The sequence below is a fragment of the Coturnix japonica genome, chromosome 4 (assembly GCF_054131305.1).
Source record: "Coturnix japonica strain WE chromosome 4, WE-NBRP24, whole genome shotgun sequence".
Lineage (NCBI taxonomy): Eukaryota > Metazoa > Chordata > Aves > Galliformes > Phasianidae > Coturnix > Coturnix japonica.
This window is the reverse complement of record NC_140666.1, coordinates 24,694,007-24,836,779: the sequence shown is the minus strand read 5'-3', so window position 1 is coordinate 24,836,779 and position 142,773 is coordinate 24,694,007. Positions and strand designations below refer to the sequence as shown.

Sequence of the window (142,773 nt, the reverse complement as noted above, 5' to 3'; positions counted from 1 at the left end):
TCCCAGCTCACTGGTAGTGTGAGGCTGAGCGCTGTGTTCCAGGTGTCCCTGGGAGCATTGATAGCAACGGCATGGGGAAATCTGTCCCCAAGAAGATGGGAATGAGTAATTGGGCTCTCTTCTGCTGGGGCAAGTAGGGACTCCAGTGTTCAGGATGGCTTCAGTTAACTTGAGGGCACTCTGTGTTTTATGTGGCAGTAACAGCGTCGTATCCTAACAGATTTACTGTCTCTATATTCCTGAATTACTGTTGTTTCCACTGAGTTGAAGGCTGAACTATGGTGCTCTTAAAGTAAGTATATGTGAATGCTGGAGAAGAACAGTGCTTTTCAAAAAGCCATTCAGGTATAATTTTTTTCATGAAATAAGGTGATAAGACTTAAAGTAGTCATCTGGAAACATTAAGTTTCCTCTATTGCAGCAAAAGAAATGCTTCCCATGGCTGGAATTATGCTTGAAATAAGGGAACACCATGACAATCAGACTGATTTCATGTTTAGGACACTGAAGAAATGTGATATGGCCATCTGCCAAAGGTTCCTGTTAGCTCTCAAACAGTGTTGCAAGGTAAAACAATAACACAAGGTAATCAAACAGCGAGTAATCCTGCTGCTGGCAGCTGCACATAGGCTGGAAATGTTTGCACAGCCTCATGAGATCCTGCCAGCCATGCCCTTACAGAAAGGCCTGGTCCGGATGCTGGGCCCTTGAACTTTAAGTCCTGTTGGATCTCTGTGTGGCAGAGATTGTTCTGCTACACCAGGCAGAAGCTTCTGGAGTAGCCCTAAATGCCCTTCAATGACTTTAGTATACATATAATTTAAACCCATAGAAAGTTACTGCAGTGATATAGGGAAGGTTGCAGTGCCACAGAGCTGCCTTATTTAAATGAACGCTGTATGTTAGACATTTGGATGGGAGTGAGTCTTGTGGCTGGACTTAGGATAGCAGAAGGGGAAAAAAAGACTGCTGATGTCATTTACTGGGGTGCACCGTTGGGCACCAGAGGATTTGCTGCTGAGTTAAATTGCATCATCTGGTTTCAGCAGTATTTATATGACAAGACCCTCTCCATACTTCTCACCTTTCTGTCTGGGAAGGAGCATCTTAAAGCCAAGGCAGGGACTGCAACTTCCCTTTCAGAAAAGCCTTTCTAAAATGTATGCTTCATTCCTGCCCTGCTTTTAAATACTCCACTCAGAGCATGGAGTCAGAGCATGGAGCCAAAGCTGACTTAGTGCTATTGTAATTTGGAGTGATTAAAATGTATGGAGACTAATCTGTTGGAAAGCACATGTCAGAGCAGTGTTCAGCTGATAAGTACAGTACCTGATAGCTGCTAGAAGTTCTATTCTGTCATCTGTAGCCTGGGCTGGGCACTCTGGGGCACGTTGGGCCTCCTGGTTGCACTTGGCTACTCCTGCGGCACCGAACTACCCAGGGCCCAGGCAGAAATTCAGCCCCAAGACAATGCACTTTGCATTCCACCAGGCGACGTTTTCCAGCAGAAATGTTCTTGGCTTTGGAAAGTGTGTTGGAAAGCTTGGGGGTTGCCAGGGGCATCCCAGGCACGGAGGGAGCAGGAAGATGTGAGGGATCAGCAGCCAGCCTGAGATAAGCCTATTTTTCGGTGCTTCCCATCCCACTGATCACACATACAGGGTTGCTTTGACTCATATAAATAATGTTTTAGAGATGATGCTGTAATTAAGCTGCTCATAGCCTGGCCTTAGAGAAATATTAAGATTTATGTGGTTTTCCTCCTTCTGCTTGCCTCTGTTTTATTGGTGCTCTCATCGCTGGTGCTGCAGCTGTAACAGTGCTTGGAGCTCTGACCAGATGCAGGACAGGACGTGGTGCTGTGACCACACATGGGACAGGGCATGGCAGCCTTCCCATCCCTCCTGCCACATCCCTGCAGGCACAGCACTGCTCTCGTGCTTCTCTGCGCAGGCGTTTTCTATGTCAGACTTCAGTTTACTCCAGTTCATTCAGTTAATGTTGCATGCAGTGCTAAGTTGGGCATGAGGAACTCACCACTTTTGTGTGATGAATCAGATGACCCTTTGCCATCACTGCTGAACGCATTCTGCTGAGGACTACTGGGATAGTTATGCTTTAGGAAAGGGAAAATATGCTGATGAATCAGGAGCAGTGGCAGGCCCCCAGGAGAACTTGTCCCTTCTTTTTAATAAGGTGTTTTACATTGTAAACTTCCCATTGTTTTTAATAAGCTCTTGTGCTGTCAAAGCTCCACTTGGCTATTTTTCTCATCTTCCATCTGCTTATGAAAAGAGCTCAGAAGAGATGATGATGAAGAGGGGATGCTGTTGAGTTTGGCTGCTCTCTGCAAGCAATCAAGTTTCCCATTTGGTCTGTGTAGAAGTGTCCTTTCTCTGTGGGTTTTTTGTGTGCTGAGTGTTCCAAAATAAATTACTGACATGGGAAACATGCCTTGATACATGTGTATGCCCAAGGTTCCTTTCCAGAATGGGCTTGGAATGGAGCCTACGTGGCTGTCAGGGTGTCAGCAAAGCATGATTTACCCCGGACATTTAATGTCTTTCCTTGTATCTACTAGAATAGTACTGGTATTGCTAAGTGCCTGCTGGTTAGGTGTGAGCACATCGGTCACCCTTTTACACATGCCTTCCTGAAAAGGCTTAAGTGTGATATAAAAATGATTCATGTTTAAATTCAGCCTGAGCACTTCATCACGCTGAACTGGAAACTCTTGCTCAAAACTATCCCGAACAGTTCTGTGAAAGAGAAATTACCCAGCATATATCCCTTATCCTATCTACTGTGAAATGATTTGTTACAGCCAAATGAAACTGTCCAGCAGCAATAATTTCAACAAAGAAATCCTCTTCATCAGTGCAATGAGAAGGTACAATTTATTATGTCAGAGTAAAAGAAATCTATTCCATGCACCTAAATCTTGGACCTGGAGAGATTTCCTACAGCTTGATCCCTTCCCTCTTGCAGGAAATTAGCCTGGCCCCGAGATATCAGCAGCGGCTCCTCCACACTTGGCCCCACTGACCAACAGGGACTACGCTTGTAGCACAGAGACGCACAAAACCAACAAACAAAGAGAGATTATTCTTGTGTATTTATGGCAGCTGGCTCTAGAATTGTAGCAGTGTCCACAAGTGTTCCCCAGTGAAGGGTGAATCCCAATAGAGCATTCAGAACTGGCCTCCAGAGAGTCTCTTCTGCCTTAAGTAGCTTGTTAAAGCATCAATCTCTTCCCAGATAGGCTAGTGGGACCCTTGCAGTTTGTTTGTTGTGGAATAGTTCATATCATAGTTCACAGTGATATTTTTGTTTGCCCATAGGGATGAGTGTGTTGTTGCAATACATTAGCTTGTACAGTGTGTTCAAGACAGAAAGGTCTTTCATGTATTTCTGCTTCATCATGCTCATCAAATTAACAGTGATCTGCCACAGGGGTGGATCAGGGTGGACATTAGGAAAATGTTCTGCCTCAGAGGGTGGTGGCCATGGCACAGCTCCTAGGGCAATAGGCACTGCCCAGAGCTGCCGGAGCTCAGGGAGCAATGGAATGCTAAACTCAGCCATAGGATTTGGGTTTGGGTTTGGGTGGTGCGTTGTGGGGCCAGGGGCTGGACTCGGTGATCCTTGTGTGCCCCTTCCAGCTCGGGATATTCTATGATTCCCAACATAATAAGCACATTAGCCAGTGGTACTTTTAAAAGCTTTTCTGGGTGCACTTATATATCTTCAATTACAGGAATGACTCAGAAAATAAAGCTGCATTAGTTACTGGGTTTAATTCACAGGGTTTGAAATGTATTTCTGAGACCAACGAGCCTTATGAAGGGAAGCAGTGCATTCAAAACAATTCCTGGTAGCCTTTCCATAGCAATGCTCTTCCTTCCCCTCATGATGTCAACATCCAAAATCATCTATGAACAGATTGCCCTTCATCTCACATGGATAAGGAAAGCTGATGTGCATCCCTCGAGTGCAAACACAGAAGGGGAAGGAGCCTTGTGCCTTAAAACAAACTGCTCTTGCATATCCCCCTTTGGCTCAAAGCTTTTAGAAATGTTTAAAGAAAGCAAGGTCAGAGCAACAGCACATAGAGACACTGTCATGGGTCAGTGAGGGAGATGCCTGAAAAGCAAGCAAGCTCTGCTCTCCTTTCTCACTTGCTGTGCTTTAGGTATGTTTTCTCAACAGCTCCTTAAGGCAGGAGAGAAAAATCCCGTCTGACACGCTGGGATGGGGCAGTACAGCCGTACATGGGTAGTGCAGATGTGGAAGAACCAAAATCAAGGTAGAAATAATGCCACCTCTACCCATACCCTATCCTTTAAACTGTAATTAGATTGTTACTGTGATGAAATGTGCTTTCTATTTCATAATATGTTTATTAAGTTGGCAGTCTATGATTTATTATGTTTTTAATAATTAATTTTCTTGCTCGTAAGTACCTGGATTTTTGCAAAGGATGAGATAGGACAGCATATTACTGTCACTTAGGAACCTTAACTGAAATGAAGGGTTTGGCTTTTTAATGCAATTTATATTTATGAGAAACTAATGTAAAATGATTTTACATCATCGAAGTAATATAACTAGTAAAAGATCATGGAAATGATAGTAGAATCATAGGACTATAAAGGATGGAAAAGACCTCTAAGATCATCTGGTCCAGCCGTCAACCCATCACCACCATGATGCCAACAGAAATGGAACAGCTGCAGGACTTGGGTCCTGGTTTTTCTAAGCACCCAAGGGTACCTCATATGCTCTTGAGGGTTCGATCTAGGGCAGAACTGCAACAATTCAAGCACAAGCTTCACTTGTATTCATTCTTAGGAAGCTCAGCCAACCTGATGAGTATTTCCAGAAGATTCACATGAAGAGTGTGGTCGGCATGGCAGCGTTAAACTGTGTTTGAGTTCCCAGTTCATGGGTATTGTTCTACCTTTGTGAAAATAAAGCTCAGATGGCTGGTCTGGTTGTAACAGCACCCTGAATGTCAGCGGCTGCCACCTGAATGAGGAGAAGAACCAGTTTTGTACATCTGGAGATGAAGACTACAGGGCACAGACAACATTGTTAATGCATTTAAGGCATTCTGAGTCTGCCGTCGAGTAACCACTGTATTGGAAATTGGTAATCACAGCCTGAACCTCTGATTAATCAGCTGAGACAAGTGTTGGGTCAGCTGTGGGAGCACAGGTGAGAGTAATTTAGCTGTGCTCCCAGAAGGGGTGGAGCTTGACTCCATCTCCTCTAGACCTCATTTAAGGGCTGACCACCACTAAGGCAGCATCTCTTGGAGATTGCTCCCTGGTGAAAATTGCTTCAGCATTTCCCAGCAAAGGCATCCATATCGGTGAGTTTTTCCTTATAAATAACTTTTTGAATATCTGTTACCATCTTGTATCATTCCACCTTAGAACCACAGATCCCTCGCATGTCAAGGTCAGCTAGAGTTTTAGGAATTTATTCATGCCAAGAGAAGCTAATGAACCTGTTAAGAGTGATATAGAGGCCTGACTCTGTGAACGTGTTGGTTAATCACCTGAGAGTCAACTAAAGGTGATTTTGATTACATTCTTGACTTTTTTTTTTTTTTCCTGTGTTTAGCTTGAGTAATATTTAGTCGCACAAACTAATTTTGCTGTGAAACACACTACTCCACTGATTCTTGGAACCTATATAGTTTTGTGTTAAATAAATGTAAAAGCTCTATAAAACAGGAATACAAGCTGTGCTGTAATTTCAAGGAGTAATCTACTGAGGTGAATGGATAGGTCCGGGTGGACTTGGCAGATGTTATGGGGTGATCATTTCCCAATGATTAACACTCCGAATACTGCCGCAGCTATTAAAGCTTCACTCCATGTGCTGAAGCAGATAGGAATGTGGATTCAGTGAAAGGAATCCACGGCAAACTCATCTCAGAGCTTTGTAGATCCAACAGATCTCACTCAGACAAGGAGCAGAAAGCATTCCTGGTGAGAGCAGGGCCTTCTCCAGAGCCTGGGATGCAGGAACATCAGAGGTCTCTTTGCTTGGCCCACTTAGTCTTCCAGTTCTTGTAATGCTGTGTAATCACCTTGAAGTCTTTTCATGGGTTGTTTCAACCTCTTTGACTCTTACTGGAAAGGTAACACAAGATCTGTTCCCCTGATGAAACTCTTCAAGAGCAGCCTGTTTCTCTTCTGCTTTAATGGACTTCATTCCTCTCCATTTTCACCAGCGCATGGAAAAATCACAGGCTCTCATTTCAGCTCCAAAGCTCCCTTTGCAAGCTCGTGAAAGAAGGATTTTTTTTTTTCCAAATCCAGCTTTTTTTTCCTTTCTCCTTGAGAAGGGCAAGCAACATTTTAAATCAGTTGCTTTACTGCATCTAATACGGATTGATAGTAGAGGAAAGCAAATTGATGCTGCTGGGAGCTTGAACACACTCCTCTCCAAGTGAGGCAGGCATTGCTCCTCCGGTGCTGTACAGATGCAGCCAGTCCCTTTTGCTGTGAATCTAGAGGTGAAGAACCCAGCTGAGGATGGCAGAAACAAGCGACACAATCTGGCTTTGCTGCAGCACATGCTACAGCAGCTCCAGCTAAAAGAGGAGGCCTGCAGGGATGCCATGAGAAACAGCCTTATCTGAGTGCTACGTTTCATGTTGAAGTTTTCCAGTGGCACTTCATATGGCACGTTTACCCCTGGGCTGGACTCTCACTCATCACTTTGTGTCTCATTCTCTCTTTACTTTCCAAATCAAAATGTCCACTGGCCTCAGTAGCCCCAGCTGCTAGGCCATCCATTCAAAGCTTTGTGAAAGGAACGATTTAAACACGCAATCTGACCTTGCAGAGGAGGGTTGATAATCAAGCACTAATTTGAGCAACATTTTGAAAGCCATTATGGATTTTATTTGCGGATAAGCAACTGCTTAAATCAGTGGTTGTAGGGCACATCTTTGCTAAATCTGTAAGGTGCTCTCTGCAGGCAGCTGTGCTTGGACATTTCTCAGTTGTATTTCTGAAAGCTAAGGGAGTGACACGTTCAAGGCATGCCTGGTTTTGCAGCAAAGAACATTTTAATCAGAGAAAAATTGCTGATAGTGTAATGAAACATGACAATTTCTCATTTGTTTCACTCAGCAGGAGCATAGCTGGCAAAACTGTAACTAGTAATTAGAGCTTATAATGAAGAAACATGTTTACTAGCGGACACTAGAAGAGAATGTGGAGCTCATTTCTCATTGATGTTAGGTCCCTCAAGCCCACTGTGATCACAGGAATTGTGGTTTCTCCCACATCCCCAGGGGCCAGGCTCACCTTTCTGACTCCTCAGCCCCCAAAATTAGAAGCAGGTATTTACTTTGGACCACAAGGCTTTCAGTATTTTGATTGTTCTCAGAGCCAAAGCTGATGTTTTTTCCACTAGTTGGTGAAATGTTTCATCCTCTTCTGAAAGCTTTGCTCAGCTCTTCTCCTTGGCTAGGTCTCACAGCAACAATTTCCACTGGTTAATTGCATTGGTTTTCAATAGATGTCTTCTAGCTGCATGGCCAACTGTAAATTACCTGATTTCTCTCTGCTCTACCCCACATCTCAGCTTGGTGGGCCTGAAGAAACGTGGCAAATACCCTGGGAGCTCCAAGCATCGTTGCCTGCGGGTGATGAACCACCTTATTTGTGCAGTGCTTGCAAGATTGCTCTGGGAAGAGTTAGTGGCCTGAGGAAAACACAATAACACCTTAAATCTTGGCCTTGGCTAAGAGGCAGCATGCATTAATATATAACAGTGTGGGCTAAATCAAGCACTATAAATATAGGGGACTAGCTCATTTTGGCTTCTGTGTGAAACCAGAGCAACAGAAATAATATATTTTCTGCTGAAAAGAAGCCCTAGACTGAAACCAACCTTGCACTAGAAGACATATAAAACCTGCTTACGTTAATGGGAGCTGCTGGCTTTAACCTAGAATAAAATGTGCCTGGATTATTTACAAATTACACCCTCGTTGTGGTGGGAAAAATGAAGAGAAGGGAACCTACACAGAATATCTGTGAACTCTGGGTCAGGCAAGGTTACTGTTGGTGTTTAATCATCTTTTGAGGCTACTAGTGCAGACCTTGGGCTCCTCAGGTTTTACAATTAGTGAGTTGTAACCTTCCATTCCAGCACTTTTTGGTGGAGATGATGGTAGACTGAGCATTACACTGAGAGCGATGCATGCTCATGTGTAAGGCAGGAATCTGGCCATGACTTGTGTGTGATGTGTGCACCCTGTTGTGTGCATCAGGAGAGATTTCAGCTGCAAAGGGATAGATCACGGAGATATGGTAGTTTAATTTGAGCTTGTCATCCAGAAGTAATGAGATAATTATCTTTCTAAATCTGTGTGTTTTGACGATGTAGAAAACAATTTAGAGTCAAATAGGGGTCATTGACTTGCTTTATTCTTGTTCTAGAATGCCAAAATATAAATGATTACGCTAACAGTGTGTCAAGGTTGTCAGTGAGCCCAGAAACATGTCATGTATCTGTCTGCCTGGAATGAAGATTTTGTTCTGTGTGCTCTGGATTCAGTATGTTCAAACATGGTGGGCAGAATAAAAAGGAAACTGTAACTGTGGGGTTGCCTGGTGTCCTCTTGCTGAGAACAGCTTCCCCCACTACTGCTATCTGCAACCAAAGGAAGCCCCCCCCTCCCCATTTTTGAATGGATGGAGGCATTCTTCATTTAGCACAATAAACTGTGAAGCCTTTAGGCCATAAACAAGAGGAATAGTTCAACTAATGAAATGCTTAGGGCAGCAGCACTAGGGGGGACAGATGCATCAGCACCTATAAGCACGTGGGCCTGGCAACATCTCTTTTCAATCAAACATTTCCACCAAACTCCTGCAGTGTGCAGGTCACACATCTGTGCTGATAGCAGAGTGATATGCCTGGCCACAAGCTGCTGCAAATGGATCAATTGGCATGGCTGACCTGCTCTGGGGACAAGCAAGCCCTGCAGACTGGCTGGTTGGACTGTGTCTTGCTTTTCTGCTGCCATCTGCTCCTGTGAGCCCCCACTTCTGGGCCACTTCACTTCCCAGCCATGGCACAGAGCAAGGCAATGCCTGCCTTCCTGTCACCTTCCTGTCCTCCTCCCGTGTGTTTCCTTATCTCTGGAGTGACTTTTCCAAGGGAGGCTGATCTCATCTTTCTTCTGTGCCATCTTTTAGGCCCTGTTATTATTCTTGTTCTCATCTGTTCTATGTGCTTGTCCTTCAAATCAGCTAGGTAGGAAAATCATATGTCTACAGCTTTTCAAGGTAGGACTTGTAGTGGAGAAAATATTAAACCCAATTATTAGCCAGTGAAAACAAAATTAGTAAGTCCTAGGGACTTATTATACATCTGGTATTCCAGCTGCTTCTTCCATTTCTTGCAAGTCTGAGCTGTACCAGGACTTGAAATCTGGTCTCTGCCATTTTATTTCCAAATGGCTTTATCTCTGCTTAGGCTGTGCTACCACCAGCAGATACACTGATGTGAGCTATTGAGCTGTCAGATCTGTACACTAGGACAGCTTAAAGAATAGCAAGATTGTTCAGGAAGATGGAAGTGCTATTACATTTCCTACTGAACTGTTGCTCTTGTTTTAAAAGCAATTGTCCCCTTGACATCTAGAGCCTGTCCTCTGCTTTCAGCCAGAGCTGCTTTGGGGTGCAAGGAGACAAGACTGCAGCAACAACCTCAGGGTCAAGTCCATTGACAGTCAGGTTTTCAAGTGTGCTCTCAAAAAATGCAGCATATACATCCCTTTGGGATTTCATAGGCTAGGTGAGCGAGCAGGTGAAAATAAGAGTGAGGCAGGTATTTTAGATGGTGTCACAGCAGGACTGGAATCATACTTCTGTGCTGTGTTTTTCAATGTATTTAATGCGACTTAGGGCTTCTGGCTTTGCCCCACACCCTAGGCTGGCAGGCTCCTCTAAAGCAGGTATGTGTGCGCAGTGGTGCTGTGGCTGGGGCAGGTAGCTTGGGGACCAGCTGGAGACAGCTGGTCTGGCTGAGGAAACAGCAGGCTGCTCCTACGCTCTCAGATGATCAGGCACAGATTCACAGCTCAGTGCTGCTTTTCATGCTGGGATCAGAAGGAGAGAGTAGGCTGAGGCTTGGGGCTTCAAAACCAGGCTTTGCTTTGGAGATGCAGTCATCTTATTTACACATGGAACTGAGAACCAGAACCCCCATATAAACAGCTTTTATCCTTTCACATCTTTGTGGCTCTGTTTTTTGTGGGCGTTTTTTTTTCCCTCCAAACAAACATCCTCTCCTGCATGTAGATGCTGACATTTCTTTCAATAAGCTTCCAGCAGAGGGTTGAAATAGGTGTGTCCTTCCAGAAAGCCAGGTTGTTTGAATAACTTCTGCTTCCAACAGGCATTTGGGAGGTACACTTGTCTGCGAGGAGAGTGCCCCCAGTTCTGCAGTGAATGAGGCAGTTCTTTGAAGAATCAAGATCTCAGTAATTAACAGCTGATCTGCTGTTTGTTTTATAAGATTCAGTGTCTTCTGGGTCTGTTTCCACACCTCTTGCAAGCCAGGCTGGAATCCCCAGGCCTCTTCTTCCTGCTTTACGGCTGCTGTAACCAGGAGGAACTACATTCTGGCAGCCTAACAGCCGTGACCTTTTCTTCATCTGAGCAAGGGGCTTTTCTTTCAGCATCCTGACAAATGTCTTTGCCCTACAAATAACTTTTGCTAACACGGAAAGCATCACTGGTCAGAACGGAGAAATGCATGCTACTTGGAGATGCGTTAAGCTGCAGTGTTCCACAGAGGCACCAGGTGCTGTGACCACACATCTGGTGCTGGGCTCAGATAGAGCTGTGGTGTGTGCTCATAGCCAGACTGCAGAGAGGTCTTCTGCAGAGTTTGGAGTGCACCAGGACAAGAGTGGGGTAGCTGAACGCAGTGCTCTATCTGCAGGAGGACATGAGGGCAGTGGAGATGTTCCCTTTGTCCTACGTGGGCTGGGATGCTCCGTGTTTTTGTTTTTCATGGTTTCATAGCTTTGCACAGGAAAAAAAAAGACTAGTTAGCGCAAAAAGCGTGCCATATGCTGCTGCATATGGCTGAAACATCTGCATATGTACCCAGAGATCTGATACGTGTAGGGAGCTTCTGTTACAAATCTAGCAGTGGAAGAATTATCTTTGGGATTTGTATATAAATATACTTATACGCACACATATATTTTAATCTTTAAGGCCTTAACTATATAGTGGGTAAAGCTCATTGAGGGAATTCAGTCTCTTGGCTTTGCCTTGATGTCTTCACGAGCAAGCGATGTACACAGAAGGTACTGACCAGAGTGCCAGATTCTTTCTTCTATGTCTGCTCATACAGTACCCACAGGGGTGGAATCCCTTATCCTTGCAAGGGGTACAAGGAAATACTACAAGTCAGTGAGTGAAGTGATGGTTCCATGCTTCCCCACTGAGCTAGGAAGATGCTGCCCCTGAGGAGTCCCGACATGGGGATCTGAAGCATGAAGTGCTTTTTCTAAGCACATATGAATGCAAAGTATCCACCTCCTTCTGTTGTATTTGTGGTGCAAAATTCTCAATCACATGTAAATTCCCCCAAACATTTCAGCAGATGGCAGCTATAGGCAGATGGTGGAGGTGGATAGAGGGTGAAGAGATGGAAAATCATCTGACAAAACTAATGGAGGAACCAATTGAGCTAGTCCATAAATATAAATGTATTCCTGACTGCATTCTGCATACCTCACTTTGTCATCATACAGAGGGTGGACTACTGATGGGGAAAGGCAGATGGAAGGTGGGGGAAGGTGAGTCAGCAGGCTTTGATCATGACTTGGGTTGCTCACTGGGAAAATTCTTCACCTGCATCTTCCCAGTTCCCCTGTGCAAGAAGAGGAGATGTTAACGCACATGGGGTAAGTGGGAACACCTGAAGGTGGCTGCCTACAATGGGGCCGCCTGCTACGGAGGTGGTGGTACACAGAGCAAGGCTGTGTTTCTGCTGTTCCAGCCACCTCCTTACCAAGCGCTTCTGCAACAAGTGCGTAAGGCACATCTTTGTGCCACTCTAATGCTCCCGCAGAGTCACGCACTGTTACACTTGACAGGGAAATGACTGAGTGTATTTCAGTAGATCAGAGAGTTGATTGTACACGCACAGGCGCCGCACACAAACCTCCCCAACTCACTGGGTTGTTTCGAGACAGCTATAATTAGGTGTAATAACTGCAATCAGAATTAAAGCTCCTTTTAATGGGGATACTTACTTCTTAATTCAGTATTAAAGTGGTCTATTTCAATATTGGATAAACACTTCAGAGAAATCAATGAAAACTAAATTGCACAAACAATTGATTTGGTCTTGGGTAAAAACTGTTGGGGGACAAAAAAGAGAGAGAAGAGAGAGAGAAAGGAGCTTACGTTGAAGTCCTAGGCTTCAAAACAACATGAGCTAAGAAATGACATGTTATCTACTTGTTCCGTACTGCATGTAAGAAAACATACCATTCCTAAGGAAGGTTTCTTGGATGGCAGAAATTCCTAGACACTATTTTAATTATCGTGTGCCAATAGTGCAGCATTTGTGGAAGGTGTCATCTAATTAAACTAGAATTTTTAAGTACCAGCCAGCAAGAAGGGCAGTAATAAGGGACCAAGATCTGTCTGTAATGCAGATGGGATGTGCAACTGTAATAGTATGGCTTTAGGCAATATTTAATTGAGTGGTTAAATTATCTTTTCCAGACGGGAAAATAAATTACTGTTCATCTCTCCAATTTATTTTAGCTTCTCCACTTTCTGTTTCCTGAGGGAGTGGTGAGGGAGTGTAGGACATCCCTAAATATGTCCAGGATGATTTGTTCTCCCTATATACCACAGACCTCATGCTATAAGGATGTATACGCACATGGAAGGTGGAATGTATGTGGCTGTAGCTGTGCGCTTGCTCTTTGGAAGGATATGGTGCTGGTCAGTGCGGTGGGGTCACCAAGGTCTGGCTGTGCTGGTGGGCTGCTGGGCTGGCAGATGTAGCATCCCTGTACAGTCACCTGGTCTCTGGCTCTTTGCCTCTACTCCTTGGCAGAGACCCCAGGCAGCTGAGACCCCTCTAGCCTAGCCCTGCTGAGCTGCTGTGATCTTACAGGTCCTGCTGTATATATATGCGTTTAAATGATATATATACATTTAAAAACTACATCTATATTCTGCAGCCAGATCCAGAGTGTGTGTTCTGCCAGCTCTGTGCTGTGTGCCTGGGAAGATGTCCCAAGCTCTGGGACAGCCTGAAAATCTTCCCATTGGCTCACAGCTTTTTGTAGCTCATGATTGTCTAGGGAAATTTTCAGCTTGCATTTTATAATTCCTCAGGTTGCCCCAAATCAGCCAAACAAGCGCACAGAAATACACAGCAGTGTCTGGTGCGTGGGAGCAGAACGTGAAACATTAGTGGAAAGTTTCAGTTACTTATATTGGCTGCACGTGACTTCAGATCTCCGGGCTGGATGAACTTTTTCCACAACCAAGTGTCCCCATCCAGACATGGCTACGTGATGCTGCATTAGCTGCAGTGCTTTCTGCAGGCTGCGGGAGCACGGCTGCTTCCTGAGCTGCCAGTGGGTCTTCTGGGACAGTCTGTCCCAGGATCAGAACTGGCTGCCCATGTTGGAAGCAGGTTGGGGTGCTGTGTGAAGGGCTGGTGTGGTTTTGACGAGTGCTCCGAGCCTAGAAATGAATTTCTCCTATCTGCTGTGTGATTCACGGCCTGGCCAAACAACTGTGCTTTTTGATGTTGGGGACATAGCATTTCTTTTTATGGCAGAATGCTGGTTTCAGTCTGTCAGCTTCCAGACACATTCACTTTGCACTTGGGCAGCACTCCTTCCAGCCACAGACAGATGGAAGTAACCACATTCTCCATAAAATTCTGCTGAAATTCTGGTGGGGAGAGGAGGGTGAGGTGCTTGGAGGTGTGCATGCAGCTTTTCAGGCCTTCTCCCCCAAAAGCTTTGTGCCACTGCAGGATGATCTCCTCATTACTGGAGTATTGTGGCTATGGATATCTGCTGTCCTCTCTGCCAGCACCACCACATCTGAAGCTGGAAGCCAGTGCCTTCCTTACCCCAAAATGAAGGTGTGATGGAAAGGAGGCACGTTCCTACATTGGCAGTTTTATTTTTAAAACGAGCATGCACAGATGCTTTTTAATCTGCTTGGAACATTAATTTAGTACCCACTGCTTCTGAAAGCATTTTACTTTCCTTTCCAATAAGCCTCTCTCCCTTAGCCTGGTTGAAGTCTTCCATGCAGACAGCCCCTAAACACTGATGTGGGGCAGGAGCAGCTGCGCGGTGAGGAGGTAAGGCTTGTTCTGTACCCACAACTATAAATCAGCAGTAAATCCAATCTCCAAATATATTTTATTGTGTGTCCCTGCACATCCATAAATGATGTTCCATATTGGCATTGCAGAAACAGTAAGTACTTACAATTTCTACATTTGCTTTAATTAAAATGTATTTAAAGCCCAAGTACAAATCAAGATTGGATTCCAGTGATTTGTTGCTCTCAGTGGTGAGTATTTATTCCCATTCAGCTCTTGTGCATACTTCCTGACTGCAACATGAGAACAGTTCAAACTTTGGATCTGATGGTTGAAATGTTTCTTTGTAGAGAAGAATATTTTGCTTGCTAAGCCTCAGCTTCAAAGATGCTTTTCTCTGCCTCTCAGATTGTTCCTGCTGTCGACCGTAATAGGCTGCTCATTAGAAAGACGCCCTAAGAGCAATGGGCACAGATCTATTTCTTCTCTATTTCTTCTCCTGTGATGTCTAGCTAGGCTGTTCCAAAAGCTGATGGATCTGGGAGAGACAAGAGCAGTTCAGTTCTCGTGGTGAGAACTGGACTGGCTGATGGCGGGGAGGAGGCTGTGGCTAAACAGATGTGTGGGGACTGGTCCCTCTAGAAACCTTGCACCAAAGTGGGCAGCAGGAAGGAACTGATGGCATCGTTCCCTCTGTGAACAAGCCCTGCAGAATGGCCTCAGGTGTTAAGGCTCCCCTGGGCACCAGGAGCATGAAGCACAGACTCATAGGGTTTGGCTAATGGGACTCCTTCCATCAAGTTCTCCATTGCCTGTGGAGCAGCAGCATGCTGTTGTGGAGGAAGTCTCTTTAGAAATTCCATTTAGGAGATGCACTGGAGATATTGGCTCACAGAAGTTGAGCTGAGTGGGTGGCTGCTCCTGCCAACGGAGCTCCATGCAGAAACACAGCTGTGCTGAACAGCTCCCAGTCAAACAACAGGGAAGTGTCACATCAACTCCAGCCTCTTATCTCATGCACAAGAACATGAGATGTGTGCACTTTGATTTACATCATGTGGATCTCCTGAACCAAAAGCCTGCAGAACTGAAGGTGCTGATTGTGCAGGGCTGTGGCTATGAGGAGCTCACAGGTTGGTCGTGCCAGCAGGCTCCTGCCTGCTGCTTTGATCCCCTACCACCTGCTGAGACGGATGTAAACCACTGACACGTTTCCATGGGTACCCGTTTGTAATGCTGCTCTTGGGTAGCATTCAGGGTTTGTCTCTCCCAAAGTCTGAAGCTTTTCAGTAGCTATTGTGAAGGATTTGTGCTGTTACCTGCCCACACTAGGGCAGGTGGGGTGTGCTGCTCGCTCTTCTCTTTCCATTCAGAGAAGTGCTGACATGGCACAGCAGGTGCCATGTGAAGAGATCCGAGCTTTCCGCCAGTTGCCCACTGAGCTCCGCAGCGGTTCGAGCTTCTTGAGAGGTTCATTTAACTCATAAGGAGTACTGCATTTGCACTTATGCTGCTTCGGGTATCTAAGCTAGTTTCTGAGAAGTACCTACCTAGAGCGTTCTCACTCCTGCTGCCGTGTGATGCCTCTCCCAGGGCCAATGTGATGCCTGAGCCTGAACACCTTGAAGTACCAAAAGCACGTCTTTGAGGGAAAATAATTGCTATTTCCATCCAGACAGGATCTGCAGGAACCAGGGCTGAGCCAGGCTCCATCTACCCAGAACCCTGCGTATCAAGCAGACAGGGCACTGCCCTCAAGACAGGATGTTTGCTGCTCTCTGAGGGCAAACACCAGAGAGGTGGCTGTGGGGAGACTCCCGCAAACTCACCTCCAGCTCTTCACAGCCAGGCTGCTCACAGCCGCGCCATCACCACTGCTGCAGGGGGTTCTTCCCATGTGCGGTAACACAACTTGTCTCTGAGAGACTGTGTTTGCTTTTGGTTGTAGCCAGTACCCCAGAGAGTAGCTCCAGGCTGGGCTTGCTCTTTGGTGCTCAGCCATCCCATTCATCCATCAGTGGGGAGCTGCCCATCTCTTATCACTGAATTTGGGCTTAGAGCTCCTTGACAGAAAATAGGAAGGTTATTTTACATGTGGAGGAATTTATTAAGCCTGGACCTGGATCTCATTTTTATGCAATGCAAATGAGTAATAACAAGCCTTCTTCATTACCAGCTGAGCGCTTGGGCCATGGCTATTAAATCCCCACCTCCCTTCAGTCTGTTTCTATCAGACTGCCACATTAAGCCGCAACCTCATCGGAATTCATAAAGCCAGCCCAGACTTGTGTTGGGATCTGAGCCTGCAAAATTAAAACTCGAGTAGCAGAACACAATATTTCTTTGGCTATTGAGAGGAGCAAGCCGGGATATTTTGGGGCATGGTGTGTTGAATGAGGCATGACATCACCGTGATTACTTGTGATAATGAAACATTTCACAACAGCCATATGGTGAGGGAAAAAAAATAAGGGTTCATTTATCTCACTGCTCTGATCTGGTGACATAACACTGACATAATGGGCAGAACCATCCTGGGTTTTGTAGTCCAGGAGTGATTTGCATCACACAGCGCTGACTATATGCCTTGGGGGTGGCTGCAGAGGAGCACCCAGCTGTGTGCAGTCCACCAAGCTGCCTAGGACGTGCCTGGAAGGACAGCACTGCATCCAGATCTTTGCACATGTGAGACCAATGTTGATTCTTTGCAGATCTTTCATCTAGTTGGAATTCTGCTTGGTAGCTGAGTGTTACACTAGAACTTTAAAAATATTAATGGCCTTTCTTTACATAAAATGCAAAGAGCAGGGAACTGCCTAAGGGAGCAGCGGTGATTCCGACCTCTTTTTATATGGGAATCCCTTTCTACCAGGAGACCTGCTCTCAGTTCAGGCTTTCCAACAGCAGATTTGTTCCAAAACACAGCTTCTCCCTCAAGCAAGCTGACCGCAGCCCTCCTGCAGGAGCCCTGGCTGCTCCAACCAGGCAGAGCTGGCTCCAGATGGCAGAGCCCCAAAGCTCCTTGCCCCAGCCCTGATGTCCTAGTGAGACCCCAAGCAGGGCAAGACTTCTGGTCTCTTCCCCTTAAAGTGTCCTGCTTTTTGTGGGGAAAATAAGTACTTGGTAAAACAATGAAAGGAAAAGGTCCCATGACTCTCTGTTGCAGGTTCTAACTCATTTGTCTGGGAGTACTGAGTGTCAGTATGGTTATGGATTTTACACCATGCTCCCCCTTGATTTCACTCCTCGGAGACTCACTCTCAAATACTGAGTCGAGTCCTGAAGGTGAGAAAAGCAAGAGGAACCCCTTATCTGTGGATTCGGATGGCATTTTGTGTAGGCTGAGCACCAACTGTTCAGCCTCTTGTGGATCCTGCTCTGCTGGTCTGCAGCGCCGTGTGCTGAGCGAAGAAATGCATATCCCAGGGAGCTCCTTGGAGATTTGGTGGAATGAAAGGAGGATGTGAAAGGCTGTGAGCTGCCTTTTCTTTGCAGGCGAAAGCTATCAGCGCTCTACCTGGAGCAGTTCCAGAAACTGTAATTATGCTTTTGTGTATGAAAGGAGAAGCGTGTTTGTACCTGACCTGGTGTCTGGGGATATTGTCACCCTGGGGCTGAGCTGCCTGCACACAGCTGTCACAGGGTGCAGATTTCCCCTGCAGTGTGGTCACAGTGATCTGACATTATTCAGCCAAGGCAATGGCAGTCTTTTCTGCTTTCATTGCCTTTGGGTCAGGCTCCTGCTGGTCAAACAGTGCTAATGCTGGTAGGACAGATTCTTCAGACCTCAGCCTGTAATTTCAGTACTATTGCATTACCTTTAAAAGAACCAAAGAGTTTCCCAGCGAGACACAGGTTATTTAGATAGAAGGTGATGACTTGTACTAAAGTCTTCTGGACTCCCGAGCAACCTTTTGCTGACATCCCTGGCACTGACAGGCTGCAAAGCAGAGATGGCCATGCAGAGCATCTTTGCCACGGCGAAGTCCTCACCAAGAACCGTGGGCAGGGTCTGGGTACAACCTGGAATTGCAGGTTGGCTACTAGATTATGACATGCGATGTGACTGAACTAACTTCCCCCGCCTTCATAGCCTGAAATAAACTGATTTGAAGCAACGCGTGGTTCGCTTCGAGGACGGGTATTAGAGCCGTGCGAGCGCTGAAATGCCACCCAACGCCCTGGCGCGGCCGTGGGCCATTCCCTGCTGCGCAGCGACACCTACAGGGAGGGACCCGCACATCACCGAGCTCTGCATGGGACTTGCTGTCCTAAAACTCAGCGCTGGGGAGGCTTAGCAGGTAGTGTGAAAGGAAATATCCTCTGTGCCGTTATGCATTTGGTTTTATTAATATATATATATATAAGAGATGAAAGAATGTAATATTTGAATGTATAACTTAGGAAAAGGGCTAAGGAAGTCAACATGTGAACTCCAGGCTTCTCAAAGAGACTGGTGGAAACCAATATGATCAAGCGCCAATTGCCTTCAAGTAAGGCAAAAGCAACTGCATCCCGGGTGCAGCTGACAGTATCTGCTGGTGCTGTGCCTTCAGAGGCGGTTCAACAGCCATAGAGCTCAAGTACATGAATTTAAGACTCAGAGTTTGCCTTCACATCACCCCGGCTGCTTCTCCCTGAGCCATCACCCCCTGCAGTTTTGTACCCTGTGCAGACAGTGTAGCTTTATATGTGCATATTTCTTTGCAGTTACAGAGGATTGCCAGTGTGTCCGTTTCAGTTTTTAATGTGGGTGCTGAGCTTAATCACAGCCCCTGAGCAGTGCTGGCTGGAAGGGAGCTCTGGCCCCCACTCCAGCTCCAAGCAGGATCACCACTAGCACAAGCCCAGCTCAGCTGCAGCTTTACCATGCTGAGTCTTGAAAACATCTAAGAACGAAGATTTCACCATGGCTCTTAGGGCAACCCATGATGCATAACTGCTGCCAATGAAGAATATTACGCCTTGGAGCTGACTCAGTCCCCAGGGATGTTTAACAGCAGTTCTTATGTTGTAGCCAGCCAACAGATTTGAGCTATTAGCATTAACACCAACAATTGCTGTGTGACCCTCCACCTTTCCCTTTCTTTGCTTCCATAAGCTGTTAGTCATTACTCCCCAGGCCACTTCCAGAGGTGTCCTCCTGCTCCTCTTCAGCTGCAGCTCTTCAGTCCAATAGCAGCAATATTTGCTAGTTTGTGAGAGATGATGTGAGATGGGAGAGATCATTGTTTTGCCAGAACACCGTGATCCTTAACCGAGCTCCCTGATAAGCCCAGGTACATCATAATGCTATCAATTTCTCACTGTATCAGATTAATTTTGAGCGGGAACTGCTCAACTGAAGGAGACCGTACCAGCAAAAAGCATGTTTATTTTTCCTCTGTATGCAGCAGTGACCGTGTCTTCATACAAGACTTCATGCAATGCCCATCAAAGGCCAAATCCCTACTAACCTCAGCAGATGCATTAACAAGCAGAGCAAGGGAAACACCTCCCTGCAACAAGGCAGCTTAAGACTCAATGAAATGTGAGTATTATTTATTTAGAAAATAATTGCCCTATCATTGGCGAGCATCAGTGAAACAAGCATCTCTCATGTAGCCTTGGGCTACTGCTGAGCTGAGGCTCACACTGCTGCGTGCTGTACACGGTGTACCCTCATGTACTATTCGTTTCAGCCCCTGCAGCCTCCAAGCTTAACTGGCACACAGTGATTCTTCTTGGAAGCTTTTTGTATTTGACAATTTCTAATCTGTTTAATTCCTTACTTTAATGATTGGTTGTCACTTTTACCGAGAGGGGTTGAAAGAGACATTTGACACCGCACCAAGTGGAGAACTACTTGTGGGCTACTTCTGCTACTTAACATGTCAGTTCAGCCACATATCAGGGAGAAGGAGAGCAGTCTTAGATTGGTGAAATGCTTGACAGAGGGACCTGATGGAGAAACCAGGAGCTGTGCTCTCATTGAGTTACAAGCAGGCCATTGTGGCCTCCTCTTAGCATTGTTCCTTCACCTGAAAGACAAACCGAGGCTCTGGCTGGACACAAATATCTTGTGGGTGAGTACTGGATCAGAACAAATAACTCCTGTCAGCGTAGCTGACCTTGGAGATTTTTATTAGCTAATTTAGATGCCACACGCAAAGGGCAGATTGAAGCTACAGTCTTGGTTAAAATTTAGCTCTCTCTTAATTGAGTTGAAGAAGTCTGGCTTACATTCTAAACTGTTGGCATCCTGTATTGCTACGAGAGTGCTGCTATTTGTTTTATTGGAGGATGCAAATAACATCAGTGGCATAGCGGTAGATGGCTCAGTATGTAACAAGATCGGGAAAAGCCGGTCATTTTATAAACGTTAATAAAACTGTCTAAATTCTGTGATGGAGCCGGTGCATCTTGCAGTGCTTTCCAGGACACAGGATCAACAGGGACCATTTGCTCTATCTGTTCCAATGAAAATAAAACAGATTTTCAGGAATGGAGAGAAGGAAAAGTAATTTTTGTGTAATCGCTGCGAAGCTCATCAGAAATGATGCACTTTTAAAGACTGTTTCAGCAGAGAAATGACATTTTTCATTATCTCCCCACGCAGTACATTTGTGTAATGTTTCCAGTTGTTGTGCTGGATCATTTACTCCTGAGCACTGTTATTTTTACTCTCTTGTTTGAAGCACTTGTATATGTATTTCTCTGTATCTATTTATCTTTCTACAGGCAGCATTTCAGCATACCAGAAGTCTCGTGGTTCACCTGAAGTCAGACAGTACTCTCAGAGTCTCAGAAGTACGCAGCTGAATATGGTGAGGTCTAACTGCTCCACTAAGGCCTTCTCAGAATCTCTACTCTCTACTGCCAATGGCTCACGGTGCTTGAGAAAAGATTTCCCAAGCTGTTTATGAAAGGATGTTATGAGGTCAGCCAGGATCTGGCTGGAGTCTGAAACCTTTGGATTCTAAAACTCATTTTGAAGGAATTTTGGACTTTGAGCTTTTCCTAACCAAAATGAGCACTATATTTTATCATCTGGATTATATTCAGAATGGAGAATTTGCATTCATGTCTCTCAGCAGGCTTTGGAAGTACTTTAACCCCATGTAAAGGCAACCTGTTGATCACGGCCTGAACCTCTGATTAACCATCTAAGGCAAGTGATGGGTCAGCTGCAGGAGCACAGGTGAAGGTAATTCAGCTGAGCTCCCAGAAGGGGTTGAGTTTGACTCCACGTCTCCTAGATCCCATTTAAGGGCTGACCACCATTAAGGTAGTATCTCTTTTTGGAGATTGTTCCTGTGTGGAGTTTTTGTGGCAAGCTTTGAAACTGGTGAGTATCCATTTGGACTGTGAGCCTCAACACTGGTGAGTCTTTTCTTACATACCCTCTGGCTATTCATTCACTTTATATAATTACAACTATACATTTGTATAGCTACAACTGTATGCTCCCATTCTCAGCCATTCTGAATGGCTCTCGATACAGCACTGAGCTGTGATTTTGGTTCTTTGTGTTATTTTCGTGACCAACAGGCTTAACAGTTAGCCTTATTAAGCATGTGGGGCTTCTTTGTATGTTTCTGCCTCTGCAAGATGAAAGTAAAATGCAGATGGTTCTTTGAAACTACAGGACTAGATCCCTGTGACAAAGGCTGAAGGGCTGGGGTGCCATGAATGTTTCCAAACTGGCACCGGTAGCAGGGGAGGCACAGCTAACAGTGCTGTCCTGTTGCCATATGGCCACATGTACTGGGTAGGAAGGCTGTAATGTTACAGTTTGGCCATCCTGATTGTCTGACAGTGGAAATGCCTTCTGTGAAAGAAGGAAAGCTATGTGAGTATGGCCATAATCCAGCCCTAATACAAAAGAGGTTTTCCCTCTTATTTCATGCTAACAGTATCAGTCTTGGAGCCAAAGGGGTATGTTTTACACTTCTGAAGAAGTCACTGAAGATCTGGACTCTTCCTGCTGCTTCTGTGCTCTCCTGTAAGCAAGATGTGACTGTAAGCCTACCACAGAAGCTGCCTTTTGAAGTGAAAGGGCTGTCATCCCACAGCAGCACAGCATGGGCAGAGCTAACAGGCATGGAGCCTTACAGTTCCCATTGCATAAAATAACATCCTTTTTATGAGCAGACATTATTCAAGCTGTAAGTCACACACACTTCCAGCACTATAAAACACAGATCTAGAACTGGCCAGGAAACAGCTGCTTTTTCCAGTTTGTTTGCATTTGTAGATGGGGGATTCCACTTAATGTTTGTCACAGCACCCTCTGCTTTTCATGTTGACAGATCCCTCCTCCCCGCCGCTCCCAGTGCACTCCAGCCCTGGCTTCATCCTGCTCTGTCTAATGGTGCATGTGCCAACCTCAAAACTTGCTCTGCTGGTACAAGGAATTGCCATGGATGTATTTATTCCAGCCAGCATCTTGCTTCCAGTGGTGCTTGCAAACACTGCAAGAAAACACAGCCTTTTCTACGTCACCTGCTGGGAGCTGATGCTGCTCAGCTGTGTATGCCGGGTGCCTGCAGAGTGCTGGCTGCTGCAGCCTAAACCTGCTCCAGGGCCAGCTGGCAAGGAAATAATGGGGATGATGGCAGGGAGGGCTCTTGCCTGTGCCTTGCAAATAATTGGCTTTCTGGTAAAGGGGCAGGGAAATTTCCCGGAGAATCAGACAGTGAAGATAAAACTAACACAGGATAAACACAGATGGCTGGGTTGTTGCTTTATGCCTCTGCAGTTGGATATGGAGGTAGAAAAGTCTCCAGTTGTTGATGCTTTTTTTTTTTTTTCTGGGCACTTAGAGTGTCTCAGTTATACTGTTTTGGCTGGATTCTTTTTTTTTTTTCTTGGGAATCATATGAATTACCTAGAAAAATAATCTCCTCTTTGTGATAAAGCCCTTTTGGCAAAGGTGGAAAGCAGCTTGTATTCTGTCTCAGCTCAAGCCTGTGAGACAAATCTACAACTTTGATTGTATAGTCAATATTGCCTAGGCAGCACTATAAAATGTCACATACTGGCCTAGTTCCTGTAATATGTAAGACCAATTCCATTTGCCAGAACAGACAAAGGGAATTTCTTCCTCTTCACTCAAGTTCATTATCTACAGTTTCACTTGTAATTGGTAAGTATGGGTTGATTTATATCAGCTGTGGGAATGGAGCCTTTCCCACTCTTAGTGTAGGGCCTCAGGTATTTCACAATGGGTGTGGAAGGCAGCCATTTCTGTCAGTAGCTCTATGTTGTCTCTGAAAAATGACAGCAATTATAGCAGGAGGTGGAAATTAGCCTGGAAGACTTCTAACCTCCATTAGCTAGTAAGACTATCTTAGCTCTTTACTCTGACTTATCCTAGAAACAGGCAACAAGGTTATAACAGAAACTATACTCCTATAAAGCCCATATAAACAGATTCTTTGTTAAACCACAGCATTAGTGATAGTCTGGTTCTAAATCCACAAAGCTGGTGCTCAAGTCTGCAATGTGGTCTATGCTTTCCTTTGAGAAGCTGGATTTTTGGACTGGAGTATTACAAAGAAACAACTCTTTCTTCCTGGGGTGCAGAAGTTCAAAAACAGAATATTTGCAGTACTGCTGGAACCGTAATAACATAAAGAAAATGAAAGGGTTTGGTAGGAAGAGATAACAGCTTCACATAGATCAACTGGTATCGCTAGAAAAAAAGGGATACTGTTCTGGCACAGAAGCCTTCATTATGTAGCAAGAGACTGACAGCCCCTAGAATAATCAGTTTGTTTTCTCAAGTCTATCAGATGCTGTAATAAAAATGTTATCATGCCTTACAAACACCAGCTCTCTACATAGGAATTTTCCCTTTGTACTTCAGATCCAGTCACAAACATTATGTATCTTTCCCCCAGCCATGGCAAACCATGACCTGAAATAAAGCTGTGTCTCACACCTGCCCTTCTACATCAGTGCCTCTGGGGCTACTCCATAACCCTGTAACATACATTTGCTACATCTGATTAAGTGGTTAATAGCCTCAAGGAAGGCTCTACTCAGTATTGCTTGCTTGATGCTAGGAAATGTCATTTCAAAAGCTGGATCCCAGGGATTACTTGGCATTTCTGCAGGATCAGCCCTTCTAAGTTGTGTCTATTCTGGCTCTTCTAACCATCATTCCTTCCACGTATCATCTTCTGTTCTGATCTTCTGGCTTATATCCTCTAGTCTGATAAATCATCAAGGAAAAAAATCCTTGAATATTACATATACACGTACATCCTCACAGAATGACCTGGGTTGGAAGGGGCCTCAAGGATCATGTAGTTCCAACCCCCCTGCCTGGCAGGGCCACCAAACATACACATTTACTAGATCAGGTTGCCCAGGGCCCCGTCCAACCTGGTCTTGAACACCACCAAGGACGGGGCATCCACAACCTCCCTGGGCAGCCTGTTCCAGGACCTAACCACTCTCCTAGTGAAGAACTTCCCCCTAACATCCAACCTAAATCTTCCCTCTTTTAACTTAAAACCATTTCCCCTAGTCCTGCTATTGTCAGCCCTTTCGAAGAGTTTACTCCCCTCCTGGGAGTAAGTTCCCTTCAGGTATTGAAAGGCTGCAATGAGGTCACCCCGCAACCTTCTCTTCTCCAGGCTGAACAAGCCCAGCTCCCTCAGCCTGTCCTCATAGGGGAGGTGCTCCAGCCCCCTGATCATCTTCCTGTCCCTCCTCTGGACCCTTTCCAAAATCTCCATGTCTTTTTTGTACTGAGGGCTCCACATCTGGACACAGTACTCCAGATGGGGCCTCATCCTCACAAGCAGGTGGTTCTGTTTTTCAAAGCTATCTTTAAGATCTTCCCTTTTCCAGCTCTGCACGTGGTGTGGGACTCTCTTTCTCCATCTGCCACTAGATGGTATTGCTCCAGCAGTTCTTCCCAGCTGCTCTGGACCCTCCCTGAGACTAAGGCAGTAAGTTCAGAGTGCTCAGTCTGCACAGGCTCCCTTCTCCATCCAGATTATGAAATGAGCTCCCAAATGCACCGAGTTCTGCAGACACACAATGGTTTGCATTGAGTTGCTTTCAATCTTGTGGTCAGACTGTGATTCACGGGGAGCAAAGACAGGGGCTGCAGCATGAATAAGGTTGAGAGAAAGGGCAATGCTCCATGTGCTTGGGAGCACACGGCCATAGTTAGCAGGCCAGCTGGCTTTATCACTGCTTCGCCCTGGCTCTCCATGAGCAGGCCGCACCGGCAGTCAGCTGACGGGAAGCGGCAGCAGTGCGGTCAGATGATCGGAAGCGGCGGCGGCGCGGGGCGCTCGTGGGAGCTAATGGAGCGCTACGATAAAGCGGCGCTGAACGCGGCCTTCGTGCCCGAGATTCGGCAGTAAGGACCGGGAACGGACGGGACCATGCGGGGCGGTGGGGGCCGGGAGCTGGCGGCTGGACCGGGAGGGAGACGTTCCCTTTGTCGGTGCTCCCTGGGTTGGGAGGGCCGGCTCCGGGAGCGGGGTGGGGGAGGGTACCCAGAGAAAACTTAGGGCAGGTTGTGGTAAGGGAAAAGATTCTGGGCATCTCTTCTTTAATCTATTTAATAAGCTGCTTGAATGTATGGCGATTTAATGTGGCCTGATCAGCACAAGTGCTGCTGATCAGTGCTGATTTAGTGCTACACATCACTGTCATTTTGTGACCCTCAGAGTATGAGGGTTTGCTTGACTTTTATTCCCACTTTTCATAAGAAACATCGAGGGTAAAGCATTATTTCAAGCGCTACGTTTGTCCCAGATGTCTGGAGCCTTCACAAATGGCTGTGGGTTATAAGAATTGTGTGTCCCTGACTTGAATTGGCTTTGGGTCTGAAGGACATGTGTCATTGTTTATGGTGATCTTTGGAAGCCAGAAAGTATTGCTTGGCTTACATGTTCACTACTGGATAAAATAACGTGAAGTCAGTGAAGCAGAGCAATTAAAAACTGGTGGATGTACACACACAGAGAAACAAGCTCCGTGTGTTGTTTTGTGAATACAAAACCTGTTCTAGCAGGTGAAGTCCAGGGAGACCTTCCCAACTACGTGGTCCCTCCTCATTCTTCTGTTCAAGGTCGTTTAAGCTTAGGTCTGGGAAGGCAAAATAAAAACCCAACAAAATGAAAGCCAACTATTCATGCTCTGATGTACTGGCTCCATTTTCTAATTAATGCTACAGTTACTCCAAGGTTTTTAGTGGAAACAGGGAAGTTATTTTAAACAGAGGGACAATGCTTATTAAAGGAGCTTCATTTCCAGCTTCAGATGGTTAAGTCATCCCATGTACTTCCCTCTGTGATCTAGCCCATGGTACTTAGCTGGATTTATAGTTATTTTTTCCAGAGAAAATGGGGAACTTGGCAAGTTTTGATGTGAAATATTGTCACGTATGTCGTATACACGGATATCTAGTACTAGATATTTAATAATATGAAAATAACACTCCTGTGTTGTTAAAACTAGCAAAACAATAATAGAAACATCTAGTTTGCTCATCTTACTAGTGAACTTTAACAGCCATTCCTGCATCTTTTTGCGTACTGTGGTTTTCTGTTGCAATTAGCAAATGTATGCTCAGTCTTTGTCACTTCAGTGCCCTCAGTTCTTGAAAGTAATTGGATTGCTTCTGCTCAAGACAAGTTCTTTTCTTGTGTCAGGCATTGCATATTGTGACTTCCTCCTATCTGTAACTATTCTTATTTATTTCAGAAATGAGGGTTCATTAACATCAACTTTAAGAACACTTCTGTTCTTCACAGCTCTAATGATCACGTTACCTGTTGGGCTGTATTTTTCATCAAAGGCTTATATATTTGAAGGTAATTCCATCTCTATCAGTTAGCATTACTATTGCAAAAACTGGAAAACTTTTCTTTCCTCTTCTGAGCGTTATTTTATTTATACAAACTCAAAGCTCTGTTATGTTTAACTTGTATGTGTATTCTGTGCATCTTTCCCTGTATTATGATCTGCAATTTAACATTCACTATTGTTATACAGTGGTTTATATTGTGTACAGGTGCAGTATTTCCTTTACCTAAAGGGTATCTTAACACCACACTTCTCAGAGCTCCATCAAGATTATCAGGGATGGGCTTCTTGCAGCTGTTGCCAATTAAATGTGTGTTCATGACAGAGTGACGTTGTTTAATGATATTTTTTTCTGCATTTTAAATCGTACCTGCACTTATAAACATCAGCTGTTAAAGGTAGTTGCTTTTAAGAGCAGTTTGTAACTAATTTGGAAGGTCTTGCAGGATGCTTCTCCTTTTGTGCTTCCTGCTATATGTAGTTCTCAAGGCTGAGAAACTTGCTAAGTTACTTTCAAGTTTACTTGTAGTATATTGAACTGTAGTTCTTTTTATCTAGGATATTTTAGATGGAGTCTTAACTTTGCTGTATAAGTTAATGGCAAATGTCAGCATGGATAAGATTGGGCTTCTTTGAAAGGGTGCCTTACTGGTGTGTGTGTACTTGTCTTTTTTGTTATTTCTTTATTAAGAGAAATGATGTTTCATGGATTTTGAGGCTTATTTGATGCTGGAGGATAAAAAAAGAAAATGTGGATGTTGTAGAACACTGAATTGTGAACTTTAAAAGCAGAGTGTTTAATCTTAAATATTTTGCGGGCTTGATTTATTCCAGATATGCTTTCAAGGTCTGTGATTATTGCAATACATTTTTTCTTTGTATCTTTTTGCTCTACGTCTTATAGCAGTACATTGAACTTTGGTCTTTTGAGGGGGAAAAGAAAAGCGATCTTCTGTTTCAGCATTCATAACTAATGTTCTTTCCTTCTTTTATTTTCTCAGGTACCTTAGGAATGTCCAACAGAGACAGCTATTTTTATGCTGCCATAGTTGCTGTAGTCACTGTTCATGTGGTACTTGCGATGTTTGTATATGTAGCATGGAGTGAAGGCAGTCGACAGTGGCGGGAAGGCAAACAGGACTAAAATGAAAGCCATCATCACCTGATACCTACAGACTGTAAATATCATTTCTGCAAATGAAAAGCATTCTTCAAAATGTGTAATAGATGTACGCAAAGATCAGGCTGATATCTCAGCCCCCTTCAGTTATGATAAGACCCGTCCTTGTCTTGGATGTGTAGCAGTGTTTTCTGTAGTGCTGATGGAAGTTGTATGTGGGTGTAATCAGCTTCTACTAGGTTGAGCTGAGGAGATATTCACATGAAATCAGAATGAAATACTTAAAAAAACAAACAAATCACATAGCTATTTTTGCAATTCTTAGTATTTCTTCTGGCCTGCTCTGAAAATAACATTGCCCTGAAGCAAGCATTATGTTCTTAAATTAACTAAGTTGCTATTTAAAAAGTAATGTACTTCACTTGCTGTCCAAACAAAATGGAAAAGATGAGATTTCTGTGATTAGTCCAGATGTGCATTCACTTATTCTAATTCATCAGGTTACTACAAGTATAGTTTACTTTGTTGGACGAAGTGGAATAAAGGCATTGTCCCAAACAGGCAGCTCTTTATGGTGATGTGCCAGGCAGAAGCTTTGTACCTGTACCAACTGGAAGCTGTCAGAAAAAGCTGCAGATGAGTTCTGAAAGTCTCATTAAGGAGCACCTTCTGAAGTATTCTGACCTTCCTATCAAAAACAAATGTTGCTTTCTGACTTCAGCAATTCATTTTTTCAGGACATCTCAATTCAGTTCCTTGTGTGGAATCGGAATCAGTAGGTTGTTTAAAGAGTAACACGAGGTAAATGTGTTTAGTGACCTTATCCTGCAGTTAGAGTGTGAATCCAAAGCACTAGACAAGCTTTGTCTGCTATGAGGTGGAATTACTCCTTGAAGAGGTTGAGTAATTTGAAAAACTAGAACTTGTTACTTAGAAAATCATGGGGTGTCTTCCTAATGTGGAATACCTGCCTTTCCTCATCTTCAATTGTGATTTTTGTTACAGTATAAAGCTTAATCTCTAATTTCCTTTTCTATTGTTTTGAGAGCATTTGTCTTATTAGCGCAGTGCTTATCTTTCTGTTCTTCTACGGTTAAATCTCGATGAAGCAAAAGAAATGTGGCACGCTTTTTTTTATGTCCTTACTTCTGTATATGTACTTGATAATTGCTGAAGGATGCAACTGCATTGCCTGTGGGGAACTACAGCAGTAACAGCTATAAGCCGCGTTAATGAGCAGTGGAGGAACAAGTGAGGTATAAGGGAGAAAACAAGCTTTAGCCGTCTGCAACTGTTGTCCTTTATGAAGCAGAACACAAGAACGATCACGTTATGGAAACTTTGCTTTTCTTCATGTGTATGAATTGTACACTGTGAAATGATACAATATGTTGAGCTCTTTCTCTTCCTCAGTTGTGTATGGACGCTTTCTGTAGTACAACAATGGTGACGCTTTTGTGTTGTAGAATAACAGCCTAAATTTCATTTCTCTGTTGGACTGATGTTAGCAATCAATTTAGTGTGGAGAAAACTTCTCCCTTAGGTTCCAGCAATGCACAGAACTTTTTCTAAAGCTGTTCACTTTTAACTTATTGTACTTCAGGTCTTTCTGTTAAATTGAGCTTTCGGTTTGTTGTATTAGTTGAGTATTTTTTGAAGTGTTTTGCTTAATACAGGACTCAGAATTATTTTGTTGCTACACTTGTCTTCTGTAAAATGTTCCCATAAATGAAACAAAAATCAGGTGTCCGTGCCCAGTAGTGAGAGGAATCTGTTCCCAGAACTCATTCCTCTCTTCAGCCTGTGTGTGTGTGTGTGTGTGTGTGTCAGTGTGTGTGCAAACATACACACTGTGTTAGGGCGTTCGTTAAGCATTAGCAATGAAACCTACACAGGAGCATGAGGCTAATACAAATTACTTTTACTTTGTATTTCTGCAATGTTAGATTGCTGCCAGCAAAGTGGAGATCAACTGATGACGGATGAGAAAAGTGAACATCTCATAGCACTGAAATAGAAATGTAGTTCTTATTATGGTGTATTGGGTCTCTGTTCTCCAGTGTGTGGAACACGCACGTTGTAGAACAAGTAATTTACTTTAATAAGAAACTGCTCTGCAATACATGATGCACTAAATAAATGTGTGTGCTGAACATTTGGAATAATATCTTTAATAATGCTCATGAATACTGCAGCTTACAAGTACATCAGCCGTGGCATTATTCAGTAGCTGTGGTTATTTATAATGGTGTATGGATGTGAGAATGGTTGTTTTGCTTTACTGCTTGGGTCTAGTGCTGTTTCACTTCATACACCTGAATTCTTAGTTGCTAGATTAGTTTCCTAGGAATAGTAAGGAACCAACGAAAATCTAAGAAGCTTGATTTATGTGTAGAAATCATAATGTCTCAGCAGCTGGACGCAGGAAGATCTTTTCTCTTTGAAGACAATGTTTTGATCAGAGATGTTCTCCCTGAGAAAAGGGAGAGTTTGTGACTTTCTGGGCAGTAACAGTCAAATACCCCCAGGTTTTACTTGCCTATGGTTGGAAGCCGAAACAACCACTAAGGTAAGTGCTGCAATGAGAACAGTCAAGTGATGGAATTACACCGTGACTTGGAAGCTGAAAGAAGAGAAACTACAGCCATATTACCTACAATCTGCATGGAATAGATACTCTGCTGGGAGTCGCGTTGTGCCTTAAAAATGCCAAGATTTATTATATTTCAAGAGCTTGATTGTGTTGAGGTTTTTTTTTATTAAGTGCTTATATTTCCTCATGTCTTCATTAGTTCCCAGGCTAACTTAACTGGTGAGTCACATTTTTATTGTGTCATGATCCTTGTGATTGTTCTGCTGTTTAAATATTGGTACTCCACAACTGTGATCAGTTCCCGTATTTTGTTGCATTGCTTTTAATTTCTATAAAAGGACAATGTGATATTTGGAATGATGTGGTACTTTTAAATTGATGCTGTAAGTTTATTCGTTATATTCCTGAGAATGGATTGAAACATTGTGTTAAAAAGACAGACAGACAGACACACACACACACACACACACACACACAAAAGTGATTGTCCCTCTCTGCTCTTGTGAGGCCCCATCTGGAGTACTGTGTCCAGGTATGGAGCCCTCAGTACAAGAAAGACAGCTGTTAGAAAGGGTCCAGAGGAGGGCCACGAAGATGATCGGGGGCTGGAGCACCCCCCTATGAACAGGCTGAAGGAGATGGGCTTGTTCAGCCTGGAGAAAAGAAGGCTGTGGGGTGACCTCATTGCAGCCTTTCAATACCTGAAGGAAACCTATAATGAGGAAGGGAGTAAACTCTTTGAAAGGGCTGATAATAGTAGGACAAGGGGAAATGGTTTTAAGTTGATAGAGGGAAGATTTAGGTTGTAAGGGGAAGTTCTTTACTAGGAGAGTGGTTAGGTCCTGGAACAGGCTGCCCAGGGAGGTTGTGGATGCCCTGTTCCTGGAGGTGTTCAAGGCCAAGTTGAATGCAGCTGTGGGCAACCTGATCTAGTAAAGGTGTATGTTTGGTGGCCTTGCCAGGCAGGGGGCTGGAACTTCATGATCCTTGAGGTCCCTTCCAACCCAGGTCATTCTGCCATTCTGTGATGTGGTCTTGTCAAACTGCATTAGCACTGTGACAAACTAGATGGCAGGCTTTTATATTGGATTCCTGTGGTAGGGGGAGTTATGCTTGCTGAAAAATTATATTCTCACCTAATGGTTAGTGGAAAAATATTTGTTACTGCAATTATGGTGGTTTTTAAAAAGCTGCAGAGTTATTGTAGTTAAATAAAGTACGCTTAGACTTTTAATTGCCCACACAATTGGATGGGGTGTACTCAAAGCCTACAGACAGGGGTGTTGTTGGTAATGATTCAGGTTAGTAAAGGACAGGGACTCTAAAATAGAGAACTAAGCTATATATGTATTATTGTGAAGGATTATAATGTGGGTGTGATGGAAATTGAGGTAGGTTGTTGCTCATAGAGCAAGGGAAGGAAAGGTCCTGTGAAAGCCAAGTGGCTCAGGACAGGTTGAGGGCTGGATGAGCTGGCACAGCTTGCTGCATGGGGACTTAGTTACCATATGTTCTTGTTCAGAAATATTTATCCTGTTGTTCTCTTGGGGATTATGCAGAATCATTGATCTGAATCATTGAATGTAAATCATAAAAATACAAAGCCAGTTCTGGTTTTAACTTTCAATTGAAGTTATTCGTAGGTTGACAGCTTTGCATCTCCTTTTGTGCAGATGTGGGGCACGTTTATTCAGCTTTCTGTTACACAAGGAGCATTGTTACTAGCTCTGACTCATCTCTGAGGGTTGGGTCAAGCCCTCGGAGTGTAAATATTTCTTAAAACACAGGCCAACTGCCTCTATTGTACCGATAGAGATGATCAACTCTTACTCTAAGGGAGACAAAAGCTGCTTGTTTAAAGTTCACAGGAAACAGTGCTTGATGCTTCCCTGCAAAGGGGAGGCTCAGTTGTTCTTGAAAGGATGCAAGGAAATGCTATGTAGCTTGGGCCCCAAAATGATTTTCATATTTGAAGGTGTATGCTAGAGTGTGAATTCCTGAGATGGTGGGGTGCACCTTGAATTTCTTTGTTAAGAGGGATGAATTATAGTGCTGTGTAATACTGCTTATGAGTTATGGGTTAAGACAATACTGAGTTGCTTAGGGTTGGCATGTGACACTGTATAATAGTTTCAGTGCAGATAGCCCCACGGCTTAGATGCCTGATGCATGCTATTAATTAAAACAGTTTTTAATTGAAGGGTGATTTATGAATGAGGGTAACAGCAGTGAAAGTTAAGGAAGAAAAACCTTGATGGGTGTGGGTACGTGTTGCAGGCATCCCTGAGGAGCTGTTTAATAGCTGCTGCTGTTCATCCTCAAGATGTGGTTCCTCAGTTTGCATGCTTTCCTTCAGAAGTTTTTGTTCTATCCCTCAATACAGTGTTGGGTTTTTTTCTCCCCATGTAAAGCTTATTCTCACCCAACAATCCAAGCCAAAGGTGCTTCTGATGATTTGAGTGTTCCAACCATTTTGATGTCTGTTGGGTGCTACGTGCAGCTGTGTTTAAACATGGAATAGCTGTAGCTGAGATGGCAGGTTCTGCAGCATGCACAGGGCTTGCTATGTGGCTATCAAGTGTTCTGCTCTGTGTGTTCTGCTTGCTTTCCTATTTAATGGTTACAAAAATGTTATTAGAAGTAATCTCAAGTAGCAGCTGTTTCACAGCTCCTGGTTTTACTAACAGCAAACTGGATCTTTACTAGGTTTTTATGACTGAAATAAAATTACAATAGCTCCACTCAGCACAATAACAACTGACTGATCTGTTACACACTAAGCCAGTTCCTTCGTATTTAGACAGCATTGATTTCCTACCCATTATGCATCTGCAAGCAGCAGAAAGTTCCTCACAGGTTTTTTAGCACTTCTTTCTCTTTACCTGCCCTAGCTACTTGCTGCTGCCTCAAGCACTTGGCAGGTATTTTCTATCCACATCATCTGCTGTGATCCCTAGTTAAGATCGGATGGAACTTTGTGGAGAATAGGGCTTTCCAGACTGTGTGTTTTCAGAATTGTTACTGCTAGTGATTGAGATTTTTCTGGTCATATCTTGAATCAGTGAACATAGGAATGTTACCATCTGATTTTTGTGTGGCCTGATGTTTTCTACACAGTCTGTGCAGGTGGCTGTAGAGCATGCTCTCCTTCTTTATGGGATATGAGTATCCCGTGACATCTGTCTCTGGATTTTTACCTTTCTTTTTTCAGTTGGCTTTAGGCTTTGCAGGGCTTCTGTCTTGCACACTTTTTCTGTCTGGTACTTTCCTCCCAGCTCCTCTTGAAATCTTTCAACAGTAACCTAGGTGAAGTCTGCACACTCCTGGAAGGTGATGCTGCGTCTTGCTTATTTCCATTATTCTTTGAATAGTATGAATGCTGTGCTTTTTATCCTGCTTTGCTTTTCATCTCTTCATTTGCCCACAGAATTTTGCTAGGAATGAGTTCTGTGGTCAGGATGCAGAGTATGCATATGGTGGTACCTGGGAGAAGGGTTGTTGTGAGGCTGGGAAAAAAAGGAACCGAGTAAAAGATCCAAAAATTAAACTAATGTATAGCCTTATTTCTTCATGTGTGCCTTTGGGTATGTACATGTCTTTGTCTTAGTTCTAAGCACTTGGTTTGGGGATCTGCATTCAGGCGTGACTAATCTGTGCTTGTCTCCCTCTTCAGCCTTTCACAAAACACCATTTGAAATGTTTTATTTTTCTGTATTTAAAGAACATTCTTTTATAATCCAAATCCTTTTTCATTTGTCTAGAACAACTGGTGGAAGTGTTTTTATTAATCTTTTTATTATTTATGCACTTCTATCTGCAGTACACAGTGAAAGCAAATGAATTGATCTTTTGAGACAAGCTTGCTTTTTATCTTACAGAAACGATGACTCACTGGATTCATCCAGCCCTCATCTGCATTCCTCCCCCAGCTAATAAGTTAAATGTGAGTTTTATGTTTGTATTAAAAGGCAGCTTATGCTTACTTCACCAGGGAGCTTGTTTGAATGTTGAGTTCACAAGACAGTGACTCCTTGCCAAAGAAAAACTGCATTTTGAGGCATTATGGGCCTTTTCAAAGTCTCTTCCCTGAATGAAGATAACAGCATTACATTTAATTTGTTAACTCAAGTTTACAGTGGGCCTAATCTGGTGTGTTTGTAGCTCTTTGTGGTGGAGCCAGAAAGCCTGTGGCTCTGATAAGTAAATAAGTAGCAGAAGACAAGAGACCTCTGCTATTTTGCCTTTGGGTCTGTTAATCCTGTAGGTGGAGAGCATCAAGGTGTACAAGATGCTCTGATTATTTAGGACAAAAGTCATCCACTCCCATTCTGATTGAAACAGCACTGCAAACCGTCGTACTGATTGGACTTGGGAGGGAGCATGGAGGACAGAAGTGGGTGGAAGTACTTTAAGTAAGCATTGCTGCCGAAGCTCTGTGCTATGAGAAGATGCCCAACTTGGAACTGACTCCCACACTAATGAAGCCAAGCTTGTTTTAAGCTAAGTAGTGTATGGTCCTACAGTTCCGCAGTGCAGATGTGCTGTGAGCCATATTCTCCACTGTCCAGAACTACAGGTGTCTTTTTGCATACCTTCAGCTAACATCAGACTCTGCAGATTCCTATTAAAGGATTTTTGGAGTTTTTGCACCACTTTTATTTTCCTTGAGCTCTCCGCAGCAAACATCCTTATGTGAATGGAGTTATCAATAGAAGAAGTTGCAGAGGTACAAGTGATTGATTATGTCCACCAATTACTTTGGGCAGAGCAGCTTGCGGGAGGAAGAAGAGATATTAATCTGTCAGCAATGGAAGCTGAATTGTATGCTGATGTTCAGTCTCTGTAGAGAAACACTGCAGTTGACTGCAGGCTGATAGGTCGAGAGAGATCTGAGCCTTCTCTTGCAAACAGAGTGGTCTTCAGTGAGCATGGTTTTGTGTATGCTTCAGCGTCAAGACCAGACCTAAGTGTGCAGTAGGTTGTTTTTCCCAGGTGTATTCCTGTTAGCTGGTATCAAGAGCTTTCCTTAGTTTGAGTTTCACCAGTGGTCTACTGACTGTGTGTGGACTGAAGGCTACAAATCATTCCAAAAGTAAGCGCAAGGTAAACCAATGTGATTTCCAAACCCTCTCTTATGCTATAAGTAATTTAAAAGTACGATATAATGAAGGTGATACATGTGCCCAGAAAGTACCTCCTGCAGTGCCTATTTTGCAGTTTGGTGTTCCATGTAATTGCTATTAGTTTCCTCATTTATTTGTACGTATGCTCGTTAGCATCTCTACAGAGTGGAGGGACTGTTCAAATGCTGTAGGGGGTGAGCGTATTTATTGTAAGCTGATAATCCTTGTAACTTGTTACATTAAAATATAAATGGATTACAGTGTAGTCGGAGCATGATTAAAGTGGTTAATAAACTGCAGAAAGAAATGCACTGAAACTCTAAATAGTATTATCCTTTACAGCAGAATCACGCCCCCATTCATTTTAATGGTATTGTGACTGACTTTGTTCTAGTCCAACTTTGAGGCAGTGCCTCCATGAAAATCTCATGATGTGCCTTCCAAAATGGCATCAAAGACAAAGAGAGAAAAACAGACTTGACAAAACGAGGTCAGTACATTAGCAAGAGCAGAGTGGGCTGAGCAGCTTTGTTTCCTGGAATCCAAGCTTAATTTCAGGAGCATTTCTGTATTCCTGTTAGTGTCACTGCTGCTCTTCTCAGCAGCAAGGGACCAAAAAGTGCCTCAGTGGTGGATAAAGTGCTGAAGGCCTTTGACCAAAGCCTGCTGTCTCCTTTCAGAGCACCTGAGTTTAAGGGTATGGGATGCACAAGGAATCTTTTTGGGGTGGGGAGAGTGGGATGTCATGGTCCCATCTAGGTTTGTAGCCAGCCCCTGTACAAGATGGATCATAGAACCACCAATGTTGAAAAAGGCCTCCAAGACCATCCAGTCCAACTGTCCCACCTACCACCACTATTTCTCACTAAACCATGTCCTTCAGTATAAAGTCTAAATAATTTTTGTACACCTCAGGGATGGTGACTTCACCGCCTCCTTGGGCAGCCCATCCCAGTGCCAGACCACTCTCTTTGAGAATGTTTTCCTAATGTCCAACCTGAACCTCCTCTGGTACAATGTGAGGGCATTCCCTCTAGCTCTATCACTACTTAAGTTGGAGAAGAGGCTGAATTAATATCTTGGTGAGAAGTAAATGACTTCTGTCACCTTGAGCTTTCTCTGGTAGGACTCTGAACAGAGCAAACTGACAGTGATTCTGGGTTTGGGGGATTTGAAATGGCTTTCTTGATTTTTGGTGTAAAGGGAAGGTGATTGTGAAGTGTGCAGGAAGTCTTTAACCTCCTAGATTGGCATTTTGTGGGATTACAGCTTTTCAGCTTTTTGTTTCACCTTAAGCACTGGCAAGGCAAGCGGTTAAGGAAAGATGTGCTCAGAGCCTTTCAGTGCGGCTCTTCTCTGAAATCAGCCGAGCTCCCCCACCCCCCAATCTGCATTTCATAAGGGTATTAGCGGTGTAATTAATAGGGGTTGTGTAACAGTACCTAATTAAACTCTGATCATATCGTGTAAATTTAACTTGATTATCGTTAGCCTCAGTGAACTCGGCAGGAGATTAATCCCCACAATTCCATCAGCACAGAGGGCAGCAGAGCCAGTGCTGCCCAGCAGCAGAGCGGCAGCGTGCCATGGTGCCCCGTGCTCTGAAACCCAGCAAGGTAGAGGCAAGCACTGCTCCGGAGGTGGGGGATTGCCTTGCAGCCACAGCCTCACTGTTTTCAAACTGGTTAAAGGCCATGGGGATGCCAGCAGGCGCCCATGGCACGGGGTCTTATAGTCGCTGAAGAAGGAGCCTGTGAGAGGATTATGGCTTACATAAGAGTTTGCTGCCTGCGCCAAAGCTGCAGCCCCTCGATGTCAGCGGGTGCTGTGCTGCACCCACCAGCAGTCAATGGATGCAAGGACATATGCAACGATAAATAGCGATGTGGGGACTCTTTAAGATGAGACTTGAAACTCAGGACCTGTTCCCTGCCTTCCAGAAGATAGGGGTGCAGCTGGGATTTTGTCTGTGAGCAAAGAGCCAAGGCAGTAACCTTATTCACTGCCTCCTTTTCCCAGATTAGAACTGTGTTCTTTCCTGCTATCAAACATTTCCCCCTTTATTTTTTTTCCTTTTTTTTTTTTTTTCTTTTTCCTTTGCTAAAACACCAAATGAGCCTTGGAAAAAACAATCTGTTTTCCCAGCTCACAGCTTTCGTCCTTTCTCCCACCGACGTGTCGTCTGCCACTAATAATAGTCAGATCAATGGGGCTGCCTCCTGCGTGTCTCAGTCTGACAGCAGCCCAGAAGACCCAGATGACGAGAGGAAAAGGGCTGCCATGCAGGCTGCTTTTTTCAAGTGTTCTGTGCTTAATTAAAAGCAAAGAGAAAGTTTTACTCTTGTTTGCATGAATGGTCACATCAAACAGTACAGGAAAATCTAGGCCAAGCTGCTTTCAGCAGCCGAAGGAGCATTACACTACTGCACCGCATCCTTTCATAGTAGCGATCTCTCTTAATAAATGTCAGGGACCTTTTGAACTTCCTTTGATCTGGGAGCGTTGCCTTTTGCTGGCAGCCTGGAGCCCACCTTGCCTCGCCCCCGCCAGCCGTGGAGAAGATGCATCTGCGTGGGATGGGGAGCGCGCATTATCTGCAAGTGGAAGTGCAACGGGTGCACACTCGTTGCCTACAGAAATGGTGCCAGTTATATAACTCCCGCTGTGAGTAATAAGGTACAACTCTGTCCACTCATCCGCTGGAGGTTTCGGAGGGCTTGGTGCTCCTGGCTGCTTAAAAGGTAAGTTGGGAATTTGTTTCTCGTTAGTGGTGCACGAGTGTGTGTTGGTAGTTAAGCTGCTGAAAAGATGCTCAGAAAATGAGAGAATTAAGCGTGCTCGCAGCACTTCGTGCAGGCACAGGCAGCTTGCTGATTTGTTACTGATCATTTTGGGGCACTGATGCTCTGTGAGACAGCTCTGCAACATGCTTGTTCTGCTTCTGGATTCCTTAAAGATGAGCACAATTAAGAAGACACTGCTGCTAAGCTTAAATGGCTTTCCCTTGGATTTTATGGTTGTAATAACATGTTTGGAGAGAAGGCTGTGCTCAGGCAGCAAAGTGCTTTACGTTTTACATTTAATGAAATGCTTTACAGGATGTTGATGTTGCTCGGAATGTGACTTGCTGCTGTCAGTTGTGCTTGCAGAGCTGTGCCTGTCTGCAGATCTGCTGGCACATCTGTCTGTTGAGACGGTGCTGCTGGGGCTGACCTGCGACTGTGGGCTGGGTGCCCGAGTGGGGCTGGGCTCCAGGCATGGCAGGAGGTCCAGGCCTGCTGACTCTGTGAGCTCTGTGTGAGAGATGCTGATAAACTAGGGCTCCTGCACAAAGCTGGAAGGGCTGCAGAGTGGCGGCAGGACTGCAGTGAGCTGTACGCTCAGAAGGTTCAAGCAATGGGACACAGCACTTACATGAGCAAAGGGACCTAGATTTGTCCCAGAGAGCAGTGTGCCTGAATCCAGAGCAGCCTCAGGCTGCAGGATGGCATTGCAAGGGTGAGCGTTGTCCTGGAATGAACTGTGCAGCAGAACAATAGCTTGTGTTAGATACAGCCTGTGCTCCCCTGGGACTGAGAGTCTCTGGTGCTCAATTTTTAGATTCCCTTTTTTGTCATCCTCCAAAAGCTACTTGATGTCCCTGCTCCTGTCACTTCAGGTTATGCATTTGTTCCTTGCAATGTACAGCTCAAGCAGCAAACTAGAGGGGCCTATGTCCTATTTCATTGTTGTTCTCTCCCCAGCCATGTGCCTGCTGGCCCCACAGAGTGGGCCGGGCCCTGCTGAGTATGAGGACACAAGCTGTGTGCTCACTCTCAGTTTGAGGGTACAAATGACCCATAAGCAAGAAGCTTGTGGATCACAAGACATTCAGATCCCTGCTTGGGGAGGAGACCAGGTGGACTGCGTGTGGTTCTCCAGCAGCAGGAGGCAGGCTGGGCCTGCTGTTCTTCCCTTTCACGTGTTCAATGCATGTTATTGGCCTCAGCTTTAGCCCAGTAGGTATTTCACTGTAGGGTTGCATGTGCTCAGGCAAGGATTTTCAAGGGGAACCCATCATTTCTGCCAGATGTAGGAATTGATTGTTGACACACTGCTGAGGCTGGCTGGAAGATACCCAGGGAAGGCTTTAGCATAGGACTGGCCAGGAGACCCAGCAAACACATACCACTACTCAAAAAAATCATTATAATAATTAAAAGTGACGAGCAAACTCAGCTGGCAACTTAAACATAGCAGCCAAGAGTGAACCACCCCTCCAGGACTGCTGACACCTGGGGGAAATCTCTGCCCAAGGGCTGCAGGATCCACTCAGCATCAAGGCTGCTCCTTGCACACAGTGCTCTGCCTGGGGGAACAGCCCGCATGGCAAAGTGCTGCTGCAGAGCCTTGCTGTTGCACTGAGCAGATTTCTCTATGCGCATGTCCGTGTTTAATTAGCATTATGAAACAGTAATAAAAAATTGAAAATGTCATTGCAGTGTTGTGTGGGGCTAGGACTTGCAATTCAACTGTGAGTCTCCTGTTGGCAAAGCTGCTCTGAGGTTTATCTGAGCCCTGCTGTGTGATGTTTGTTTTCTTCCCTGAGCAGACTGACCTTGCTCCCAACTTTTGGCACTGCCTTTTCCACATGTGAACACATCAGCATCCTTCCTGAGCCTGTCTGGTGGTGGAAACCTAGCCTGGTTGAAACTCCCTGCAGCTGGATCAGCGTTTAGCAGCATCACCACCTGCCTGATACTGCTTAAGGAACTCAGCTCCAGAACTGTAAATGTTTGTGCATGTTGGTTGGTGTAAGGAGGCGTTGGGTGAAGAGAAGCCCTTGAGAAGTTTTGGGGCCAGGCATTGTAAACAGTGTCGTGTAAGGGAGAGAGTGGTCTGGAGAATAGCTCTGGAGAAAGCAAGTGTTTTGCCTACACATTTTTCAAAGTATTAAAACAAGCTGAAAGCCTACTGCCTATTTGCTGTAGCTTGGAGATAGTTTAGAGCTGGGTTTAACTGATGGCTCACCCATATCTTGTAATTCAAGTTCTTTGGAATGGGATTATGAACATTTGTTCTCCCCATGCTTCCTCTGGGGCAGGCTGAGCCCCAGAGTTGCTCTGCAGGCAAACGTCTGCAGTGGGGTCAGGGCCAGGGAGTGCTCCAGCTTCAAAGAATCAGGAATTCCCTTTGGGAGGCAAATGGAAGAATAGGGCAGGGATTTCCAACATGCAAATAGAAGACCATATTAATAACATGTAAATAATCAAGTGTTCATTCATTTCAGTGTAGCTCTTGGAAGATTTCCCAGGATGTCTTTAAAGAGCTCCTTGTTAAATAGTAGGATGTTCTTTCCCCATAGGTAGGTGTTAACATAAAAACATCTCATTTCCTTCACTTGAAGAAATTACTACAGAATTGCTGGCTCTGGAGATTACTGTGAAGGCTTTTGGGAAATTGCAGAATCATAGAATCACTGAGGTTGGAAAAGACTTCCAAGCCCATCCAGTCCAACCATTCACCTTCCACCCCATTTCCCACTAGACCATGTTCCTCAGTACAGCATCTACATGCTTCCATTGGCCTCCCAGGGTGCAGGTGCACACTGTTGGTTCACATCCATCATTTTTGTCCACCAGGACACCCAAGTCCTCCTACAGGTGTCTGGGATTGCACCAACCCAAGTGCAACACCCTGCACTTGGCCTTGTTGAGCCTCATTAGTTTCTTAAGCACTCACTTTTCAAGCCTGTCCATGTCCCTCTGGATGACATCCCTTCCTTCCATTGTTTCAGCTGCATCACTCAGCTTGGTGGCATCAGCAGACTTGCTGAGGATACCCTTGATTGCTAGTCCATTGAACCTATTTGCTGTTCTGACCTTACCTTGGCTAGAATTTGAGTTTTCATAGTGGATGAATGGGACAGCCTCTGCCCAAAGCACTGCTTTAACTGTATGGAAAATATTTTGCCAGGCTGTGTGTTTATTAATAAGCTGATTTTTGTAAGGAGATGGAGTACCATGCCTGAGCTCTTGTGACAGGGCTAGCTAATGATATTGGACAGCAAGCAACTGTCACTTTTGCTAAACCTGTCATATTGCAGATAAGCTGATTACAGCATGCAGTTGGGGTGGGCAGAATGACAGCCTAATCCATCTTAGGGCTCTACCCAAAGTCAAATCTTGAGTCTGCTGTCCTAAAGAATATGGTTGACCCCTGGACACCGTTGTCTCCAATGAGAGCTAAGGAGCAGAACAGTCATCAGCTTTGCTGAATAAACTCTTATCAGTGTGTCTGCTTGAGGGCTTGTAGACTCTCACCCCTGAGCAATGATAAAATAGGATTTGTGAGGAACAGAAGTAACACGGAATTTGTCTGAAAGCACGTCTTTGTACATTGCTTGGAAATGCAGCACAGTATATTTGCAAGCCACCTGAGGGGCTGAAACAGCCCTGTATAGAAATCACAAATGCTTTGAGGTTCAGCTGGTATCGTGTCATTTAGCCAAGGCATGTAGCAGGTTCTTGAATCTTGAAAGATTAATAATTTCACAGATGGAGGTGCTACTTAACTTTAAACTGCTGAGTTAGTTGCTGAATCTCAGCTCCTTCATATTTGGCAACCTTTGTTCTACATTGTTTTTGTAGATGTATACATTAGATACTAGATACGATTTCCTCAGCTGATGCTGTGACGTATTGGGCACAGTGGCTCAGCTTTATGGAACATTAACACTCAACATCAGATGCTGGTTTTTTCTTCACATCTTTATATCCATTCTTAAATTTTTCTCTATGATATTTAATAGAGTTTAAGAATATTTTCATTCTCTTCATCTTGAATTGTCCTTTTGACCCTGCATTGCCCAACATGCACATGGTGCTTGCATATACTACTGTCTTTACTGCAGATATCCAAGCTCCATGTGAGGTGAGAGTGCTGTGTTAAGCTGAGACAGTAGATGGCATGTAGAGTTTGAGGGCTGTTGATCACAGATTACTGTCTCACAGTGCTTCACCCTCTGTAAGTTTGCAGAGGGCACCGAACTGAGCGGTACGGCTGATGCAGCAGAAGGAAGGGATGACATCCAGAGAGATCTTGATAAACTCGAAAGGTGGGCTCATGAGAACCAAATGAGGTTCAACAAGGCCAAAGGCAAGGTGTTGCACTTATGACAAGGACGAAGTGATAGCATCAGGGAACTGAGGTCATGGATCTGAGTGCTAGGATGCTCATGCCCAACTCCACCAGTGTTTACCTTGGGATATGTTTTGGCTACTGACTGCTAAACAGAGCAGAGCTGAAGGTGTGTTATTCCTGTTCTGAACCACAAATAGTCTGTTGCATCTGACTGGATAGCACAGCATTAGTGCCTCTAACCAGCTTTACTACAGAGCATGCTGAGAAGCACAGCTTCATACCATAACAGTACCCTTATTTTTATCTTCAGGAGAAAATATTTATTTGAAATAATCTTTTTACTCTCAAAATTTAAAGCTATTTCTAATTGAAATGATATCCATGAGTACAAGTAACTTTTTTTTTAAGGTAAGAAAATGTTTACTGGTACCATTCTACATTTGGGTTGTAGCTCTTTGCTTCCCTGATACCCTTTGTTCCCAGAAGGTCAGTGGCCAGAAATACTGTGAGTTAAAACTACTTGATGCAAAAGGTGTGAGAACAAATGCCCCAAAGCAATACAATAAAGAGCTATTAGGGGTAGAAAGGTTTTCCCCTGTTAATTCTGTGGGCTTCTTAATGTAAACATTGTGAGCAAATTGTGACTAGCTCTAAAATGTTATTTAAAAACCTGTCTTTAGGTAGACTGAATTGTTTTCCAGTACTTCCTTTCTAAAATGTATACAGTAGAATTCATCAAGATGTGTTGTTCTACCCACGTCTGTGTCAATGGTCCAATAATCAGCACAGGAATCATCTTTTTCTCCATTAAAATAAACACAAAATGAAAGTCTGATTTTTCTTCTCCTCAACACTTTGCTATGTAGGTATTAGAAAATCAAATGCTCTTGTTCTATGAAATCTTAAATGGAAGTTTGCCAGTGATATTCTGTTTTCCAGTAGTTAATGGATCTGCAATCCAGAATTAAAATGAAAGCAAACGAAACAAAGCAGACATCTAATAACATCAGAGTGTTCATTACTGAGCTCAAAGCTAGATTTTAATGCTATACTGAATTCTCCACTTACGCAGCAGCACTTTGTTGAATAGGTATGATCCCAAGCACAAGCTCAGGTTTCACCCTTGTGTTTGCCGCATAGCATCAGTAGTTGGTGCAAGATCTGGCTTCAGCTTTGTAGTGAATTCAGGACAGTAGTTTTTAAACACAAAGGTCACTGCATTGCAACCCAAAAGTGAAATATTCACTTTGCATTTGCTAAACACTGAAATTGGGTGGGTTGCAGTGGATTTGCATAGTGAATTGCTCAGTAACAATATGTCGGGTGATGATGGTGTTGTTAAAATAGAAACTACCATTGGTGTTTGGAAACAGTTCTGTATGAGAAAAAAGCTCTTCAACATTCTTTTGTGAAGTAGCTGCAGACGGAGCACTGAGCACATGGTGGTGTGTAGGAGAAGAAAGAAGTACATTAAGGCATCTCCGTATCTGTCGCATGAGTCATCCAAAACTGATGTAAATACGCTTTCTTTTAAGCTGTATTTATCTTATGTAGGAATCAACAGTGACAGTTCTGTCCTTCCTGGGCAGCAGTGACGCAGTGACACGTATGCTGTTTCAATAAGCAGTCATGCTATGCACCTCTGTAGCTCTTTTGGAGCTCAAAAGACAAGAGAACTACTGAAACCACCTCCCCAAGACCATTACTTGGGAACCTGAACCACAGTGTCAGCATCAAAATCCAGGACGGTAATGCTGTATCATTTCTCTGTACAGAGATGAGCACAAGAGTCTGAGTAACACAGCAGTTTGAAATAACCTTACTATTTCTTTTACTGGTTTTTATTTCCTTATGTGCTTGATTGGGCAGTCCATGTGACAGCTGCTTCGTTAGGCTCTGTGGGCACAGCTGCAGTTCTCCTGAAGCTGGTGGGAACTGGGCTGTAGCTGGCCAGAATGAGCTGGCAAATGTCAGAAGTTAACATAACAGCAAGAAAGAGATGTTGAGAACTACAGTAATCTGTAACAGGGCTGGTTTTCTGAAGGAGATTCCAACACTATTCCTGTTGAGCTTTGGGGATGGCCTAGAGTTTGGGCAGTTCCTCTGAACAAGAAGCCACCCAGGGAAGAAACTCATATGCCTGATGTCATACTAAGGCTATCCAGGGTCACAAAGTTGTGACTGGCAACCATAACAGCAAACACAGCATCAGGCCCCTCAGTTCTCTCCCAGTCTTCTCCTTTCTGATGATTTTGCCCCATACTTGTTGTAAAGGAAACTGTTGATCACAGCCTGAACCTCTGATTAACCATCTGAGGCAAGTGTGATGGGTCAGCTGCAGGAGCACAGGTGAAGGTAATTCAGCTGTGCTCCCAGAAGGGTTGGAGCTCAACTCCACCTCTCCTAGGTCCCATTTAAGGGCTGTCCACCACTGAGGTAGCATCTCTTTCTGGAGGTTGCTCTTGTGTGGAGTTCTTGTGGTAAGCCTTGATGTTGGTGAGCACCTATCTTGAAGGCCTTGGAGTTGGTGAGTCCTTTTCCTTAGTTATCCTCTGGCTACTTATTTCCATCTGTATTTGTACTATTCCAACTGTATGTTATACTTGTATTAATTCAACTGTACAATTCTGTACTTGTATTATTTCCACCCTACAATTGTACTTTGCAGTCCTTCAGCTTTGGAGCCTATAATGGCAGAACAGAGACTCTTAGCTTCAGGGTCCTGACCTGCTTGTGCTTTGTCTGGGATGGAGTGAGTGGTTTTTTGCTGTGCTAATGCTTACTAATTGCATGGAGGAGAGTTCATATACAGTTTCTTGGCATTACACCAACACAGATGTATTCTGCCGTGTGCTTTAGAAGTTTAATTAACACAAGCTTTGCAGTATGTGCTGGAAAGTAAGTAACAGGCACATCTTTATTTACTTAACAGAAGAATAACGCTTCTTTTGAAGATAGGCAAACTTTCCCTAATGTGTGTGACTGTATTCACCAGTGCCCTGCAGGTCAGCTTGCAGCACACACGCTGCTTAAAGCCCCCATCAGCTCAAATGCCAGGCTTAGGGGAGACTCAAGTGCTGTGTGGATCTTGCAGTGTGCCTTTGTGGAGGGGTAGAGCGTCATCCCTGTGGTTGCACGCAGCACAAGCAGGCAGGCAGCCACAGATTCTGCATCAGTCTGACTGCTGTGCAGAGCCATTTATGGAAAACACTTCAATGCATGGGCTGATGCCACTTTGCAGATTGTATCATGCTCGTAATCAAAATATCCAACATGAGCGGAATACCCACAGCTGAACAGTTTTGCTTTGAAAGGACTTCTTGGTGGAGAACCTGGTTGTCATCTGTGCTATGAATCTCAGCTGGCAGCATTTTAGAATGGGAGTCCTGATATGACCTCTAGCAGAGAATCAGAGATGACAACCATGTGAGAAGGCTACTGTGCTTTTGATGCCATCTGCATTGTAATCGCCCCTGCGGGGGAAAAAAAATAAAAGGCTTATCCCATCAGCAATACATCATCCTTCAGCGTCTCATCCATAATGTCTGGTTCTGGGGCCTTGCACATTGCTTATGTGTGAGCTTTCTGTTTTGGAGTCCAGGGTTCTGCCTGATCAGAGATGCCAAGTCACTACCAGCATTAGGAGCTCTGTTCAGAGACCAGAAATGAAGCCTTTTTGGAGCTGCTAGGCTGGGGAATACATTCACACATTTAACTGTTAACAGTCTGAATAATGAACCCTCATTAGTTTCCTGGGGCTCGCTGTATGCTCAGGGCTAGGACTTGGTGTGTGCTGTGCAGCACTTGGGCTCAGTCTGGTAGGGAAGAGCAAGGCTCCAGAGCCTTCTGGTGGGCTGGCTTCTCCTTGCCTGCAGCTCTCAGCCTGTGCAACCATTCTTGCTCTTCCTTGGCTCCTTTTTGCTATGGCATTGAGCAATCTGGGGTAACCATCTCATTGTATTCCCGGTTTTCCAAGAAAAGTTTTCACTGTTTTGTAAGTAGCAAAAATATGCTTAGCCACAAACTTCATTATTAGCACAATGTTCACAGCAGGCTTAATGACAAGGCCCAGGCTTCTGCTGGGGTTGAACTGAGCTGAATGCAGCCATCAAACTTCCCCGCTTTTCACTGTACTTCTCCTTTACGCATAACTGACCTTTCCTTCTGATCCTGTTTTGTCCTTCAAATATCACTTAAACTGTGTTTTATGTGAGATAAATGCTGCAGAAATGCTACTGATTGCTGCCACATTCAAATTGGATGACTCTTTGTTATTCTGAGGCATCAGATTGCTAAATTGTCTTCTAAAACCCCGATACAATGAATATTTTTCCAGGTTGTCATTACAGAGAGGTAGAGTAGATGCTGTTTGGTTTTGGTTTTTTTTTTCCCTGCTTAAGATTAGGCAAGAATATACATAATATTTGTTAATTGTCCCTCATCTCTATGTTAAGTGTTTACTGCTCTGCTCCTGTGAATAGGTTATTACTGGTTTGTTTGTTGGAAGTCATCACCCGCGCTTCCATACAGAAATTGCAGTGGGTGATGTTTTTCCTCTGGACCTCTTTATGACTCCTCTTTCATCTGCCTGCTGGTTTTTCTCTGCCTATTGAAATTTATTCCCTTCTGGGGTGCTGGTAGCCCAGATGTTTCTATGACAATGGTGTCTTTTATCATCAGGATTTCATAATTAGGCAATTATTTTTTTTACAATGCAGTCATTCCAAGATTTTGTGTAATGAGCAGTTAGATATAATCTGCTGGAGATGCGTTTTTGTGTAAGTATGGATTAGAATAGTTTTTAATTTTACAATTTCAGAGATCTAAATTAGACATTGTCATAAAGAAAAATGACTTCTTATGTCTATTAGGACGTTTACTTCTGTGTTGTGCTTATGCCAGCTAGTCTGAAATACTTCCACATGTTTTTAATCTTAAGTTAAAGTTGCTGGTAAAAGAGATGGTGGGAAATGGTTTGTGATGGCACAAGAAAGCATAGCTAGAGTTTGTAAGATATTATGGTGCCCTGTTCCCTCCTCCTCTGCAACGGGGAAGCCAAAGGGTCAACAAGAATAAAATCTAAGTCAGGCTGAGCAGTCTAAGGGGGAATGGTTTTAAGTTGAAAGAGGGAAGATTTAGGTTGGATGTTAGGGGGAAGTTCTTTACTAGGAGAGTGGTGAGGTTCTGGAGCAGGCTGCCCAGGGAGGTTGTGGATGCCCCGTCCTTGGAGGTGTTCAAGGCCAGGTTGGATGGGGCCCTGGGCAACCTGATCTAGTAAAGGTGTATGTTTGGTGGCCCTGCCAGGAGCTTCACGATCCTTGAGGTCCCTTCCAGCTCAGGTCATTCTGTGATTCTGAGCCAGCTGGGAAGTGGAACAACTTCAAGACCTTCATGCTGATCATTTCAATCACTTTTTAGTTAATTAATTACTTTTTTGCATGAAGCTGGAATGCTTGGCCATGTCTTTCATTCTCCACCTCTTCCTATTTTGTGCATGTTTTAGTTGAGAGACACATTGGCAGTAACTGAGTACAAATGGGCTCATCCCATGAAGAATCATTTCCCTGAAGAGCCCTCTCTGTAATTTCTCTCGCTCTGTCTTAACACTCTTGTTTTCCTTGATAGTTTGTTCAGTAAAACAAGACTCCTTTCCAATACTAAGCATATATCTAGCCCTTCTATTTATCTTTTGCTTGTTATTATTTAGTATTAAACACTGATTTCTAAGTGGGAGTGAAAATACTTTAAGCAGGATCATGGAGGAAGAACAGGCCTCCTTCATGTTGTGCTCCATTGGACAACTTCTTTGTCTATGCCGATGGTGGCACTGGTGCTGCAGACAGCTCTTCTGGTTGTTTCTGTATGTCGGTGTGGTGGACACCCAGGTGCGAGCTGTGTTTTGGGTGACTCAAGGCTAGACACTGCCCTTCATATTCCTGTCTATCCTAAAATGTTTTTTGTGACCGGAAAGAAGTTCGTGATGACCACAGCCATCGAACTCTTCCCAGCCAGACCCACTATTTACCTCCAAGTTAAGTAAGAGGTGACGTCGCGGTCTGAGCTAGGGGTGGCTTTCATGTTACGTGGTACTCAAAAAGTAGGTTACTGGGTCAGGAACAGCAAGTTCTGACTGTTTGCCAGCTCGGCCTTTTTTTTTCCCCCCACAATGTTTATACTGCTGTGACCTGCCATGCTAAAATGAGTCTAAAATGAACGCAGGCAGTGCTCTAAAACACTGAGATGTTTGATTGAACTTGTCCTTCTGTACCTGCATCAGATTATCAGTTTGCAGCGTACACGCTTTATGGTGCCATTCTTTTTGGAAAGGGAAAGTAGAGTTAATTGCAGGCAAACCCAATGTCCTTTGGGTACTAGGGGACTCTGGTGGCCCCATCCAGCACAGACAGCAGTGGGATGTGGATGGGGCTGCCCCTGGACACAATGTGACATCTGAAGGAGATTCCTTCTGTCCAGGAGGCAAGCTTCTCTCTGGTCAGTGCCTTTGTGCCCTTACTAATAAGGCCTGAACCCTCCGCCCCCTTGTTGAGTGCTAGCAGTGGAGTTCATCAGGGCTGTGTGGCCTGGCTGCAAATACTTGGATAACCTCACTAATGAAAATGTTACTCGAAGCAAAGCCACAGGGTATGTGCGGTGGCTCACTGCCAAAGCTGACTTAAGAGGAAACTATGTGGGCCATTCAGCCAAGTGATTCATTGAGCGTTCAGTGCTTCTGAAAACTCATCTAAAAGAGTTTAAAAAGGGGGAAGAAAAAAACCAACAAAACAGTATTTGAGGAAAGGCTGCACCTCCCAGAAACTTTGCTTCAGTTGCTGAGAGCTCTCTGCTTCCAGAGTAGATATAGCAGGGCAGAGAGAGCAGCGTGTTGTGTAGGGAGCAGTGTGACAGAAGCATCACAGCACATCCCAGCAGGCTGCCCATCACACTGCCCCATCCTGCACCATGTTCCTAGGGGACCTTACCCAGAGCCCGTCACTGTCCTCAGCCCTAATTCCTGCCTGCAAACCAGTGCTCACCAAGCACCTCCACCTAGACATTTTCTGGGTTAGAAGTGACATAAAAGAGCAGGAATCTGTCTCTGTTCTGCAGCTCTATTGCACAAATAGCTCTCCAGCCTGGCACTGTCACTGCAGCAGCTGTGGCTTGAAAGTAAAAATATCAAAGCATGACATAAAGGCTCTGCTGAGGAACTGGCAAACCACTGTTATGGTAAAGGAATGCCCTCATAATACTCTGTTTCCAGTCAAAGGAAAGGTGTGCTCTCTGTGTGTGTGGGATTCTGACCCATTAATCTAGTTGCACTAAATAAGATGTACCAGTTGCTCAGGAACTGATAATAGGATGTAGAGTCCCTTTATCTCACGTGCTGAAATCCAGAGCAGGCCATCAGCAATTGGCACATCTTACCACCTGATGCCTGCCCAAGGCTTTTGCAAAGCGAGTCCCACCTCCAGAGCCACTGTGTAACTTTTGGGGTTTCAGATTTATTGCTTTTATTTTCCTTTTTGTTTGGGGGGGGAGGAGAGTGTGTCTCTTGTCACCCAGTCCCTGCCTCGTGCCTTCATTAGTAGAGCACACAGCCAGCACTGGCCCAGTGTGGGGCTGCAGCATTCTCCCCCTGCAGATGGCTGTACAAAGCAAAGCTGAAGTACGTCAAAGTCCTCTGGAGAGCAGCCAGAGCTGGCTCTGTGCACACGAGTTTGTTTTGGGGCTAAACATGCAGTTGTAAGCTCTCCTAGCGTCCTAATTCAGCAGCTATGTCAGAATAATAGAAGAAAAGCCTATAAAGAATGAGGCATGTTTTTTCTCTTTCTCACAAGTGAGAAATACCCAAAATATTTGTTTACAGTAATTATTTGAAAAACATGAGAGAATGAAGAAAAGCTTTACTTGGTGCTGCAATTGCTCTCAGACAGATGTGTTTGTATTCCATTCATTATGATGAAGCTTTATATTATATATATATATATGTCTTTCCAATCCGTTCATAGCTGTGGGGTATGTATATATTTTCAACCCTAAATTATCCTTATGCGATCAAGACAAATGAACTCCAGAGCAGCTTCTTTGCTGCTACAGAGAACGATCATGCTGTTAAGCACCAGGCTGGCAGCAAAGTCCAGGAGCCCTCAGCAGGCTCTCTCTGTGCCTGTAGCTTATAATTATTATGGCTATGGAAAGCTGCTCCTCTGCACCACCAAGGTGCTGCGTGGTGCCCTTCATGTGCCACTCTCTTCTGCCTGGCATGGTGATGAAACTGTCTCTGTTGTGGCTGTCTGTTCATCAGGAGTCTCGCTGCACTCAGGGTGTCCCCTGTTACTGAAAGCCTTTGCTTCAGTTGCACAGGAAATTATTTCATTCCTCTGTCCTCTGTGGGTTGGGGTTTTCCACAGGCAGGGCTTACCGAACTGCCCACATCCCACTAAAAATAGGGATCTGTGGCTCCAGAGCACTTAGGCACATTTATTCAGCGCCTGCTGTGAGCTTTCTCCAGGCTATCCCAACCCATTAATAACAGCTCCGATGTTCTGGGTTTGCCTCAGCATTTAGGAAAATTCCCTTCTTCCAGACAGGGGCATTGCTGTGCTCTGAGATCAGAGCCGCTTCCCCTGCTCTTCTCACGGAGCACAGGAGCATGGAGTGGGTCACCCCTGCTGCTCACCCTGTTACTGAGGAGTGAGCCCTCTTGCAGCACTGCTGCAGCCCTGCTCTGCCCCTGACTCTGGCTCTGCAGTCCTGCTGCTGATTTGCATGTTTCTGTAACACAGTTCTTTCCATTTCCACGCACTGGCCTTTCTTTGCGAAGGCTCTGCCCCTCTCTAACAGACAAGAGGCACAGATGGCTCGGTGCAGCTTTTTTCATGTGTTGGTTTTTTTGTTGTTGATTTTCTTTACTCTTTCATTTCTACAGTTCATTGAACAGCAGCAGTGTTTAAGTTACGTAAACCTTAAGTACCTTTTATTTTCCATAGGAATTGCACTTGCTTTGCCCACCCCTCCCCTAACTGCCCCATGCTCAGGAGCATTTCAGCTCCATTTTCCTTTGGTTGTTCTGCAGACAGGACGGCGCTCCTTCCATGCTGCAGAAATGACCCCAGTAGTTGGAAAGGGAGTGTGGTTTGATTCCCTCAGGGATTATTTTAGGATGTTCCTTGGAACTCTTGTTCCTTGGTACTTATTACAACATACTAAGTGTGTAGACAGCCCCAAATTGTCTGGATAAGTTCGAAACACAGACCCCATGGCTGACACTGGAGTTGATCTTATTATCCAGACAGTCTGGGGTTGCCTACACACTGTAGGTGATTACCCATGCTGGCATATAGAGTCTGTGCTTGGAATTCTCCCTTCTCCCTATTGCCCAAGTGAGAACAGAGTCCATAGGCCTGGGTGACAGGGATGCTTGCAGGCTGGCCGCCTGTGCTTGGCACAGTGCTGCTCAGCACCATCACAGCTGTATCTGGTGTTCTTAGCCCTGCTGAAACATCTTGTGAGAAGCTACAGAATGCAGGAGAAACGTCCCCATGCTGTGATGTTTCCTGGCCCCTGTTCTTCCCCCAGGCCTGCTGACAGTAGGCACTAGCAGTGCAGTGTCCCTGCATGAGGAGGAGGGCTGGGGCTGCCCCGTTCTGTGCATTGCTCTGTTCTGACACCCACTCCTGCTCATAAGCAGCGGTTGGGATGGATCCATTATGCTTTAAAGAGCTGGTTAGAGACCTGATTTATAAAACACGGATCTGTCATGCAGACAATGTAGATTTTTTAATGTGCTCGAGCTTTAAATTGTGTGTTTTGACTTTTTCCCAGGTTTCCTTTTTGGCAGTTCAATTGCAGTGCTCCCTGCTGGGGCTTATTTAAGGGGAAGAAAGGACATAGTGTACTTACAAATGTAAATGATGTATGTTTATTCCCCTGAACTGAATAAGTGGTGAACCCAGAAGGTGAAGAAGATAAGCTTATCAACTCAGTACTCTTAACTTTCTTTGCAGCAATTAAGATAAGGTTCATACCTCACTGACAGTTCAGCACAGCAATACCAGGTAGTCATGCAGCTTTTGTACTGACAGCAGATGGTGATGGCACTTATCCTAGCTCTGAAATACAGAGCCCTCTCTGGTGGGATTTCAAGGATTTCATAGCAATTGTATTTTCCATTTCTACTAAAAAATGGCCGGCTTCATTGTGCAGGACAAATTCTAAATGGTTCCACTGAAGTCACAAAGCCCAGATTTACACCCTCGTGTTTGATGAAATCTATGTGTCTCTCAAGTGTTCTCGGAAAGCTGACTGTCTTGTTTCTAGATGAGTCTGCTAATGTTATTTCAGAAGAAAATATTTACATATACAGAGAAAGAGAGGTGGGATGGGAGTTCCTCTTTCCTGCCTGGCTCCCAGAGCTGCCTGGAGCTGGGCACAGCTGTAGGGGGGTGGTGGGACACAAAAGGTGAGGGGCCCTGGCCAGGAGCAGGGTGGGCAGTGACCTGATGTCACCTGTATGGGGCAGAGCCACCACGTGGCCAAGGGCCTGGTGCAGGAGTGAAGCTAGAGAGAGGATGCTGTGGGGTAAGATGTATGTGAGCTTAGCCACTACTTCCAACACATGTGAAGGTGATGGTCTTGCTTTAGATCTGTTCCTTTTGCCGCGTCTCTACAGGCCCATGCATCTCCAGCACTGCAAAGTGCTTTTAGGAGAAACTGGCTTCATTTCAGCCACCACTGTAGGACTGTTCCAGCTCAGTGTCCTCTTCCATTGGACCTGGAGCTCATCTCACTGCTGTGACATGATCTCTGTCAGCTTGAACTCTGCTTGTACCCTTTCCCTTTTGAGCTCAGAGATTTGTGTTTTGGCACATCCTCTTGAACAGCTTCACCCGAGTGTGAACGGAAGCACGGTGCTGCTCTGCAGCGCTGCAGTGCTGAGGGATTCCCTGCAGCAGATGTGACCCTTCAGTTTCCTACCTAGTTGGCTTTGCATTAAGGCTCAGCTTACTCTATTATTAAGCCTGCCCTCAGCTCAGAACTGCTGACTGTTGGCTGTGCCCGTCAACTGGTAGGTTTCTGTCCTTCCCAGCCAGTCTGTAATTGGTGCCTGAGGGCTGCACTCCTTCCCACCCTGCAGTGATAACTGTAGCTCTCCCAGTCCTCTGGCTGGGAAGGAACACGGGTCAGTGCTTCTAATCCAGTGCTTCTCAGGGAGCACTGGGAGCAGGGCAGGCTGCTTGGGTGCCCCTCCAAAGGCAGACTGGGGGCTGGCAAGCTGCTGTCAGCATGGTGCTGCTTTGTGGGGTTCATGTTCACATAATGACAGAAAAGACTTTGGCAGCAGCATTAGGCACTGGCCCAGGGGTACTGCTGGTGGCAGAGGGATGCTCAGGAATGGCTTCATCCCCCTTTAATGCGGAGAATTAAATATATATGAGAATATATGAGTTGCTTTTTTCTCATCAATAGATGAGAAAGGGGTACTGCTTCCTGCTTCTTCATGGAAGAAGCCATTCTGTCCTCTCTCTTTATTTACCTTACTGATTTATGTTAGGTTAACACTGAGAATTGCTGTTAGAAACATACCTCAAACAATGACAAACAGGAAGAAGGAATGGCTACAGCAGCACTGGGTCCATATCTCACCACCATTTCCTTTCCATTCCTGATGCACTCAGATGCATTTCTAAGTCATCACAGAAGTATGGCTCTATTCATTCATCAGATTTGCTTCTCCTTTTCTAGGAAAGCAATGTGAGAAAGCAAGATGTTCTTCCTTTTTCCAAATTACAGAAGCAAAAAGTTCTGTAGTTCTGCAAGCTGACAACCACAGTTTTGCAGGGTTACTACTGGGAACGCTGCTTGAAATGAGATTCAAGCCTTGGCCATAAATGTACTTCTTAAGTTCATTGCAATTTGCATACACAGCAGGACAAATCAATACGTATCTCAAAATAAAGCACACAACCAAAGCGCGATCTCCAGCCCATCATGGAGGGGCTGTAAAGATAACAAAGCGAACCTGCTAGCAATTGCTCCTTTGCAGCAAGAGCTGGTACACTTCTAAGCCACTCACAAGCCTGTTAAATAACTGGCCATCTTTTAAGCTCAGGCACCCTGGCGTGTAGGAGGCAAATAATTCTCAGGGGGATTTAACACAGTTATGTAAAATAATCTGAAGCCATCCTGGTTGCTCCAGAAAGATTATAATTAAGCAGGGTTTTTTCAAATGTCTGCTGCACCAGTTGATTTCTCTTTGTAAGGAAACAAAACAAAGGTCTCGTTCTGATCTGGTTGAGAAGCAGTTTCTGTTCCTCTCACAAAGAGGAAGGGGGCTGTGGATGTGCTGCTGCATGTGCCACTGGCAGTCTGGATATTTATGACACTGAATATCTTTTGAATAGTAATTTGTAACATTTGATTAATCTTCTGTTCTGTTTGACAAGAGAAGCACCATGATGCTGAGCTGTGTATGACAGGCAAGGTGGCCTCCTTGACTTAACGCTGGGATCAGATCCTCTCTGTAGGAGCCCCATAGCCCCTGCAAAGATTTTATAGTAGTCTTCTAGCATCCCAGTGCACATCCTAGATGCACACAGAGTGCAACTCATGTTCCCTGCCTGCACTGTGCCCTTATGCTGCCCTTTCAGCAGGCTGAGGGTAGGACATGTGGGCTGAGAAGGACCTTCTGGATTTTGTAACCTCCTGGTTTAACCCCAACACTGCTCTGTTTTTCTCCCTAGCTCTCCATGTGACAAGTTTTCTCATATCCTGGGTGCAGTGGGCTCTGTCATGGGTTAAAGAGAAAAATCTTTCCTTCACTGTGGCAGCTGGCTAGCAAGGATGTTGGCTATCTGCACCATTATACCAGCTGCTACATGTAATGATCAGCTCACCTCAGAATCATAGAATTACCCAGGTTGAAAAAGACCTCAAAGATCATCGAGTCCAACCACAGCCTAATGATAATACCCTAACTCTAACAACCCTCTGCTAAATCATATCTCTGAGCACCACATCCACTGGCTCTTAAACACATCCAGGGATGGTGACTCAACCACCTCCCTGGGGAGCCTATTCCAGTGTTTAACAACCTAAACTTACCCTGGTACGACTTGAGGCCGTTTCCCCTCATCCTGTCACCAGTGAGAAGAGACCTGCCCTGCTCTCACTCTAAGCACCTTTCAGATACTGGAAGAGAGCAATAAGGTCTCCCCTCAGCCTCCTTTTCCTCAGACTAAACATCCCCAGCTCCCTCAGCCTCTCTGGACCTGCTCCAGTACCTCTGGAAACCCTCTGCTTGTGTTTCACAAGCTCCTAAGGAAAGCAGATAAGCCACCACACTGCTGATGTCTCCGGCAGCTGCCTGGTGCAACTGCAGTGGCAGGAGGGAAGGGAGCTCTTTGGGATATGCTGACTGAGATCCACGTTGCTTAATGGGGAGGGTGATGCTTGGCAGGCCTGAGCACCAACTGTGCTGCTATGTTCTGTTCCGCCATAGCTAAAGCAGAACTTGCAGGTGACCATATCTGGGGGAGTTTGGATGCAATATGCTCATGTATTTTCCACTGCTGAATGGAAAGGAAAAAATCAGTATGATTGTTGCTGTAGGTATCTGTCTTACTTGCGGATGGTCTAGGTTTCTGAATTGGTACTTGTCTGTTACATGAGGCTTTCGGGTTTCACTATCAATTAGAGTGGCCGCTTTTCTAATTAAAATAATTCCCAAGTCCAACTATTGTCTTGGGCAGTAAATGTGCCAGGTTATCACAGATAAGAGGATTTAGTAAGAAAATGTGTTACCCTCTTCTCAAAAGAGGTCAGTGTAATTCGAGTAAAAGGCTGTCCTAAAAATCAGAAAACAAGCAAAGGAAATGAGAAAGTAGGAGCCAGGCAAATACTGCTTATGTAATTACAGCAAAACAAGTAGGGCAAGGGAGAGACCCAGGCAACCAGGCTTGGGGTACAACTGCACGTGTGGTTCATGCTCGTTCTGCCAGGGGCTCATCTCACGTGTGGTTAAAAAGAAAGCCAGTCACCCACTGTGAAATGACAACAGCAGTGGAACCGTCTCCCTTTAGGATGAACGTTCAGCAGGGCTTCAGTGTACAGCTACTTGTGACAGATCAAAGGAAGCTTTAAAAGTGCATTTTCATCCTCTTCTTTAAAGTCGTTCTTCTCAGCTCTCGACCCTCCTCCTCAAAATATTGTAAAATAACGATTTCTGTTACGGGAAGCCAGTTTGCCTACAATGGGACTGAAATTGCCTGGCAGCCACCCACACTTTGCCCAGCAAGCTGCTTGGCCACAGGTCGTGGTGAGAGATCACAGAATGGTTTGGGTTGGAAGCGATGCTTTAAAGTCCAATCCTGTTGCTATAGGAGCATCTCTGGCAAGACCGGATTGCTCAAAAACTTGTGCAACCTGACTTTGAACACTTCATCACCTTCATCTGTGTGTCGGAGGTGGACCCTTTGAAGAAGCTTCTTTTCCTCCAGTCTTTCTAGATTTGACAGTAGGAACGAGCACTGTGATTTTTAACTAACTGAAGTGAGAGGAATCTTGCCCTGCAGAACTTACATTCCTTAAGGTCACGGAGAACTAATGACCCTTGCTGGAAGCAGTTCACGCCTATGGGCATAGGTCTTGTAGGTGGTTTGCAAATGTGTCATGGTAGTGACATACAACAGTTTGCTTGAATACTCACATCCATCATGTGGATGTGAAGCTCTTGTTTGTAAGTGCCAAACACAGGTATGCTTCTGGGCCAACAGAAATGAATGTGTATCAGCACTGGAAATATAAGCAGCCAGTCTTGATTATCATGTTGTGATTCATAGCTTTGCTTGGTCTCAGAGCACATTCAGGAACTTGGCCTTTTTAGTGCTGAACAAACACAAAACAGAAAAGCAATCGGAGCATGGTGGAGGTTCAAGTGCAGGACAGCATAAGAAGCAACAGGAGGCCACCCAGTGACAGAAGTGCCAGATGGCCAGCAGGTTTGCAGAGGGTGGCCCTGAGGGGCCATACTAAGCCTTGGTGGCAGAGTCAAGTACAGCCAGCTCCTGAAATGCACCTTCATAGCTGATGGCGTGATAGGTAACGGCAAGATCTTTGTAAACACTTGCACTCTGAGAACAATATGTACAAGAAGAGTGTGTGTCTCTGTATATGCTCTCTTCCCTTCATTAACTGGTCTTTTTCTCCATCCTCCACCTCAACTTTTTCTATTTTCCTTTGCTTTTAGAGGGCTTTTCCTTACATAAGATGACTTTTTCCACTTCCTTGTATAAATTTTACCCTTGTCTCCAGTCCTGGAGTATTTATAGCTCAATGGCACACATAACCATTGGGCATACAGTAATTTCTCTTTGAATACTTTCCATATCTCTCCTGTGTGCTTTTCTACCCACATACATTCCACTGCCTTATCCCAAAGGATGTCTTTATTCCTCCTTTCTACCTCTAGTTTTTCTATTGTGTTTTTTATGCTTTTGTTCTTGATGGGTTAAGTGTTTTTGCACATCACAGTTTTAAAAAAAATTCCCTTCAGACTCTTTTCCTGAACCAAATCCTGTTCATCTGATATGCACGTAGACTGAAATTCAGTCTTGAGTAAAAGAATGACCTACCTGTCTTGGAATACCTATTTTTCACTTTTGAACGGGACAGAGGCCTCAGACTGGCCTCCACTGAGTAATTAACTTCACCTTCATCTTTTGCCTTCTTTTCTTCTTTTCTCTTTTTGAAATATTGACAGCGCTTTTCTGATGAAAATGTGACAGTAATGACAATTCAAATTTTGTGGTTATTTTCTTCCTTTATCCATTTAGCCCCACAAAGTAATGCAAAGGTGTTGGCTACTCACGGCAAAGACATTGCTCTTGTTTCATGTGGAGTAATAGAGACATTCTTTGAAGGCCAAAGCTGGATAGGTACACCCATGGGATTGAAAGCAATGACAATGACCACGATTTTAGTAGTCACTGTTAAATAGCCGCAATGCTGTAGTTGGAAGGAATACAGTCAGGGATACTAAGTTGAATTACTTCTGCTATTTGGCATTCATGGCAACACTGATGCAAGACTTCCCTTAATTCAAGAAGGATAATAAAGTGCTGCAGAAGACTTAGAGAGTGTGAGGAAGTAGAAAATGCATATGTTGGTGAAGGGCTCCAGGACTACTTGATTGACTTTGTGGAGGAAAAAGTCTAGAGGCTACTCTGACTGCAGCCTAGAGGGAGCCAATATTCATAGCAAGGTGTAGTTACTAGCAAGTTCTTCTGATTAGCAGATAAGTGGATAATGAGGGCCAGTGCATAGGAATTGAACTTGGGAGAGTTCCCAAATCGATTAAATTTGCACAGATTGTGTGATTACTGAAGGACTGGGTCAGAACCTCCTGTGCAGAATAGCTGCAAGCCCAGACTGACTTTCCCAAGTGCCAATGGCTGTTAGCTGAAGAATGCTCCCAGCCATGGATGCTGGCAGCACCAGCTCTGGCACCAATCTGTGCAGGTAGCGTATAGTGGTCAGCATGCCAGTGGTCTAATGCAGTGTGCTTGAGCAGAAGCTCAAGCAGGGGTTAATCCAGACATTGTATGTACTGCAATAAGGCACAGAGTCCTGGTGAGCTGACCAAGGTGGATTTAGAATATAGGAACAATATTAGCTTTTATTAATTCAAGCTGTGAAGAAATCTAACACTGTTTGGCCTGATTTTCAAAGATACAGAACTCCAGCAAAGAGTTTAAATTTGCGTAGCATTCATGAAAATCAAGCCATAAACTTTCCCCACTTAATCTAACAGAGGAAGAGATAAGGCCTCTCCATGCTTTGCAGCAAGTCTGTGACATGATCTGAGCTCAGAAGACCCTGATTAGTCTTTCCATCGCTACTTCTTCCCCACTTCTAATTAACTCTACTTTTATGTCGTCAATGCAATCTATTATATAACATGGACTATATAAATTCCAGGAATAAACCCCTGGAATACACTCCCCAGCATTCCCACTCAGAATTGCAATAACCACAAGCACATCCTGCCTTTAATTATACAGAAGAGGTTTCGGTGATTTGGTGTCCTACATCAGTATTAGAAAGCTTGGGCACTGAATTGCTATAAATCAAGAGCTTTGCTGCTCTCACAACAAGCCCACTGGGAGCCTGACTTTCTCAAAGAGCTTAATTAAAGAGTGCTTATTGATAGCTCACCCCTGTAGCCCATTAGAGCTCCGCAGAGATATCTGTTCTCCAACATCACTGTGAAAAGTGGGACAGTCCTTTCTTCTTAGGAAGCTCTGTGTTCTTAATCACTTCCTTAGATGTCAATATGGTCCTGGTGATCTTACAGTCATGTTGCAATTAGTTGCTGATAGGTGTGAACAGGGCATATCTGAAAAACTCTATGGAGTCACTCTTGGCTAGACAGTTATTCAACACAGCCACGATTTTCCACAGTACTTTCTCTGGCTATATCTCAGTGCACTTGGAAAAGTGAGATTAATGTGTGGCATTTCCAAAACCACTCAGATTTTTTCCTCAGAAGCATGTAAGTTCCTTCCCTCTGACGAATGCAGCCCCTTGTGACTTACAGAAAGTAACAACCCATGTTCCTATCTCACTAAGGCCCTTCAAGATGTTATTCAGTTTTGGCTTGGAAACCACATTGGAGTTGTGGAGTTGTGTCGTGGTGCAGAGCACTGAATCACTCAGCCTGCTGATGGCAGATATGAGATCTCATGGATCTAGTTGTCCTTATTTTGAATGCTCTTCCACCTTTCTCATCCTTTGTGATTGCAGGCATTAATCTAGTATTATTTCTCATTAAACTCTGGCCAAATGAACGTGCCAGGAAGATTAAGGAGAGAAGTATAGGCTGTCATCCTGCTAGTGGCTGTATCCAAAGCAAAACTAGTTTTAACAGAACCATGTGATAGACAGGAAGTAATTTGTAGTGGTGTTGCAAGGAAAAGGCTCCTCTGATTTGTGTTCTTCATTATTATAGCAGGGCTTTGTGAACTTACTGTGGGAACTTGTGTCCTTCACTGTATGGGAAGCAAGCCAGGCTGCTTTAACCATGTGTATCGTCATTGCCTTCCTGATGCGTGCTTTCCTTCTCTTTCCCAAGGAGGGAAGAAAGAGTTTGAAGGATCCTCACAGAGGAGGAGTTTGTCCTGGAGACAAATTGGCTCTGGAAAGGAAGTTCTGCCTGTCAGCAAGTTATATGTTATAATATATGAAGCTGGCAGTCACTTGCTTATGCCTCATGGCTCATGTGATGATTTGTGCACAGTTCCCCACCCTGATGTTTCACTATGATCTTTTTGTCCAGATACAGATCTGCCCAAACACAAGTCCTTTGATTGCCTTTGGGTATAGGTGAGGAAACGCTGCAAGCCCCACGATGCCCCCACTCAGGCTCTGCACACTGCGCCTCCCCTGCTGCAGCCCTGAGCAGCCAGTGAGAGCAGAGCTGCTGCAAAGCATGCCACAGTGCCTGCAAGCCAGGGGGATTTCTGATATAAGGCAAACCGGCTGCATGCCCACCACTCAGCACTCAGCAGCTGACAGCTTTAGGTATGAGCTGCAGCATGCTGGGTTTGGAGACCTGCTCAGGGAGCAGTGCTGCTGGTGGGGACACTGCCCAAGTGCAATGGGTGCCAGAGTAGGGCAAGCACAGGACTTCTCTGCCAAGTGCCATCGTCTTCCCTTGACTTAACAGGCATGTGGAGATGGAGATCTCCAGAGATCTGGCAAAGGAAAATGTGGCTCCACTCCCCCTCACTGTCCAAGTGCTCTGGTTTTGCAAGGGGTGGAGTTAGGCTCCTGGTTTGAAGCAAGGAAATTCAGCAGCAGAGGTATTGGCCGCAGGAAACCAATACCATTTTTCTTCTCGTGTCTTTATCTAAAGCCGCAATTTGTTGATGATGAAAATGCTTTTAATAAGAAAACCAGAAGCATTACCGCATTGGCATGGAATGTAGTTAAGCATGTGATTGGGGTGAGGTACAAAGTAAGGAAGACTCATTGCTGCTGTGAGGCTGACTCTGTTGAGTATAGATCAAAATCCAGGCTATTCTACCATCCTGACTTTTCTTATTCAGAGACCACACTCTTCCAAGGCTGGAATGCCAAGGTGTCTTTCTCTTGTTCGGTGTAGTAACGGTGGCTATGAAGGGTGCATCTCCCTCTTTTGTGCCTTCATTGCAAGCAGATGGCTGTATTCCACAGATGCTGACATACAGAGGTGATGTAGGCTAGTGCTGTGTGCTTGCTTGCCCTCCTGACCAATATATTCTGTGAATGGTATTGTGGAGTGTGTTAGTCATAGGTGTGGCTGTGCCACATCTGGAGTCCTTATCAATAGAAGAAAAGCCTGCTTGTGCCTCTGGGTTATATAAAATGAAAAGAACTAGAAAGACACAGGGCAATGGCACTGCCATTATTTTCCAAGCTTTAGATTTGTATGAAGTAGAGATATTAAATTGTGCTTACATCAGAGGGCGGCAGGTATGAATTGAGGATACCGCGCTGAACTTCAGAATGAATAACAGCAACTAAATTTCTACCTCAAAAGCAATAAAATGAACATAATTACTCATTAATTGCAAAGTCTGGACCGTTTGAATGAAATGCAGTCATTTAGCTCAATTTTGTAATTGCAGTAATAATGGAAGCCTCAATGTTGTGGAGCCTTTATTCTTTTTAACAGAACTTAACCTGATTTAACTTCATATGCAGTTGGAACATGATAGCAATGATATTATTAAAAATCATTTGTTATCATTGGCAAAATAGTAACATCATTGTGAAGTGTCATAGAAAATGCCCCACTAGATTTTGCCAAAATTCACTCTGAAAGTCTTTATCCTTTCTGCATCTATGGGAGAAGAGATCACGTAACCTCTAGTAATTTTGGACAAGAGTTAGAAGTTTGTATTCCCAGAGAATTACAAAGTATTCTGATATTCTGAGTGAGGCCAGTGATAAGTCTTGGGAATGGTAACCCCCATCTTCACAATGCTTTACTGGTGTTAATCAGTACTTCCCAATACAAGAATAGCTCGGTAGTTATTATAGTATAAATATTAACTAATGGTGGGTTGAATTCTGAATACTTTTGAAGATGAAAGTCCTGTGTTCAATGTGATAGTTACATTATGGAGGTAATTTCTAGACACTGAAATCACTAATTCCTGTCTGTGAGGATAATGAGTGAGAACAAAAGTCTTTTTGGTGTGGTACTATCAGCAGTGTGATGCATGGGGCTCTCTGTAAGGTGCTGGTGCTGTGCTCAGTGCATCCATAGCACAGCTAGTGGGAGCCTCAAACCTTTCCTCTCTCCTTGGGATGGCTTCTTTAAAATCTCCTGGACTCCCTCTATTGTATTCAATGTTTCGTGTGCTTGCGTAGTTCCATTAAGCCACACAATCAACCCTGGGAAATTGTATGTATCGCTTTTCATGTAAATTGGCAGATTTCCACTTGATAAACTGACTGAGCAAGTTTTGAACCCATTGGCTCAGCCCATTCCTCTCCTCAGAGGACTGGATGCTGCCAGCTGCTCCACGTACCTCTCCTACACTCTGAAATGAAGGACCAAGAGCCTGAGTATATTAATTCTCATGGTACTTTGTACCTATGCATACCCAAAGCTGCTCTTTCCTTCTGACTTTAACCCGAGTATCTATAGCAGTACGAAGGATGAGATTTTTCTCATTATTTACAAAAATAATGCTGGCAAGAAAACTGTATTTTGCACAATCACTCCTCAGTGTGAGATACTTACAGGCTAAATATATTCATCTAAGATATGTCTTTGGGCATCTGTTTTCATGCTGCATTCTCTCTATGAGCTGCACAGAGATGGCTTTCTTTAACATCAATGTATGCAGCGTGGGTAGATCTGAGCGCAGAATTCTGCCTGAAGATTTCTGTTGTCTTTTTGTTCAATCAAAGGATACGGCTCTAATTTCTCCCATTTGTAAATTGCACACAAATCACAGTCATATGCTTGGCTGAAAGTCTCGAGTTTTACCTTCCAAGCTACTCTAAAAATACATCTCAGGCTCTGCAGCCTCCCAGCTTTAAATCTAGTGCTCTAACATGCAGGGTAGCCTAAAAGAGTGCGCATCCTTCATAGCAAACAGCTATTGCCATGCAATCGTTGCAGAAGTGAGTTGATATTCACAAAGGCTTAGTTCCCTTGCATTGCCCAGACTGTATTTTATGAGGACACACAAGCAACAGTGTGTGCAACTGTTTTTACTATTCTGAGGGGATATTTAGAATATGTGAGTAAATTTGCTCACCACTAGACACCATCAAGGGACACCTTCCCACTTTTTTTTTGGAAGCATAAACAATACCAGTTTTGTAAGAAAATTAAAAACAAGCAAGCCAGTAAAAAGTAAAGTCCAGCTTTACTTGTACAAGTGTCAGACTTCAACAAAGCTTAATGTCCTTCCCTTACAGTGCATATCATTCCACAGAGCTCTCTAAGGCAATTCTTTTCAGTCTTACAGGTCACTCAAGTCAACCATCATGAGCTGGCAGTGAGCTCCACCCAAAGAATTTTGCTTGTTTCTAGCATGCTGTCTAGGTTTTTGTTTGTTAAATCAATGAACGTTTTCAGTTTATATTCCTCCAAAAGAGGAAGGCTCCTGATACAGAGCCATTCAACCCCTTTGTAGTTGTGAGCAGTGGAAACCCTATACAGAGTCCCCCCACATGCCAGCACAACCCCAGACCTGCCTGGGCTGGGCTGGGGCCAGCTTGTCCTCTCTCAGGCCCTGATATTGTGAGGCAGAAGGTAAGCCGATCAGCCCTCCCAGCCAGCTCCAGCAGCCCAGACCTGAAATAGAAACACACAGCCGAAGACTGGCTGCACACTGAAGGATCTCCAGTGTCCTCCAGAGGGAGGAGGAGGAGGGCACCTTGCTCTGAGATCACTCTCTGCTCTCTGCCCTCAATATGCCTCAGTGAGCACTGCCAGAAGTGGCTGATGTCCACATGGGTTTTGCCCATGGCAAGCAGGAGATGGCTGAGTTCAGCCCCTCTGGCTGTGGGCCCTAATTTTAGAGGAAACTTGTTGAAAAGTTGAGGGCTGTGTACCGAAGCTTCAAGGTATTATTTTTGTTGCTAAAAACAAAAGGAAATATTATATGTGTTACTCAGTTGGGGCAGCACGTGAACAGTGTTTTGTAAGATGCTGTTAAAGAATACACTGGGTCCCTACAGGACATATTGGACTGCAAACCTTTAGAAACAATGCAAAACAAAGGAGGAAAAAAAATATTGGAAAGTAATATATTGCCTCTATATGCCAATGGAAAGTAATTTAATTATGGAATGAAACTGCTGTACAACACTGCCAAGGGAGCAAGCAAATGGGAACCTAACAAAAAGGAGAAAACTGTCAGTCTTTCAATGTGCAACCATTTTGTTCTGAACAGCAGCAATTATGGAAATGTGCAGAAGAGTGTTTCGATGATGATAAATCTGCAATATGTCAGGGAATATTTGGAGATTCGTATTTAATTACTGTGACTGCGCAAATTAAACAGTGGAAAAAAGTTGTCAATGCTGTTTTTTTAAAGCAAAGTAATAGATCCAGTGCCAAAAGCAACATGGTTAACGTCGACAGCTAAAAGAGTTTCCCTCTAGGCTAAGCCCTGTGATAAAGAAGAGATGTCACTTGTTAAGCACTTTTGAACATGTTTGGAAAGGTTAGGAAGTAAATAGCTAGAATCATTGCAGATTGGTTCGCTAGCGGTTTGCTCAGCCGTGTGTGTCATCTCAACGCACTGTTTGTGTTCCAGGTTACCCACAGTTCTTGGTGACAGTTTGATGCGTTATTTCTTCCCCTTCAGGAATCACTTGAATCCTGGGGGGTGTTGGCCATTCAGCACACATTTCAGAGACAAACACACCTCATTTCTGATAGATAAATAAAGTAAGGCGTTCACCTGGTGCATGTCTAAGAGATGTGGCTGCAAGTGCCAGTCCCAGTACTGTTGTGCTGTGAGGGCTCATGCAAACTTTTTGCCTGATTTTCTGTAAATGAAGCAGAGGTTTTTTTCTTGTTTGTTCTGTTTTGGTTTGTTTGAAGGTTCACCTTTGCAAAGTGCTTTAGGGTCTAATATTGAAAAGGAATCTAAGAAACAGGTAATAACCAATTGTAGACACCAGGCGATACCCCACTGCAAAACATAGAAAAGCAATGGCTGCGCCTAAAAACCCCACACTGAGCTGCTGTCAAGGACACAGAATTTGTAGGATGTATGAATGGGAGCGTTTTCTTACGAAGATGCAGCACTGAAGTGGGTTGTGTGCCATGATCTGCTGCAGTTGTCATGGCAAGTATTCGCATTTCCCATAGCAACAGAACTGGTAAATAACTGCATAAAACGCTGCATTAAGTGACCAGGGCACAAGTTAATTCTCTCATCGGCATCCTTAACTTGAGCACTCTTCTGTAGATGAAGCACTCCACTGAAAAGCGAGCTTTCCTTTGTGACATGTTTCCTCTTCATAGTTTCATTATGATTCACCCACCGGTTGCTGCGCCAGTGACACGCTCTGTGCCGCGCACGCACTGCTGTGTGCCGCCTCGGTGAGCCCAAGGAGATGATGACGGGGCAGCAAACCCGCAGGGAGGGCCGTTTTTATAGCACTCTGTGCAAGCGCTGCCTATTGCGGGTCAGCCCAAGTTCTGGGAGTGAAAGGACTGAGGCTCTACAGGAAACAATGCGCTTTTAAAATGATTGTCTGAGTGTCTCTCTCTTGTTTTTCCTCAGTTGAAAGGACTGTTATTCTGCAACCCAGCACCGCTGTCAGTGTCAGAGGCAGGCAGAGGCATTACGTGGGCAGGGCGGGGGGATGAAATTTGCGGGGAACTAAAAGATGCTTTATAACACAGCTTCAACTCTTCGTTAATTGTGCTCCAAAACAAGAGGGTTTTTCGTTACCTTTGAAATAAATTTGTTGTAAACAACCATTTTCCAGATAGTGGCTTGTGAGGAGAAAAACCCAATCCGTTTCCCTTCTGCCTCTGCAGAATGACCCAAGTTCCATGGCAAGCAGGTTCATCAGACTGTTCTTTATCCCTTGCTCACAAACCCTGACCAAAGGTGATGGTATTCCTACTTGGATAAGGGAACTCTGACTGTATATTCACTTTCTGTAGAAACACAAAGATGTGACCACCTGCAGCTGCACGGCACCAATTTCAGTGGGTGTTGTTTGCACTTCTTTGGACTGATGTTTTGCCACCCTGCTGGTAAATGAAATCCATCACATAATATTCACTTCTAGCATAATAGTTAATTCATTGATGGTGCTCAGCACCTCCTCTGTGCCCAGAAAGATGCACGTTTCTGTGAGTAGAGAGTGCATCCCACACAGCTCTGTCTAATTCTTGACACGTTTCAGTATCATTTGGTGGTAAAAGTCTGTGACAAAGTCTCCCAGACTTGCATTTTAACTTGCTTTTGGGCAGGTATGAGCACAGCAGCTTGGCACCAGCAGTGCCTGGTGCTTTCGGTCTGTCTCACTCCCAGGACCAGATCTCTGTGGAAGATCAGATCATTTATTTTATGCATTTGTGGATTTATTTAGAAGGCTTCTGTGCTTATATAAACAACTACATCAGTAAAAGGGCAGAAGGAAAACAGTGGGATGCACCCAAGGACCAGGTTGAATTGGGATCAGGGACACACACTGTTTTCTTTCTTGTGTGTGTCCTAAAAGACCATTGCAGGAGATGTTTGGAGAGCTGTGCCTCCGTGCTTTCAGCCATGGGTGATGCTCCAGCCATGGCATCACTTGATGCTTGGACTGCAGAATCTGGGGGTGTTTGTCCCTTTAACAAAAATGTTATTGAGTTTTTATTCTGTGATGTCAGTTCAGGCCCCTCAGTAGCTGATTATACTAATCAGAGGTGATTATTGCCTATGCCCACTTAGTCCACATTTAAATGCGGCAGCCTAAATTTGTCTTCGGTACAGCTTCCAGAAGACACAAACCCTGGATCAAAGCAAATTAATGCATAGGTGTGTTATCCTATAGGGTCCCACTAAGAGACAGCTGGAGGAGCTTCAGAGTCTGGATGCTCACAGAACGATAAGGAGAGAAGGGGGTGGCCCTGCTCTTGCTTTTGCAAGGCTTTTTCCCCACTTCTTTGAGGCAGGCAGAATAGCAGAGCATGAGGATTCTTATTTACAACAGACAGTAACATTTTTTCCTTTATAAAAATAGTAATAATTGTTTAAAGTATGAGCAGCTTCATTAAAATATTCTTCTTTTCCTGACCTGGTCTCTGACTTTGGTGTCTCTCAGGTTTCCAAATGAATACAAACATATTCTACATGGTTGCAGAGGAGCTGGATATCACTTTTGCTTCCACAAGAACCACCTAAAACTGTACTGTGCAAAAGAAGGTGCTGGATGAGGAAAACAAAGATGGTTGGTCCTCTAAAGCTTAGGTGGCAATCTGTCCTCAGTGGTGATTAAGCTTGTGTTCCCAGTCCTTTTGAGAGGTCACATAAAGCTTCAAAGCAGCACTCAGGTGCCAGGTTGGACACCAAAGGGGAATCCCATTCACATTAGAATAAATGTGGTTGTGTTGTTTTGTTTTTTTCTCTGCCTTTAATGGAGTTTCCATTCCCTTTTCGGAGCTTAAATGAGAGTGGGATTTTACCCATCTTCTCATATGACTGCAGTGCAAACCTGAGTTTTAATTTCAGTCTTTTTGAAGGGGGAGAAAAATGAAGGCAAAGCCATGTAGGCCCCAAGAACAGATGCATCTGCCGAGGGAGAAGCACGCTAATACTTGCAGGGTGCTGCCCAGAGCACAGGGCTGCACATCGACAGGCTCTGAGGCAGTATATCTTGTATATTAACAGTAAATGTGACTAAAATATCCCAGAAACTTCAGCTATATTCTTTAAATTCAGCCCACTAATTATTTAACCATCTCCCAACTTTGACTGTGTTAAATAACTAATACCATCATTTGGAGCCAAGAACTTAATCTGCGGAAAATTCTATCCTTGGAGAAGATCAAAGTGACTTCAGCAATGTTAGGCACACACCTACAGCACTTGATCCTGGAAAAAAATGAAGTGTGTGTTCAGATCAGCCTATTCCTTCATGTAGGTCCCCGTGCATTAACCTAAGTTCCAGAGCCGGGATCAAGGACCCATAGAGATCTTGGAAAGCAGAGATCTGAAAATGATCTGAAAACACAAGGGTGCAATAGCTCTGTTTCTCAGGCACAGCTCAAACGAATAAAGGACAGCTAAAGAAGGAGCTTAAATTCTTTGCATGGCACAGTATTGAGGTACCAGCATTGTGCAGCAGTGCCAGCACGATACACTCCATGTCGTGCCAGTCCTGCAGTACGGCACCTGAGCCACATCCCAGGGCCCAGCATATACTGCACTGCCCCAGGCCCTGTGGATCCAGGCAAGGGTGCTGTTTTCTGCTTTGTTTCCTCTGTTCCCCTCTATCCTTTTGGTGTGGCTCCCAAGCCTCCCTGTGGCTGCTGCATAAAAAAAACAGAGCATCACGTTGAAATTACAGGCATGCTTTGCAGTGTGACAGGGTTGGGTGCTGGTTTGGGTCTTGGCACTGTGTAAAGGTTCCCCAGAGTGCTGGGCACATACCACAGGGGCAGGCTGTAAACACATACGTGTAAACACATATTTTCTTTGCTGTTCTTATTTTATGACCAAACTCAGTCACCCTTTGGCTTTACAGCTGCTGACACGTCCTTGCAATGCAGCGCTGTCAATAAGGGTTTGGCACCCATTGCAGAGAACAACTACAGCTGCCCACCACTGTGGCATGCTGAGCAGTGCATGGGTTCTGTTGTGCCAACGTCTACCTCTCCGCTCCTGTTTAACTTCTGGAGCACATTCTTTGCAATGAAGTAATTAAAGCCATCCACATGGAAACTCCTTCAGCTTTGCCACAAGGGAGAGCAGCCCCACGCTCGCTCAGCCTGCTCCCCACTGTGGCTCTACCTGCCAGGAGTCTGGGTTCGAACACTTCAACTACAGCACGACCTCTGGTCAGACCATCACATTACTGTGCTCAATGCATGCCATGACATCCCACAGAGGTACCCATTTCCTTGCCCTCATCAGACACTCCTCAGGGTTATCACTATAACACCACTTCCCTTTCTGTGGTGGCATTAGGTTTCCCTGCAGCAAAGTCCATCTTCCAGAGCCTCCTTTGTGCTCTGTTCTGCCCCCACAGCTGTGCCATGGGGATGGGGCAATGCAGAGCGGGAGCATCAAGTATCGCCGTGGGCAACACCGCAGGCATCAGTGCTCAGGTCTGCAGCACCGCAACCACGCAGCTGAAAGCAATAAAGCCGACTTGTTGGTGTGAATGTGCTGCCTTGGAAGGGACTTATAGGATGCAGGTGCCCATAGCGAGTGAGGGACCTTAATGATGCCTTCAGCCTTCGTGCCAACGCTTCAGGTGCTTCCAGAGCAAAGAGAAGCGGCATTGAAGTCCCGTCCATTAGCGTTACCCAAAGGAACGAGAGAGAAGCGGCCGCAGCGCCCCGGTAAGAGAGAGAAGAGCCCGCTGCCGTCGGCACGGGATGCTGCGGGAGCGGGCGGGGTCCGCGAGCTGCCCCTGGCCCTGGGAGGAGGGGAGAGATTCACGGCGAAGAAAGGGAAGGAAAAAAGGAGTCCTATGAGGAAGGAAGCGGCAAATGTTAAATCAGTGACTCATGGTGCGGAATGACTAATCACGTCAAAGAGCAGCTTGTTTGGGGCACGGACTCGGTGCCGAAAGCCGGCTGGAGAAGGAGGAGCGCTGCCGTGCCCGGCGGGGCTCGGCGGCCGGAGCGCTCCGGTGCGTTCCCCGTGGGTCCCGCGGGCTGTGCGTGCCGGGCAGCGGCCACGCCGCACCTCGGCCCCACGGGGCGGCACTGACCCACTTTCCGCCGACCCCACGCGGGCCGCGTTACCCCGTCCCGTCCCATCCCGTGAGTGCGGGGCGGGGCCGTGTTCCGCGGGTGGCGGCGCGGGCGGCCGCCGGTGGCAGCGGGGCGGGAGGAGGAGCGCGCCTGTGCAGTGCCGGGAGGCCGGGCTCTGCCCGCCGCCGCGTTACACAACCGGCCGCCGACACCGGCCTCTCCCCCGAGTCCCGCCGCAGCGCGCCCGCAGCTCGCATCGCCCACCCCATGCCGTGCGTCCCGCGGGCTGCGGCGCCCCGGGCCGGGCGGTGACCCCCGGAGCAGCGGGGGCAGCGCACCGGGACCGGGCATGGCACTGAGAGCGACTCGGGAACGAGCATCCTCCTCCCGGACGGTACGTACCGTGCGGGACCGCCGGTGGTCACGGAGGCGGAGGGTCCCCGTCCCGCTGCGGGGGAGCCCCGCTTAGCACTGCCATCGTCCGACACCCGGCGAAGTTTCGGGAATATGGGAGATTTCCAGCGGCAACTTTAAGCCGAAGTCGTGTCGGGTTCCCAAAAAGCGGCGCGGGGCGTCGGGCACAGGCAGCTGCGGGGAGCCGGTGGGGATGCGGGCTGCACCGTCCTGCCGGTGGGAGCCTGTGTGCTGCGGGCTGCCCTGGGCTCCATCGGATTTTCCTCGTTCTGCCGCCAGTTTCGGTCAGTTTGGGAACGCGTTTTTCAGAATCTACGGTGGAGATCAGCTTCGAACTGAATGTCGCGCCTGATTGTAGAACGTAAAAGCCAGGCTGAAAAGTTACTGTTCTCACGGGGCTGTGGGAGCACTCGGTTGTACGAAATGATTCAGTGAGAAGCAGAAATTCGGGGAGATTTGAGAGCTCCTCGTGTGGTTCGCCCACGAATTGGGTTTGCGCGTGGTAACTCCACAGGCGGCCGGCGCTGGGCTGGGAGCGGAGCGGAGCCGGTCTCTCCCGCTGAGGGTGCGCGGTGTTGAACCGCCAGCCGGCACCGAGCCGTCCGTCGGGTGCCTCTCTATGGCCGGGCACCGAGCTGTCCGTCGGGTGCCTCTCTGTATGGCCGGGACGAGGATGCAGCGGGCGCGGTGAGAGCCGCTCAGGTGCCTGCGGGCGGCCGGGGCAGAGCGGTGCGGTGCGGGGCTGCCCCGTGTGCGGGCACTGCCGGAGCTCACGGCGTGCGGTGTTCGGTGTGCGAGGAGTCGCTTTGTTTTTAGCAGTACGACGGCTCCCCTATGTCCTTAATTTGATGGATCGCTGCTCGGCCATCCTCACCGTATGGATACGGGAACTTGCCTTAAAGGAGCAGCGTTTGTGGCTTGCGCGGTCTTCATAGGTCGGTCCTATGATTGTTGTTTGAGCAGAGCTGCTTTGCGAGGATACGGTGTGAACATCTTACTCTCAATATAGTGCAACACCGCGTACCGTTCTGTGGGAGAATTTGTTTAAGTCTTATAAACTTCCTGGGCTGCAGCTTCTTGCTATAGTTATCCTCTGGGACAAAAAAAAGATACATTAATGTTTCTGGTTTTCTGGAAAATACATTCCAAAGCCAAGAAGAGGCTTCTCCTGTCATGCACTGATCGGAGCAGATCAGCATGTCGGTGATGTGGTGCAGAGCATCCTGAGCACTGAGAGCATGGCAAGGCTCCGGGGCTGCCCGACAGCTGGCCCATGGCACAGAGGGGAGGCTTCTGGTGAAGCCAGATGGGGAGGCTGGTATGAGTGGAAGGCATCAGTACCTCTTGGGCTGACCATGTGTTCACTGCTGAGTCTTGAAAGCTTTTCTGGATGATGTTCTAGGAAAAAGTAAATGTCTGTAAGAGTGGTTATCTCTGTCCCTTCGTTCCGTTCATTCAGAGCAGTGGGTCAGAATTACTTGATCTAGAGAAAAAGTAGAATTGGTTTGAATGTTTTTTGCTATTCTACGTGGCATTTGGCACAAAGTCCTGCAATGGTTCCTGTTTCTTCACCACTCCGTTTATGTCTCAAATTATTTTACTTGTTTAAGATACGTTGAGTACTCAAAACTGGCTCAAGGTTAGGCATTAAGAGGAGCAAGTGGGTAGGTCTTAATTAAAGTCACATCAAATTGGAAGCAACATTAGATTTCAGAGATACTGGTGTCAAATCCAACTTCTGCTCATCAGTAATATCAGAAAAGGGTGCTATGGCTTTGCAGTTTGGAAGCAGGGCTTCTCTATGCACACAAGTTACATTGTTTTGGCCTGAATTATGCAACTGCCCAAGAATGATACAAAGGGTTTAATGCTGACATAATTTGCTCCTTCTGAACTGGAGGAGTGAGCTGTGTGCTTGAATCCAGGCTCGTGTTGGGGTAGTTATGAACTCTAGGGGAATAACATCTTTAACCAGAGTAGTAAAATGTAAGTAGTGCTGTTGGTGTTAGCAAAGTGATCCAACTTTGTTTTCCTTACACACCTCCTGTTTCCTTGTTTCTCTGCTGTTTATGGTTGTGTGTAGCCCGTGGTCTTGTGCTGAGCCAGCCACCAAAGCTTTGTCAGCAAGGCCCCCTGAGCCCTGCATTGAGCCCCAGGTGGTGGCAAAGCCCTGTTCCAGCTGTGTCTGCAGCAAGCCCTGCCACCTGGAGACCATCGGGTTTGGTCAGAACACAGGGGCACGTGCGCTTAATGAGAGAACTCAACCTACTTCATGTTCCATTATTGGCTTTGGCCTTGCCTACACAGAGAGATTACACCAGTTAACCTTAAGTCCATTTTTAAAGTGATTTGATTAACCTGATGTGACCTCATGCATGGGCGTTCTTATTTTGGTGCAAATGAACTTATTTTGCTTTAACCAAAACCTGTCTTTTGTCAGCTTAGGCAGAACTGAAATAAACCATCCCCAAACTGAAAGGAGAACTCGTGTCTGTATATAATGACACAACCTGTGCGTGAAAGCAGGGCCTTCTGTAGGATCTGGAGCAGAGTGTGGTGTTCAATAAATCTGTAGGAGACCAGCAGCTATTCATAGCAGAGTTAAAACACAAAACAAAACAAAAACAACAACAACAGAACCCACAAGTCAAACCAAACCAAGAAAAACTGAAACGACTTGGTGGGACAAAAGGAGGAGTCCTAGCGATCTTGGTTCTGGAAAGCCAAAAGCAGTGCACCAGGCTTGCAGAGAGGCTGTCCTGGGGCTCCTCAGCTGCAGAGAGGGGAAGTGTTTGCATTCTGTACACACAGTCCCAACTCAGCTGGAAAATAGAAAAGTGGTGCAGGGAACTCTAGGCGTGCTGGCTTGAGTGCAATAGTACATGGTGTCTCATGACATATTTTGTAGGAAAGAATAATTAGACGTGGAAATAATGAGGAAGGAGAATGAATTGCAGCGAGATTTTATCAAAGATGGATTGTGGCAGACTAATCTAACATCTTTTTTATATAACAGATTTCTTAGGTGGGGTAATGCAGGAATGTGATTTATGTAGAGCCAAGCACTTGATACCATGCCCCACAGGACACGGTTGCTTAAAATGGAAGTGGTGGTTCAGTGGAAGAGCTGAATGGTAGAGATGGCCAAGCAGATGGTACGGCAGCTATATCCAAATAAAGCTGTATGAATGGAGAGTGGCGCTCACAGAGCATGGGGGGCACTGGGAGAGTGAGTGTGCAGTGCTGCTTCACATGCAGCATGGGGGGGTGTGGGGAGCTCTTGAAGGTGGGGTCCATACGGAACAGCAGCCGTCTGTCATATGAAAGGAATTTAGATGACTGTTGATTGGAGTGATAGAAATGACATAACATTTAATAGCGCTGGGTGCAAAGCCGTGTCAAGTTTTGCACCTATAGACCAACAAGAGTTTCCAGTGTGAAGCAGAGCTCACTGTGACGTGAACAGGAGGGAGGGACACGTGGCACCAACTGACCTTGAGCAGGCAGTGGGACGCTGCTGTTGGGGACACTAGTGTAATTCGTGGGCATCTGAGGAGAGTAAAGGGCTTTCTGCTGCCGGTGGAGTAGCCCAATGGGATCTTGCATAGCTCTGGAGAGCCAGGGCAAGAAAATGTTAAATTAGAACAGCAGGAGGGCTAGAGATGTGGTCACACAAACGAGCTCTCTATTGTATGACGTGAGAGTAAACAGCTTAATTTGTTTAGCTCTGGCCAATTGAACAAATGAGGGCATGGTTTACTGTGAGTCTTTTTACGCACAGCTGAGAGTCAATAGCAAGGAGGAGGAAAACCTGTGTAAGTCAAATGTTAGCAACCACACAAGATTAAATTGTGTAAGTTGGTCGTGAATAAATTTGAATGGGAAATTAGAAGAAAGCTTCCAACCACGTAAGGGCTGAAGTTGTGTAATGGTCTTTCAATTAGGGTGGTTTTGAGATAGATCTTGATAATCTTATGAAGGAGATTACACAGTTAAATTGGAGAGAGAATTCCTGGAGATAGGAAGTTAAGTTTGCAGAATTAGTCCTTTGGTCTCCGCTGTATTTATAATTTTAATGTAAGGTTACAAGGAGAATGGACCTGGTTTTGTTAGTAGTGCTACATTGACAGTGGCTTCTGCTGTGTCCATGGGAGGTGGGATGAATTTGCTGGTGGGGTGAACTGTAACTTTGTTTTGTTTTAGGAAAGTTGATGTATAATAACCTGCATTTTATTTCATTTTCATATTACGAGAGAAAGAGGAGGAAAGGGAAGAATAAAAGATACAAAGCAAGCAGGAAAGCACGAAGGAAAACAGCTTGACTTAGCCTGGAGCAGAGATCCCGTACCTGATAATCTGCCTGTTAAGAGAAATTGAAATATGGAAAAATGACAGTGCAGATGAGGATAACAGTGAGATTGCAGATGAGGAAGTGTGCTAACCCAACTGCGCGGAGCTGCTGAAATGCGTTGGGTCATCTGACTGTGCTTTGTATTCTTAGCAAACACGACTGTATAATTGATTAATTTGCCGACATTGCTGTAGCGCAGCGCTATGGTAACTGAGAGGCTCCCCAAACATTGGCTGTGCTTTAGCCCAGCAGCAGCTCAGTGCCACACAACTGTGCGGGCCCTCTCCCCAGGTGGGACGGGCAGAGAATCAGGAAGGTAAAGGTGTGAGAGCTTGTGGGCTGAGGTAAAGACAGTTCCCTAGGTGAAGCAAAGCCATGCATGCAGGAAAGCAAGACCGATCATGCATAATGGTTTCTTGGGAAGACTAACACCACTGCTATGGACGTTCCCCCTTCCTCCCTCCTTTCCCCAGCATGATGCTGTATGGTACGGGACACCCCTTTGGCTGTTCTAGGTCAGCCATTCTGGTTCTGTTCCCTCCCGGCCCCTTGCTGGCAGGGCAGCTCACAGAGCTGGGTGTCCTTGGCTCTGTGTAAGCACTGCTGTGCAACAACTGAAACATCAGTGTGTTATCACCACTACTTTCATCAAAAATGCAAAACACTGCATCATACAAGCCTCTATGAAGAACATTAACTCTGTCTTAGCCAAAACCATGACAACGCTATCCCAGAGAGCACTGCAAAATGCACCTGTCCTTGGGAAGGAGGCAGGGAAGACCTGGGCTGGCATGTACTGATGGGATGCTCAGCGGCCATGCTTTGTTGGGTTCCAGGTATATGTTGATTAGTTGATTGACTGGTACCTAAATGCAAAGATAGTTGTAGGTGTATTTACTCTTGTTTACAAACTGCCCAAACCTAAGCAAGATTTTCAAGTGTGTAGCAATGGCAGGAATCATATCCATAAAAATGCTAATCTCCTCTCTTGCCTCATCCATTCAACCCACAAACACACATACACACATGCGTAAAAGAAATTAGTAAGGTCTGTTTGTTCTCTTCTGGGCTCAGCCTACTTTAATCTGACTTCATCTCACAGCTCAGCATGGCACATTGCTTCAGGACTGTGAAGTTTTGACCATAGGCACCATGCTGGCTAAACCATTTTTTGGAGGAATAAATAAGCAATAGATGAGCTGATAACAGCTCCCTTGCCATTAATTGGTTTGCATACACACGGCAGCACTCTGAGAAGGCTTTTAAGCAAAGGCAGAGGCTGTATGTGAAAGGGCTGAGCTGTCTGGCCCCATGGAGGCCAAGGCTGAGCTCGCATTTCTGTGTGCTCAGTAAGTGCCAATCCCACAGTACGTCTTTATGGACTGAGGAGGATGCTGTGTTTGGCCTAGTGTCGGCTTGTTGCAGCAACCAGCAATTAGAGAGGCAGTAATAGCTGGGGAGGTGACAGCCACGCTGAGGAAGTTTGGCTGTAAACCTGTTTGTCCCGTCTCCAAGCACAACGTGTGCATCCATGATTTACAGTAAATTAGAAATACTCTGATCAAAATGTTTCTAATCACATTTTATTAAGTGATGCATTAAGTAATTGCTTGCGTTAAGTGAGTCATGTGTGACAAAAAGACAGGCCTTTGGTCAGTCCCCCTAATGCTGAGTATGTCAAAGATGATAATTTTCTTTTCACTCAGTAATGGGAATGGCTTCATTCGGGGCAGGCCTCCAATGGAAGGGACACAGTAGGAAGTTTTAACAAAACAAATGCTTTGTGCTAATCTTAACACCTACGTTTTCTATTTAATCTCGCTTATTGCAGGGAGCTGGGCCTCAGCATTTACTGGAGACAGTGAGTCAACCCAGAAAAAAATGAGCTACTTTATTTTCTTTCTATCAGAAGCTCTGGGGTTGGCTTCCTGCATGGCAGCAGTGATATGGAGTTGTGTAGTGCAGGAGGGGATATGTGCTGGCCCTTAGGGCCAGTCCTGCTGAGGGGTTCCTCATCTCTTGGGACTTGGTTCTTCTGCTCTTTGTGTCTCACTGGGGATGGAGCAGCTAGTAGAGCAGTTAAGATCTCGAGTCTTTGGCTGATTTGATGGTTGATAGGAGGCTGTTGTGACTAGTGGAGAATCTCTGTTTTCTCTCAAGGGATGGAAAAGTACTAACTCAAACGAGGACAACAACTTCTATGTTTTTGTTTCTATTTTTCTTTTTGAAGAAAAACATATAAATGTTAATAAGTGATCCGGCTGGAATAGCATCTTTCTTAAAGTCGTTGTTAACGACTTGTGTGAACGATGTGAATTTGATTGCACAGTGAGTAAAATGTTATAAATATAAATCATCTTATTTCAAAAGCTGCTGTACCGAGAGACTAGTCTGGGATTTTCCAATATAGTCCAGTCTGTGTTGTTCAAATGAGAAGATATATCAGTGAATAAATTGGATGATCAGCTGCTTGACGTAGAAGGCACAGTGCTTATTTGTGGTGTGTTGAAGTCTTAGGAGAGATAAAATGTCAGTTTAATCTTCTTTAGATTGTGTTTGAAATGTACTTTTTATGAGGCATTTCTAACTGTTCCAGAGTTTACTGCTCAGACAGATACGTAGACTTTGTTTCTGTTTGACCTACAGCTCCTCAAGGTCCTTTGCAAGCAAATGCAGGCAAATTTCCTTCCATTATTTTTATTTGCTTCCTTGACCATGAAATAAAACTCGTAGCAACTATTGGTGTTGCTGAATGTTTTCTTCTGACCTGGCTGCTATCATGAGACCTGACTGCTAGCACAACCAATGTGCAGTACCAGTGAGAGCAGTAATACCAATCTCGTTTTGTCGTTGGCATCTTTGGCATAGCACTGAGGAGCTCTGCAGTTGATTTGAGAAGCTCTTTGCAGTAATGAAGAGCATGGAGTTTAGAGGCACTCGAATAAATACTTTCTTTTTCTTCATTTTTTAAGTCTTTGAGATAGACTTACTGCGGAAAAGAGGATTGCTGGATTAATTAAATCAAAATAACCAAGCACTAGTTTTCTTCCTATGTTTCTAACAGTGTCACGGCTTTGAGAGTCTGCTCGTAGAACAGCAGAAGTGTGGCATTTCATTTGGTGCCTTTTCTGACACAAATGTCATGTTTTATTAAGGAATCATTAGAGTCAACTTTACTCGCAGCTGATTTTCCTCCTATCCTTGCAACACTTGCAGTATCTTTAATCAGAAGAGAGCCCTGGTAAGGAAATGTTGCTGGAAGGAGGACATGCAATGAGTCTGGCAGAGCAGGATTGCTCTTCTGCATAGAGGAAGCAAACAGGTGTGAGATATTAAAAACTTATGACAGGTATAGGGAGATAATTCCCAAGATAATTTGACACCAAGCTCTGCTCCAGCATCTATCTCCTGACAGGCTTCCCAAGCCCTAGGTCATAAGGTTAGGGAGAACTGTGGGCTGGTGGTGTCATCCTCACCTGGTGCTGCAGGCCTTCCCCACCGCAGCCCGTGCCACCAACGTCAGATAGCCTGTCATCACCCTTCCATTAAGGATGACTGTTTCTAAGACATTAGCATTCATGTCAGGACTAGAAATGGATCAGCACAGGCTGAAATCATTGTCAGGAACAGATGTGAGATACCTAATCAGTTATTTCCCAAGGAAAATGAATTTGATTGCGTGAATAGTTGTAAATATTTAATTCAGCAGTTCAGCTACTACAGCAGTGGTAAACAAGCTTCTGCCACTGACGAGAAGCATTTTGTGGTGCTGCACTTGATTTCTCATTCATTTACACGTCAGTGTTGAAGGAAGCAGCGTGGGTCCTTGGGTCACTGTGGCAGCCCAGCTGAATGCAGGGCCTGCATGTTTTGCCACTAGGGCACGATCATGGCTCAGGTTTTGATGTTGGCATGAAAGTGACCATCTGAGCACCCAAATATCACTCTGGGCCCAGCCCCATACTGGCTCTGGTGCTGAGCTGTGGCAGGGAGAGTGGCTGCTGTTCCTGGTGGTAATTAAACAGTAATTAGGGATACAGCTTTAATTTCATGAGCAGTTGCCAATTCTCACTTACTGACAACAAAAGTAAATTGAGTTGGAAGGAACATTCATGCTAGGAAGGACGTGATGCTGATTTCTGTGAGCTCGCAGGGAGTTTTACTGTTGACCTTTTGCAGAGGGGCTGTTGAGAGGAGGAGAAGGAAGGCGAGAGATTGTTTTTCTTTCTGCCTAACTGATTGTTTTCCTCGCTCAAGTTTAGTCTAAGCCACTGTGAAGCTGGCTCGTGGTTTGTAGGGGACGTACACGACAGCAGTGCACGAAGAAGGAGGCTGTGAGTACAGATGATATTTGCCTCTCCAACACAGTGTGAAATCCTGAGGAAACTGGGACTGCTATCTAAAGGTCACGGACATTTTTAACTTCTGCAGCTTGCTTCATGCCACTGCGTAAGTCTTTGTCAGGGGTCGTGCTGGCCTTGGTGGTGTTACGTAGTCTGACTTTCACAGAAACAAGATCCCCTTTAACCCGTATGGTTTGTGAGCGTGTACATGGCAGCACCTTTCTTTCCATCAGCTGGTTCTGGTGTTGATCTTCTCAGACAGTTTTTATTGTGTTAAACACAGTATGGACACTGCTAGTCTATGTGGTTTAGGGTGCTTTGGTCGGGAAAGCCCTGAGTAACAGATTTGTGTCTGTCCTCATTCTGGAGGGCACAAGCCAGTCTCACTGCCTTCACCCAGGACTTATTCAGAGTGGTGTGCCAACGAATCTTCCTAGATGAAGGCCTGCATTCTGCAGCACACTTTGCTCTCTGTTGTGGGGAGATGCCATCTGATGCTGCAGCCATTTCAGCTGGCCGGGTCTCTAACCTGAGAGCCAGGGAGTGCCTGTGTCTGAAGGTGTGGATCCACTGTCCTTTGCAGCCCTGCCTGCACAGCCAGGATGCTCTGCAGGAGAGTATTGCTCACTGCTGCTGCCATTAGCTACTGCCTAGAGGAGAACTACTCTTAGAGAGATGGACCCACACTTTTAACTTAGCGCTTGTATTTGAGTCCTAATTTGGTCTCAGAGTAAGAGGATTCTTAATACTAGGACAATGCAGATATGCAATAGAACATATCTTTAAAAGTTCTGTGTGCTCACCCTATTATTGCAGTCAACATAGAGCATACTGTTGTCCAGTCAAAACACACGTGCCTTATTTCATGGTCTCTCATCCTTTTGGGATGTTTCCAGATCTCTATCCCACATCCTTCCCTCTGCCACAGGTGAGGAATCCCTAACAGCCTGCAGGTAATGAGTGTGCCCTCCAGCAGGATCAGAGCCTCTCCTCCTGTAGCATCAGGGCTGGAGCATGGGTCAGACCAAGCCTCTTCAAGGGTCAACAGCAGGAGCGTGTCTGTTTGATCCCTTCCTCTCCCCAGAGTCTCTGTGTTTACTCAAATCTTTTTTGTTTGGATGTTGTCTGGGAGGGAGGCATCTTTTCTGGTCTTACAGAGCTTAAAGAAAAAGGCATCCAACAGAATCCCCAGAGCAAAGCAGACATTCAGCCGTGCTGAGTCATATTTTGTTATTTTGGCTGATTATCCAGCCAGCCATGCAAAAAAAAAACTGCAAGGGAAAAAATGTGTGTGAATATCTTATCTGTGTGACAGAATGAGGACTTGGGTCTTTGTGCATAATATGTGTAACAATAATGACCCAGTATTAAAGTGCTCCAGTGGCTGTCATACTTGTAGTCTAAAAATGGTAGCAAGTAAAAAGAGAGAGAGATGTTGATGTGTATCCTCTCCTTTTGTCTCTCAGAGCAAAAGTTCTGCTTTCTCATTAAGTTTCCAGTGCGCATTTGCAATAGTGCGCAGAATGAGGAATATGGTTGTGGTTGGTTGTTTAAATATTCTTCTAATCCCAAAGCTTTCAGAACAAATCACACCTTTTGAGGAGCTAGTTCAGAAGTGACGCGGGCAAGATATCACAGGAGAACATTGGACGTGAAGTTCAATGTGACTCAGTGAAGGGAAAGAGAAGGTGTGTAGGTTGTTCTAAAGAGGGGAGGAAAACCAGCTGTATTATTAGCACTCCCAGTAGCGTACATGGCAGCAGTTCTTCTTGGAAAAAAAAAGCCATGTAAGCTTCAAGAACTCAACTCCATCCTTGGTGTAACCACAGTGGAACTACAGTTGGATCAGCAGCTTTGCTGGTTCACAAGTCTTCTACTGTTACTGATGAGCATTACTTGGTCCAATATGCATTTACTGTCTGTTTATAATCTGTCTGTCTTCTTCACGGTAAACAAGGAGAAAGTTTGGTAGCCGCAGAAGATACTTTGCATCATGCAGTCCAACTGGGGCCATTGTTAGCTATTCTCAGCTCAAAAGAGCTGCTCCTAAAGCTGGCTGAAGCACAAACCTGTGTCTGGGGTCTTTGGGACCCCATTGTAACCGCATTATGTATTTGTGTGCAGAAAGCAACACATGGATGGAAAATTACCACCTCAAGACAACTGCAAGGTGTTTTGGGAACTCTTAGTAATGAGATGCATTTTCTCACCATAATGCTCATGTCCAGTGCTTAATCATACACTTGAAACATTTGGGCTCAGACCTTACGAAAAGTGTTTACTTACTCGGCTTCAAGTCACAGGCCAAGAAATAACTTGATCGGATTAGTTGGGGTTGAATAGGAACGGCAGCAAATAGAATCAAATGAGTGTGAACGGTGCCGCTGTACTCTGCATTAGAAGAATATCTGCCAGCTGCCGTTGCAGAGCATAATCCTGCAAGATGCTGACGCCTCCGGTTCCTGTTCCCCGAGGGAGCAGGCGGGGCTGCTCTGGCGTGCAGTTTCCATCACTCACCTGAGTGAGTTTTATTCCTCTGAACTCCTTCTTTTCCCTCTTACATAAAAGTTGGTTCTTTTGTACCTCCTCTTTTCGGTAAGGCTCTCGGCGCTTGCAGGGACGGGGTGCGTGGCTGGTTATTCTCAGCCGCAAGATTACAGCAATGGCAGCAGCAAGGTCAGTGGGGCATGAATACACAGCTCAGCTGGAGAGCAGATGTGAGCAGATCATTTAAGGGAAGCAGCTGAAATTCTCAGAGCCAAATGAGGATAAGATGAAATTTTGAAATGTAAGCGCTTTGTTTAAATTCCTTTTTACTTATGCACGTTGTACCTGGAACACTGCAGAACTGAACACACTGAGAGGGGAAAGAAGTTTCTTACGCTTGAACTTGGATGCGTGAAGGCAAAGATATAAAATGAGGTCAGTTAGCTCAGCCGCAGCGAATCCTTTGATATTCATTTAATGGATAAGTAGATAAAACTCTAAGCAAGCTTGCATGCGAGACTTTGAATTTAAACTACTAAAGCTCTTTATAATTTTCTCGCAGATTCCTCACGTAGGGCCATACCACTGCTCAGATAACTAGTGCTGTGCCACTGGTGGAGCGCTGCATGGCCCCAGGGCTCCTCTCTCCTTCCTTCTGCCCAGAGTGCAGCAGAGAGGTGGGCTGGCGCTGGGAAATGCCATCATCTTGGTTGTGCTTGGGTTGGAGATTTGGGCTGAAGTCGATAAGTTTGGATCAGCAGCTGAATTCTCCCCTTCTGCAGGGAGGCTTTCAATCTAGTTTAGACCTATCATCTCTAATCCTTTTGTCATAATATTTCCTTTTCTTTTGTTGTTTTTTTTGTTTTTGAATAGCTTCCTTATGTATTGAGTTCCAGAAATTCCAGGCTGGTGATACACATGAAAAACAGATTGCAACAGAGAGCGGATTAAATTACTCAGGTCTAGGATTACTGAGGCAGAACTATTTCTTTTTTCTTCATGTTGTTTTAAAAAGGAAGGAGAATCTCTTTTTCATTTCTTGTTGTTTAACTGGGAGGAGTTTGTGCTCTGTGAGCTCTCCTTCCATCACTGCTCGCTCAGCAGCCACCTGAGGAAAAAATAATGAACTGTTGTGTTGGCTTTTTTTTTTTTTTCCTATCTTCATTTGAAAATCAGTTCTTATCAGTGCAGCATATTTAAGGGAGTTCTAAGACTGCAGCCTGATGCTTCAGGAAGCTTTTTTTAGGAGGGAAGGTTTGACCGAGTGCCAGTAGACAGGGCTAATCGTCGGGACATCTGGATTCACTTCTTAACTCTGCTGTCTGACCTTGGTCAATGATTTAGGTCAAGCTTTTCCAAAATGTGCCTTGTTTATAGGTACTTGTTCTGGGTTTCAGCATTGCTGAAATTTAGGCTGTAACTGTGTTTACCGTTTTAAATCCAGCTTCTCAAAACTGGTGCGCTCTTAAAAAGAGACAGAAGTGAAATGTGTGCCCTTGTTTCCTTGCTTGTACAGCAGTGATAACTGTGTTTATAGACTGCGCTGTAAAAGCAGTCTGTGCAGGTAGGTCGTGGAGTCAGTGTTTAAGAAATGTTTAGATGTGATACTGAGGGAAGTGGTTTAGTGAGAAATATCTGTGATAGGTGGATGGTTGGACTGGATGGTCTTAGAGGTCTGTCATGGTTTTGTTGGTTGGAACCATCAAGGACACACTCCTGTCCCTTAGGAAGGCTCCTGCATTTACTCTGCAAGGCAAGCGGCCTTCAGGCCTCACTGTTACTTTTTTATCATGAGTTCAACATCCAGCACAAGTGAATACAATGCCCACATGCTCTCATCCCCTCACCTGTACCATCCACCATCACTTGAAACACATTTTGCATATATACCTGATAACTACAAAGGAACTGAGAACAAAGGAATGTATTGAGCGGAAAAAGAGAACAACTAAGTACATGAATGGTTCTTGTGTCATTTGGCAAACCGGTGGTTGCTGAGAGTTGGCCTCTTTCTGACAGAAATATAGGGGAAGGTATTTAGTTTGATCAGGATTTTCTTTACTGCGCAATGATTACATTTACTCTGCATGCAGGGAGAGCACAAAGCCTAAGAAGAGATAGTTCAATGACATACAAACTTTATGTTATCTTGGTATGAGTTTCAACCACAGTAAAGAAAACAGTTAACATAGAATGGTTTGTGTTGGAAGGTACCTTTTAAGATCATCTGGTTCCACCCCCCCTCCTATAGGTCCCTGTAGATACCTCCCACCAGACCAGATTGCCCAAAGCCCCGTTCAGCCTGGAAATCTGAGTGATGTTTAAGAGTAACACATCCAAAAGGACAGCTTTGGCATGTTGGTTCTAGTACCTACGCAGCTGCCAAAACAGACACCAAACCCAAGAATCACCTTTTGTGATCTGCAAGAGATGTGAATAATGATGGAAGCACCCCCATATGTCTGTGTGTCTGCGCATTCCCACGGGCCATTGCACCATGCGGATCAAACAAAAACAAAACCAGATCGTGAAGGAATTGCGTGTTTTCTGGAAATTTTGGAGAACATTCTGTTCACAGGAGTTCTGGTTGTGAGATTTCAGTCTTACTGCCTCTCTGTCTCCATGTGTCTTTCCTGGAAATGGTCATGTGATAACACGTCTCAGTTTCTGCTGGAGAATTCGTTGTGAACAACTGCTTTTGCACTGTTCCACACCAGGGAGAACTGTCTGTGTGTTACTACTTGAAGATGATTTGGCTCTAAGCGTTCGGATCTGGAAGTACAGCATCTGATTGAGTGAGGTGTGTTAGCCATGTATTTATAGGTTAGATGCATGATCATCATTTTCTAGTGCAGCATTTAGATTTCCTGTAGTAACTGCAGATAAACACAGGTACTCATCCAAGACTGCAGAAATGCTATTTGCATACTCATTTTTATCCTTGGTAATGGCAGTGGAATTGTGGTTTTGTGCTGTTAGGGCTAATGGGTATTCCTGCCTTTGTCCGTGTTTTGAGAATTTTAATAGGCTATTAGACAAATTGATAGAATTAATTAAATGCATGCTCTTCTCGTTACAGAAACCCTGGAGACTTTTAAATAATCTTCTCCAGTGTTGTATCTTTAGCCTTCGAGGCTTTGCAAATTGCTGGAACAGAACAAAGTTGGCTGGCTATTTTCTCCAGGATCTGACAAAAATCCTAGAGAACACCATGTTCCAGTAATCATCTCTTCTTTTCAAGTGTCTGTTCATGTTTTTAATCTCTCTTCCCTTTCCCTTTGTCAGAAGGCAGCATATCCTAGTTAAGAAAAAACACAAAACCCAAAAAAATAGAGAAAACCTACAGCAGCATTGTTCCTCCCTCTGTCTTTCATTTCGCTTCATTTCTGTGCTGAATCACAGTGTTCTGATACAGCCTTCTTTGTGGTGTAATTGTTTTCTGTAATCCATTTTCTTTGGGCTCCTCTTAGCTTCTGTCTGAAGCTGTTACTGCTATAATGAATGTAGTCATAAATCTGTCACAGGTAACGAGCTAAGTGCAGAGCTCGGTGCAGCGGGGAAGGGTATCTGCAGCTCAGGGAGGTAAGTAAGAGCAGAGGCCAACCCCCACCTCATCACAGCTTCCTTCCAGGGAGCTGCAGAGAATAATGAGATCTTCCTTGAGCCTCCTCTGCTCCAGACTGACCCATCCCAGTTCCCCCAGCTGCTCCCCATCAGACTTGTGCTCTAGAGCCCTCACAGCTCCATTGCCCATCCATGGGCATGTTCCAGGGCCTCCATGTCACTATTGCAGTGGGGGGCTCAGCACTGCACACAACACTCAGTGTTAAGTAAGAGGAAAGGACACAGAGAGGAAGGAAAGCAATGGGAATACAAAGATGATGGATAAGGAGCAAGGATGTGGAGAGAAACAACTTTTGAGAAGGATGCAGTTCCCTGAAAGCTGCAGTATGTCCTGGTGTGATGGGTGAGTGGCTGGGCACTGTGAGAACACAGCATCTCTGTCAAGCACTTGCCTGGTACAGAGCAGCCAGAAACATTCAGAGGCGTTTGCTGGTTTTTCAAATGTCATTTACATTAGCATCCTATAATTGAATCAGTAACACTTTACTGAAAAGGTTAAATTGTGCCTTTTAAAAATTAAATCAGCTGTTTAGCTGTCAGTCTCAGCCATGCCCTCCCGTTGCCTCTGGGAGAATGAAGCATTGGCATATTGGCATATAAATCGTCTTGCTGGAGAATGCATTAAGTCTCTTATTTATGACTACGTTGTGGCGTAAAGTGCTGCTTCTTGTAATTGAGGGCTCTCTGCTGAACTTGCTGCGTGTAAAATCTGTGGAAATTATTAATGTGGCACCTTTCCATAATTAAAATACTTCCTATGGTATAGATTTGAAGAATTCCTAACTGCTGCACATCACTCAAGTGCAAAGTTCCAATGAGTGATAACCAACTACCTAAAGTTGGTTCTATAACCAACTTTTTCTGCATAGAGAATATTTTTAATTGATACAGTTTGGAAAAGCACTCCAGATAGTTGGGGTCAGGGCTGGTTTGGGGTGACTGATGAAAGCTCCCAATCACAAAGAAATCAGCATTATCACACCCACCAAGCAATCTCCATCTTGCCATCAGTAGCATAGCCAAACCTTTAACATTAAAGCTACACTGAAGCATTCATATGAGCTGTTGGCTTCAGGGCATAATTCTTACTAATCCTATATACCTTTAAGAGAGGTCCTTAAGGTAATGCATGTGTTCTGATGTTTTACAGCTACCTGATAGATAAGCATTTTCTTTACTCAAAACGTTGCAGCACCTGAAGTCAAACAGCTCTGCAAAACGTCCTCTTCAGAGGATGGATGCAATGATGAATGTGCATTTCTTGGTGGCAATACTGAGCATCACCTGCCATAGTCAGCATAGGAATGGATGCTGGCAGTACTACAGGTGTCCTCTCTTCACCTGTCTGGAGAGTTCAGGAGTCCTTCTCATTGAGCACTGCAGGAGAGGATTTTCAGGAGGCAATAAATAAATTTTGATCCCTCTGGTTAATACAGTTAAGGTCAAAGAGATTCTATCTGGAGCTATTTAAAATACTCTTAGCATGCAGACACGCTGCTGTCAGTAGTGCTAAGTGCCTTACCTTGCTGAGGAGTGTATACAACCCTTATGAAACTATTCTTAAGTATTCTGGTTACTATATTTAGCACTGGCTCATAACAAGACAAAAAGCACTTAGCTAAATGTAGTCCTGAAGTGCTTAATCCGGCTAAGAATATTTTGTCCTTAGGTGTCTCCTGCTGATTCTTTTTACAGTTCACCATCCTGCTGCATCATGCAAAAAGCTTCTCTGTGCATTTGGGCCTGTGACTTCTTTTATGACCATTTATTTTGTCTGAGGAGAGATGCAGGGCAGGCTCATCGCCCCTCTCCCTCATTGACCATGCTCAATGGGATGCAGTAGCTCTGCTGGAGACCAGGGAACTCACTCAGGCTTGGTGACACTAGCTGAATCCTGCCTGGCTCCTGGCAACTTCCAGTTGTCAGACGGCCAATGGATGAGACATCTGAGAGGTTTCTGTGCAAAGCTTTGCACTCAAAACCCAGAATGAATCCTTGTTTGACTCAGTTTTTGCAGTGAGGGTGGTGAGACACTGGAACAGGTTGCACAGAGAAGCTGTGGGTGCCCCCTTCCTGGAAGCATTTGAGGACAGGCTGGATGTGACTGTGAGCAGCTTGGTCTAGAGGGAGGTATCCCTGTCTATAGTAGGGCGGTGGAACTAGATGATCTTAAAGGTCCCTTCCAACCCATTCTATGATTCTGTGTTTAGGCCTGTGTATGAAAAAATGTTTTCTGACAAATGGTAATAAATCTGTGGGTGTAGATCCAAGTAGTTTTTATAAATAAAGCTCATTGTTTTAAAAAGAATATATATATTTTAGCTCCATATATTAGAACTTAGTAAGAGTTAGAACAACTTCAATGTGGGTCATCCTTCTGGAGGAGAAGCAATGATACAATCTTGAAAAAATAGCACTGACCATGAGAAGCATCGGCCAAGATAAGAATTTCAGTTGTAATGTAGGTCAATAGGATAGCAAGCAAGATCATGCGATCCTTTAGAACTGGGATAGAAGCTTGTAATTTGACCAGTATAGGGTTGCCATGAGACAAGGCAGAGTAGGGCTGCTGTACCTGAGCTCATTACCTAGTTGTTGTTCCCAGCTGCAGCTTCACTGAGGATACTAGTCATTGCATAAGGTTTTCCCTGGAAGTTTGCTTGGTCTCAGCTGCAGTTTCCTGAATCTCTTATAGCTGAAACACTTGGAATATTTATGTGTTACTCTCATACTTCTGCTATGTCAGGAGCTTCAGTCCCCTTTTAAGTAACGTCTGCACTGTGCTGGATAAGCCCCTGTCATTCAGTTTTCCTGAGCCGAGTGCTCTGAGCAGACAGACTGACATTGTTCCACTGTGCTGCAGTGAGCAGGAGTTTGGCCCGTTGTTTCAGGCTCCCCTACAAACCTTGTCCCTGTACCACTAGACAGGCTCCTGGTGGTTAGCAGTGGGTCACACACAATGAGTTCAACCTCTGCACTCTCCAGTGCTTGTCATGTGTATTGTGCAGCAGTTCTACACTGTCTTCCTGGGCTTCCTTCCCTTTGAGGTGCTTCCATGTCTTTGAGAAGGGAGGAAGCTATTGCTTCTCCGTTGGGTTATCAGAAATGTAGGCATGTTTGCTTGGTCACTGTGGCTACAAGTACTGGTGGTGTCAGTACTTGTACTGGTGTCCCAGCACCAGGTCCCAGAGGGCTCATAGTCACACCCGTGCACAAGTCTCATCTGTGCCATCATCCTTCTTCGGCTTGCAGTGATTGCTGCTCTTTAGGCTATGTCTTGTTTGCAATTCTGTTTTAACTGGATTTGCTTTTCCTTCCAGGATTAATTTTTCTCCATCTCTATTTACATGGTGATAAGAAGTGCTAATCCCACTCCGTCAGTCTGGACTGATGAATCTGAGAAGTAGAGCAGGTAATGTTTCGCTTGGCTGTTAGCTTGCAGTGACTCAGGCAGAGAGAGCCACTCCCTCCACATGGAGTACCTTCACATTGGGGACTAAAGAATTCACACACTTTCCTCTGCCCAGGTCTCCTGCAGGGAGGGGATTCCTGGCCTTGGAGCAGAGGAGGGAGGTTGACTTTCTATTGTGTTTCACAGAATCACAGAACTGTAAGGTTGGAAGGGACCTCTGGAGCTCTACGTCCAACCCCCCTAAAGCAGTTTGCTACAGCAGTGGCACAGGAACGTGTCCCATTGGGTTTGGGTATCTCCAGAGAAGAAGATCCCCCCACCTCTCTAGACAGCTGTGTCAGGGTTGTGTCCCCTCATAAGAGTTCTTCCTTATGTTGCAGCTTGTGCACACTGTCGCTTGTCCTGTCAATGGACCTTAGAGCCCGACCCCACCCACTTGTCTCCCACCCTTTAGATACCACGAGCAGCGTCTTTGGCATGTTCTCAAGTTGTGGATGGTTTTATTTTGATTTACCAATCAGAGGCACTGAGAACAAGTCCCCAGTGAAGAGGTCACCCTCACTGTGCTGAATTTGCCGTTGTTGCATGGGGCTTGAGAGTGCCACATCTTTCCTGGGAACTGTCTCCAACTGTTCTCACCTGCTGTGCTGCAGGAACAGTTAGAATACACCACAGGCAGCAGCCCATGCTTGCAGGCAGGCCCTGGAGAGGCCAGCTCTCATTCCCTTCCATTCCCTGGGTGATGCCAGCTAAGGAATTGTTCTAGCTTGGAATGTCAGCTGTGAGTCCCTACAGTAGGATGCAGCTGGGAGGATGGTGGAGCCAACAGCAGGCGATGGCTGCAGGGCACTTCAGGTGAATCTGTCTCATATTGTCCCTTGGATCATACCTTGCTGTTGCCTAATACTAATCCTGTGGGGGATCAGCACAGCTTCCTCCTTCCTCCTATGCCCTTGCACCAGGATAGAAATCTCAGGTGCTCCTTAAGCACTGCAGTGAATTTCAGCAGCCAGGCTGGCTCCCCCAGGCAGGCCAAACACAGTGCTGCCTGGCCCAGACACCGAGCTGAGGTCAGCTTTCACATTTGCTGGGAGATGCTGTGCAGAAAGAAGGACGCTGGTAGGGCTCCCCATCCCTTGTGTTCCCCTGGATATATCAGGTGCTAGCTGGGCTTGCTTGGGACTGAGGCCATTTCATGAGGGGGACCGCAAGGGCAGCCTGGGGGCTGCTGGTTTTTTTCCCGTATGATCATATGGCAGAGGTTTTACTTCTCAAACCTTCGGTCAGAATAAGCAAGAAACAAAGTAATGAAAAGGAGGCTGGGGAATTAGATGATAAAACCATCCAGGAGGTCATAACACACAAACTAGAAAGCTCCATGATCTGACATCCTCTGCAAGATCTGGCAGCGTGACTCAGTAAGTACTTCTGTCCTTTCTTTTCAGAGCCCTGCGCTGTGTAAACGAACTGATGGATGAAGATGAGAAGGACAGGGCAAAGAGGTATGAGGGGATGCATGGAGCATGGAAGCACTCCCAGGGGAGAACTGTAATTGCTGTGTTGTGTGATGCTTGAAAAAGTACTTGGGACACTCATGTCAGAGGCAAAATTTTGTGGTTTTCAGGCCATGTACAGTGGGCCACGTAAAATGTAATTATGTCACCATTTTCAAGCTCAGTGCTCCTTGGATTATATTGCCTTGCCCTCAGAATCTCGTGTTATCCTATAGCTGTTTATCGTCCCAATGATTTTGTTGGCTTCACCTGGGGCAGTGCTGCTTAGCACCGGGCAGAGTTGGTCTCCCTCCAGAGGAGCTTGGCTCTGTTCTAATTACTCATCACACAGCAGTGCCAAAACAGAGAGAGTTGCTGCAAATGTGTGTGTGAGAACCTCCGAATGCCAACCTGAATGTGAACAGGAATGCTTGCTGCATACCACCCTCGGTCGGGGGCACAGGAGCATGTATTGTCATGAATATGCTCGTAAAGAAAATTAATGACTGTTGGAAGAGGTTGTATGAAAATAGAATTATCTGAGCTATGAGCTTTGGAAAGAACATTTTGGAAGAAACTGAATGGATTTACTTTCTTCCCTTATAAAACTCTAATAAAAGCATTCTTAAACTGCATTAATGCAAGCTGAAAACGAGTCTGTGGTTTCCTTAGCCAGACTCTCAACATGCCCAATTTCATAAGTCATGCCGCTGCTACTCTAGATTTTCAAAACCAGATAGGAGAGCCTGTACTTGACTTGATTCTGCAGTCAAGTTGCCTCTGCACAGCGTCCTCTGGCAACAAGCTACTTCTGCAATTACAGATCCAGGAAGGAGACAGCCTTCTTGTTTTGACCTTTACGTGCTTGTATACTAACTGCAAAGCAAGAGTGGGCAAAAAGACAGTGTGTGGTGCCAGGACTTTCTTACTGGGGAAATTTCACCTTCGTGTAGTCATCCCTGATTTTGAAAGAGTGAGAAATGCTGCAGGGATGGACATAGAGAGGCATAAATGCCTGTAAATGCTGTTTGCTACTTGCAGGCATTGCTTGCTGACGGGGAGTTCCGTCCTGCTGCAAGGCTCCAAGCACCAGCACTGACACCCAAGCCTAATTGTGTACAGGCGAGCGGTCGCAGCAGAAGCTCAGATTCCTGTATTTAAAGCATTCTGCTGAGATGGGGCCTCGTGCCGAGCTTCAGGCCCTTTGTTTTACTGAGCGACATTTACCTTTCTGTCATGCAGGGCATCACGCAACAAATCTGAAAAGAAGAGGAGAGACCAGTTCAATGTCCTCATTAAAGAGCTCTGCACCATGCTGCAGGGGCACGGCCACCCTCTCAAGATGGACAAATCCACCATACTGCAGAGGACCATCGACTTCTTACAGAAACAAAAAGGTACTGAGGGCACCCAAATGCCCCCTCTTCCTTGTCTTGGTTTCTTATGTGTCTGCATTGTGATGATGTGAAAATGGAGTGTCGTGTGTAAGAAGGCTTTGTGCAGAGAATGATCTGAGGATGATTCCTCTGAAAGCCTCTTAAAAGAAATTGTGTGACTTGAAACTGGAAAAAGAAGAAAAAAAAACAACATTCCGGTGATTATGAGTAATGTTGCTTTTTTCATGCTTTTTTCTCTTAGAAATCACAGCACAGACAGAAGCCTGTGAGATTAGACAAGACTGGAAGCCTTCATTTCTTAGCAACGAGGAGTTCACCCAGTTGATGTTAGAGGTAAGAAGAAATTAAAGCCTCACAGATTAGCAAGAACTAATCAGTTCAGTGGAGTCGCTCAGAGATGCAGTTCTGTTCACCTGTAGGTCCCCGTGTTAATGATTTCTCCTCTACTGGCACATCTAATCCAAACCTGATAGAGACCAGCGTTGTGCTAAATGCTTTGCAGGCATAGAATTAAAAATATGACTGCTTCCCCTTAAAGAAAAAGGGCATTTCGTTTGGAAGTGAGACCAGTTTGTCCCGTATTTGGCTCTGGAAACACCCAACGAACCTGAGTTTTTCCTTTCTCAAGGATGCAGCTTTGGTTTTGTACTGCATGTTCCTCTGCTGAGGGCTTCTCTGCTGCATAGCTGCAATTTGCACCACCAGAATCAGGGTGTATGCTGGGCCGAGCTGGGAGGTGCGGCGGTGTCTTTGTTACTCCTTTTCATCAGGATGTCGTGACTCACCTCCCTGGAAAAGTCTGTTCATTCTTTCTGGGAATTTCTTACCAAACAAAGCCAGTTTGTTCCAGCTGAACCAAAACACATTTCCCTCTTAGAAGTGGCAGGGGGGGTGAGCCTTCTAATAACTTCTGGTGTGCCGGGCTGAGCCCATTGACCAGCTTACCTCAAGTTGGTGGTTTTACCAAGAGATGGCTTGTTTTTAGCAAAAGCAGGGAGTCACAGTGAGGTAGGGAGTGACCAGCTGCAGGGGATGCTGCTGAGTGTTGCTTCTGCATGGCATCTCTGGCTCCCTGCAAACTGGGCTGCAGAGCAGCCTAATGATGGTTTTAAAGGAGCTGGCTTTGTGCATGGTGCATAGGTCAGATGTCCAGCACCTTGGGAGTGTTAGAGAAGAACAGGGACAGAGCCTGGATGGGCTGCACGAGAAGGTGATTGTGAAGAGCAAAGGGAGTGCTCAAAGAAGATGCAGAAACTGAGAAGGCACAGAGAACGTGGACTCCAGGCCATAAGCCACTGTGAGAAACAGGGAAAACAAATTTTCAACTTGTCACATCACTTGCCTAGAAAATGAGTGCTTTAAGCAAATTAAATACAGCTTTAGATCTTGTTCTTAGTCTTGTCTCTTGATCTATTAGTCACGGATTGCTAAAAAACAGTATCCATCTATCTGTCCGTCCATCCATCGCACTGGTTTTGCTGTGCTTCTATCTAACATCTCTGTACACACTGAATTGGTCAGTTGTTGTGCAACTCAAAACGCATAATGAAGTGACTGAAGTCACCAGGACTGTGTGGGTGTAGAAAATGTAACCACCACCATCTTGCTTCATATAAAATAAGTACTCACTGGGTACAAAATAGAAGTTGATTTAGTATTAATGGGCAAATAAGAACATATACAAAAAATGCTGAATTAAACAGCACACTTTTTTTCCCCCATGTTGAACTATTGTTGCCATAAGCGATTTATGTTGGGTTTAGAATCCAACAGTCTAAAACCACAGAATAATTTAGCCTATTTATTGTACTGGAAGTTGCTCCGGTGTGTATTTCTTTTGTTTTCCTTTTGTCTCATCTTTTGTCATTAGGCATTAGATGGCTTCCTCATCGCTCTTACCACTGATGGGATTATTATTTATGTATCCGATAGTGTCTCATCTCTGCTTGGGCACTTACCGGTAAGTTCTGACAATGCAATGCGTTGCAGGATGGCTCTCCTGTCTTAACACAGCCCTGTCACTGCAGCCCAGGGTCTTTAGTACCAAAAATGTTTGAGTTTCCCATTTCTGTTGGGTATGGAAGCTTCTGCTGGCTCCTCAGGAACATTTATTGTTTTTATCTGGCATAGATTATGCTTTGTGAGGACAAATTTGAGCCTGAGTATCCTAACCTGTCTGAACAACTTGATGTGCAGAGAAACAAATATGTGCTGACATTACAGAAGAACCCCTTTAATCAGGACATATGGGTTCATCAGCACCAGGGCACTTGCAGGACAAGTTAATTTTGCCAGTCAGCCTGAAAGGCCAGGGGAGGAGGTGAGCAGGAGCTCTGTCTCATCTTCTGTCTCATGCTTCCAAAGGGAAAGGTTTCATGTTTTCATTCTGAAACGATAAATTTCACTTCCTGTTGTGTTTCTGTGGTACCAGGGCTCTTCCAGCTTGCATGTGGCTGAACTGAAGGGCAGCCACTGGGGCCCGTTCAGCCTTTTGCTAATAGATGGCAGCCTGGGGGTAAAATAAGCTGAGGGTGATATTCTGCCCTAGACCCTTGTGTTAAGTGTATTCTAGATTGGCAGCATCTGTGCTCCACTGTAGGATGAAAGCACGTGTGGTTGTGTCAGCCTGTGCTGTTGAACATGACAAAGCATTCTTTTGCATCAGTCAGATTTGGTGGACCAAAATATATTAAACTTTCTGCCTGAGCGGGAGCAGAGTGAGGTGTACAAGCTCCTTTCTCCACGTGTGCTCATGACAGAGCCCGTTGCAGCTGATTTTCTGAACGGTAAGCTCTTTGCTCATCTGTTGATCAAGGAGATTTGCCACAGGCAAACAGCTCCCAGAGGGAGCTCCGAGCTGTTTAGAGTTCTCCTGTCTGCCACTGCTGCTTTGCCTCTGTGAATATTCTGAATTTTGATGCAGTACATCAGCTAATGTTACTGCTTGCTACCCATGCTCGATTTGGACAGTGTGTCCTTTACTGTTTGCTTTGGCTCACAGGACAGAGGGAAATTGCCCTCATTAAGTATTTTTCCTGGAGTGGGAATAAGCCTGTGAAAGGAGTTTGGGGTCTGGGGGAAGAATGAGGGCAGGAGAAGTACCAAACGGTTTTGGCAGAGTCTTGTTCTTTAGAAACTGACATATCTCAGGCCACTTGAGAAGCCCTCCATGCAGTTTAAGCAGCGGCCTTCCTATCTGGGCTGCCCACCCGGGTCTCTGCTGTCCTGCTCCCGGCCCATTCCCTCTCTGTCAGGGGCAGCTGCCACTGACTTCAGCCCCAACGTAGCTGGGTACTGCAGAGCCATGGGTGGTCACATGCTGGTCACAGAGCAAGCTGATCATTGCTCCCACTAGTTACATGCTTGTGGCCATTCGGAGCATCTCAACAGCAGCAGGGTGGGTCTAAAAACATGGACACAGTCCATATATTGAGCATTCTAAAGTGCAGACTGCTGGTTGTGTTCCTGATGTCTCCCTCTCTTTCTCTCTTTTCAGTGGAAAAGCAAATAGAGTTTTGCTGCCATTTAGCGAGGGGCAGCTTAGATCCAAATGAACCTCTGACATATGAATATGTGAAATTTGTAGTGGATTTTAAATATTTTACTCATGGTAAGTCACGTCTCCAGCCTACTGCTATCTCTTAGCCTCTCTCATTTAGTTTTGTGTTCTTCTGTAGCCATGTGAAGCCTTGTATCAGCTAAACAGGCTGTAACCAGCAGGGATGGAGTGCGCTGTGGGTTTGTTAGAGGGGCTTTTCATGTAAAGGATCAGGGCAAGCTGCTGGGCAGAGAAGGGGCACCAGACCAACCCTCCCTCCATTTGATTCACTGCCTGTTGTGGGTTGGTCTGCGTTGTTGTTTTTTTCCTCAGGACAATAATCCAGCCTTTTGGTCACCAAATGTTTTAACATCCAGTTGTGACTTCCTTTGTATTGAAAAAAAAAAAAAAAGGCTCAGGCCAGGATAAGGCAGTAGTTCTTTCTGTATCCTCTTGGTTTTCAATCTGAGGTTTTAAAGGGACACTTGCAAAACATGCCCTGGAATTGAGCAGAAATGCCAGCAAAGAGACTGTAGCTGTGTGCTGTGAGCTGTCAGAATTGACGTGAGTTGATGCAGCCCTGTACAGCCTAAAGGATCATGCATTGAATAACGTCAGTGTTTATCAGCGTGGCATCATGGTATGGGTAGGAATTTGCTGCTTGGGTTTCATCAGTCATTGCACCTGTCCTGACATGAAAAGAAGAGTCTCCTTCCTTTTCTTCTTAAATAAATTCTCTGGTTGTGTCTAGTGCCTACACCCTCCTGCAATGGCTTTGAGTCAGCTATTGCACGAGCTTTCAGGTCAGCCATGGAGGAGCAGATTTGCCTCGTAGCGACAGTTCGTCTTGTCACACCACAGTTCTTAAAGGTGAGGGTTCTCCCACTGCCTTGTTCCTTTTGTGTCTTTTCCAACCTTTATGTTGTGTGATTCTGTGATCCAGTGACACAGACTGGCCATGCTGAGGGCCTGACGGAATGGGGTGATGTTTATTTTGGAGAGAGTAAATGTAAAACAGGGGTTGCATTTGAGAAGAGCTCTGAAACTCAGCACTGAATAAATTGTTCAGCCGTTTTTCATCAGTTTCTGCCTCCGTAAAACGAGGTTAATGCATTTTTTGGAGGAAGAAAAGCCAAGTGCTTTTAAAGTGCTGTGTTTTGCTAGGGTTTGTTATATATCATATTATAAGTGATGCATTTTTGGTCGTGAGAGAGGACTCCTTTTGTCATTGTGCATAATGAAATATCTGAGAGAGCCAACTGTTTTGCAGGAGCTCTGCAATGTTGAAGAGCCATGCGAAGAATTTACATCGAGGCATAGTTTGGAGTGGAAGTTCTTATTCTTGGACCACAGGTAAGAGATTTGGGCACTGAAGTATAAGCAAACGGCAGTTTAAAAATAGAAATGTTTACATTGCTATTGCTTGAGATCCCAAGTAAAATGGCTGTAATTAAACTACACTACATAGATAATGATATTCCAAACTTACTTATCAAGCTTCCTTAAAAGCTTTGCCCTCTGTCATACTTAAAGAGGTTAAGAAACTATGTAAGTAAAGGGTGAATGTCTAGAGAAAAGTCCAGCTTCACCAGGGCATTAAGTCATTGATGCTGAGCACCATGGATTCTATTCCCTCTACCACTTAGCTCCTCTGCTCACCATCTGCAGCTTCCAAGTACCTGCTGCATGTTTTGCTGTATTGATAAACATTTGATTTCCACCCCGATAAGTGATGGAATTTAGAAAAAGCAGTGGATTAGGTAGTTTAATTGCAGATTTGCTTTTGTCTGAACGCGGTAGGGTAGGAATGCAGAATGAAGAAGTCTGGAATGATTTCATTAAGCTAATTAATATAGGATTCATTTACTTCAGAAGAAGCTGGAGGGTTTTGTTCTCTCTCGCTTCTCTTCATTCAACATGAAAACATAAACACATTGCCAAATGCTGCCCTCTCCATTCCGCCACCCCTCGCAAGCTCTGCAAAGCATCACCCCTGGTAGGTAAGGCTGGAGGAGATAAGCTCTACTGGAGAGGGAGCAAAGGCTGAGTGTCGTCTGTGCATCTGGATCAGAGAGTGCAAACACAAATGGGGAACAACTTGCATTGCTGCAGTAGGGACAGTGTGCTCTTGTGCGGCACACCTTGAAGTGCAGACAGCCCCACTTACTGCTGTGTGGGTTGGCACAGCCGGCTCGTTAGTCCTGTTGTTGGGATCTCACTGCAGTGACTTTGTTAGACTTTAATTGGCCTGTCCAATGAGGCACACTTTCAGAATCAGGTGATTTAACAAGGATTCCTCAAAGAGCCCTAAGCCCCTTATGTCACTGTCTGAAGCAGCGAGCTGGCTCTCCAAAGGGCTGTGCCCAGAAGCTGCTGTGAGTAAGGCAGGCAGGAGCTTCTTTGCAGCATATCAAAGAGCCTTTTGATGAATGAATCTAGGTTATGACTCAGAGAGGAAGCTCTGCACCAGGCTCTCGCAGCCACTCCAGTCCCACTGGAATCTCAGTGAGGAGACCATTGTTGCTGGGAGTAGATTAAGCTAGTACAGACACTGAGACGGTTTGTGACAGCACCAGACCCCAGAACCAGAAGGGAATCGTGTGGGCTGTCTCATGTAATCAATGCTTCAAACCTCTCTCCAGTGCAATCCCTGGGAACTGTAGGATGCTGTGAAATGTTGTTGGATATTATCCTGTTTCTTCCTTGGCTACATCAGCTCACAGGTCTTGATCCTAGAGGTGTGCCCTCAGTAGGTTCATTGTGTGCCCAGGACCTTTCAAATAATGGCCATGGCATGCATGGAGTCATGCTGAATAATACAGAAAGCACCGTACAGACCTGGTTAGATGTTAGAAAAACAGGAAAACCTGTTTTCTTGGTGTTTATATGCACACAGGGGGAAGAAGAAAACCTGTGAACTTTGTTAACATTCTGCTTCTCTTCTTCATTGTCTTGGTTTTCCCTCCTGTTACTAAAAGACTGCAAGGTCTGCTCTGGCCAGGCTGAAAGCTGGGTTCCTTGTCCTTTGGGCAGCTGACCCAGCCTTCAGCCACGCACTCAGAACTTCACTGGAAAACCTTGCTTTGCATTTGCACAGCCAGCTGCAGGCCCCAACGCTGGAAGTTATGCTAACAAGGCACTTCTAAATGGTTCCACAAGCAAGCCAGCTCCTTGTCAAATGACAGATTAGGAGCATTCTGTGGTTGCTTTCTCATTTAAAGAAGTCTGGCGAAAGTCATGGAAGCATAATACTTCCCTGATCAGCTTAAATGTTTATCTGATGTGCATCTGAAAGGCATTATTGTCTTGAAGATAAGCATGTCGAGAGACACCGGCCAATCTGCCAAAGAGACGGCAAGGACACTTTAATAAATGTATTATCATCGTTAACAGAAATCTGGGTCACATGAGGAAAAGGAACACAGTGCTCTATGAAAAGTCCTTTGGCTCAATGGGGCTGTATTGTGGCTGAGACCACTGTGTGCTGAGAGCTCTCTGCGTCCAGAAATGTGCTGTCAGAGTGCTGAAGCCTGGTTCATGCAGACAGCTCCTCGCACTGGGCCAGGTCTGGCATATCTCTTGGGCTCCAGAGCTCCTGCTGAGCCCTTGATCCTTATGGGGCTGTGCCACAGGGCTGCTGCCCAGCAGACCCCCATCCATATGGCCTTTTTCTCCCTCTGCCCTGTTAGCCATTTGCTGCCAGGCTGCCCATGGCTGTGGGGAAGCACTAGGGAGGCACTGCCAGGATTTTGAACGTCCCTTCAGGAAACTTAGCCAAGGAGGGGAGAGGTCATGGACCTCTTCTGGCCCTCTGTACTTGAATAACCTTTTATGCTCCCAAGGGGATGAACGTGGAGCTGGGTCATTAGGAAAGACAGGGGAGGATTTCCCATTGATATCCAGAAGCTTCCCACTTACTTTTTCCTCTACAGTCACTACCCAGATGACATTTATATCCAACCTGCTGGAGAATTTTGCTGGGGCTCTGGGTTATTACGCACACAAACATCCATAGTGTTTCTCAAGCCACATTTCACGGGCGTGCTTAATGGATTGAGTCACTGCATACGCACATGCCCTCCCTACACCCACATAATGAATAGGCTACGAAGCAGTAAACACACACCTTTTCATGTTTTTTGCAGTTTTTGCCTCTTTCTCTCTGTGCCTTTTGCTTGTATCTGGCAGTGCATCACTGTATATGTGACAGTCTGCTCCCAGATGGAGGTACCAAGTGGGTGCACCTGATGGCTTCGGTCGTAGTATTGCCCTGGTGTTACAGTGCAGGTTTGTGCTCACCACCTGCCCTTTGCTTCTTTCCTAGGGCTCCGCCTATTATAGGATACTTACCCTTTGAGGTGCTGGGAACATCAGGGTATGACTACTACCACGCCGATGACCTGGAGCTTCTCGCTAGGTGCCATGAACACTGTAAGTCCCTCCACAGTACGCCCACTGTTCAGACAGGCAAAGTCAGGTGCTGGTGAATGACTTCCAGGAGTAGCTTCAGGATGCCTCGGACAGGACCAGGTGCTGGGCAGTCAGCAGCACGGCACGTTAGCCAGAAGGCCTTCTTTAAATGCTCCTTCTGAAGCACATCCTCATTAACGGGATGGCTGAGAAGGGCAGCCCTGGCAGTTAGCAAAGCAGAGTTTGTAAAAGTGCCTGTGTCCTCGTGGCTGGACAGGCTCCCAGCTGGCAGGTGGGCTGCCATCCCATCCTGCCTGCTGTAAAGTGCAATGGGTTTGCTTCAACCGCATTTTTATTTCACTTTGCGTTAATTATGGGTATTTTAAGTAAGCATGTTTCATTTTGTACTGCCAGCAGTATGGGAGCAATTAAAGTGGTTATTTAATGTAGTTCCCCTTGTTATGTTCCTGTTATATTACAGCACCTGTGATTTTTCTGGGTATACTCTGATACGTACTCCAGTTGTTGTATTCGGGGTAGCTCTTACAGCTCTCAGTGTGACTGCTAATTTCCACCACCATATTATTTGTGCTGTTATTTGGATCCAGCCCACCATCTTAAATGCATCCTCATCTATTTCTGGAAAACCAATACTTTGTTTAAATGATATTACTTATGCTTATTACTTTCAGAGAAGCCCGCTAATTAGTTGTGGAAATATAACCAGTTATAAAATGATGTCAAAATTAGTAGTTACAAGAACGATTTCTAAATATTAAAGTGCACTCTTATGGAAATTGTGGAAGTTGGTAGCAGGAAAGAGCCCAAAGGAAAGCTGTCAAGTGGCTGTGTGCCTGTCATGCTTATAAAGCCACAAGAGCAACATTAGCATGGTAACGAGGCTAGGGCGGAACGTTCCTTCTAATCACCTTTGTGCCATGAGCGTTCTATAGGTCTCTTGCTATAATGTGCTTTCTTTTTGTTTACCAGTGATGCAATTTGGAAAAGGCAAGTCGTGTTACTACCGGTTCCTGACCAAGGGCCAGCAGTGGATCTGGCTGCAGACGCACTACTACATCACTTACCACCAATGGAATTCCAAACCTGAGTTCATTGTGTGCACTCACCTGGTAGTTAGGTAGGGCAAGCACTTTAAAGTATGTGTTCCGTGTCCTCATCCATTATGTTTTCCGGTCCTGTTTTGTGTAAGCCAAATATTTGCTGTGTGGATTAGCACACTAAACGGTATGCAATTGTAGAAAGCTATTACGACAGGGAACCTGGGGAAGAGCGTCATGTGTTTTCACCATGCTTTGGCAGCTAGGCTTGAAAGCCACCACTGTCCATGACTATCAGGTTTTGTACTTGGGCTGGAGCAATCCCAGGCATATATACAGACTGGAAGGAGCAGTCCTTGAGAGCAGCCCTGCAGAGAAGGACCTGGGGGTCTTGATGGATGAAAAACGTAACATGAGCCAGCAGTGCGCTCTTGTAGCTCAGAAAGCAAATGGCATCCTGGGCTCCATCAGAAGAGGGGTGGCCAGCAGGGACAGACAGGTGATTGTCCCTCTCTACTCTGCCCTTGTGAGGCCCCCTCTGGAGTACTGTGTCCAGGTATGGAGTCCCCAGTACAAGAAAGACAGAGAGCTGTTGGAGAGGGTCCAGAGGGCCACAAAGATGATTAGAGGGCTGGAGCACCTCCCCTGCAAAGACAGGCTGAGGGAGCTGGGATTGTTCAGCCTGGAGAAAATAAGACTGTGGAGTGATCTCACTGCAGCCTTACAGTACCTGAAAGTAATGTATATACTCCTATAAACAGGAGGGGAGTCAACTCTTTGAAAGGGTAGATTACAGCAGGACAAGGAGAAATGGTTTTAAGATGAAGGAGGTAAGATTTAGGTTGGATGTCAGGGGAAAGTTCTTTACTATGAGAGTGGTGAGGTGCTGGAGCAGGCTGCCCAGAGAGGCTGTGGATACCCCATCACTGGAGGTGTTCAAGGCTGGGTTGGACGGGACCCTGGGCAGCCTGAACTAGTATTAAGTGGGGGAGGTTGTTGGCACTGCCTTTGGTGGGGGGTGTTGGAGATTTGTAATCCTTGAGGTCCCTTCCAACCCGAGCCATTCTGTGATTCTGTGTGAAATGGGGCGATACATCTCCTACCAAGCCTTTGCTCAGAGCATTACGTACTCAGGCAGGAAGGTGGCTGCTGTCCTGCTGGCCATGTTCCTCACCCACAGCAGCACCCAGGGTGCCCTGCAGTGCACTCGGCTGCAGGCTTGGTGGCAGAGCTGGGCTGGAGCGAGCCAAGCTGTGCCAGGGACCTGCTGCCTCCCACTGTCAGCACACAGCAGTGCTCAGAGCACAGGTGTGTTTGCTGAAGGGATTGAAGAAGTAGCAACATACTGATTTGTTCTGCTAACTTGAGTCTGGTAGTTGGTCAGTGCATCTTTCCTGAAGAATCCATTTCCTTTGGAATCAAGTTGTGGTGAAATTTTTTTATCACTCCCCCTTTTTTTATGTCAAATGTTTGGAAGAAGCTGGAAATCTGGAAATCTTTCCCACATTCAGAAGCACAGACTGGGGGCACCTTACATCAATACACAGGTGTTGATAGTTGAGACGCTGGTATGAAGTACGTGTAGAGTGCTATTTTAAACAAACATCAGATAGAGCAATTGCTTCTGGGCTGTGTTGATTCTACCGTGCTTCAGGCAGTTGAGCTGTGCTTCAGGCTCTGAATTTATTGTTCAGGGACTTGTTTCAGTGCCCACGCTGCTGTAAGTAAGCTCAGCTCAGCAGTGCCTCGTGTGCCCTACAAAGCTTTCACCCATTCACGTTTCAGTCCTAATTCTGACCCTACAAGTGCTCAGAGCCTTTAGAACATTCTCTCCAATATATGCCAGGCACAATTAGAGGCACAATGGTTTAATTTTCTTTCTTGTTTTTACTAGTTATGCAGAAGTCCGAGCTGAAAAAAGGCGAGATCTTGGCCTTGAAGAGTCATCAATTGAACTGGCGTCGTCTTCAATAAAGGTACTGCATCCCTTCACAATTTAATGAACAGAGGCACTTCTTATTACTTGTTCTTCTTTCTCCTGTATTTCTTTCTCCTTCCAAGTCTTTGCCAGGGCTATGATTTAAGCAGGTGCTCAGGAGTCATGGCTGTAAGCCCCAGTCTACCCTGTCTTGGTGCAGACATGAAGCTGCAACTCCAGCATTTGCATTGCTGCTGCTCAGCTTTTCCATGTGTTTTTGAGTGTAGGGCAGTACTGCCATGCACCTGTTTGGTTAATGCCAGCTTGGTACCGATACTCAAACAAAGGTTGGAAGTTCAGGGAAAACAATGCACCGGTTCTTACTCCAGATTTCAGCTCTGTTTGCACCACTGGACAGGATGGCCTCAAGCTCAGGAATGTGACCAAAACAGTAATTTTCATGGCTTGAATCAGTTTCACATCCCTACATGCCTGCCCAATTAACAAGGTCATTTCAGTTCCTTTTAAATTCCTCCTCTCAATAGTTTACAGATAAGACCGGTAATCAAAGCCACTCTGAGAGGATTGTTGTGTAATTATCATTCCATTAGCCTCGCTACTCTTCAGCCATTATTTTATAGGAGTTACTTATAGGATGCACTGTGGATACCTCCCAGAGACCTTTTGTGCTGGAGCAGAGGCCATCCTGCTAGCAGAAGGTCTCACTGCATCACACTGCTGTAATTTCCCCCTTCCCATATGATAGCATTTATGTTTCTCTACAACCAGGAAGCTACATCTGCTGGTGCAAAGCAGTAGGAGGAGCAGTAGGGCAGCTGCACCCATTGCTTGCTCTTGGGGAGGGGAGTGGGGAGCTCCTGGGGGGGCATAAGGAGAGTAAGAGCATGAGGCTATTTTCCCCTTGACACCCCCTTACATGTGCTTCTCTCCCTGCAGAGCCACGGCAGCTACCTAGAGGTGGGCCACTGTGGCAGCAGCCAAGATGCCAGCCGGGAGGGAATGTCGCTGTCATCCCACAGCTCCCGCCGCTCCTCTCACACTGCACTCTCTGACTCTGCCTGTAGGTGCCCGGTTCAGTGGGGAAGTGAGGGGCTGGGCACCTCTGACACCTTGTGGTGCTGTGTCCTCCATCACCCTAGTGAGAGCAAGGGTGGCCGGGCACAGCTCAGCTGCAGTGTGATAGCAAAGCATCTCTTTTCCAGCCACCTCATCCATGCGACATACCGATACCAGCACTCCCACCCGGCCGGCGGTGCCAGAGAAGGCAGCCTTGAGGCTGGCGGCAACTGGAAGCGCTCAGGTCAGTGCTGCTGAAGGGAGCAGATGGAGAGGTGCTGGGGACCGGGACCTCCAATAAAGCAAAGTTTTCATTTTTAGGCCGTAGCAACGCCTCCAGCCACGGGTGAACACCTCCCTCAGCAGCCGGCGGTCCCCTCCCAGCAGGCTGTGATGGTACGTGGTGTGATGCAGCTTCTGCTCCAAGCTGGGTAGGAGGGAATGGGTTGTGCTGGGGCTTTGTGATAAGCAGGAGAGCTGGGCCCTTGCCCCCCAGCCAAGCTGGGATGCTGAAAACATAGGTTAAAGGAAGGCTCAGAGCTGTCAAACTGCTTGGGGCTGCTGAAGACTCATCTGTGTTGTTAGCAGCTGGCACAGACTGACACAACAGTGTTACAGCCCTGGTGGAAGAAGGGGGTGATATGACTGGTCTGAGATAGGCCAAAATAAGAAAAGAGCCTGTCACAAACACAAATAAAAGGGAATTATAAATCATAGCTAGACAGGTATTCCAGTAGCCTGCCTGCCTTGCACAAAAGCATCACGATGAATGTGTGCAATGGAACTGGTCCAAGCCATGCTCGATCTCTGCCCTGCAGCCCGTGTACCACTTCCCAGCCCCTCTGGGCATGATGCACCAGCTGAAGGAGCAGCTGGAGGAGAGGACGCGCATTCTGCAAGCAGACATCAAAACGCAGCAGGAGGAGCTGCACGTCATCAAGGAGCAGCTCCAGCTGGTGCAGGACTCCAACCTGCAGGTACCACTTCCCTGCCCCCTGACTGTTCATCCTTTGCTTTTCCTTAGAGCATGCAGATCAGTGACAGAGTCGTCTGCAGCAGAAGTGTTTGGAAATGAGCTGTGGGTGAATGCACAGTGTTGTCTCAGTCATGGGGATGGTTGGCTACCCCTGAGGGGTAGCTGTTGTCTGTGACTGCTTAAGGATGGAGTCATGACTTAGGAAAACAACCCCAAGTAAGGGGTCAGGTTGATTAGAACTCACCCTGCATGGCGATGCCAGCAGTTAATGCGACTTGTGCCATCCCACGTGCTTACAGAGGCCTGCTAGGAGCAGGAGGGTCTCCCAGCAGCTGGGAGCATAGCACAGCTCCTGTGGAGGCCCTGCCAGCTGCGCCCCTCAGCACAGGGCGGGAGCCTACAGAGCCCCTATTTTCTGTCAAAACCCAAGCACCATCTAGTGGCAGTAGCCCAGCAAAGGCTGTCTTATATCCCTATCTGATGTGTAACGCACCCCTGCCTCTCTTCTCCTTAAAGATGCTGATGCAGCAGCCAATCCCACTGGTCTTCAACAACACGCAGCGCCAGAGCCCACGGAGAGCCCCGCCGCCATCCCGGCAGCCCAGCACCAAGAAGGCCCCACAGCCGGGCCCCATGGCCAAGCACTACAGGGCCCCCCCTGTGTCCACCCCGCGGCCGTTCCTCAGGGAACCCTGCAGCACTCCATCCCAGGTGCCTAACTATTATCACACACGGGCAGGTGGCACAGAGCGTTTCGTGGTCATGAGAGGGGAATTCGTTTCTGGCTGAGGAGTCTTGGAAGGCAGCTGTGATAAACAAGCTTAGCATCACTGGGTCTACATTCACAGCGTAGAATCACATAACAACTTAGGTTAGAAGGGACCTTGCAGCCCCCCTGGCTGCCCCCTCACTCAGGGGGCAGGGCCCAAACCAGTCTGACCTTGGGCACCTCCAGGGATGGGCACCTACAGCTCTGGCAGCAGTGCCAGGGCCTCATTGCCCTCCGCATAAAGAATATCTTACTCATATGGAACCTAAATCTCCCCTCTTTTAATTTGAAGCCACTACTCCTTGCCCTGACACTGCACTCACTGATACTGAGTCCCCTGCTCTCCTGCAGGTACTGGAAGGCAGCTATAATGTCTCCCCAGAACCTTATTTAGATGAAAGAATTCTTCCCACAGCTGAGGATCATAGAAGGGTGACAAATGCCAGCAGGGTTTTTGTGTGCATAGACGTATTCCATTCCTATCACTTCACTCAGGGAGAACTTCAGCTGTTCTTTGTCTTTATCCCAGTTTGAAGCTAACTGCATAACTAGAGGGGCTTCAGAACCTGATCTGTGCATCTGCTTCTGCATTTCAGGTACCGCAGCAGCAGCACCTAATGCGAGGAAACCCGGCGCAGCCAACATGTCTGCCAGGGCAGACGAGCATTTCAGTGCCCCTCTACCACAACCCCACGGTGTTTTCGCAAGCGCATCCCGTTACAGTGGCTGCACAGCTGCCAAGTGATGTTAGCGAAAGGCAGATGCAGTCTGACTACAGCCAGGACAGGAGCCTCAGGTAAGGGCATCCTATTGCATTGGCTTTTTTTCCAAAGAGAATCAGTGGTTCCTTGTGTGCTTTAGGGGAGGGTTTACAGGACTTGTTCCTAGAGGTTGGCAGCCAGCAGCCTGCATCTGGCCTGCCCTGACTGCCCCCTCTTTTTCCTCACCACAGGATGCTGCTGGACCAGTCCATCCAGGCCATGGTACCTGCCGCCAATGGCAGCACCCAGCCCACGCCGAGCAGCGCCAGCAGGCAGCCGGGGAAGTGAGTCTTTGCTTGTCCCTGCTCCCACGTGGTGGTGTGGCACGGTGCTGCTTCGTGGCTCCAGAAATTACTTTGAGGAACCTGTGTGCGATCACATGAAAACAAACCAGACTTAAAGAAACAAAATCTGAGCTAGTTAGGAGAAGTAATGAGAATATGTACTTCTTTTAATTGCAAAAAACTCTTAATTGCAGTTCTTTGGAATATTTTCCTATGTGCTTGCTGGCTTTTGCAAAGCGTGAAGAGCTTGGTCAAGTCACAGAGACATACAACCTTATGTATGTGGCTCCCTGAGGTTCTAGTCAGTTATGCTTAGTGAGAGGGGACTTGTATGTGGGATTTGGCACAGATTGACAAGTCCTGTTGCTCTGATTCCTTCAGCACTGGGCAGCAAAGCTAGGGTTGGGTTCTCACACTGGATTTTCCTCCCTGTGGCAGATTCGTGGCAGAGCAGCAGCCCTTGCCTCCCATTACACAGATGCAGCCCATCAGCAGCAGCACGGTGCGGCCCCCCACCCCCTCGCCCGTGTTCTCCCCATCCGTGATGCTCCCCCATGGCAGCTTCGTGTCCCACCCCGGCAGCACCCCGCTGCACCTCCACCCCTGGCCGCAGCAGCAGGTTCAGCAGCACCGTCTGTACCTTCAGGTAAGGTCTGTGGCTGTGTACAGGGCTGGGGTGGGATCTGAGGGATCTGGGGAAGAAATGGGACTTCCATCCCCACTATATCTATCTATGCATGCCTGTGTGCACAGCATTTCCAGCCTGACTTGGTACCCAGTTTCAAGGCTGTATTTCCAAGCCCAGCTGTCCATTAGAGAACAGAAGACAGAACCAGGCCTTCAAGTATGACGTCTCATCCAGAGGGCTGGGGTGGGAATCCCGCTGTGGAAGCGATGGGTGATAAGGGATTGGTCCCCTTGAAAACCAGCCTCCTGCTGCTGGGTCTCAGCATGGCAAGGGGTTTATATCAGCTGCAGTCACTGCTTTCTTTCAGTAAATGGTTGTTTCCCAACACAAACCTCTGGGAAAAGCAGTTTTGTTTTTTTGATGCATGTTTTCATCAGTGCATGCCAAGTGAACGGGGCTGCCAAGGAGGGGGGCTGTTGAAACTAATAATTAATGAGTAATGTGCTCTCCAAGACTGGCTGGGTTGGCAGAGGCAAGATATAGTTGTCCTGGAAAAGATGGTAGAAAACAAGAAGGGGAAGAGCTGGAGATACGCTGCAGGGCTGCATTTGGAGTGAGAAATTAATTGCTGTTGGAAACATGGAAAGGAAATGCTCCTGCTGTTGCATATGTGTGTGCACAGGAGCTGCTGTAAGTCCAGAGAACAGCAGCGGGAGGAGAGAGCTTCAGTCAGCAGCAAGTCAGGCCTCAGTGCCATGGTGAGGTGATGCTCTGTGGAGCAGCCATAGGGCTGCCTGTCCCTCAGCTGTGCTGCAGCTGCCTGCCAAAGGCCTTCTGCTGGGCTGCCTGTAGGGCTGGTAGGATGGGGCGTCCCACCACCCCGCCATACTCTTCTGTCCTTAGCTCACCGCTGTGTTGGCACAGATCACCTTTGGGCTCTGGTAGCCTTGGACAGCAGTGAGGGAGGGGTGCTGGTTGTCCAATTAACTGCCTTTGTGTCTCCCTGCAGATGCAAGGTGCTGAGGCGGTGCCTGGAGGTCCCAGCCCACGTGTGTTCCAGCCCCACCACCTCGCGCAGCAGAGCCCCCTGAGCTATTTCCTGCACCCGCAGCCGCAGGGCCGCCATGCCCAGGGCCAGCCCTGCAACCTGCCTGACCTGCCCGAGATGCAGCTGCCCTGACCGACTTGCTCAGACCAGCAAGACCCCACCAGGGGACACCGCACAGAGTGGGATTGCCATGGGGCCCAGCTGAGGTCTCCTGTTGGCACCACCGCTCAAAAGAGCCCATGGGCTGCGAGTCTCAGCCAGGCCTGCCCCAGAGGGAGCGCGCCGTCGAGCTGAAGAAGAGGAGGATGCTCACCTGGGGCTCCTGCCCACCAGAGCCGCAAGACTTGGTGAGAAAGGTGTGCTTGGGGCAGGGGCCAGCGTGCTGCTGCAGAGCCGTGCCTGCCTGTGCCAGTGCTGGCTGCAGATCTTTGACCTGAAGGGGACAGCATCCAGCTGCAGGCAGGTTGGCTGAAGCCCCTGTGGGGATGCCGGCACTGTAGACAAGCCCCATCCGATGAGGGCCGCGGTGCTGGAATCACTGTGACGCCGATCCCAGCGCTACAGCACACTGCAGGGTTCCCCTGTACATAGCTCGTCTCGCTCAATAGGTCCGTCGTGGAGTTTGTCCTTATTTCTATACCTCAACCCCACCGTTTTGTTTTCCAGGAGATTGGGATAATGCTGCTAATTTATGTAACACCACTTTTGCCTGAATTTCTTACTGTCGTTAAACCAGCTCACACCACAACCAGTAAGATATTCCTCATCTTTTATGTTGGTTAAGAAGAAGTGCAGAGAAATTTATATGGTTTTTACTCCCTGTAGCCAAATATTTTTTCAGGTTACGTACAGAGAATCTTTACTCTTTTCTCCTCCGTCATCCTGTTCTGATCCAGGTGGATGTTGTTGTGTATGTATCTTTCTTAACATGAAAACACATACAGTAGAACACCACATGGCAGCAAACTTTGCTTGGTCAGATTTCAGTCTGACAGACCCGAAACGTATCCTCACAGCGACACAGGCCGTGTTAACGAGCTCGCAGGGTCAGCAATAAATTGTATTTTTGTAAATTGCCACTTTTTAAACTATACGTTTATATTTATGAATCGAAAACGAGTCTTTCCTCAGTGGGTGTATAGCTGTGTCCCTACTGTTTGTATCTTTCCAAAGGAAAAAGGAACTTGTACATTTCTGAGGCGCTGAGGGCTTAACCCTGGGCACTGCTGGAGCCCAAACACAGATGTCGGCATAGGCTGTTGCTTTCAGCTTTGCAGGTAGGAGGGGAGCAAAACGTGCACGCACAGAGGCACACACTTACACCACAGATACACTATTGCAGCCTCTCAGAAGGGAGCAGGAGAGATTTGAAGGGATGTTTACATGTGAGATTGGCCTTGCTGAAACAAGCATCCTAAAACATGCACTTTATCACACCCCCCTTTATTTCCGCTAGCACAGCCTCTCATGGGCCCGGTGCCACCCGGGCAGAGCTGTGTGTGCCATGGGGCAAAGTCCCAGAGCTCCTGCTCAGCCTGCCTCCAACGAGGCATAGTAGGCTCAGGGCCATGGGATTTTTGCCTTAGTTATCACTCATGCTCAAAGAATTAATGTCTAAACGAATCTCTTTATTCAGGTGAATTCCTATCCATTTACCTCGGTGATAGCTACGACCTGTGTTTTTGGGATCCCTTTGGAATTGAGGGTTGCTGGTGGGCTTGGTTCCCCCCAGGTGCTGATGAGAGAAGCATGAGCGGTGCTGCCTGCACCAGGGGTTGGGCTCCAGCGCTCAATGACATCCTGAGGCTTTCTAGCACACAAGCACCTATGTGCTAGCTCTCTCTCCCTTCATATATAGATATACAGGTGTGTGTGTTTTTAATATACATATATATGTATGTGTGTATCTATTATCAACAGGCCACACAATTCCAGACCTCTGAAAACACAGGCAGCTTTAATTAATAAAGTCTTGCACTTTTAGCGTACTTGTACATATAAGCTAAAGCCTGGTGGGTACAGATCAGGCTGCTTTGACAAACACAGTGAAAAATTGACTGTATATATTGTAACATACGCTGTGTAAAAGAAGAAGAAGAATCTTAGAAGCGACTATAAATCTTGGTTTATTTTATATGATGTCAAATATAGAGACATTTATAAATGTTATTATTCTTAAAAGTATTTTGTAATGGGAACAAAGGAAGTGTCTTATGAAGATGAAGAGTAAAGATTTTATTCTTGTCTCGAATCTGTGTCGCTGCACAGCTCCGTTGGACGGGAACCTGTGCGTTGGGAATAGCTTTAAGCAGATCATACGTGGTATTTTCCAAAAAAAAACCAAAAAAACAAAAAAAAAATAATTAAAAAAACAAACAAAAAAAAGAACAAAGAAAGAAAGGAAGAAAGAAAGAGAAAGAAATAAAAACATACCTGTAACACCTCGTACACAGTCGTGCTGTGGTTTTTCCCAGGCACTGTGGGTCAGCTGGAGGGCCCAGCATGGAAGCACATTTGCATTGCATGCAAGGCTGAACTGATCTCAGTCTGCAAAACCTGGGTCCCCTCTTTTCTTCACCTTTAGGGGAGCTTGAAGGCCTAGTGTGGTTCTTCTATGGCTCAGTCCTTGCTAAGAATGCCTTTAACGCAACTGACGCCCTTGAATAAACACCTGAAGCAGCCCATCGCGGCAAAGAACAGTGCTTCAAACACAGAACATTTTTTCTTAAATGAAACATATTTTATTGAACACTCCATTTGTCTTACAGTACTTCTACATACAGCACGCTGTATAAAAAGCCAACCTGCCAACACAGATGTGTTGCCTTCTTGGTAAAGTGACAAAGCTGTAACAAAACAAAAAGCAAACCAGTCTATTTTCCCTTTCCAGACAGCAACTGCAGTCACAACCAAGAACCCTGTATAGTACAACTGGATGAGAATATTCCAGGAGATTCAACATACAGCTATTTCTTACCTGCTATAGATTAGCAAATTCTGCTGTAAAGTATATTATTACATTGTCATTAGAATGAGGAACAAGTGGTTTGTCTTAGGAACGGACTGACGCAGAGGGGGCATTCTCTGAATCACACAGCAGCCAACATTTCTATGTCTCAGAAGATGCCCCGGTTTGTATTATAAATAGTTCACCCTGTGGTGGAAAAGGCCCAAAGGGACTCACCCAGTGCAGCGTGATGGGGGACACCAGGCTCAGAGGCTGTCCTGGTGGGCACAGGGATATGTTTGACAAAGGCAGCGATAATGATGGCCCAGCCACTACTACGCATGTGTTCTTATGCTGTCGGATGCACACACTGTTCCTAAGACAGGACCCATGAGATAATGGGAATGGTTACAGAAAGAAAACGACAGATGTGAAATGACACGTCTGTACTTATCTAACCACACCGCTTGCTGCTGATGGATAAGCTGCTCAGAGCTCAAAGCCTTGTCTAAAAGACTCCAAATGACAACATGAATGGACGTCCCCCTGCAGGGAAGGGCTGCAAGCACAGCGGGCTGCTTCCCCACTGAGCTCTTGCAGCAGGACTGTGCCCACCCACCAGCTCCCACTGCAGTGTGACGGCCATTACAGGTTCACCTTTGCAACACCAAATATACTTTAAATAGTTGGGTTTTTTACCCTGCATGTGCTTTTAAAAACACCTTGGTCCTCCACCAAAAAGTGTAATCGAGTTTTAATACTTCCACATCCCTGCACTACGTAGCTTAGTGAACAGCCGTTACCTCTGACTGCCTCTCGACATTTGCAAGTTCCCACCATGGACCAAAATCTTCATCCTTTTTCACTATATTTTCAGAGTTCCTGCTCATTCAATAACACCGTAATACCTGAGAGTGTAGGGGAGAGAAAGTCATTCATACATTCATTACTCCAGATCAAAACCACCTGCTTTAGAAGCAGCAAGATAACTTACACACCAATCGCAATGGTGGCATTTCAACAAATGCTTCTAACACGAAAGTCGTGTTGTTCCTCATTCCTTTTAGCACTGCAAAGAACAGCCAGCAGTGAATGATACCATCCCCATTCTGCTTCTTTACAAAGACATGCACAGTATAAAAATAACACTGCTCTGCAGACAAAGTTTGTCACAGGGACTTTATAAACAGCTCTTTTGAACCAATTTAATGTCGTTAAAATACAGACTCTTCCCATCTTTCTGTAATCCCACTCTAACACGAGCTAACTAAGGTTCAAGGTCAAACCCCATCAGGAAAGCACTGGCAGAGCTTACCTCCCCAGCATCTTCACTACATCATCTTTATGTACATAAAAAATTCCACTTGAGGTTCACAGGCATTTTGTTGTTGCCATGAATCCTGGCAGACAGAAAATATTACAGCAGCAATAAACCAGAGAGCTGTAAAAAAGAATTCATTATCACTTAGTTGGGGTGCGGACCCAGCGTAGGCAAAGGAGCAACTGCAATCTGTCCCTAACAGTACCATAATCAGCATTCAGCTTATCTGGAAGCAGCTATGGACAGTCTGTCCTTGGCCTTTCCAAACACTATATATTTCTTCACCACGCTTCTAAGATGCCAACAATGGCTCTTGTAAGATGAGTGCGAACCACCACAGGATCAGGCACTGCTCTCTCTTTGTTTCAGCAATCTATTCCAGCCTTTACACCTGCCTGCAACTTGGAAGACCAAGCAGCTCATACCATTTTTGCCTAAGCTGAAAGAGGATTGATATGAAAATAGGACAGAGATCTCAAATATAGGCTGAGCTATAAAAGCAGGAAATTAGTTTAAAGGGCCACACTGCAGAAACTGAGACGTGGGTCAAGACAAGGCAGTTTGCAATGTGATGACGAGGGGCTGAAATCTGTCACAGTGCAGGACCACTGGTGACACCAAAGCAGGGAACTGTGAGCACGGCTGCTTTCTTCCCTAACCTCAGGCTCCTGTGCCACCATAGCTACCAGCTGAAACTTCTGCTCATAGTCTTCACCTCATTCCTGTCCATTTCCTAGTTGGAAATAACTAACCTGGATGTCAACCTCTGAGCTGTTGACGACTCATTTTAAGCGGAAAATGTCTAGACAGAAGTCATGACATTTATCACAGGAATAGAAATGAACGTGGGGAGTGCACAGCTGTCATTCAGAGAAGTCTGTCACAGGTCACATCTAGTATTTCCTACCAAAGCTGCCTATTTTAATAGTACAGTGGGGAGTTTATCCTTCAGCCCCTGCTTGGATCGAAACTTATGAACAATGCAAGAAAGTGATTGTGCTTCAAACTATTTTTATTTACATGAAATCATACCAGTAATCTGACATTTAAAGCTAAATCTTCAAACCCCATTGCCTATGTAAACAACGTACTCGATTTCCATAGTAACAACCTTCATCTGCTAGTGCTCTATGTAGTTAATTCAGAGTCAAAGACAAAGTTAATTACATTCTAGTTCTTTCTTTAAGTTGTAAATTTTTAGCGCTCTCTATTCTAGCTTTTACCTCACGAGGTTTCTCAAAGAATCTCACAAAGGCTGGTTCGTTCAGTAAGGATGCCAGAATCTGTTCAAAGGCAAAAGACCATTCGTGGTTCTTTTTCAGACCCTGCTCTCCGCTGCCTTCAGTCTGCTCAGAGCTGCCTTCCTCCTGTCCTTTCTGAGAGCTTTCAGCAGGCACCTCTGATGTGGCAGCCAGACTTCTGACTGGTGATGTGGGACTCTGAAGCCTTCTCCCAACTTCTTCCATTTTCAGCAGGAGACTGGTAACCACTGCTATAGCCCGGTACAACAGTTCCTCCTCAGGATCTCCGTGGAATAGATTGTACAGAGTTTTTGAGAACTGGATGAACTGAGACTAAACAGACACACAGAGGAGACTATTCAGAGAACAGCGACACAACTCTCCTGTTTCACTACGCATTGCAGTCTCAACCCACTGCTTGCAGCTGTTGGGCCCCTGCTGCAAAAACTGCTCTACTGGCAGCATCGTCACGGACCCTGATAAACCTGAAAGCCCCCCTCTTACAGCCTACAGTAAGCTTACAGTTAAAGTAGTTTAGAAAATGTGAAGGTTTGGGGCTTAAGGGATCCTAAGAAACCTTTAGAAAAATACTAACAGAACTTAAAAAGAAATACAGAAATAAAAAGATCAGGCACATGATCCTCTGACACAAGACGGTTTTACCTGATTCATTCTTGGCAAATCCTTAATGTTTTCTTCTTTTTTAAGAAGTTCATCTTGCCACTGCTTCAGATAGGCCTGAATATCAACCTTGCCCTTCCCTATTTGACCAAATAAATAAATAAATAAGTAAAAATGAAGTGAGCAAACAAGAACTGAGAGCTTCCATGAGATACCACGAGCAGAACAACTGCATCCCCCATGTCATTCCTTTGGAACTTTGGGGCCAGGATCAGAGTTTACATTACTCCCTCCCACCACAGGTCTACACTTACAGAAGTGGTTATAATGTTAGCACTACGCTGGAGATGATGTGAATTAGTGTACTTTGTCAGCATGCACTTCCCAAGCACTGCTCCCACAAAAGACTTTAGCATTCTCTACCTTTTTCTGGGCTGCTCTTCAAAGCATCACTTTCAAGACTATCCCCAGCAGATGAAACTAGAGTTTAGAAGAGAAAAAAAAGTTATTGCTTTGAGACAGGAGCAACAACGTTTCACCTTCCTTTTATCTAAAATTCTTTCCTTAAGGAGAAAGACCCCAAAAGACCCTCCCCACAAAGAAACCGTGTGGCAAAATCTGGATATCTTCTAACAGAAAAACAGAAGCCACTGCAAAGCTGGACACTGCAAAAAACGACAGTCAGCCCTATCAAGTAAAGAACCTTCAGAATGCTTTATGGCCCATGCACTGAGCAGCACTGAAGATAGAACCCATGTGCTGTGGATAAGGCATTTTTGGATAGTTTCTAAAAGTCAAAGAGGGTCTTTCTTCCAAACAGTTTTCCAACTCCATACATTTAAATCCCCCCTTCCCCCCCTTTCCACCCCCAACTGCAATGGCCACCTCTTCAACAACTGCTGTAACAGAAAGTCTTCCTACTACGATGAAAAATGCTGACCAATTATATTCCTCTATTTCAAGTAAACACTTGCAGCCTTGGAATTCATTCATCAGGCATAACCAACTCAGGACAGAACATCACTATTCTGTGTGCAGATGCCAACAAAATGGCCCCTAAATGATGCTCATAATGAAGCCACATGCGGCTACAGAAAAAACTGCTGTGAAGTGAGATGGTTACCCACAAATTCTGCACTGCTTTGTATGACAACTGAGCTATTTACAGAATATCTTCACAGAAGATTCTTGCTAATAGTAACATGATTTGCTGGAACAGGTAAATTCAAACCAGATTTTGGAGGGTTTCAGAAGAAAACTCCCCATTTTTCACCACGAGATAATTAACAGAATCCTTCCAATATTCTGTAGGCAAAGCCATACACTTACCACTGAGCTGACTGAAGTGGATGAGTTCTTCTTTTGAAAGATCAACACCTTTGGAAGGGCTTAGAGATTCCACTTCAGTAAAAGCTGCAATAAATAATTGAATAAAGTGGTTTTGGAGCTCCCAAGCATTGCCAGAGGAGGGAGAAAAAGCAAAAGCTTTAGACTTATATATCATCCCTACAAACAAAATGGGAATGGTGTTTGAGTGTATGAAGTACTTCCCAAAGTGTACATCACCCAGCAAAAAACCACACATCTGTATTACAGCTACAGGACTGTACTGTAGCTAGAGCTTGTGACTGCAGGAAAAGAAGAAAAGCTAAAAAAAACCAAACCAAACAAACCCACCAGAAACAGCCTCTTACTAACCTGGAGGGATGTGCAACTTAAAAAGAAGCTTGAGTTTGTCAGTGAAGCTTCCATTATACATGGTATCTGTTTGAGACAAGAAAACAGGTTATTCAACTGGACCAAGATTTAATGTGCCCTCTTAACCTACACAACCACAATCCACAGACACTGGAACAGGACATATGTCATGTCCTACATGGAGTGCAACTAGAGATGAAGCTTAAGGAAATATCAGCTGCAACTAAGCCTAGGGCTTGCCTACACTGAGGAAAGAACGCTACAAAATTTTCACACACTATCCTATGAAGTATTTCTGAATACCCAGTGAAACACAAAAGCACGCTCACTAATTAGATTGCAAACACCTGTAACAAGCTAACACTGGGGTTACAGAAGAAAGTACAGAGCACAGGATGCCTGTGACTTACTGAAATAAAACCACAGCACCAAAGAAACGTAGCATCAAAGTCTTCCCAGCATTTGCCTTTCCTATTTTTACTCCTGAGCTTTGAAAACAAGATGAAAGGAACAGAGTAGCAACTTTGAAAACTTTCAGTTCCCCAGAGATATGAGGCACCGGTTATCGCGCATGATCTGTGTATGAAACGGCCTACAGAGCGAGGAAGCATTTATCATCAAAACCACAAGGTCATGCCATTTTCTAACTTTCCTATGGTTTTGGTAGTAAAGCTGGATTTAAATATAATGTCAAATAAGAGATTACCCTCCAGGGGGATTAACATTTCAGAGAAGTTACTAATTTGTAAAGCTCTCTGTTAGCTACTTCAATACAGTTCAAGACAATCTGACCCAAAAATAAGAGGCTCCTTAAACTTGCTATATAGTGAACGGGAGGTGATAACACTCCGGTCTACTTCCAAAATGGAGATCCCTTGTGAGTGTACGATGTATACGTGTTGTTCTCCTACCAAGAACACAGGAAAATTGTTTGAAGTTGATAAGGCCATGGCAGTTCTCATCCATCAGTCTGAATGTCCACAATGCAATAGAGTCTCTGTTTGCACAGTGCGACCACGGGCTCAGGAGACGACAAAGAACTCTGAATTGCTGGCAATCAATTCGATACTGCTCAAGATACGGCAGGCTGGCATCATGGTGTTCTAAAACGGGACTATTTACATTCCAATAGCAGGAAAGAAAGTGTTCCCTCTGCAAAGGGAAGGTTATAGATATTAGATTGTATGAATAAACAATTATTTATCTGGGTTAAAGAAGTGGGGAGTCAGCTATGTAGTTTGCTTTTAACAGATGTAAAATAAACATATTGAATCTAGCTTTCACCTCACTTAAAGCTACTCCACACCCTTCATTCTGTCCACCATTAGGATGGATGTTTGAGAAAATGGAGTATTACCTTGAATAATTCATAAAGCTCATCAAGATCATTAGGGCTGAATTTTACATCCTGAGACACAACACGCAGCTGAAACAAAATTAAGAAAAAATTAATGAGAAGTCTCTTCATGGAATAAGCCCATAAAACGTGAGAGACATACACTTTTACGAAAAAAAGATGGTTTGAATCTTCCAGGTTTTCATATGTGATAATTAGCAGTAAGAACAGAATTGCTTCTTAAAAGGAATTAGAAGGTGACTGGAAGGAGATTAATGGGAGAAATAAATTCTCCCTAAAAAGGGAGCTTAAAGAGAGTCACATCATTTGCATACATGAAGCCTACACTGTGAAACCCAAGAGATACAACTTGAATGTTAGACTATTTATAATGAACTAGTTCAAAACTAGTATAAAACAAATATATACAGCTTCCTTTATAATGGACAAATGCACATCCAGCCCTTACCTGTGAAGCTGAATCCCCATTTTTTAAATGATGAAGAAAAACAAACAAGATTTTCAAACAAGACCAGTACCCATCTTCACAAGATGTATGTTTTGTAAAATGAAATATAACAGATAACATCATAGCTCAATACACAGCATTTAGTATTGGTTGCTACAAGCCACATCTACTATTGATAAAAGCACTGCTTGCTAAGCAGACCACTATTATTACCAGTTACTGCAAATAAGCCAATGAAAAAAGAAGACAAACCAAGGAAGTACCTTGCAACCCCTACCTTCATTCAGAAGCCTGAAATAAAAGAATGGTGTTGGTAGCTGAAGAGCTGCTACACCAAGCATGCACTACCACACACTCACACACACCACAGACACAAGAAGCAACACTTGGTGAATGCTGACAATAATGCAGTGCAATAATCTCTTTGGTGACATTTGGGATAGCTTCCAACAGAAAAAAATGCTAGTAATTAATTGTGTTACTGTAGCACTATGTCTCAAAGAGAAATGCATTAACAATTTAAGAACAGAAGAAAGAAATGTAGGTCAGCCTGTTCCCATCAATGCAAAATGTCTAAGTTATGCCAGCTTTTAGAAGCTGTATGTGATTATGGCATTTGTAATGAGAGCAGAAGGTCATGCTGTGATTCAAAGACTGAAAACATCACAACTCAAACCTCAGCTAACAGACACCCTGCAGACAACAGGGATTTCAGCCTACAAAGCGACTTATTTGGCTTTGGAAATTGTAGTTGTTCTAAAGATGTTCCAAAAATGAAGGGATTTTACCAGATGAAAGGGTTTTGTTTTTCAAGTTACTCACCACATTCTGCTTGGTTGTAGCTTCTAATGTCTGGATCACGTAAAGCCTGTTTCTGCAGCGCATACTCTCAACATCTTCATACCGAATATCACCGTATCTCTATGAGGAAAAATACAGTTCTATGAAAACAACTCCTGTTAGATACATCTAAGCAGGTATTTTTGTCTCTTCTGCATCAAAATACAAGTGTGGATGCACAGGAAGACCACAGAAACTGAGCAAGGAATCATTTATTACCACATCAAGACTAGTGCAATTTTAAAAAATAAATAGTGCAATTTTAAAAAACAAAGTGTTTAGAAGACTGGTGAAGGAAGAGAAGAAACCGCAGTTCACTGTATGGGAAGACAAAGTCTAATGCATATGTTGTCAGGCTTGAAGTTCACTCTAGAGAACTCTAGATGGTGGAGAAACCTATCTACAAATGGATTAATACCCTGATCTAAAACTGAGGACAGAACAAGAAGCTAGATCTATATCCCCCCCACTACTGCAAAGCTAGACACTGCCCAAATCAAAGCAGCATACTGAAAGGAAATGCTAGAAGATCCCAACTGATCCTCCTCACCCAGCACATCCCAAAACATCCATTTCACGAGTACAGTTAGCTAATTATGTACAGTTTCCTGCAGCAGACATTATGTCAGATGTTATCACCATCTGCAATGTAATCAGACTCAAATGAGTAAACACAAGTGCTGTTTCTCCTGTGCTTTGTTTGTCATTGAGCTGACATACTACTAGACACGCTATCAGAGTGAATGAAGGATGACAAAGATGCACGACCCATGACGAGTCCAGGGAACTCCACTCAGAACATCTTAGCAAACAAAAAAATACAAAAACAAATCTATCTTGTAATATATACAGTTTTCAATGAGCCTCAGCAAAATGCACACTGTAATCCCTACCACTCTAGAGAGGTTTCCTACACTCGTTTGAACAATGTAGCCTGCACAATGTAAACACTGCGTGGGGTGCAAAAACATACCCACAAGAACACATACTTCATTTGACTCTCGGATCAAATCAGTAATGTCCACTTTTGGGTGGTCACCCTTCGCATCGCTGAGGTTGGAGCCCTGCTGCACAGCTGGAGGCAAAGGACTGTCTTTGTTGGTGACACTGTCAAAAAACCTGCGTGAAGCAAGAAATCAGTAGGAAGCAGATTATCACAACAAAATAGTAACAGCAGCATCTACCGAAAAAACACGAGCATAAATAGCAAAATAACCTCAATGTGCAAAAGTAGCAAAGAACATCAGCATGAATAGTACAAAACTGATGCAACAGTAGTACTGATACACATACACAGGAACCCACAACCCAGAAAAAGCTGTTGAGCCTTGAAATTTTCAAGACACGGTTAGATAGCAACACAGCTGACGTGACCTACTGCTAATGATAATTCTTTCTGCAGGTGGAAGCTGCACCAGAGGCTTCCAGAGCCCCCTCCACTTGGCTTTCCCCTGGTTCTCAGTGTGCTACATAACCAGGGGGGAGGAATGGAGCCTTGGGCTGAACTATGACCCAGGCAGTCTTAATTCCCTCAGATGCATAAGCCAAGTCATGCCCGATCTGTACTATTTATCACACCTACATAACCAGGGTAAACAGTTCCAACATGGAGGTCAGCCAACTCTTTGGCCAGTATTGAGAAACAACTGTCTATGGAGTGACAGCTTCCTGTTTTTGGAGGTGACACAAACCACTGCCATCATTTTATAAATACACCAGAACGCTGCAGGCTGGATTAAGTGTGCAGCGGAAGTGTTGCAACCAAAGAAAATGTTAAAAGTCAAAGTTGAAAAGAAGTTCACAATGATCACCAAAATAGTGGGTGTCAGGTGGAAGAGGCAGTTTATTCAGTTGAAGTGAAGCTTAAAACTTCACTCTGCTTTTAGATTTTATATTTTAATTAATGAAAAAACCGAGTGAATGTGCTCTTACCGCTATTGCTTCCAAGTGCTTAAAATTCAAACAAACACAGTTAGGTTCTAAAATAAGCACCAGGCTGTATGGTAACTTAACATAAAAATACATTTCCCTCATTAATTCCGTAGTTCATACCCCATCCAAACATGCAACACTTAAAAATCTGGCTAAAGGGAAATTCTTATTATCACTACATAATGATTACAAACTCATGACTCATAGAGCAGAGTCTCAGCACAGGGTTTCTGTTTTAACACTCCCTGACACACAATCACAGGAGCAGCAACAGCTATTTAGGCAGCTAGTCAAGCAAAAACCATGCAAATAATGCATTAATTAAGAACATACTTGATATTGTGTATTTGAATTTTTCTTTAATGCTAATATAAAACAGCTATCTGGTCACTGCTGTCCTCAACATCATTTTTTTTCCCCCCTCTATTATCCACCATTAGCAGCAGAGGAACCAGCAGCCAAAACTACAAGAAGTGAGCTGCAGAATATTTTCTTACTAAGTGAATGTCTGAACTGTTTGGAACAGTCTTAGTGTTCTCTAGACTAGCTGCTTATCATGCAAAGTCATCTTTTAGTTAAAAATAACAATAGTTCTTACTTTAAAACACATGAATTTGCAGCAATTCTAGTAAAGCTTTAAAGGAGGACGGGATTTTCAGAGTACCCAGGCAAACTTCCCAGCCATCCCTTCCAGAATTTCAACATGATATGAGCATTTAATTACTTCGAAGTGTCTGGAATTCTTGGCTAGATGTCTCCCTGCTGCCCCACACATCTATTTGCACTTACAGCAGTTGTTACGCTGCTTTTAAGAACAAGACATACACTGATACCTGTTGAGAACAGTCACTGCTTCTGCATCATCCTTACAAGTTAGCAACTTATCCATGTTGTATTCCAGCACTGCAAGTCCCAGCTGCAAGATTGCCTTTATTCCATCATAGAAGAAACAGTCCACCACATTGACTGCACTTTCAATAGGCAGCACACTGATAAAAAGGGTAAGGAACCAGGAGAGAGAGACCGAGGAGAAAAAAGTCATGCCCATCATGTGGTCTGTCAACTGAGGCAGATGAACTCTGATGAGCTCCTCAAATACTGCCTGATCTACCAAGGCACCTGCAGGGAGAGGATAACAAAACCACCACCCAAGTCTTAATAAAGAGAAGTGTACTTTTCTCAGAGCACTGGCCAGAAATCAAGCTCCTATTCAAATGCAATTTGTTGTAAAAGCAAACACAGACCTAGCTGCATGGCACCACTGTCTCCATTCCCTGTGATGGAAGCTATGCACTCTACACATGGACTTCTGCATTCTGTAAAGTATGCTGGCACTCCTGCATGTGCATGACTACTGCCATTGATTCCCCTGTCAGCCGATGTGTCCTCTCTGCAATGAGAGAGAAACCTCACAAGTAATTTTCTTCTAGCATATATGCCTGCAAGCTTTAGTACTAGGCTGTCTGCTTCTGGAACAACTCTATTTCTTTTATTTCAGCTGGCTAAGTTCCAATGAATAAAATGAACTGCAGCTTTAATTCCAATAGAATTGTGTAGCAGTCTAAGAAAGTATTTCTTGAGTAGTTATCCCTAGAGTAACAATAGTATTTGAGAAATCATACCCACTCTCACTTAAGAAGGATCTTAGGATGTTTTCTGTTACTTCCCATTTTCTACTTTACAATACTGAACCATGCGCCACAATTTCTTTGGTTACTACTTAGGCTTCAGCTCATTCCTTACGACTGTTCTCAAGGACTGATCATTATATTCAGCTCTAGATAGATTACAAGACAGACTGATGTTACCAATGATTCGACGATTGAAATAATCAGGTAGCATCCTTTCACACACAGCAACCAGCAGCCAGAATGCTTCCTCCTCCTTAGCATACAGCAGAAGTACTGATGTCAATATGTTCATTGCCTGTAAACATTTACACAAGAAAGGAAACAAGTATGAGGAAAGAGGGGGAAAGCCCAACTGTATCATCATTTGTTAAGGTTTATATTTCTGAAGGCCTTTTATACCACGTGTTTAGAGTTCTAGGATAACCTGCAGCCCTACTAGGTATAAGGATTCTATATTTATATTATCAAATTCAGAACGTAGTACTTAAGCTACATAAAAATGTCTTTAGATTTTGAAAGTCTAGTAGAAATGCAGGCATAAGTGCAATGGAGATAGTGGTGTTTAACAACAAATTCAAGTACAACACTCATGTGACACGGTGGGATGAAATAAGCAATATATAAGAACAAAAAATAAGAACAAAAAAAATGATGTATTTCTGTGATTGATTTTATGAGGTACCCTTTACTGCCATGATGAACTCATGTTTAGGCTCTCAAAACTACTGTACCTGACAGTATCCAATTTGAGGATTCCTGTATGCATAAGCTGTAAGAACTCTCCGGAGCGCAGAAATTCCTGTGTCGCTTTGAAAAGCGGGATGCTCAGGTAAGGAGCGACGTAAATCACGTTCAATTTCATCAGTAGCTAAAGTGCATGTTCCCAAGGACTTTTCCACCAACTCAGTGTAATAACCAGGGCTGGAAGCCATATCATTGACAGCACCTGACAATAAATATTAATGAACAGCATTAGAGGACAATACTAAAGCATCTACACCATTTTCTGCCATCTGTAGAATTCTAGTGACTTCTGAGATACCTCCAGCTGCTACTGAAATTAATGGCATTCTTCCAAAATAGAAACAGAAAAGCAAAAGAAAATAAGGCTTGGAGGAAAGTTACTTTCCATTACAAAACTGACTTTGACTTACTTTATTTCCTGTTTCATTAGGGAAAAAAAAATAAAAGCTTCCTTTCACCTCTGCTCTGACACACGTATGTTCTACAGCAGGAACTCACCAAAGTATACTCAGAGTTCAGGCAAGAGATTCCCTATGCGTATGAAAGTTCACTCTCTAAACCAAGCAACAGTGGCTAACAAATAGCTACCGATACTGGAGCCAAATTCTCTTCTAGGAAAACACTTATTTTTGTTGTTCTGGGAACACCATCCTCCCAGAAAGCTTAAAACAATAGAAAAACAGGCCCATAAACACACTTTGTTATTTAGCAAGTAGAGGCACTGCAGAAACTGACTGTCCCCTTGAAGTTTGCAAATAGAGCACACAGTCGTTTTTTTGGCTGAGTTTGTTGCAGAAGACGATGACACAAGTTTCGTCTGAATCAATGCTGGACATATTTTAAAGGCTCTTCCTTCAGAAAGGTTTAGACAAATTGCCACAGGAAAGAGCTTTATTGCTGTTGGTTTTTTTGTCAGACTATGGTCAGTCAGTAACAAGAACATCCATATAATATAGCCCACAAAATGAATCCATTATACTTGCTGTGCAGTACCTGAGAAGAGCAGCCAGAGTTCTCCTCTTAAGGCCTCTGGGATCCCTCTTACAACTAAATCTCGAGTCTTCTTGGTTCGAAACATACTGACACCATGACCTCGTTCGAAGAAAAGGATATTCCAGGACTGTTCCTTCATTTTTTCTTTCAACTACAGAAATATTAAATAAAAAGAAGACTATTATGTATACTGAAAGGTTTTTTTCATGTTTCAGAAAACTCTACTTTTCTCTCAGTTATATTCACATAAACTGTAAACAGCAGCATTAATATCAGTATTGCTATCTGAAACACTGATGAAGATCAGAGCCTACTGCAGAGAACCCTTGTTAGCAGGGGGTGCTGGACTAGAGGGACAGGACACAGTGCAAATACGCAGATAAATTCTGTCATCGTAGTTCTGATGCATACCAAAAACACACAATGGGTAAACAAAACTCATCATTTTATATCATTCCTGTGGCAAAAAAACACAGAGGCTCTTGTTAAAATTCTTTGTCAGCTATTTACATGTAAATACACGTTTATATGATACATACACAAAAATCTAATCATAACTTGGATCTATTTTAAAGTATTCTTATTTTTGCTTCCTGGAATATTTTCTTAGTAAACAGTAAATTAACAGAAGGAGGAAAAAAAAAGGTGAAATTGAGTGAAAGCAGTAGAAAACCAAGAAAAATAGGAGGAAACACTTCAGATTGCTTCTGCGTGGTTCCAGTTTTCTCTGTGCTAATCTGCAGGCTCTAACGAACAAGCATTTGGCCATGATGATGCAGTGTAATTAAGCAAGTGATTACTTGCACAGTCAAATCATACTGTTACAGATATCTGCTTAATTATTCAGATAAATCAACATTCTGCAGTTTCAATGTGCCTTTGAACTGTTCTTTGCTAACAGCAATGAAAATGTATTAACGCTGATACAGACAAGATAACATCCCACAGAAACTCAACAGAGAAAGCAGGCTGTTCTCCTTTCTTTCTGGTTCATCACACTTTGTTACATTACAGCAGTTGACAGATTTGGAACAGGGTGGGTACAAATGGTGCAAAGCACACAGTGATGACATGACATCAGCACCATTGTTTTGCCACTGTTTCTAAATTGCTCCTCAGTTTGTTTTTATTTAACACGAGCTCCAAATAGCAGTGGGAAAGAATCAGTAATCAGGAAAAACTGCAAGAGAATGAAGTCGAGTTAGATTAAGATGGGGAACTAACAGCTGAAAACACACCCGTATTGGTTTTACATTTAATCAAATATTTATCAACCAGAGAGAACACTTGGCAAGCCAGCATTTACCATCAAAATACAAGACAACTGTGTACGCATTTGAACTTCAGCAGCACCAGCCATGTAAGTAAAACCTCCTGCAGAGGGAGAACTGGCAGAAATTCCCACTTTAAACATAACTGAAGCTACAGGCATTTTACTTGCAGAGAAGGAGGTGAAAAACATGGCAGCAGTGAAATAGGTCCTTTGTAGAGTACAAGACTTCTAATAAACTATTAATTGTGTTCCTAAAGAGCAATTCAACTAATCTAATGTAAAACAGCTGACCGTATGAGGTTGCAGCCCATGAAAGACTCCAGTGCTCACACAGGGTGAACACTGACACTGTATTTTCTACCCTTGCAGCAGTAATATTTAATACTGTTAAAGCAATTAAAGGCAAACTACAGAAAGTAAATTTTGCCACTTCTTTCCACTGGACTATAAAAAGTACAATTTCAGAACCTGTTTTCCTTTTATACCTACCAAAGGAGTGCTTATTTTCTGATACTTCTAATATTTAAGTTCCACATCTGAATTTGCCTAATTTTGCCTAACTTTGCTGAAAGCAAAATGAAACTCTTCTGTCCTCTTGTACACATCACAGAGAAGCAAAAATAGTACATCTTACTGCAAAAATAATATATATTATGAGTGTGGTGTTGATGGATGGATGCATAAAAGAATGAAGCAATTAAGAAATGAAGTAAGTTTCCTGATAACAATTTCCTTTTCCCGAAGACTTTGTAGTGACTTTGCACCTTGACAATTCAGATAGCTCCGAAACATGTTCACTATCACGAAACAGCCTGCTCTTCCCTGAGGGGCTGGAAGAGCAGGAGGAATTAGCTCCATGAAGATGAGGCGTATCATTATTAAACAAGTTGAGCAGAAAATTGAATACAGCCATGAAGAAGAACCCTGTGGACTCAAAATACAGAACACGCAAATGAAAGAAGACTGGCAAAGCCACAGCAGAAATCGGCAGCCTTGCTGGAGTATGTTTTGAATATGCTTAAGTCTCTTCTAGTTAGATTCCGAAAATAGTTGGGCACTTCATCTCTTACCATTTTAGGGTCCAGATTCTCGGCATCCTGAGGATGGTAGACAGTCATTAGGGCTTCTGTACTGACAGTTTTGCTGTTATCTCTCAGATCTGTCTTTGGTGGTACCTCATCAAAATCCTTTGCACTGTCAGAAGCAGAACTACTTGCAACCTTAACAAATAAATAAATAGGTATTAGCAATGGAAGTTATAAATGCCACTACTAGACTATCTTTGCTTATCAGATTAATTTACAGGTACCAAATTCTGTACTAAAATGCAGCCTTGCATACAATTCATATATGTACAAACAGACTTCCAAAATAAATGAATAGAAAGCAGTCCCCATTCTGAACAGGCAGGCCTCAAGACTCTGGTACAAATCACCTCTACAGCCAAAACCTTAATCATGAAAGGACACCTCTTCAATAGGAATATGGTAATAGGCAGAGACTGGACCATCAATCAAGTCAAAAGAACACCATTAATTTCAAGGGAGGCACTTACAGAACTACAGAGAAATACTGAGAGCATTCTGAAAACAGCATTAGAACCTGGATGCTTTTCAAAACAATATAAGAGAACCCAAAAAATAATGCATTCAACAGTAACATCATTGTTCACATGCTCTCCCACACGTGGGCACTGAAATATTTACTTTTCCACGCCTTAAAACCTATTTTCTATCAGACTGATGGGCTTCAGTTCTTAAGTAAAGGGGCTGAAGGTAAGAAATGGGAACACAATTTAAAAAATGGAAAAAGAGACAACTTGTTATCTAGAGGTAAAGCAGACCCTCTCTGTAAAGATTCAGACTTAAATAGTGCATGGCACCAAAAACACAGATAACCATACATTAAACTTTTAGTGAGACTACATGACCTTATTTCTAAGAGTAGCTAATGAGAAACTAGTGTTAGCTGAAGAGTTACCTCTGTGGTTATATGCTGCGGACTTGAAGTTGCGTTGCATTTGATTCTGAGCTTTGTGACAAGCTGTTCAAAATCTCTAACTTCAGTGAAACGAAAAGCTCTTTTTCCTTTGGTACTAATGTTGACTCCTCTGTTGGCTGGGTCAGCCTTATCCACGCCTATCACCTAGGGAGACAAGGTTGTGTTAACGATGCAACTCATCCCAACACATTTTACCACCTTGTTTCCAAAAGAAAAAACTATTAAAAATACACACGTACATGGAACAGCAGAATGAGGCACCACACAAAGAGAATTAGTAATGTAAATAATGAACTGGCTATATTACAGCTTAGTGGTGAGGAGCCGTTCTCATACAAGGCAGTAAGCATCACGCCATCGGCTTTCTACAAGGTACTGAACATCTTCGAAAAGGTTTTTCTCAGCAGAAAGCATGGAGCAGACTTGAAAATCTTGCCACCTCCTACCTGCTGGAGCTGTTACTTTTTATCTTACCACCAGAAAGCAGACAGGTAATGAAACGAATCGAGTTTCACGAGAATTAATTTCCACTGAGAACACAACTCAGTGACAGCTGTCATAATATGTGATGGCTGGAGCTGATTTTAATTGCTATCGTGAAACAGCTACACGTTAGAGAAGCTAATACACTTTAATAACGCACATACCTGTAAGATAATAATGAATTTCTAGAGCGGCTGTCACTGCTGTTTTTACATTGTTACAGGAAAGGAAAGGAAGACAGACTAAATGAAAGAACTTCGTGGTACTGTAGAACAAATAGTGAGGGCCTGACAAACTACAAGGAGATAATTTAGCTCCATTAACACAGTCTCTTCATTCCCCTCCCTCCCCCCCCCCAGCTTATGGATGTTGCTATTGTTTGCAAGACTGTTTAAAGATCCTGGTTAATTTTTTAAGCTACTGTAGCACATATCTGGATGCCGCTGAAAAATCTCTAAGCAAATGTTAAAAAAATCTCTATCTATAAGACTGAAATGTGGCAATGTCAGAGACTGCACAAAGTCGGGACAGAGATGGAGAAGGCTTTTTTTTTCCTAGATATGATTCCACAGTCTATCTGCAGCACCCTACAGAACTATGAAAGTTGTCCTTCACAATACAGTCCTTGTTGGGCTTGTTGAGACTACCAGCTAGCACTACTATTTGTTCACTGAAGAATGTCAATGCATTTTCCTACTGATGTTTGAACAGACAGCACTTCTCAACTGCTGCAAAGAGATGAATGATACTACAGAGCTAAGAATGAAACAGAACAATTATCATCAAGATCCTCTGCTCTTTCCAATCCTTTTTATCTCGAGAATCTTACTTTAACTCAACTTCAAAAATTAAGCATTTTTTTTTTAATATATGTACTACTTGAAAAAACTGGATTCTGTACCCAGCTACAAAATGGGAGTGAATGGAAATGGCAAGAATGACACAGGGGACAAAGTCAAAACGTGAAAGTAGTTCTATAAGCGGTATTACTAAATATAGTATCAAAAGTAGAGGGAAATCATGACATCCACGTAAACTAAACTTATTCTAAGGAAAATCTGATCAACTGACAGTACGCTACACAACTGCAAATCTTCTGGTATAAGTGGCTCTGACCATAGTTTGCATTACCTCTCTTAATGGAATGATGACACTGCACAGGCTGCCATCCTGGCTAGCAAAGCAGATGTAGTTTTCTGAAATGCACATTTTCCCATGGGCATTGTAATGAGTGAAAGGAACCCATAAGAAGCATTCGTGAACTTCCTTCAAAGTCTCTTCTTTGGGTAGCCTGAAGAACGCTCTGAACTGCTGACTGTGGGCTCGGCTCTCTAGGCCTCTAGATTAAATAGCAAACAAAACAAAAAACAAGGCAGGAGAGAGAAAAGAAAAATGAAATATTTTAAAAGTATCCTTAAAAATACAAAAGTTGCAATGTCTTGCAGAAAGGCTATTTAAAACAGTAAAACGTCATGCACCCTCAAAACCTATGGCGTCAATTGGAAGGTTCAGCATTTTACTTGAAGAGGCAACAAAGTGCAGGACCGGACCTATAAACACCCACTTAATAGAAATTAAATCATACATTTACTACAAGAAATCACACTTTCCTGAGAAGGAAGGACTCTAAACCATCTGTTTGTTTACACACACATCTATCTCCCCGCCTTAAAAATGGCCATAAATGAGGAAAGCCTGTAGCTCACTGACTCTATCATTTATCTCCAGTGGCAGAAAAGCCATGCAGTTACGTACCTATGCATTTTAAATCACTTATTCTTCTCCTTCTCACTGAGAAGACTCTGAAGCTCCATTCTTGATTTCCTATTCCTAAACACTGCTATGTCTTTTAAAAATACAAACTACTATAAACTATCATTGAAGCCCAGTTCTGAAGGTTTGACCACTTTGTGTCTTCATATAGGCTTTGATACTGCAAAGCAATAAAAGGTTTCAAAGTCATGAAAGCCTTTGATCCCAAATTTGAACGAGACAGTTATTTAAGAGAACACCATCTTTGCCAGCATCTACTGATCTCCCTCAGACAAGGATTCTCCTCCCTTTGTCTAAAAATGCAGTGAGTCCAGAACTGATGGATTATAAGCAGTTACCTCTTGGTGATCTGCAGGGGGTCGTGAAGCACTGGGTCATTTTCAAAAGTCTCCTTATCAAAAAGTCTTCTAACAGCATAGTTTGCCAGCTGCTCCATGAGAAGGAAGGTTTCATTAATGTGCAAAAACATGGAAAAATAGTGATCTTCCCCACGGGAGCAGACATGAATGCTCTCTGTCAGGATAACATTGGAAGTCTTCTCAAGTTTTGATATTGCATCCCAGGAGATAATAAGCTTTACTGAAAATACAAATATAAGCAGATATGAGTAACGTCTCTATAGCTGCTACTCTTGTATGAATCAAAAAAGCATTAGTGCTAGAAAGTATAATCACATAACACTGTTAGATCACAACTCATTTGGAAATGGCTACAAATTCACAAGGACCAAAAAAAACCAAAACGACTCACTTCACAATTCCTACTAAATAATTCCACTAGAATGATTTTTATAGAAAGAAACATTCAAGACATACCATTTATGAAAATACAAGTCTATATTGTCTTCTTGTTTTGCTGTAATATGAAACTGCAAAGTGCAAACAGACTCACGTAAGCTACCCTACTTTAACAGATTATCAATTAGACACCTGCTCACATGGCAAAGCTCTTCCTCAAGACATAAGAAAAACACCTCCACATGCGAAAGATATACAGCAAAACATGAAAGGACTAGGCTTAGCATCGGGGCTAAGCCTTACGTACTCTCTGCTCCCAGCAAAAATGAGTAAAAGCTCAGGAAGTTGGTACTAAGATAAAGCCATCCTTGACAAGGCACACGGCCCTTCCAGTAGCTGCATGAGTAATAGGTAACCAACTTCTCCTGCTCTGGTAATCCAAAACACTTTTCAAACTTCATAAGACCTTCACGAAACTTCTCAGGATCTTCTTCTTTTGTAAAAGAGCCTTTTCCTTCTTCAGCAATCAAACCCTAAAACAAGAGAACAGTAATTTCACATATGGATTTACAACTTGAAGAATAGTCTGAGGATCAAAACACAGGTTATAGATCACATGTGCTACTTCAGATTCATACAGCTTCAGCATGACACACATCTTCAGGTTTCCTTATCTGAAAGCAATGTATCTTCCTCACTTAATCACATGAATTTCAAGGCTAAATGTTTAGTAATTGCAAAATGGACTCTCGTATACTTCCTAGGGGTTCCCAAAATTATTGTGAAATAGTATATTATCAGTTCAAGACCACTATCTAGAGGCACCTAGTGTACCATTTATCAAAAAGAAATCACTTATGTTAAACAATTTTACTTAACTATGTGGTAGATAAACAGTAACAATGGAACATATTACTCACTCAGAAGCATACAATATCACAGTGCTGTCTACATGGTACATAATATTTGTGTACATTTAGAGGAAAAAAAAATACTCAGCCTTTCCCAACTGTGTCATGTGCCTTCTACTTACTCTTATCTTCCCCTGGACAAAGCTTGTAATATCTTCATTTGAATCAAATACTGATAAAATGTTCATAACATTGTGTTCTAACCAGTCCCAGTGCTCTGTTATCTCTTCTCTGCTGGCTCCTGGTGGAAAGGAGAAAGATAGAAGTGACTTTAATTACTTCATGAAAAACATTAATCAAGAGAATATTCAGTATATTTCAGGTTCACAGGTTAATTTAAATCCACAAGTCCAAATCACACCAAAATGCTGATGTGTTTTTATCTTTCAGGCTCTTTATGCAGCTGTATTTCTGGCCTTTACCCCTAGAAGCATTCCAGCTTTGTCAACATTTTGTGGCTCAATGCTAAAGCCTGACTGGGACTGACAGTTCCTTCAGCTCAGCAGCATCACCAGCACACACCCATGTTAGTGAGTAGGATGCTCCCCTCGAAGATGGGAAACACATGAGATCACATTCAGAAACTAATAAGAAAATGAAACAAGAGCTTCTGATACCCTTGGCTTTGATCACTCAGCCACAGCACTTCCCAGAGGAGAACTCCCAGCCTCGGATTTGCAGTGGTGCACAAACTCTTCTAACAAGTGTAAGGTTGTATCACTGCATGCATCTCTACAGCCAGGATGGTAGCAAAGATTTCTCTCTCTCTTTGGATACATAAAACAACTGTTTATGCTGCCTACAACAAACATTTGCTTGTGCTTGGTACAAGTCATTGTTTTATCTTGTTTTCTATCAAGTCACATTTTAATTAGATTTCTAATCACACTAAAGCTTAGCCAACCACCATTCAGGAAACAGCTGTCATTTTATCTATATAACAAAGTTCTGCTTACATTCTAATTCCAAACAATGCAATGTTTTTCCACAGTCAGAGGATTCTAAAAGAGGACAGAAGCAAAACTGTGCCCTAGATAAAAAACCATATATACCAGACCTGATCCAGGACAAAAGGCTCAGCTGAACGACCCCTGAAGCAGCATCTGGCATCTCCAGTATTAGTACTGTTTTTCTTCTGAACCCTATTGGACTCCAATACTGAGGAATTAAGGAAGGCTTCCTTCTCTTTTGTTACATACAAGACAGAGGAATAACTTAAAAACCTGCTGTCAGGAGCCATAAGGAACATACAAAACATAGAGATGAGACAAGATTCAGTGTTGGGAATGAACAGAAATTGCTCTATATATTGTTAGTTAGGCTGTGCTACGTATGCTGCATTTGCAATGACACTTGAAAAATGATATGAAGATAATGAAGTAATGAAATCAAACCTAATTCTTCCTCTCAGACTACACATGCAGAGCAATTATTTGAGTCATTCTAAGAACCAAAGGCACAGATGTGACACACTGAAGATGAAACTATTCCTAAACATTTAAACAATTTAGCAGTACTGTTTCAGACCCTCGCTGTACACAACCAGAAAAGAAAGCAATCTTTTCCATTTCTTCGCTTCACAGAAGGAACAATGTGGTTTATAAGATAAAGTATAATTACACCGTGAAGCCTTTTGTTCTAAAGTATACTTACATAGCACAGAACTGGTAACAATTCAGTCCTAGGGTGAAGATTACCTTTCACATTTTCTCAGGGGCCATTAGAATCCCCCAGAGTGCACTTCCAATGCATTTATCAAAGTATCTTTCTTAATATCCTGACACTGTTTGTTCTGACTTCTTCTGGAGAAGTCTCACAATTTTACTTACAGTCAATGCAGAAGCCATTCAAATTCTATCTCATCTCTAATGCTGCCCTTCTTAAGTGAGATGTTATGAATTATATTAAATCATTTAACAGTTCTCTCGCTGACAACTGCCCCTCAGATGTGCCTTTGAAGAACACAAATACGAGCCAATTAGCATTGCAGCATGAAATGCAGAAACAATTAAGCCAAACACGGAAAAGAAGAAAGCGTAATTGATAAAGCAGCTAATTTAATTTTATAAACAGGAAAAGGCACAATTGCTTATTTAAGGTGAAGTAATGAAGGTTTATAAAGAAATCAGTAAAATTCAATGCAACAAGAGCACAGCATTTACTGGTAGAATTATTTGGGCTGAGGGAGCTGGGCTTGTTCAGGCTGGAGAAGGGAAGGATCCGGGGAGATCTCATTGTAGCTTACCAGTACTTCAAAGGAGATTACAGACAAGAGGGAGACTGAGTTTTTAGGTGGTCTGAAAGTGATAGGACAAGGGGGAATGGTTTTAATCTAAAAGATGGGAGGATTTAGGTTAGATGACTGGGGAAAACTATTCATTCAGAAGGTGGTGAAGCAGTGGAAGACACTGCCCAGAGAATTCGTGGATTCCCTATTCCCGAAGACATTCAAGGTCAGATTGTATGGGCCCTGGGCCCTCAATTGATGCCTGATTTAGTGGTTGGCAATCCTTCCCACAACAAGACACTGGAACTAGATGATCTTTATGGTCCCTTCCAACCCAAGTCATTCCATTACTGTGATTCTTTCTATTACATAAGTGTTTGTAGAGTGGCACCTCTATTTCCTTCAAAACTCATCTTTTGCCGCAGGTCTGGATGCCTGTGAGACCAGAGAAGTCCAGACTTGGGTTCTTTACTTTTGTATAGAACAAAACTAACTAAAAAACCTGAGAGCATGGAAAAAAATGAACTAAAATGTGGGTTGTTTTTGTGTGTTTGTTTTTTTTTTTAAATGTAATTATAGACTTTTCCACAGTTTTTAATAAGCCTAAGAAATAGATTAATCCTACAACAGTGACATTTGTCATCTGACCATATGACTATCTTAGTTTCAGTATAAAGGCAGGACCATGCTGAGGAGGAAAAAACAATGATGCATGCGAAGAACTGAGTTCTCTCAACTTTTGAAATGGAAGTCTCTCTGAATACTTGGTATTTCAGCAGCCTGTATAAAGGAATTTACACTTTATTCTTAGGGGAAGCTGCAGAATTTAAAACAAGCAGTAACAACAACAAGATCAACGTAGTCATAATGATGCTTTAGGAGAAAGTCATGTACTCCACTTTCAAGGTCAATTTTCTTTTCCATTTGCTACCGATTAATAACGTAACATGCAAAAGAGAAAGAACCTCTTACACCCTAAGAGTAACAGATACGAGGAAGAATTCAGCTGCTATCGTGATGGGAAGGCTGGCTCATTTTTAACAAAGATAAAGTAGGGGGAAAAAAAAACAGATAGGCAATTCCTGTTATTTATATCTATGGCAGACTTAATACTCTCAAGGGTCAACTTTTCCACATCATCCTGAACTGTGTCAAGTTACAGACCTCCTCTGCAGCTTAGAAAATAAAAGACTGTGCCCCTGCAATTCCAAGAGAGCATTAAGGCAGTTCCTCAGTACTGCACAGACTGCTGCAGAAAACAGGCAAGCTGACCTTATCATATGAAGGGTCCATAGGTATGTTCTGAAAACCTGGAACCATAAACCACTGTCAATCTCAGGTTTGAAATATCCTGAGCATCACTACATCATTACCAAGTAATATTTAACCATGTGAAGGTCACTGGAATGAACAACGATGTGAGAGGATTAACCCAACCAAAAGATTCAGCCCATCCTTTGCATCCTGACTTTTCACTTTATAAACTCGCTTAGCTTCTATAAGAATAGTACATACCACATGCAATGGACCAGTAGACCTGTGAGTCTGGTGTCTGATGCAGGATACGAAATGGAGCCACTTTCGATGTAGAATCCAATACTGCATCCAGGGTTCCCACAAGAAGACCTGAAGAAAACACAAGGAGCCTGGTAAAACTAAAGTTCTGAAATGCACGCTTACCTCCCAGTTCCTTTCTTACTGAATAGGAATGTTATCCAAGTGAAAATGTATCCTGTAATAAACTCTGAGGAAAAAAAAAAAAGAAAAAAAAAAAAGAAGCACAAATGAACAAAATGAAAAGTGCTCCCAGAGGAAGCTGCTGGAGAGCTGTTATAGACACAAAAGCCATTATAAACACAAACTGAAGGTGAAGAAGTTTGAGATGATGCCCATGAAAGCAATAGCCAGCCAGTATGGGAAACCAGAGGATAACTTGAGAAGGAACATGGTAGCTCCCTGCCTTTAATAAGCACAAGCAGAAATTGGACTGCCTCTTCATTAGTCACTTACTGCTGTTCTGTTTTACAGGCAAAGGAAACAGTTCTAGGGACACTGTAAAAACATCATGTCTGATCTATGAAAATCTCGTGCACTATCTTCACATGAGAACACCATGTCACACTCCCTATACAGACTGAAGCTTTCCCGTTCATCCCATTCTCCAGGCACTGGGCTACAAAATGCCTTTCTTTATCAAGTCTACCAGAGGACTCCACTATAAACTATGGAACATGAAGATTTCATCCTGCCGTCACGTGTGAGCGTATTAAATAAGGTGCATTACTCCATTACAGATTATACATACCAGATACAATGACCATGTTACCTCCTTGCCCCTAGATATTTAATTAGTTCCAATTAAAAACAGTTTACAGCAAAATACTAACAAAACACACTTCATCTCTAACAAAAAGAGATACACTCTCTCCTCTCTCTCGCTATATTTTCTGAGAAAATTAGTATGCATTTTATCTTGGCATGCAAACTCATTATAACTGAGTATAACAAAGCTGTGAGACAGCCCAGAGATCTTACAAGCTGAATTTAAAGCTAAGAATCAAGAAATTCTAACAGAAGAAGAAAAATCTACACAGAAAGAAATACAAATTGTTGGATCCTGATGCTCAAGGAAACCTTGTTACAACAGCAGTGAAAATAAAAGCAATGCTATCACTCTGCTCTCCTTCCATTACTCCCCTCTCATATTAGGAAAGTATCAGTTGTGAGTACTAGGGGAAGCAAAGCAAGACCTGTCAGTTTTATCAAGGCAGTCATCCTCTGAACATGATTTCCCTGAGACCCGCTTCCAGCACAGACCCCATGTGACCTATCAATGTGACTACTCACGTTTCAGAATGATTTTCCTTGTCTTAAAAAAATGGAAACAAATAAAAACCACAAAGGGAACCCAGAGACCAGTAAATTGCATCAATCAAAACTATTATCTTGCATTGCCTGCAATTCATAGACTGTGCCTTCCTGTTGAAAACTAGCATTTTTTGTAACTTCAAACTACAGTCAGACATTGAATAGATAACGTTCATAATTGCTTTAAGAGCTTTGGCTTACTGAGTCACAACACTGAGCTCATCACAAACCTGGCTCTGCTTTAGCAGATACTTTATTATCTTTTACAATTGTCCTAATCGGAGTTTTGTTAGGATACATGGTACCAAGACAGTAGTCACCATTGCTAAGGTTGATGCATCAGCTCAGCTTGTGTGAATGAGTGTGACAGCACACTAGGGAGCAGCATTCCTCAGTGCTGTAAGCACTCTCATCATTTTGGAAGGCCATCGGATTTTAGGCACAATAAGCTGCATCGGGTCAGTACTGCTCATTTCAGTAGTTCCACTGGTCAGCAGTGCTCTGTCTACAACCCAACTGCAGGTCAGTGCTTCAGACAATAAATACTCCAGAGGTGATGAGCTCATTACACAGCTGTAGTTACTGGCATCACTGCAAGGACCTGGCAGTCCCACCTGCTTACCCACATCAAACCTTCAGAGCTGAGTGTGGGTGACTCAATGGTAACACAAAGCAATGTGCCAGCACCGTGCTTTGCATTGTATCCTTGGTATTCTGCAGCAGAGACATTCACCAGGACACATTAGCAATGAATTGTGCTCTCACTTGTACCAATTGATGGCAATAACGCCTATCTGTTAGATGAAAATAACCGCCCAGCACTTAGTCCTTTGGGAGCAACTTTGCTGTGTTCTTCTATTTCACTATACACAACCAGAGAGTCCTGCTGTTTGCTTTCCCTACAGAAGTGCTGTTGCTCTGAAGCAGAGTTGACACAAGCCTGTTTGCTCCTCTGCTGCCTAACAGTACCTCTGAGATCAATAATTGATGAAATTAAAACCGGATCACTCTCCTGATTTACTACATTAGAAGTGTTACTGGACATCAAATATTGATATGAGTGTTACAGCTCCTTACAGGCAGAGATGCCTCATCAGTACAGTGCTGGCCAGTACCACGTCCCCAGGGACAACCAGCATCTGTATGTTCACAAGAAACATAAACATGATAAAAAGCGATGGCTTTCACATGAACTGTTCAGCTGTTTTGATGGTAAAGTCAATCTGTTAATAAATTGTGCATTAAAAAGGGAAATAAACCCTAAAGGCAATGCAGTGCAAGAGACCCAAACAGGTTCATTTAAGTCTCCTGTGAGAACAATTTCATCTCTATTTACAACGTACATTCTGGTCAGTGGTTATGGCTCAGGTGAGACAGTGGCAGCTTAATAAACAAAGGTGTGTATTCAGGGCCATATGTAAAAGTACTTGTTCCCAAGCTTCCCCTCCTGCCCTGCTATTCCCATTAAAATGAATTCCCTATCAGATCACCAAGTACCATTTTTAATTGATCCAATAGAAAGTTCTGTGTGAGACAAGTTCCTTGCTACTGATACCCACCATGTTAACGTGTTCTTTAACGTAATGCCTTTTAACAGATAAATTTCCTCATAGTACATATACAAGCCTAGCTCTGTCTCCCCTTCCTCCAGCCTCCTATGCCAGCACTCTAAGCCACCAGTGACACAGACAACAAGCTGCATCCTCTAAAAAGCAAAAATAGCATCAAGGACCTTCTACAGATTCAGGATAGTGATAATTGCTGCCGGAAATCGAGGACTTGAAGAGTCAGGATTTTTCCCTACATCCTAAATCTCTCTTTTTTCAAGCACAGCACATTCAGTGAGCAGGGAAGACTATTCCCATCCCTGTGTTTTATTGGTAAGTGTCTCTCCTCTCACAGCTGTGCTGTACACTGGAGCAGAAGGGAAAAAGCTAAAGCACGTCAGGGAAAGATTGGTATTTTGGTATTTTGGGACAACAAATATGACTCCATATTTGACTCCAGAATACCTGTCTTCCAACTTAGGTCCTATAACCAAGCAATATATATAACTGAAGCAACGTCTTTATGATCAACACATTCTGTCTCATTAGGTCTTGTGTGCAGCATGTGCATTCACAGCAGCAGTTTTCTGTCACTGTAACTGCGCTCTGTTACACGAACCATTTTGTTTATCTGTATCCTTATAAATATACCCTAGAAGGCCTAAGCTGATCTCCTGTAGTGGCTCCACAGAAAACAGTAAGGACTGGAGGACGGGGCCACACAGCTGCACTGCAGGCAGAAGATTCTGTGACAGCTCCATGCATGAGTAACACCAGGAAGTAGAACCAGTCAAACAGGTTACAGTATCTGCAGCCTTAGGTGAGGTCTAAGGAAGAAAAGAGAATGAAATGTAAAACTAAGCAGGTGTATAAAAGCAGAGAGGACCGAGGCTAAGCAAAACCAGCACAAAGGATCCATCTCTGTCCACAGTGGCCAACTTGTAAACCACACTATGCACAGACACAAGGCACTGAAGTAAGCACTAATTATCTGAGTCACACACAACACTAAGAAATTAAAACCAGGCGTAGCAAACGGTGCTAGTTTTTATACCTAGGAGGTGTGAATATTTTCATCCCTGCAAACATAAATCTAACCACGTTATTTTCCACTTCTCCTGCTAACCCTTGTTATTTACCATCTTAATTTAGGAACACCTTCCTTCTGCTTCTGCTCACTAAAAAGTAACCTGTGCAAATAGAAGCTCTGTATGAACCTCAAACAAACAGAAAAGGTATAGAAACAAAACACGCAACACCATCCAGGAAGGCATAGCAAAGGAATGACGCCAGCTGGGTGCTCTTCCATGCTGTCATATGCTTGTAAGGGCAGAAGAACAGACACAGACATCTCATTCTTTCATTTTAGTCACAGTTTTTGGATAAATCTTACCATGCTGCCAGACAAGATTCGTACACACCAGCCATAAGCCAGCAGTGCGCCCTTGCGGCCATAAGGCCAGCGGTACCCTGGGGTGCAACATCTAAAGGGCAGTAGCCAAAGGGATGGAGCCAGGCTCTTTTTAGTAGCATTCAGCGACAAGATAACGGGTAAAGGGTAAAACCAGAACAGAGTACGTTGGACTGGGGGATCTCCATAAGTTCCTTCCAACACCTTTGGTTCTGCGACATCCCAACGTGACTCCACATCCCTGTGCTGTTTCCCCTTGAAGGGGTCAATGCCACGCGGGTTCCTAAGGACTCAGCTCCTCCCAGCTGGAGCGTCAGAGGTGCCCGGAGTCCCCGCAGCACATTATGCCATACAGACAACAACCAAACCTGGGAACTCTGCTCTGCACCATTAGTTCTCATGAAATAAAGTACATTACAGCGATGCTGTCGCTGTGTCAGTGCCGTCTCCCGGGGCCGAGTCGAGCCCAGAGCCTCAGCTCTGCCACCTCAGCCCCTCGCTCAGGGTGCAAGAGAAGGGGAAGGAAAGCGATTATAAAGGGAAGGGGGGGGGAGGAAGATGCAAACAAACAACCGAGTCTCCCCGCGAGGCGGAGCGGCCCACGCACCGCCAGCCCCGTGCCCCGGGCAGTACCTGCCAGCCCGCCTCCACCCTCCTCGCCGTATCCCCGCCGCCTCTGCAGCACGAAGTACTGGTTGGAGCGCTCCAGCACCCACAGCTTGAGGGCATTTTTCAGCAGCACCTCTTCGGGCTTCAGCCACATCTTGGCGGCTTCACCGCCCGCCGCCGCCGCCGCCCATACCAGCCGCCGCCTCCCGCTCCCACGTACGCAGCCCGGCTGCCAAGCTCCACCGCCGCCCCGAGGCGCCATGGGAGCCGTAGTCCTGACCGGAGCCCTCCGAGCCTCAGACTACAGCTCCCGGTAGGCCCCGCGGGGCCAGGCCTCGGCCTTAGGCCTGAAAGGCTCCTCACAAAGCGATTTTAGTCTTGACTCCCTCGCAGCAGTCAAAAAAGCACGTCTAAGTTTGGCCAAACATCAGGCATTCATCGCCAAAGAACGCTGCTTTGTTTGGTGTTCACACTTGTTTTCTAGTCTCCCCAGCCTGCTGTGGGAGCCTGTATGGAGCCCTATGTGCGCCTGTTGTGCAGAAAGAAACACTCAAATGCCTGGCCCTATCACACTGCCCACACACATCACCTCATCCGACATCTCAACCCCAAGTGGGGGAGCAGCAGACACTGCCACTGCCACCTATTTACACTTCATGATGATGCTCTGCCTCCTTGATTCTATCATCCACCACAATTATAAGCTCACTTAGAGTATCATGGATGTTTTGGGTGACTTGACAACAGTTTGACACAGGGGCTCTGTGTTTTTGCCTGTCTGCAAAAGCTTGGTCATTTCACAGAATCACAGAATGACCCGGGTTGGAAGGGATCTCAAGGATCATGTAGTTCCAACCCCCCTGCCTAGCAGGGCCACCAAACATACACATTTTTTGCCATAGAGTAGCTCATCAGATCATCTACATATAGACCAGCACTACTGTTTTATGCTAGAATAAATCAATCAGGACCTTCCTAAAATTTTCCCAAAATAAAGCTTTATTGATTGTGTATCTTATCACTGTGCATTTAAACTCAGCCTCTTCTTTAAGTTATTTCTATAAAGAGATTGTGCACATCATGCACTAATGACAGATTTCAATCTTGGCACTTCTTCAACTTCATCCATTCTTTCCTATGGCCTTTCCAACAGCCCCCAATGCAACCCACAGCAACCCCACGCGGAAAAAGAAGTTATTAGCAAATGTGGTAACTGATACAGACAAAATAATAATGAGATAACAACTACAATACGTCACCAGATTCTCTTTGAGGCCGTCTCTACAATCCCTCTCCACCTGAAGTAACAGATATCAGTAGAAGAGCTGCTGCTGTAGCAGCTCCTGGAGACTGACCAGAGCTGACAGCAGTTCCTGCACAGATGCTGCTCTTTTAAGAGCACTCCCAAAGGGAGTGTTTACCATTTAATTTTCCCCAATTAGCCAAGCCCTTGGATATGAAACACTTACTTAGGATCTAATACAGGCATTCTAACACTGATGCTAATTGCAGGGAGAAATGCTCTAGGCGTTTCATACCCAGATCTTGGCTTTTGGCATCTCACACAGGCTGGACATGTTAGGACATATGTTGCTTTCTAGTGTAAAATTCAAACTTCGTTGTTCTGATTATTAAAAAGTAACAACAAAAACATCTTTGATCTCCCTTCTGCTGTTTCAAGGTCTTTCCTTTCTTGTGATCCCTTCAGGCACTGGTTCCTAAGACGCAGAGTGAAGAGGGATTTATTTATAGATACTTAAATTCTTTCTTAATCAGCACACAATCATCCTACAGTCTAATCAATGCATTCCACAGCAAGAGAGATCCATTTAGTGCCGCAGAATTTTTCTTTCACTGCACTAATGACCTCCTGGAAATGGTAAATGATTTCCCTCAAGTAACCACAGCCAAGTGTATATAAATAGATAAATAGCTGTGTAAACAGTTTGGCTTCACTTTGTATAACCAACAGTTTAACAACCACTGCGGAGAATTACATAGCTGTTAATTCACAGTGGGTGAACAGCACAATTTGGTTTCAAGTTTCCCTTAGAGCTAAAATTAAATAGTCAAAGCCGGTAGATTTCATCTACT

At 44.6% G+C, this 142,773-nt stretch overlaps 3 protein-coding genes and 1 long non-coding RNA gene across 11 annotated transcripts; 3 read left to right on the top strand and 1 right to left on the bottom strand.

Annotated features, from left to right (window-relative positions):
• Positions 1-20,199: 20,199 nt before the first annotated feature.
• Positions 20,200-24,300, top strand: LOC107312893 (uncharacterized). The gene is made up of 2 exons (XR_014945719.1): positions 20,200-20,429; positions 21,085-24,300. It is a non-coding gene; the product is annotated as an uncharacterized LOC107312893 (long non-coding RNA).
• A 1,330-nt stretch (positions 24,301-25,630) lies between these two features.
• Positions 25,631-29,988, top strand: VMA21 (vacuolar ATPase assembly factor VMA21). Its single transcript, XM_015860830.2, has 3 exons — positions 25,631-25,726; positions 27,079-27,188; positions 28,182-29,988. The coding sequence occupies exons 1-3, from the start codon at positions 25,671-25,673 to the stop codon at positions 28,322-28,324; spliced, it is 309 nt and encodes a 102-aa protein (XP_015716316.2). The 5' UTR covers positions 25,631-25,670; the 3' UTR covers positions 28,325-29,988.
• An 8,649-nt stretch (positions 29,989-38,637) lies between these two features.
• PASD1 (PAS domain containing repressor 1) lies at positions 38,638-111,514 on the top strand. 4 transcript variants are annotated; one of them, XM_085546374.1, is made up of 22 exons: positions 38,638-38,757; positions 89,618-89,709; positions 91,155-91,211; positions 92,445-92,599; positions 92,841-92,932; positions 94,470-94,559; positions 95,265-95,385; positions 96,096-96,209; positions 96,889-97,007; positions 97,408-97,490; positions 100,462-100,568; positions 101,538-101,685; positions 103,500-103,581; positions 104,481-104,604; positions 104,747-104,844; positions 104,922-104,996; positions 105,419-105,577; positions 106,093-106,287; positions 106,942-107,141; positions 107,298-107,390; positions 107,829-108,036; positions 109,028-111,514. In XM_085546374.1, the coding sequence occupies exons 3-22, from the start codon at positions 91,180-91,182 to the stop codon at positions 109,196-109,198; spliced, it is 2,466 nt and encodes an 821-aa protein (XP_085402500.1). In that variant the 5' UTR covers positions 38,638-38,757; positions 89,618-89,709; positions 91,155-91,179; the 3' UTR covers positions 109,199-111,514. The 4 variants fall into 4 exon arrangements, with proteins under 4 accessions (XP_085402500.1, XP_015716276.2, XP_085402501.1 ...); XM_015860790.3 differs by lacking the exon at positions 38,638-38,757 and adding an exon at positions 71,260-71,472; XM_085546375.1 differs by lacking the exons at positions 38,638-38,757; positions 107,298-107,390 and adding an exon at positions 71,260-71,472.
• A 270-nt stretch (positions 111,515-111,784) lies between these two features.
• Positions 111,785-140,877, bottom strand: TBC1D8B (TBC1 domain family member 8B). 5 transcript variants are annotated; one of them, XR_014945714.1, is made up of 23 exons: positions 140,704-140,877; positions 135,760-135,870; positions 132,140-132,258; positions 131,414-131,639; positions 130,708-130,948; positions 129,728-129,935; positions 128,093-128,257; positions 127,183-127,332; positions 124,840-124,990; positions 123,834-124,048; positions 123,280-123,397; positions 122,305-122,590; positions 120,529-120,658; positions 119,522-119,620; positions 118,252-118,320; positions 117,806-118,046; positions 116,895-116,960; positions 116,526-116,609; positions 115,620-115,676; positions 115,239-115,336; positions 114,558-114,908; positions 113,329-113,454; positions 112,844-112,921 (listed from the first exon to the last, which is right to left on the bottom strand). XR_014945714.1 is itself a non-coding variant. In XM_085546372.1 (22 exons), the coding sequence occupies exons 1-22, from the start codon at positions 140,831-140,833 to the stop codon at positions 113,431-113,433; spliced, it is 3,339 nt and encodes a 1,112-aa protein (XP_085402498.1). In that variant the 5' UTR covers positions 140,834-140,877; the 3' UTR covers positions 111,785-113,430. The 5 variants fall into 5 exon arrangements, 2 of the variants coding, with proteins under 2 accessions (XP_085402498.1, XP_015716270.1); XR_014945716.1 differs by having other exon boundaries at positions 111,785-113,454; positions 122,305-122,861; XM_085546372.1 differs by having other exon boundaries at positions 111,785-113,454.
• Positions 140,878-142,773: the final 1,896 nt, after the last annotated feature.

Bases quoted from the DNA above. Each gene is read 5' to 3' on its own strand.
- TBC1D8B (XM_015860784.3), bottom strand. From the start codon at position 140,833: ATGTGGCTGAAGCCCGAAGAGGTGCTGCTGAAAAATGCCCTCAAGCTG. The intron at 130,949-131,413 runs GTACGTAAGGCT...TTGTATTTTCAG, and splicing joins ATTTTTGCTGGGAGCAGAGA to TAAAGCTTATTATCTCCTGG. The intron at 114,909-115,238 runs GTAAAACCGTCT...GTGTCTGTTTAG, and splicing joins ATTTGCCAAGAATGAATCAG to TCTCAGTTCATCCAGTTCTC.
- PASD1 (XM_085546374.1), top strand. From the start codon at position 91,180: ATGGATGAAGATGAGAAGGACAGGGCAAAGAG. The intron at 104,997-105,418 runs GTACGTGGTGTG...TCTGCCCTGCAG, and splicing joins CCTCCCAGCAGGCTGTGATG to CCCGTGTACCACTTCCCAGC. The intron at 105,578-106,092 runs GTACCACTTCCC...TTCTCCTTAAAG, and splicing joins TGCAGGACTCCAACCTGCAG to ATGCTGATGCAGCAGCCAAT.
- VMA21 (XM_015860830.2), top strand. From the start codon at position 25,671: ATGGAGCGCTACGATAAAGCGGCGCTGAACGCGGCCTTCGTGCCCGAG. The intron at 25,727-27,078 runs GTAAGGACCGGG...TATTTATTTCAG, and splicing joins TTCGTGCCCGAGATTCGGCA to AAATGAGGGTTCATTAACAT. The intron at 27,189-28,181 runs GTAATTCCATCT...TTATTTTCTCAG, and splicing joins AAAGGCTTATATATTTGAAG to GTACCTTAGGAATGTCCAAC.